The following is a 144179-nucleotide window of genomic DNA, read 5'->3' on the forward strand; positions in this document are numbered from 1 at the left end:
TAGGGTTAGGTACCGACCACCCAAGATTGAACACACATTTGTAACCAAACACAATAAATAGTCGTAATAACTTAAGTATTTTATGTAATAAAATATTGCTTCTGCTTTTGCTTCTATCGTAAGCAAACTTGTTTTTTGTTTGATTTTCTATCCAAACAGATGACAGCCGTTCCATCTCTTCCAATTCTCTTCCAATCCAGTTCTAATGGATTTTAATTACACTTTGTGTTGTTCCTGCTATGAAAGTTATTTTTATTTTCTCCGCATTCTTTGTAATTCTCGGCCTTGCCTCATTTAGGTCTGTAGCACGTGCAATATCACATGGTCTTTCATTTCGCTCAAAGCGTTTCACAGTTTCATATTTTTTCTCTATCGACAGAGGCGGACTGGCCATAAGCCTTAACGGGGAAACCCCGGTGGGCCGGAGGCCGATGTGATTTTGGCCATAAACATTACCAAACACAAATGTGAATTTGTGTTTTGGCCGTATGAGGCCACTACAAATTTCCCCGGGTAAGAATTTTTGATCCAGTCCGCCTCTGTTTATCGATATTGCTTTTCTTTTTCTCTCTGAATCTGCAGTGTCTTCACCAGGACGCTTCCTTTTCACACCTTTTTAAGTATTTTACTCATTTTTAGGGAATAAAGCACAATTAGAAAACGAGGAGGCACGCTTGATACACATAAACAAAGCTGAGCGCGTGTAGCAACTGAACAAAGAACACCGTAAAGGGAGAGACACACTAACACCTCACTAGCTCACATTTCCAGGGGTTACTGCCATAAAACAATAAAAACAATTTCCAGCTGCATTTCGGCTAGTGGAATCTGTTATAAACTGGTAGTTGTTGTTGGAGTGGGGTTTAATGGCGTAAGGGCTACTATGGCCAAATTGCGCCTGTTACTTTGGTCTAGAAGTGACTGTATACGATATAGAAAATAGGTATAAAAGTGACTGTAGACGTTAATCGTTTTCAGATAAATAAAGAGTTCTGAGAAATTGCTATCATCTCCAAGTATTTGGGATAGTTGCAGAGGTTTTTGTAAATTTAGCTGTGATTTGAAACATGCAGTTCTAACTGAATGATAATGTGTACACTCAATTAGGATGTGCTTAACGGTAAGTAGGCAGTTACAGTGTAAGCAAAGTGGAGGATCTTCTCCTAACAGTAAAAACAGGTGCGTTAGATGTGCATGGCCAATTCGTGCTCTTGCAAGCACGACCTCTTCATGCCTGTTTAGTCTGAAACTGGATCTCCACAACTGTGGATTCTGTTTTATCTCAAGAAGTTTGTTTCCTGTCTGGGTATGGCACATTTCAGTCCACATCTCAGTACATATCCGTTGTATGATTGGTTTGAAATCAGAGTGAGGAACTGAGATGGAGTCAAAACAAGCGGGGCGCTTTGCAGCTTCATCTGCACGCTCATTTCCTGGAATTCCTACGTGGCTGGGTATCCAGCAGAATTTTACAGTCAGCTTCTTTTCGTCAAGGTTACATAACAGTGATCTGATTTGTGTAAGAAGTGGATAGAAATGTAGTAATTTATTTTGTAAGGCACTAACTGCGCTTAAAGAGTCTGTATATATTATGACCTGGGTATTTAATAGGTCGTTAAGGAGATTCAAAGCCATTTTTATTGCATACAGTTCAGCTGTAAAAACACTACATTCAGTTGGTAACTGGACAGAGATAGTGGATATAGGAAGGACCACTGCAACTCCTACGGACATTTCAGTTTTTGAGCCGTCTGTATATACATGAAGGCTGTGAGCATTGGCCAATGCATGAGCATTATGTAACTGTCTAAAGTTTTGATTCGATACAGAGTATTTTTTTCACTGAAGAAAGGAGTTATCACAAGACTTTTAAGAAGCAAAAGATAGTAAACAGTACCAACGATACTCCAGTCACAGTTCCACCAACTGCATCACATGGAACATCAGATGTTACAAAATTTAAAACTGATTTAGCGGCAAATAAGAAGACAAACAATATCACATTACCCTCTCCTGGGATCGACTAACTCAGCCACGTTGTGAAAAAGACCCATAAAAATTCCTCGCATATTTGACAGGATTCGAACTTGCGTCTTTTCCACCTGGTGTGGTGAGGAGGACGGTGATTATAGCAACTGTACTACTTATGAGGGGGGGGGGTGTTAAGCACCAAAGCAACTAAGGCTACGCCGCATCACTTTATTGTCTATAACTGCGTATTCTTTGGACGGCTTTCTGTTCTGTTTTCTGGGAGTAAAACCCGAAGATTTTTAGGTTAAAAACCATGCAACTCTCGCCTAAGACAGGCAATTCAGCCATGTTATGAAAAAGCCCTCAGAAATTCTTCGCATCATTGACGAGATTCGAAATGAAGTTGTTTCCGTGCGCTGTGGTAGAACAGTGATTATAATCCACCTCTGTGCTAATCACTAAATGGAGAGAATAAATTAAATATACCAAAGACAAATTTCGCAATATTCTTCCAATCTCTGATTCACAATCGATAGTAACAATAATTCGAACGGTTCCTTCCCAAATGTACAGACTAGTCTCTTAAAACTTTTCCAGTAGATTATTTTATATAGTTCCTGGACTGTGCCCTATTCCAAACAATAATAAAAGTATGGCATCAGCATCAAACTGCAAAAACTGATTTAGAAAGCAGTGCCATCATAACGCAAAATACAAGGAGTGTGCATAATATAAAGTAGACAGCTATTTCTTGATGACCTCCTGTGCCAACACATAAGTGACGATATATGCTGAAAGCGAAGAATTTATTTGAAAATTAGTGCGCTGTTTGTGCGACTCCCTGCTGGACTACGTAAATCATTCAGGAAGCTCGAAACGGTCACAGCATTCTTAAACATGATTCGAGTGTGTATCAACTTCACTCCTGTATTTCCAGTCTTTCTAGTTCATCTGAGAGCGAAATCTTATTATTATCATCACCATGATTTAAACAAAGGTTGTAAGCATCAAATTCTGGTCATAGTTCCCTTTGTAATGATACCTGCTGATAACATTAATACACGCTAGAGGTTCAATAGCTTTTAATCCTCTTTGAGAATGTGGTTGCAATGAGTAAACTACTTAACACTGTCCCATAAAACAACTCCAACAGGAGAGCTTCAGTTGAACGAAGCGCTGTAAATTATCTACGAAGGAATTTAAAAATGGACTTGATTTGTTATGTCCGTTTACATGCTTTTCATCTTCTTTTAGAAGTCAAAAATATCCTCCGGATAGAAGAAACATGTCACCAAATTAACTTCTCTTCGGAACAAAAACGTTTTTCTTGGATTCTTCTAATCCTAATGTGAGACTATCAAAATCTTTATTGCTTAATGCATTAAGTTTTCAAATGTGAACCGAGAAAGATCTAAACGTGGATGCATTTAATATAGTAACTGTTATGTGGGCTTTCCTTCCATTTCAATGCCCAGGTACAATAAGATTTAAAGTCTTAGAGAAAGGCATTGATCTCTCAAAATGTGAGGCTACCACTAAGAGTTGCCTTCTGCTATACTAATAATAAGTCACACTTCTGTAACAAGAAATATATAATGTTGCTTATGAGTGTGCAATGTCATCCGCTCTGATGTCCATTTCGGTACTTATTGGTAGCCTTGCTTTTCTCTAACATTTTACGTCTTTTTTATACCCATGCTATAAAACAGGAATGCAAATCTCACATAATAAATAATGCATAAGTTGTACAACGTCCTCTGTATAACCACTCTTACAATCCCTTTTTTCCTACAAGCTTAATAAACTTGCGAATACGTTATTCAGTAACTGATGCACATTTAAAGCACTGAACGGCTTTTTTTCTGAAAGAAGGTGTTGTTCGCAAGATTTAATCGTCCTGATGTAGGAATGAAGAAATTCTTCAGTACTGATTGATAATTTACCATTTATTAATTATTGTTTCTTCAGAAAAGAATGTACCCGTTACGGGTGACTTCTGAAAGCAGATCAGACATTACGTTTTTCAGGATTCTGTCATTTTTTAAGCTTCCTGTGGTTCCTCCCAAATGTGTAAATTATGGTGCATTGCTTTGCCAAAAGAAAATATCAGCTGACGAAGAAATCCAGAGGAATTTTGGGTCTTTGATTTGAACTGCTGTCTAAATCTAACCTACATACCAATCTGTTTAATCCAATAGATGCATTTCAGCGAATTCAAATAATTCCGTGGCCTATATTGAAAGAGTACGCCATAGCAAAAGCGGTTGGTAAACGTTTTTCCCGATTTGAGAACATCCAAATCGTTTGTGATTCATCGATTTCAGGATATGCTGCTCTTTCTTAGCTCTACTGCCATTTTTAATTAGTTACAACAGTATCTGAAATTTTAAAAAATTATAAATCATTAATTAATTTATAATTGAAAATTATTAATGGCGCTCTTATATATCGTTGACTGATGCTCTTGACTTGTGTACGTCCAATTGGTACTTAAAAGTGAATAAATACTCTGGAGATGAGCTAAGTATGACATTTCAATGCAAAATTTATTTGATTTGACGTAGTTAACTGTATTATTTAGCTTAACATTCGATTTTATATATAAAATTGTTATACATCCGACTAAAGCAGCTAATAATACAATAAAATTCTTAATAAAAGTATAAAATGTGTAAAATAAAACTCATATAAAATGACACTAAATTATTCGCATTGTAAAACTTCCAGGCGCCCTCTAGTGGTGGTATTTCTCTGAATAAAAATTTGCTGCCAGCATTGTTAAGGAATAAGCATTATTTCCCACGATTTATCCAAGAACAGTAATGATATGTTATCATGTACAAAAATTTATTGGTTACAGATGAAATGCGGAAACACTTGTAATGTATTCTGGAATGTCCAAGCATTTTGGTTAACGCCTGACGAAGCATGAGATTTAGAAAGCACATATTTTCTTAAAATGAATGATGTGGCTCCACGAGTGAAAATGGGATAGGCCTCATCACTGACCTACAATAAGTAGTGAAAACTAAAACAGCTCTTTTATCATCATTTAGCAAAGGACCTTGATCGCGTTTCTTGACAATCAAATATTTATCTCACAGGTAATCGTCAGCACTCACTCGAGGTTTCAGTACTCCCAATACGAAGGTACTCATTAACATTTGAATGAACCACATATGATATACTGATCTGTTCGTGATCGCATGAATTATAAACGACACTGAGACAGTCCTCGCCGACCTTCAGGAAGAAACTAGAATACCAAGATGACATCGTAAAGTAGTAGAAGGCCACAAAAAATTATCTCGGCCCTCGTGATTGTTATTCTTTAGTTTTGAAACACGGTCAGATAAAGACAGCAGGAAACGTTCCATTTATGGGAATGATACATATTTCATGTAACAACAACATGAAAAATGATACGGGAAATTTAAAAATCAAAATCATGCATAACACAATTTATATTATGCGCTGTAAATATAAGAGATGCAAATTCTTAGAGAAAGGCATTCATCTGTCGAATTGTAATGCATAACGACGAGTTCCCTTATTCTACACTAATAAACAGATGTTTAATTTTGCCACCTGGTTCACAGAAATTACTGAGCGAATCCTACAGAGTAAACAAGATACATAAAATGTACATCAACATCTGCAGTTATGCAAACTTTTACAAGGTGTTTGATACTAAATTAATATTAAAAATAATTCTAAAATACTTTTCCGAGTTTTTCCATAAACTTATTTTAAATAAGATTTAAACGAAAGTTGCATGCGTGTAGAATGTTTTAAAAAAACAATTATTTTGATAAAAAAATTAAAGTGGGACAAATTGACACGTTTTCAAACAAAGTTTGCTGTAAGTATCAAGGAAACATTCGCTCGAAAGTGGCTGGTCACATCACTTATTTCTAGGGAAATAAATTGTTGAAATCTGCGAAAAATCATGTTAATGCTCTCTTTAATTATACAAAGAAGACACAAGAAATCGTGTCCAACTAATTGCATGTAGCAGAGCCAGAGGATAGCGAATTTGTTTCGCCTACTTGGGCTATTGAAGTAAAAACTCAACACCAACCTATGGATAATTTTAACAACGCTATAATTAAGGCGAAACCTAGGAATGAGTCTTCCTGACTTCGTACTTAAGTAGGTGGATAATGTTGGACTACAGATTACCTTCGGGGATGGCTTGCTGTCATTAAATAAATCACTAGGTGTTGTGGCCAACGTTAGTCTAATACATATCCACAAAAGGTGCTGGAGACATGATTGATTACTGTAAGCATCTACTATAATGCATTTCTTGTTTCTGTTTGCTGGCTTGGATGAGTTCTCTTGCGCCAATAATGAACACTGAATTTTAAAGACGAAGCCTGCCTCTTAAAGCCTCCCCATCACTACGTAATAACAATGAAATTTTTGTATGGTAAATAGATGATGGAAAAATGAACTGATGACAGAAAAAAGCGAATAAAAAATAGTAAATAATAACAGGAACATCGTAGGAACTGTTGAGAGCGTGTTGATTAATGTTAAAATTGTAACGTACCGAATGATGGATCAACAGAATGAATAACATCTCGAAATGTTAAGATGTATGAAACCGAAACATGTAATGAATCAGAATAACATAAAAATAGTCATTAGAAAATCGCAAAACCACCATTAGGTATGAAAACAAACAGTGTAAGGCGTTATTTATGATTGACTATCCATGAATATACTTAGAAATATTTTCTTTTCAAGAAAACTGTACTTTTCTCATATCCAGAGTCTGTATAAAAGTGTAAAATTTCTTACTCTTACACTTGGGGTGATAATAAACAAAGGATTTCAGCTAATTATGCAAACAGTACGGTAATCATATTTTACTGTGGTTGAGGAAACAGTCCTTGATGCAAGGGGAGGTTTAATGAGGGCAAGGAAAGTAACGAATATGAACTTTGACCTCTTGTCGTTAAGTGTATGAACAATATTTTTAAAGTAGGCAATAACGTGCAATATCATAATGGACGAGAAGGAAGGCGTCCCTTCCATAAGGTTAAGAGCGTGCCACTAGTAATAAAAAGGATCAATTAAATATAGCGTATCCTGATTCAACATGATAAATTATTAATGATCCAATAGATGAACTGTCATAATCTAATAGAGCAGTGAAATAATGGCAGCTCAGCTATAACGGGGGTTGTTTCCAAGGGCAGCAGGTTAACATATCACGATGGAAGTGTGTCTGCGAAATCATCTAGCTGATAAACGTCTCGAGGTCTGATACGATTAATTTTCATCAGATATGGCGTCAATGAACAGTAACTGGGATAGGGAAGTGGAGCATTTCACAAGTTCCGCAAACATTAAGGGGCTTCGTTATCAAGAAACTAATGTTTGATGCTGCCTTGGTTGGTCGTGGAATAAGAATAAATTACCCCGACTAAGTTTCAGAATTCTGTTATCAGATGAAGACAGAATCACTTTCGTTAACAAATGTTTCTCGCAGACACGCCAAAGTACACTTGAATTAAATGCGCAGAAAATAAAAAAAGATGAAAATTAAATCAGCTGTACAGCCTTGTTAAGGCATTTTTAAACAAGTATTGAAGAGGTTTCAGAATGAATTTTATTAACTTATTCGAAAAATAAGATAAAACATACACATTTGGATAATTATTTATACACTTAAAATGTAGATCTACAATATAAATGTAATATAAACTATTAGACGTTAAAAATCAATAAAAACTGAAAATGAAGGCATCAGTTATCGAAACTGTCTAAGCAAATTCACTGGCCATGACACAATGAAATTGTGTTAAATTGTTCCCACTGCTCTGTTAAAAAGTAGCAGAGTAGTGGGAATAATCATCATTATTTCCATTCCAAAGGCCGTTTTTGAGAATTCCTCGAGGAAGAAGGCTCCAACCTATGCTTATATGCAATTAATTAATGATTTAATTAAAGATTATGAAGAAATGGGGCGCAAGGTGCTTCTGAATAGACCTTTGTTTTTTTCATCCCAAATAAATTATGCCACACCATTCATCAATAAAGGTGATGCCAGGGATGAACAGTGGAAAATGTTTTACTAGGAGATTGTTATAATACGAGAATGGTATCAAGTAGAACCCAAGTACAAGCATATTAGCAAACATCATACGAGTATAGGCCTACACCACACCCCCTACTCTCATTTCTGCTTTCCTTGTACGTAAATAATTATTTTACCTTTCGTCAGAGGCAAGAAGGGTATTTTTGGTATTGATAAATACACTTTCGTGAGAAAGAAATAATTTTCTTTAGTATTAGAAACTTTCCACAATCCTCTTATTTTCTAATAAAATCGTATACACACAATAAAAAGTCCTGATGGTTTAAAATAGGGACCTGTTGTTGTTGTTGTTGTTGCTTTATTATCCAGATACTTCTTTTTTTATTTCAGAAAAACGACGGACACGTATTTCATTTCTTAATTCGCATTATCTCGATTATAATCGGCCTTTCAAACGAAAATGCATCAGCACTCACTTACCTCTATACTGCCCTCGATTACTAAGAATTTTAATGTCTTCATTACAATATCACTTCACTCATCCATCTCTATTTAATGGATCCCCTCACTTCAACTGTTTTGGCAGAAACTGCCAAACACGTCCTTGAAGAACTTAGCAGTACAGTTACAAGGAACTGATAAATATGCAATCCTTTGAACGTATTACTTACTAGTGAGGAAAAACCCAAATGTTGATATATATCACGTCTCTTGGTATCTGCCACTAAATATTAGCAGCCTCATCAATAAACAAAATGCAAAGCATCTAAATTAGTGTTAATGGACACGAGCTACTTACGTCACAAAGCCATTTTTATAAAATTCATCCATTTAATTTAGTTCTAATTAACGGCGATCAATATTTCAGTTCACTGAAAGATTTTCACTGAATAATCTTTCAGTTCACTGAGAATAATAAAATATTCTTAATAAAAATAAAGTATTAGATATTGTTATTGCATTTTATATGAATTTTGTATAAAAGACCATATAAATATAAAAAAGTATTAAATTAATTTTAAAACTAAACTTAGACACTTCTGAAAACAGCTATTATTAAAAGTAAAGCACTCTTCAGAAAATTCCATGTTTTTATTATTATATTTTTAACCTGAATATAAGAAACAAAACAAATATCTTATTCCTCTACTTGCTTTGAAGAAAATGTTCTTGTTGTTGTTGTGTTTGGATTTTTCTGGTGCAAAGGCTACTATTGTTGTTCTTGTGGTGTTTTATGGTGCAAGGGCAACTTAGGCCATATTGCACCTCCCAAATCAATTGACTTTACATACAGGAACTGCTTGTACAGCAGTTAAAAACGATCACACACTTGAATTTGTTTTAAATAGAGAAATAATTCAGAGAGATTTGCTTCTTTACCTATGATGCTATTAAGAGACAAAGGTTGTTGCAGATCTGAGATGGAACTAAAAGCCATTCGTCGGGCGTTGTTAAACAAGCTACATTCGACAAGTATATGTTTTACTGTAAGTGGCTGCGAGCAGTTTGCACATTGAGGAGGATCATTCCCTGTAAGCAGATAGAGATGGGTGAGGTGAGTGTGACCTATTCGGATTCTGGCTAAGATTACTTCTTCTTTTCTATTTTTACGAAGGCTAGAAGTCCATAATTGTGTTTCAGATTTTATTTGAAATAGCTTGTTATTTTTTTGCATTTTCCACAGAAGTGTCCATTGTTCCATGCATGTTCTCTGTATTTTGTGTCTGTACTCAGGATATGGGACTAGATCATTTGTTGAGGCTATATTAAAAGGATGCTTTGCAGCATTATCTGCACATTCATTTCCTGGAATACCACTGTGGCCTGCGATCCAAGAAAAGATAACAGTTTGTTTATGCTCATGAAGCTGCATCAGCTTATGTTTTATGAGTTTTAATAAAGGATTGGTAGGTGAGGAAATGCCTTTCAAAGCTAAAATAAATAAAAGTATAATATATACTTTGTGAATCAGTATATATTATACTTTTATTTATTGACAGCAGTGAGATATTTTTCAAAGAAAGCTTAATGGCATAAGCTCAGCGGTATAACTGCTACATTCGACTGGAAGTGAAAACGAGATAGTTGAATTAGGGAAGACAGCAGCTGCACCCACTTGATTGTCAGACTTTGAATCATCAGTATATATCTTGGTGAATTCGGGGTACTTTTGTGTATGAGCATAATGTAGTTGTTGGATGTTAACATCCAACAACTACATTATGCTATGGAACTTTTACCCCATTGCTCAAGGTATTCATGAGAAGAAAGTGTGAAAGTAGTCCACAGGGGAACTGGATCTTTTGATTCTCTGAGGATATTATCAAATTGGATGTTCCAGCTTTCTGCTAGAATCTGCAGTCTGATACCAGCAGGCTGAATTGTTCTGGGTTTATTTGCCTAGTGGGTTTTCCACAGAGTGGCCAAACAGGATGAGTAGGTAGGCTTTTAATTTTAGCTGAGTAATTCATCAGCAACATTTTTCTTCTGATGCTAAGTGAAGGTTAGTGAGCCTCAACTTAAAGACCGGTGATGTTCTGTATGCACCTAGGGCTATCCTAAGAGACGAATGTTGGATGGGCGCAAGACGCGTTAAGGTGCTTTCCCTAGCTGTGTCATAAACAGGTGCGCCGTAGTCTAGCCGAGATCTAATTAGGGACTTATACAAGAGGAGCAGAGTATAGCGATCTGCACCCCAAGATGTACTGGAGATTACCCGGAGTATATTATTTTCTTTGCACAAGAGGTTCTTAGATATTTTATGTGCTCCTGAAAATTTAATTTCTTATCAAAAATTAGCCCTAGGAGACGAATACTGTTCACGATTGGTATAGGGTTTGATTTGATTTGATTTGATTTGGTTTTTTATGGCGCATTGGCAGCTAAGGCCATAATGCGCCAAGTCAAATTTTAAAACGCTACTAAACATTTTGGTAGCCAAAGCTACCACGTCAAGTAATAAATCATTGTCAAAAGATGTATAGTAAAAGTATAAAAAGTGTAAACCTTAGATTCTTTTATAAAAATTAATAGACTGTAAAAAGTTAAAAACGTCAGACATATTGTCTCTGTCACCTATAATGTGACTGAGTGTAAATGGCTCAGTCACATTAGTAAAAACGGTAAAATACAAACGTCGCGCTTCTATAAAATCAGGACATTCTATTAAAATATGACTAACGGTTAAAATAACATTACATATCTCGCACATAGGTGGGTCATCCGCCCTCAGCAAGTAGGAATGGGTTAGATGACTATGACCTATGCGGAGCCGAGCAAGAACAACTTCCTCTCTTCGGACCCTGCGTAGACTGGACTGCCATTGCGCAATTACAGGCTTAATGCGATGTAATTTATTTGTGGTCTGTCCGTGCCAAGAATCTTGCCATTGGGAGAGTAATTTAGAACGTATTATTTGCCTGTAGTCTGTATAGGGGACTGACAGGCAATGATTATCCAGGGAAATGGCTGATTTAGCAGCGGCATCCGCCGATTCATTTCCCCGGATCCCAATGTGGCTTGGGATCCAGCAAAAGCGAATATCATATTCCAATTCTATGAGAGAAAAAAGAATCTGCCGGATCCTGGACAGGATCGGATGAGGATTAAAACTCACCGATACCAGAGCCTGTAACGCGCTTGATGAATCGCAATAAATCATATACCTCTGGTAGTCGCAATTTTTAATGTGATCTAGGGCTGTTTGTATTGCATGCAACTCTGCAGTATAAATGCTAGTTTCTTGTGGGATCTTATAGGATATTGTTTTGTGAGGGAACACAACAGCAGATCCCACATGACATTCTAACTTTGAGCCATCTGTATAGATTGGCAGAAAGTCAGAATACTGCTGTCGATGTACTGCAAAGAGTTGCTGGTAGACAGATGGCGGTGTAGTAGCCTTCTCCCAGATCTTAAGGGAGAAGTCGCAAGTTGGAAAATGAGCATGCCAGGGTGGAAAGAATTGCCTTGGTGACTGGGCAACATTGTCTACCGTCAAGTTCAGCTCATTCAGCAGCCCTTGAATGCGAATACCAAAAGGTTTGTTGGCAGTCCGACGGGTGTTGTAGAGATTTTCCCAACGCGGCTCAAAAACGGATGGCCACGTGGGATGATCGGGCAGGGATTTTAATTTGAATGCATACTGTAAGGACAACTGCTTTCGTCGAAGAGACAGAGATGGTTCATTTGCTTCGACGTAAAGGCTTTGGACAGGAGATGTGCGAAATGCTCCAGTGGCTGTCCGGATGGCTTGATGGTGGATTGGATCTAACCACCGAAGTGCACTATCTCTAGCAGAACCATAAACCTGAGACCCATAGTCGAGTTTGGAACGGACAAGTGCTCGGTAAAGGCGAAGAAGGGTAGAACGATCTGCGCCCCATGAGGTTGATGAAAGGGCACGAAGGATGTTAAGCCCTTTGACACATCTTGTCCTCAGCTGACGAATGTGTTGTAAAAATGTCAGCTTTTTGTCGAAAATAAGTCCAAGGAATTTGAATTCTGCTACAACTGGGATGTTATTTTGCCCAAGCCTTAATTCTGGGTCAGGATGAAGGTTAAGTTTGCGACAGTAGTGTACACAAACGGTCTTCTGTGATGAAAATCTGAACCCATTAGCCAAAGACCAAGCTGTGAGACGATCAATGGTTTTCTGCAGTTGCCTTTCAATGACCCTCATATTGCATGAATTGCAAAATATGGCAAAGTCGTCTACATAGAGGGCATTGTTTACAGTGGGTGGAAGTTGTTCTGTGATAGAGTTTATTTTGATTGCGAAAAGCGTAACACTTAGAACGGATCCTTGTGGGACTCCCTCTTCCTGAGAGAAAACTAGAGAGAGGGTGGATCCTAAACGGACTTGAAACTGGCGATTCGAAAGAAAGTTTTTAATAAAAACAGGAAGGTTACCTCTAAGACCAAAGTTATAGAGGTCTTTTAAAATTCCAAATCGCCAGGCTGTGTCGTACGCTTTTTCAATATCAAAGAAAACTGCTACCAAATGCTCGGATTTAATAAAAGCGTCACGAATGGACGTTTCCAATCGGATTAAATGATCCAGAGTGGATCGATTTCTTCGGAAGCCGCACTGTGTCCTGGAAAGCAGACCATTTGTTTCTAAATACCATACAAGGCGTGCATTAACCATTCTTTCCAGGACTTTGCACAAACAGCTTGTCAGAGCAATAGGACGATAATTACTTGGATTTCTAGGATCCTTTCCTGGTTTTGGGAAGGCAAGGACGATTGCTTTCCGCCAGGAGTCCGGAAATTGTTTATTAAGAAAAATTCTGTTAAACAGAATTAAAAGGTGATCCTTACATTGTGGTGTGAGGTGTTTTACCATTTCGTAGTGGATGTCATCGGGCCCCACAGCACTTGCGTGCGTGAGAAAGAGTGCAGCATTTAACTCCTCCTGTGAAAAGGGCTTGTTATACGATTCAAGCCCTTTTGAATAGAAGTTCAGGGGGTTTTTCTCATTTTTCTCTTTCAGGGCCAAAAACTCTGCGGGAAAAGATGTTATTGCAGATATTTTTGCAAATGTTTCCCCTAGAGTATTTGCTACTGCAGTTCGATCTGCAATTGGACATCCGTTATGCTCGAGGATCACAGAAGGGCATGGTGGATATTTTCCCTTCATTTTCCGGATCTTATCCCAGACTACTTTTGAGCTAGCAGCCTGAGTTATGGAAGATGTAAAACGAATCCAAGATTTCCTTTGGTTCTGACGTCGTACATAACGTGCTTTTGCACGTGCACGTTTGAAGGATATTAAATTATCAGTGGTGGGATATCGGCGGAATATCCCCCACGCTTTGTTTTGCGCTTTTTTTGCTGCCGTGCATTCTGAATTCCACCAAGGTTTGGGGAATAGTGGGAACCGGCTGGATGATTTTGGGATTGCAATTGCAGCTGCTTGGACAATCGTTTCTGTGACATACATGACTGCTTCATTGATTGGCTCCTGACTGACTGTAGTGATGTCAAAGTTTGCCAGATATTGAAAGGCATTCCAGTCAGCCTGATCGATCTTCCACCGCGGTAAACTAAATGGCAGACAGGGTCTACCATTAGTTAGGGTTGTTATCACGGGGAAGTGATCGCTTCCATATGGATTTTCTTCTACCTCCCAAGTAAGTGAAGGAAGGAGAGAAGGGGAGCAGATAGAAAGATCAATGGCAGAGAATGTACGGGTAGGCATGTGGAAGAAGGTGTTTGTTCCCACATTTAGGAGGGAGAGATCATTGTCAGTGAGCATATGCTCTATGACTCGTCCCCTTCCATTGATGTCAGCACTACCCCACAGAGTGTTATGTCCATTGAAATCCCCAAGAATTAAACAAGGGGAGGGCAATTGCATGATAAGATCATCAAGGTCTTTCTGGGGGATGTCAATCCCAGGTGGCAAATAAACAGAGCAGACAGTTAATAAGAACCCCACTGTAAGGCGAATTGCTACAGCTTCAATGCTAGTTGTAAGCTGCAGAGCCTGAAATGGGATCTGGTTGCCGACGAGGATTGCGACTCCTCCGTGGGCAGACCCATCCACAATTCTATCCTTACGAATGATGGTAATGTTATGCATGGTGGGGTCATCATTTGCCTTTAAATAAGTCTCCTGTACGCAAAAGCAAACTGGTTTGTGCTTTTGCAGGAGTGCCTTGATGTCGTCAGTATTTTGCCGGAATCCACGACAATTCCACTGTAGGAATTTAGCCATTATTTGGACTTGGTGGGTCCATCAGGCGGCTTCCGAGGTGCTGAGGGCTTAATTTTGTCAGTCTTGGATTTATCTTTCCTGGGGAAGTATGGACGCTGTCCTGTGTCCATTTCTTCCTCGGCAAAGAGTTCCAAAACTGACTCATCATGTACCTCCTTCTGCTCGACATCCATGTTTTCCTGGGTACTAGGTGTTACTTCCCCTTTCTTATTCCTTTCTTTTGCTTTTGTTACTTGTGGAGCATTAGGAGGTATCGATATAGGAGTGGCAGCTGATTGGTCCTTTTGTGCAGGTTTTTGGGAGCTTAAAAGATAACGTGCAATGGGAGTAAATGATTCTTTTGGAGGGACAGACATGTCCGTCTGAGTCCCAATCGAACAACTCCCTGCTACCTTCTGGGCGTAGGTAGGTTTTTTGATGTTAAGAGGTTTCACTGCTTTTCTTGCCTCCTGGTACGATATGTTTAGCTCTGCCTTCAGCCGTTGAATTTCTTTTTCTTCTTTCCACCTCTGGCATGCTCTTGAATAGGCCGGATGTTCTCCCTCACAGTTAATGCAGGTGGGTTTAGTGGCTGAACATGCTGTTGTTTCGTGGTCCTTTGCACCGCACCGGGCGCATGCAAGGACTCCACGGCAGGCCATTTGAGAATGTCCATACTTCTGACATTTAAAACACCGTAAAGGGTTCGGAATGTATGGACGTACTGGACAGTTGATGTATCCAGCTTTAATCTCATCAGGAGGTTTGGGAGAGTTAAAAGTCAGGATAACACTCCTGGTTTTAACAATTTTCCCATCCCTTCGCGCAGTGATTCTCTTGACGGCAGTAACTCCCTGTGGTTGTAATTCGGAGCAGATTTCCTCCTCGGTGACGTCGAGAAGGTCCCACTCCGAAATGACACCTCTCGATGAATTTAGTGTTCTGTGTGGTGTCACTGTTATGGGTATACCTCCGATTGATGTTACTCGGAGTAGATGTTCAGACTGCCCGTCATTTTTTGTTTCAATCAAGAGGTCCCCAGAACGGAGCCTCTTAACTGACTTGGGTGTACCTGCTAACCCATCCAACCCTTTTTGTATAAAAAAGGGCGACATTTTACCAATCGGTGTTTCATTGGTGGAATGCATTATTAAGAACCTTGGGACAGGCCCTGATGGTAGTTCGGTTCGCTGCCTCTTTGTAGCAATAATGCTATCTGCCTCTCCGTCGTTATTTTCAGATAGGGACCGGGTTGGGGCCCCTGAAGGAATACGTTTATCAGGATTCATGGAGTTTTTTTAATTGTTCAGTGCCCGGGCTCCCCACCCACCACGGAGCCCAAAGGGACGCCCACTACCCGGCATGCAATAAATGCGCTCGGGAGTGGGACGCCAGGGCTACCCAGACACTATACCCGCACCGCCGCCAGCCTGAATCCTGTCCCTCGGACCATGAGGGTAGGGGCGTGGCATTGACACGGTTGACCCTCGCAGGCGAGCCTACTAGCCGATTGATCCTAGCCGGGCCTTCCAGGACCACCCGTCTTGTCGAAGCAGGGGCCAAAGTGGTGTATTGAAGCTGGGCCCCTCAACCACCAGGATCCCCCTTTCCGAATTTCCACGGGTCGCAGCGCACGGCAAACACGCCGGATTCCATTGATGTAAGCCCGGAACCTAGGCTGTGGGCGTTGGATCCCAGTGATGCTAGTCTGGAAGTCCAGCAGCGTCACTGGGAGGACCCCTCACCACGTACAGGTGCCCACGTCGAGGGGTGGTATAGGGTGATTGGCCAAGTGCAACTCAGGTTCAGGATGCATTCTGTGCTTTGTGCAGAAATGTATGGCTGTAGATTTGTGGCTTGTTTGTTTGTTTGTTTCTTTCGGGATTTATTGGGCGCATCGGCAACTATGGCCATAGTGCGCCATACATAAGGTAATTATGCATGCCATTTCTTCTCAAATAGAGAAAATGGAAAAAAGGAACAAGTAATTATTATTATTATTTATTTATTTTTTTGTTTTTTTTTTCCTAAAGGAGGTGGTACACTTTAATCATCTTGAGAAAGTTATAAATGCTTGAGGCATTTGTTTCATTGTTTAAAAGTGAGGTAAGTGTAGGATCTTTTGTTGTGGCTGAAGTGCAAAGTTTCTGGCGTTCTCTTGTATATTTTGTGCATTCGACCAGAATGTGTTTCACTGAGAGCATTGTGTTACAGTGATGACATTGAGGGGGTATCTCTCCTCTCAAAAGATAACCATGTGTAATATTTGTGTGTCCTATTCGCAGGCGAGCCAAAATTACCTCCTGATGTCGGATTGAACTGAAACTGGAAGGCCATCGCTCAAGGTTTGGCTTGATACTTCGAAGCTTATTGTTAGGTTGATTTTCCCATGATAACTGCCATTGGCACATGCATTTTTCCTGGATTATTGGTCGATAGTCTTGATGAGGCACTTTCCACTCTTTCTCGGGTGGTAGGTGGGCTAATTTGGCAGCATTGTCCGCTAGTTCATTACCAGGAATTCCCATATGTCCAGGGACCCAGCAGAAGTGTATGTTTTTCCCAAGTTCTGATAAGGAATGTAGAGAGCTGACTATTCTTTTCACAACTGGGTGGGTGATGTTCATGGTATTTTTTAGTGCTTGAAGTGCACTTAAAGAATCAGTGAAAATAATGCTGTTGCTAATATCAGAAGACTCAATATGATTCAGTGCAACCTGAATTGCTATTAGTTCGGCGGAAAATATACTGAAATCACGTGGTAATTGATAAGCTAATGTGATGTTTTGAAAAACTACGGCGATTCCAACGTGGACATCATTCTTTGATCCATCCGTATGTACTATGGAAAAGCTGGGAAACTGGTCCACTACTGCATGGTATAGTTGCAAGAAGTTTTCTCTATGCAATGTAGATTTATTCCATTCATGCAGATGTAAATCACATGAGGGTGGAATGATATTCCAAGGAGCAAGAGAGGATGGGAGGTTATGTGCCACATTGTCTAAGGTTAAATTTAGTTCTTCTAAGAGGAGTTTTATTCTCATACCCAAAGGACGATTAGCATTTGGGCGGTTTTGGTATAACCTGGTGTGCTGTGGTGAGAAGAGTATCTGCCAGTTTGGATGTTCTGGCATAGACCTAATTTTATAGGCGTATCGTAGTATCAGTTGTTGTCGCCTGATCGAGAGAGGAGGTTCGTGTGCTTCAGCATATAAGCTATGTGTTGGAGACGTGCGATATGCCCCTAAAGCAACATGTATTCCACTATGATGGATAGGGTCAAGCCAGCGAAGGGCACTAGATCTTGCTGAACTATAGACTGGTGCTCCGTAGTCAAGTTTCGATCTTATTAATGCTCTATATAACCGTAATAAAGTAAGGCGATCAGTTCCCCATTTGGTTGCAGAGAGAACCCGGATGATATTTAGTTTTTGTTGACATGATGTTCTTAGTCTTTTGATGTGCTCAACGAAAGTGAGTTTATGGTCTAAAGTGATTCCTAAGAACCGTATGCTGGGATGAACTGTTATTTGTTGGCGATTCAGTTGTAGCTCCGGATTGGGATGGAGTTTGCGTTGGCGGCAAAAATGGATGCAAAATGTTTTTTCTGGACAAAGTTGAAATCCATTAGGCTGAGCCCATGAACAGATCTTATTTATTGCCACTTGCAACTGTCTCTCAATAGTATTCATATTTTTAGCATGACACCAAATACTAAGATCGTCTACAAACAGTGCTTTATCAACAGTGTCTGGAATTTGTCCGGCAATGGAGTTTATTGCAATTATAAAAAGTGAAGCACTGAGTACAGAGCCTTGAGGAACTCCTTCTTCTTGGGAAAATACTTGGGACAGTGAGGTTTTGAATCGAACCTGGAATGTACGCTTGCATAGGAAATTCTGTATGAAAATCGGGAGGTGACCCCGAAGTCCATGACGATGTAATTCACGGAGTATTCCATACTTCCACGTGGAATCATAGGCCTTACTGATGTCAAAGCAGACTAACACATGGTGTTCCGATCTGAGGAATGCATTACGGATGGAATTCTCTAGTCTGACTAGTATATCTAGTGTAGATCTGTTTTGTCGGACACCGTATTGTGCAGAATGTAGCAGATTGAGATTTTCAAGGTACCAGATCAGTCGGCGGTTCACCATCTTTTCGAGAATTTTGCAAATGCAACTGGTCAAGGCGATTGGTCTATAATGAGTGGGATTTGTAGGGTCTTTACCTGGTTTAGGGAAGGCAAGGACCGTAGCGTGATGCCATTGATTAGGAAATTTATCTTCCAGGAAGAGTCTGTTGAATAGATGAAGAAGTAACTGTAATGATTCGGTACTTAGTTCCTGAATCATGGAATAGTGAATGTTATCTGGTCCTACAGCACTGCGTCTAGATGTTGACAAAGCTCTATGTAATTCGTGAATGGTAAAAGGTAAATTGTATTGTTCATCTCCTTTTGAAGAGAAGTTTAACTTTTGTTTTTCTAAACTTGTTTTTAATCTTCTGAAGGTCGGTGTATAATTTTCTACTGCTGATGTTTTTGCAAAGGTTTCACCTAGTATATTGGCAATTCCAGCAGGATCATTTACATTCTGCCCTCTCCATTCCATGATGGGTAGGGGTATCGGTTTGTATTTGCCACTCATTTTTCTGATTGCTTTCCAAATTTTATGTGTAGGCATTGCTTGATTAATAGTCGAAGTGAAGCGGATCCAAGCAGCCTTTTTATTGCAGCGTCTAACATATCTCGCTCTTGCTCTAGCACGCTTATATTGAATGAGATTGGTTGTAGTTGGACTCCGGCGAAAAGAATTCCAAGCTTTGCTTTGCATTTTTTTAGCCACAAGGCATTCATCACTCCACCAGGTTTTTGGATGAATCGGTAATTTTGATGAGGATTTCGGTACGGTTTGTTCTGCTGCATGTAATATCATTTTGGTGACATAGTCAACTGCTTCGTCAGTTGTGGAATTTTGGATTATTTCGGGATCAAGCTTGGTTAATTTTTTATAGGACTGCCAATCTGCTTTATCAGTAAGCCAATGCGGAATTTTAGTAGGATGATGAGGGGGCTTATTAAGTAATTCAATTATTATGGGGAAATGATCGCTATGTAGCGGATCGTTGTTTACCGTCCACTTTAGAATAGGATATAAGGTTGCAGAACAGATAGACAAATCTATTGCAGTGCTTGTTCCTGAAGGAAGGTGAACGTATGTAGGGGAACCGTCATTTAGAAGAAGGAGGTTGTTATTGTCAAGACACTGTTCAATTAGTTTTCCTCTTTGGTCGATGTTGCTGTTACCCCAAAGAGTGTGATGACCATTTAAGTCTCCCAGAATGAGGAAAGGTGTTGGGAGTTGAGCTATAAGATTGTTGAGATCATTTTGCTGGAAGGTATAGCTTGGTGGAATGTATAAGGAGCAGATTGTCATATGGATGTCAGCAGCTATACGGACTGCTATTGCCTCGAGGGAAGAGTTCAGTGAGACCTGTTTGGTAGGAATATGTGGGTTTGTTAAAATAGCTACGCCACCATGTGCGATATTCTGATTGGTTCTGTCTTTTCTAATAATGTTATAATGAGACAGTTTTGGTGTATTTTGGGGTTTTAAATAAGTTTCTTGAAGGCAGATACATATTGGTGAGTATTTACAGGAAAGATCGTATAGGTCATCGATATTGGCGCGGAATCCACGACAGTTCCATTGTATTATTCTGTTCATTGTTTATCTCTTATTAGACTTTCTGAGCGTTTTCGGGTTGTTGATGTTTTCTGTTTTTCACTTTTGTTTTTATCTTTTTTTGGGAAGGAAGGCCTTTCGGTGTCCATATCTTCTTCAACAAAGATTTGAAGAACAGGGTCATCTGCTGATTTTTCTTTATTGTCCATTTGTTGTTGGTGACTAGAAGTTAGGATATGTTTTTCTTTAAGTCCTTCGTCCGGAGTGTGTATGTTTTCTTGTGGTATGGTAATTGGTGTATTGACTGCTTGGGTTTGAGTTGCACTGTACAAAGATTTTACATAATTTGAGAAAGACTGTTTTGGAGGTACTGTTATTTCAGTTTGCGATCCGGTTGATTGGAATTTTTTGGTGGCTTGGGCATACGTAGGTCTGTCTGCATGAATTGGTGGTGAGATGATTCTTTTTGCTTCTTGGTAAGAAACATTATGCTCAGTTTTATATTTCTGGATAAGTTCTCACTTTTCCAGCGCTCGCATATTCTGGCATAAGCGGGATGATCCTTTTTGCAATTTGGACATACTGATTGAGGAGCATTACAGTTTTCGCAATCGTGTTCGATTGAACCACACTTTGCGCAAGTAGGGGTTCCCCGGCAAGCTGTTTGGGAATGTCCATACTTCTGGCATCGGAAACACCGTAGCGGGTTTGGGACATATGGTCTGACATTACATACCAGATATCCGGCCTTAATAGATGATGGACGATTCGGTGTGTTAAAGGTCAAGATCAGATTGCGGGTAGGGATCAGATTACCATCTTGTCTCGTGGAGATTCTCTTGACATGAATAACTCCTTGTTCTTTCAGTTCTTCTAGCATTTCTTCTTCAGTTACATCTAGTAAGTCCCAGTTTGAGATCACTCCTTTAGAGGTGTTTAGTGATCTGTGGGGTGTTACAGTTACTGGGAGACCTGCAAAGAAATTTGTTTTCAGAAGTCGCTCAGAATGTTTGGTATTAGATGTCTCAATGAGAATATCTCCTGATCTGAGTCTTTTTACGGATTTCGGAGATCCTGCTTTACTTTCCAATTCCTTTTGAATTCTAAAGGGAGAGAGTTTGCCAACTGCATTCTCACCAGTTGAATGGATGATTAGATAGGTTGGAATTGGATATGTCTCTGGCTCAGTTTTTTGGCGCTTTGCCGTTCCTGCTGTGGAACTGTCTTTCTTTTTTGATATCTGGGTTGCGTCTGGCAGCCCAGATAAGTCTGAGTTTGATTTACTCATGATATGCTCTTTTTGGCCCCGGGAGATTGTCTTTTTCTCCCAGGTTACCAGCCCCGCCACGTGGAGGCAAGAGCGGTGCCGCCTAGTGACCCAAGCGAAGAAAAGGGTTAGTAATAACTGAAAATAAAAAGAGGGATTAAAGAAAGGTGGCTTTCCTTTCTAGGTTATAGTATTTGAATATATCTATTTAATTATAATCTTCAGGAGTTATCGGACTTTCGAAACTCAGGAGAAACGTATTTACAATTAAGCGTACTAGATAATCACTCTGGAAAGGCGCTGTGGTCACTAATATCGCTTGGCACTCGGGGCCTAGATTTGTGGCTTCAGAGTCTGTATCCATTTTGTGCCATCCATAATTCAAAGTTGTTTATGGATATTTGTAGATGCCTCTCGATATAGTTCATATTATGGGAATGGCAGGATAGGATAAGGACATCCGCATAGAGATACGAGTCAGCGGTGTTTGGAATGCAGTTTGTAATATTGTTTATTCGTAGTAAGAACAGAGTGGCACTAAAAACAGAGCCCTATGTTCCTTCTTCTTGTATATATGTTTCAGATAAAACCTACCGGTATTTAACTTGGAAAGACCTGTGTCGAAGAAAGCTTTGAATAAAATATGGTAAGTGTCCTCGCCGTATCGCCAATGTGGTATCAAAAGCCTTCTCTATATATACATGACAAGATGTTGTCATGATCTATTCTTTCGAAAACCAAACTGATTATTACGAAAATGGACCAGCGCATGTGCATACGAAAACGGACTTCCGCAGGCACATACGAAAAGCGACCATACATAAACGGACCTGCGCAGGTGCATACGAAAATGGGACATGCGCAGGCGCATACGAAAATCGACCTGCGCATGCGCATACGAAATCGACCTGCGCATGCGCATACGAAAATGGACCTGCGCATGCGCATACGAAAATCTAACTGCGCATGCGCATACAAAAATCGACCTGCGCATACGAAAATCGAACTGCGCATGCGCATACGAAAATCGAACTGCACATGCGCATACAAAAACGTACATGCGCATAAGAAAATCGACTGCGCAGGCACATACAAAAATGTATTAAACTCCTACAACATGTATACAGAGTCAGTTCAGGATAGTCTGCTTACTCACAGAGATATCAAACCATTCTGGAATTTCATGAAGCATAAGAACATAACCAGTAGAAAGTTACAACTCCGAAACGCAGATGGAATTCTCTTATCTGACGAATTCAGTATTGCTCAAGAGTTTGCCAAACACTTTTCTAGAATTCAAACAAATGATACATTGAGACCTGCCTCATTTCCTGACTTCACACCTGTTAAAGATGATATCCTCATTAATCTCTTTATCACTGATGAAGATTTAAACTCGGCATTAAAAAGCATGAAAAATGACTATACTAGAGGCCCAGATGACATTCCAGGCCTATTTTGGAAAAGGACTGTCACTACATTGAAACCCCTCATACTGCGGATCTTCAACCTGTCTCTCAGGCTGGGGAAGTATCCTAATCACTTTAAGCAGGTCAATATAGTTCCTATTTTCAAAAAAGGTGATAAAAATGACGTATGCGATTACAGACCCATAACCTTGCAAAACAGCCTGGCTAAACTCTTCGACACAGCAGTGCACAAACATCTCTTCGAATTCTTCAAGCCTTTTATCGATCAGAATCAACATGGTTTCTGCAGTGGCAAGTCAGTAGTCACAAATTTACTTCCTTTCTGGCAATACACCTCTGAAGCTCTTGATAACCACCTACAAGTTGATGCAGTCTACACAGACATATCTAAGGCATTTGATAAAGTCCCGCACGAACAACTTCTGAAAAAACTTAAGCTATATGGCATCCGTGACCCTTTGCTCTCATGGCTACGCAGCTATATTACGCATCGTTCCTTGAGCGTTATCATCGATCAAGTGAACTCAGACTGTTTTATACCACTAAGCGGAGTACCACAAGGCTCTCCCTTAGGTCCTCTTCTCTTCATTGTTTTCGTAAATGATCTTCCTTCTTTCATCTACACCTCCAATGTTCAAGTTGCTCTCTATGCAGATGATCTTAAGATCTACTCAGCAGTGAAGGAGACTACCGATTCTCAACAACTTCAATGTGCTCTCAATAAATTCTCTCTGTGGCTATCTCTGAATGGCTTGTCTGCTAACCCCTCGAAGTGCAAAGTAATCTCTTTCTCATCTTGCAGATCTCCACAACTAATGAATACGGAGTATAGTATTAACTCTGTGATCATCGAAAGGTGTGACCAAGTTAACGACTTAGGGATTCTCTTTTCCAGCAGTGCTAAATTCGATGCCCATGTCCTTAAAATCACCAGCAAAGCATTCAAAACACTGGGATTCATCAAACGGAACACATACAAGTTCAAAAACTACAGATATGCGGTTATCCTTTATAAAACTATTGTACTGCCAATCCTTGAATTCAGTTCACCCATCTGGAATCCTCACACAAAGACTTTAACTAACAAAATTGAAGCAGTCCAAAAAAACTTTATCCGTTACCTTACGTACCGCAATCCTCTATTCTATCACTCAGTGTATTATGAATCGCTGTGTGATTACTTTCATCTAAGGCCTCTGTGCACTAGAAGAGTTACTGCTGACATCGCCCTCCTAGCCAAAGTAATCACTGGAATTTATGAAGCATCTGATATCCTGAGTAAAATAAACTTCAATGCTCCCTGTAGACAAGTCAGGAACCTTACACCGTTTCGCCTTGACTCTGCCAACACGGACTTAATGAAGTTCAGTCCACTGAACAGAATCAGCAAATCAGCAAATGACTCTCTCATTGACTTCTTTGACAACTCCCAATCACTGATGAACTCCATCCACAAGTTTGCCTCTTCTCTTAAACTGCAAAGTGACTAGCTCACATCTAATTATTGTAGCTTATTATTTGTTATATTATTTTTCTATTCTCTAACGGATTAATTATTACCTGTTTTACCGGTAACTTAACTTAATACAATCCTCTTTTGTACATATGCTTTATTGTTTGAATTTGTATCAATGTTTATCGTCCTGTAGGATTTCACATTATTGTTATTATGTTTATTGATCTGATCTCAGATACACTGTTAATGGTTACCTGTTGTGTATCTTTTTATTAATAAAATAAAATAAAATAAAATAAAAAATAAAGTACCTGCCCATTGCACATACAGGACCTCGCAAGCAATAGCACCACACCCAGTGAAACTTTAGGGGCAGCACAAGGAAATGGCTCCACACATTCCACTAGGAAAAGTCGAAACCAAAATAAAGAAGCCTCAGAAATATTAGGACAACAGGAATCAACTGAAATGATTGGAGCATGCATGTATTCCAAGAGTACGAACTCCAGAATTACATCTTCCCCCTCAAATCATGTTCCTGCAAACCCACTCACTTATGCGCACATCACTATGCTACCTAAAAAGCATAACACTTTTGAGGGTAGAAAAACCCGCCCATCCCAAAATTTCATGCCTACTCTCGCCGAGGACAGCCGACGACGTAATCCAGTTCACAGAGAAAGTATTAACGTGTCTTCCTGTAACACACCTGAAACAAACAAACGGTTTTCTGAAATGTACAACATTACTTCCGTTGCAACCAGAGAGCAAATTTTTGTATCAAGGCTGGGACCCACAACACAGCCCAGAAACATTAAAGCCATGTGTGAGGGCGAACATGGGATAACTGTGGAAGTCAAGCAAGTGAAAACACGACACCCAGCTTACTCCTCCTTTATAATCTCTTGTCCACCAGATAAAGCAACTCGCCTACAAGACGTAAGCGCCTGGCCAGTAGGTGCCTTAGTCAAGCCCTACAGAGACAGATGGGCCAGACCACTGGTTAAAAATGATGCAAGGAATCGGGCTCAATAGCAATCAAGAAAACCACCCCCAGCTGGGAATGCAGAACATCACATCCACCTGTTTGTACAAAAAGTGAGGAGCATCTCAAATAAGCTCCACACCCTACAAACGATGATGATGTACGAGGACCTGGATTTCATTTGCCTAATCGAAACCTGGTTGGGAAATGGAAAACAGTTAGATCGGCTAACTGCGGCAGCAAACTGCAAATGTGTGGGAACCGGAAAAACAGATAGGCGAGGAGGGGGAGTTATAATTTGCTATCAAAATAAATACCAGCCTATAAGAGAACGAAAAACCAATTCAAATAATTTTGAAGGGATTTGCGTTACCTTTTCAAAAGAGCACGTGAAAATACAGTTATGCATCATATACCTCCCACCTGAGCACACAAAGGAGACAAGAAACGAACTCTATGCTTGGCTTGCTGCAAATCTAAAGCCATCAGTCGACACAATAATAGCGGGAGATTTTAATTTGCCTTTTCCGAAACACAGGGAGGCCAAGAAAGAGCTGGATGCGACATTGGGTGCATTGCACTTAACGCAGCTTCCGACACCAGTGACAAGGGGAATGCAGCAACTTGACCTGTTGTATCATAGTTCCTTAGACATAAGGCTAGCGCAAAACTGCATAAAATTTAAGTCAGACCACAATCCCATTGAAATAGAAGCAGCACTGAAGATACACAAATACGAGCAGGGTAACCACACGAACTGGGAAAAGCAAAGTAAGTATCTTTTCTCCGTGAAGTATATTAATGCAGAGGTCATTCTCAGTCACCTGACTAGTTACAACTGGAATGACCTGCAAGAAAAGCCAGTAGACGAAGCTTTAGAAATGATCACTAAAAAGCTATACCAAACAGCATTGGAAGGAGCAGCAAAAGAAATCAATATATCTGAGAGAACAAAAGAATGGTTTAACCCACAACTGAAAGCAAGTTTCCTCAGGAAGCAAAAACTGTATAGAAAATGGCAAAGAACGGGTCATCCTGCCGATCACATTCGTTATAAGAAAGAAAGAGCACATTTCATCAAAGCAAAACGACAGGCACACTGCAGTGTTGTTCATAATAAACTAAAAAGAGCAAAAAGAATTACTAGCAATAGAAATAGCACAGAGAATTTGACCGAATGCATTTTCAAGGAATGGGCTAATAACACTTTTAGTAACCTGCATAGACTGAATCAAATTGAGAGCACTGATAATGGTAACAAAATTTTTGAATTCCTGAAAGATTTAACCAAGCGAAACCATTCGGCAATAGAGAAACCAACAAGACCTCCTTTGAGTGAAATACAAATCACCAAAGAGAGCGTAATGAAAGCAATCAACGATCTGCCCAATAAGGCCACTGTTGGACCAGACAAATTTCCAATGTTCATCCTTAAAATAAGTAGCCCATTTATAATGGATCTATTACTGCACATCTATCAGGAAATCATTAGGTCAGGAGCTTTCCCGCAAGCCTGGAAAAATTACATTGTAACCCCAATACCAAAGATTAAACACCCAAAATTGGCTAAGGATTACAGACCAATTTCTGTCAGTTGCACCCTACAGAAGGTATTCGAAAAAGCGCTGCTTCCCACCATCAATCAACACTGCTTCAGCCATAGACCACCACATTTGCACTCAGTTATTTCCGGTAGATCAACAATAACAAAATTGCTGGAAACCCTTTTTCGCGTGCAGAAAGCACTAAATGAGAAAAAGCAAATCGATATTATTTTTTGGATATCTCCGCAGCCTACGACAACGTCTCAATTCCAGCGCTCATTGCGATTTTAAGGAATTATTTTAATGTAAGAGGAAATTTGTTAACTATAATAACCAGCCTGCTAGAACATAGAAAACCTATTGTTAAGCACCAAAAGCTACAATCTTGCTTTACCATCTCGCGAGGAGTGCCACAAGGGGGAGTTCTTTCGGCTACTCTCTTCGCGGCCGCCCTGGAGCCGTTTCTTGCACGGTACTACAATTTTATAACATATGCTGACGATGTAAAATTCTTCATCACTTCCAAAGACCATGAATCAGCAGAAGGTATTTGTCAGATGGCAAATAGCACAATCAGAGAATTTGAGAGCTACCTGGATTGCATCGGGCTCCGTATTAATGCGCAGAAGTCTGCCCAAATGACCATAACTTGCAAGCAGAATAAAAATGACATCTCGATCTCTGTGAACGGGTCTAATGTGGTAAAAGTGCACTCTCACCTGGACCTGGGTCTTAAGTGGGATGACAGACTCACCTTTGCTCAACACTTCGCCCATATGAAGACAAAAATATTCGCCGCTTTATGGGCTACCAGACAGGAACTGGTAGGAATTAGGGATCCTCAGCTAGCCACCAAGTACATTTTAATGTGTGTCCTGCCAATTGCAATGTATGCCTCGCAAATCTGGTCTTCAGCTCCAGATTCACATTATAAGTCCGTCCTTGGGATCGAGTACTGGTTCTTGCGATGGCTTAACAGAGTTGCTGGCCACCCTTTTACTATCTCAAGGGCCATTCTCTACTCAAACCTTAACATCACACCCTGGATGCAGCGGACAATTAACAGGAACATACACACTCTCGCACAAATGCTCACAGGCAGAGTGGATGCTCCAGTCCTGGATAATATTCTAGTCAAACCGCGTGCCACTGCTAGACGTTGCGGGGAAGTAAATAATCCACTGCGTTCAGTCCTGAACAATCTTAGTAGCCTGCAAAGATTCCCATCAAATGCAGCGAAAATATTTAACTCACTACACATAGATGCCGAAAAACTGTGTTAGGATGCAACATACCGGAAAGAGATCTTCCAGGATTCGTACAGACTTACCAAAATATGAATCGGCTGCAAAGTACCAAAGAATTTAGAGTAAAAGAGAAACTTTCTGCTTTCAGAACAATAATAATTTGTTGACTGTAAAAATATACCTTCTGTAACAGTTATGTAAATATGTAATTTATAGATGGAATTATTAGTGAATTGTAAATATATCAGTTGTAACCCCAATACCAAAGATTAAACACCCAAAATTGGCTAAGGATTACAGACCAATTTCTGTGAGCTGCACCCTACAGAAGGTATTCGAAAAAGCACTGCTTCCCACCATCAATCAACACTGCTTCAGCCATAGACCACCGCATTTGCACTCAGTTATTTCGGGTAGATCAACAATAACAAACTTACTGGAAACCCTTTTTCGCGTGCAGAGAGCACTAAATGAGAAGGAGCAAATTGATATTATTTTTTTGGATATCTCCGCAGCCTACGACAACGTCTCAATTCCAGCGCTCATTGCGATTTTAAAGAATTATTTTAATGTAAGAGGAAATTTGTTAACTATAATAACCAGCCTGCTAGAACATAGGAAACTTATTGTTAAGCACCAAAAGCTACAATCTTGCTTTACCATCTCGCGAGGAGTGCCACAAGGGGGAGTTCTTTCGGCTACTCTCTTCGCGGCCGCCCTGGAGCCGTTTCTTGCACGGTACTACAATTTTATAACATATGCTGACGATGTAAAATTCTTCATCACTTCCAAAGACCATGAATCAGCAGAAGGTATTTGTCAGATGGCAAATGGCCTGACGTAGCCCAGTGGTCAGGAGCGAGAGTGCATAGCACGCGTTCCTTGAGTGGACCGGGGTTCAAGCCCGTGACCACTAAATACGATAAATACTGTATTTGTATTGACGATTTATTGTAAACTCTACTGACTTGGTTGTCGTGCCGGAGTATAAACAGAAAATTTATTTTATTTAAATAGCACAATCAGAGAATTTGAGAGCTACCTGGATTGCATCGGGCTCCGTATTAATGCGCAGAAGTCTGCCCAAATGACCATAACTTGCAAGCAGAATAAAAATGACATCTCGATCTCTGTGAACGGGTCTAATGTGGTAAAAGTGCACTCTCACCTGGACCTGGGTCTTAAGTGGGATGACAGACTCACCTTTGCTCAACACTTCGCCCATATGAAGACAAAAATATTCGCCGCTTTATGGGCTACTAGACAGGAACTGGTAGGAATTAGGGATCCTCAGCTAGCGACCAAGTACATTTTAATGTGTGTCCTGCCAATTGCAATGTATGCCTCGCAAATCTGGTCATCAGCTCCAGTTTCACATTATAAGTCCGTCCTTGGGATCGAGTACTGGTTCTTGCGATGGCTTAACAGAATTGCTGGCCACCCTTTTACTATCTCAAGGGCCATTCTCTACTCAAACCTTAACATCACACCCTGGATGCAGCGGACAATTAACAGGAACATACACACTCTCGCACAAATGCTCACAGGCAGAGTGGATGCTCCAGTCCTGGATAATATTCTAGTCAAACCGCGTGTCACTGCTAGACGTTGCGGGGAAGTAAATAATCCACTGCGTCCAGTCCTGAACAATCTTAGTAGCCTGCAAAGATTCTTCCCATCAAATGCAGCGAAAATATTTAACTCACTACACATAGATGCCGAAAAACTGTGTGAGGATGCAACATACCGGAAAGAGATCTTCCAGGATTCGTACAGACTTACCGAAATATGAATCGGCTGCAAAGTACCAAAGAATTTAGAGTAAAAGAGAAACTTTCTGCTTTCAGAACAATAATAATTTGTTGACTGTAAAAATATACCTTCTGTAACAGTTATGTTAATATGTAATTTATAGATGGAATTATTAGTGAATTGTAAATATATCAGTTGTATAATGTATGTACAGAATCATCAATGTGTAAATACTGTATGTATTAAACATAAAATGTGTATATAATATTTCGAGACGAGACTACGTGTTCAGTATATGTAACCCACTGCACGTAGTATCTCGTACCCTGATTTGTACTTAGCACCCTCCTGGCACTTTGCCGTCCCGGGGTGGTTTCCTTATGGAAATAAACGGATAATAATAATAATAATAATAATGTATGTACAGAATCATCAATGTGTACATACTGTATATATTAAACATAAAATGTGTATATAATATTTCGGGACGAGACTACGTGTTCAGTATATGTAACCCACTGCACGTAGTATCTCGTACCCTGATATGTACTTAGCACCCTCCTATCACTTTGCCGTCCCGGGGTGGTTTCCTTATGTAAATAAACGGATAATAATAATCAGGCACATATGAAAATGGAACAGCACATGTTCACACGAAAATGGACCAGCGCATGTGCAGGCGCATACGAAAATCGACCTGCGCATGCGCATACGAAACCGGACCTGCGCATGCGCATACGAAAATGGACCTGCGCATGCGCATAGGAAAACAGACCTGCGCATGCGCATACGAAAATCGACCTGCGCATGAGCACAAGAAAACGTTCCTGCGCATGCGCATACGAAAATGGACCTGCGCATGCGCATACGAAAAGAGACCTGCGCAGGCGCATACGAAAATCGACCTGCGCATGCGCATACGAAAACGTACATGCGCATGCGCATACGAAAACGGACCTGCGCATGCGCATACGAAAACGGACATGCGCATAAGAAAATCGACCTGCGCAGGCACATACAAAAATGTACAAAAATGCCCATGGCACATACGAAAAGGGACATGCTCAGGCACATATGAAAATGGAACAGCACATGTTCACACGAAAATGGACCAGCGCATGTGCAGGCGCATACGAAAATCGACCTGCGCATGCGCATACGAAACCGGACCTGCGCATGCGCATACGAAAATGGACCTGCGCATGCGCATACGAAAACAGACCTGCGCATGCGCATACGAAAATCGACCTGCGCATGCGCACAAGAAAACGTTCCTGCGCATGCGCATACGAAAATGGACCTGCGCATGCGCATACGAAAAGAGACCTGCGCAGGCGCATACGAAAATCGACCTGCGCATGCGCATACGAAACCGGACCTGCGCATGCGCATACGAAAATGGACCTGCGCATGCGCATACGAAAACAGACCTGCGCATGCGCATACGAAAATCGACCTGCGCATGCGCACAAGAAAACGTTCCTGCGCATGCGCATACGAAAATGGACCTGCGCATGCGCATACGAAAACGGACATGCGCATAAGAAAATCGACCTGCGCAGGCACATACAAAAATGTACAAAAATGCCCATTGCACATACGAAAAGGGACATGCTCAGGGACACGAAAAGGGACAGGCACATATGAAAATGGAACAGCACATGTTCACACGAAAATGGACCAGCGCATGTGCAGGCGCATAAGAAAATCGACCTGCGCATGCGCATACGAAAACGTACCTGCGCATGCGCATACGAAACCGGACCTGCGCATGCGCATACGAAAATGGACCTGCGCATGCGCATACGAAAACAGACCTGCGCATGCGCATACGAAAATCGACCTGCGCATGCGCATACGAAACCGGACCTGCGCATGCGCATACGAAAATGGACCTGCGCATGCGCATACGAAAATCGACCTGCACATGCGCATAGGAAAACGTACATGCGCATGCGCATACGAAAACGGACCTGCGCATGCGCATACGAAAACGGACATGCGCATAAGAAAATCGACCTGCGCAGGCACATACAAAAATGTACAAAAATGCCCATTGCACATACGAAAAGGGACATGCTCAGGCACATATGAAAATGAAAATGGAACAGCACATGTTCACACGAAAATGGACCAGCGCATGTGCAGGCGCATACGAAAATCGACCTGCGCATGCGCATACGAAAACGTACCTGCGCATGAGCATACGAAAACGTACCTGCGCATGCGCATACGAAACCGGACCTGCGCATGCGCATACGAAAATGGACCTGCGCATGCGCATACGAAAACAGGCCTGCGCATGCGCATACGAAAATCGACCTGCGCATGCGCATACGAAACCGGACCTGCGCATGCGCATACGAAAATGGACCTGCGCATGCGCATACGAAAACAGACCTGCGCATGCGCATACGAAAATCGACCTGCGCAGGCGCATACGAAAATCGACCTGCGCATGCGCATACGAAACCGGACCTGCGCATGCGCATATGAAAATCGACCTGCGCATGCGCACACGAAAACGTACCTGCGCATGCGCATACGAAACCGGACCTGCGCATGCGCATACGAAAATCGTCCTGCGCATGCGCATTCGAAAATAGACCTGCGCATGCGCATTCGAAAATAGACCTGCGCAGGCGCATACGAAAATCGACCTGCGCATGCGCATACGAAAACGGACCTGCGCATGCGCATACGAAAATCCACCTGCGCATGCGCATACGAAAACGGACATTATTATTATTATTATTATTATTATCCGTTTATTTCCATAAGGAAACCACCCTGGGACGGCAAAGTGCCAGGAGGGTGCTAAGTACATATCAGGGTACGAGATACTACGTGCAGTGGGTTACATATACTGAACACGTAGTCTCGTCCCGAAATATTATATACACATTTTATGTTTAATATATACAGTATGTACACATTGATGATTCTGTACATACATTATACAACTGATATATTTACAATTCACTAATAATTCCATCTATAAATTACATATTTACATAACTGTTACAGAAGGTATATTTTTACAGTCAACAAATTATTATTGCTCTGAAAGCAGAAAGTTTCTCTTTTACTCTAAATTCTTTGGTACTTTGCAGCCGATTCATATTTTGGTAAGTCTGTACGAATCCTGGAAGATCTCTTTCCAGTATGTTGCATCCTCACACAGTTTTTCGGCATCTATGTGTAGTGAGTTAAATATTTTCGCTGCATTTGATGGGAAGAATCTTTGCAGGCTACTAAGATTGTTCAGGACTGGACGCAGTGGATTATTTACTTCCCCGCAACGTCTAGCAGTGGCACGCGGTTTGACTAGAATATTATCCAGGACTGGAGCATCCACTCTGCCTGTGAGCATTTGTGCGAGAGTGTGTATGTTCCTGTTAATTGTCCGCTGCATCCAGGGTGTGATGTTAAGGTTTGAGTAGAGAATGGCCCTTGAGATAGTAAAAGGGTGGCCAGCAATTCTGTTAAGCCATCGCAAGAACCAGTACTCGATCCCAAGGACGGACTTATAATGTGAATCTGGAGCTGAAGACCAGATTTGCGAGGCATACATTGCAATTGGCAGGACACACATTAAAATGTACTTGGTCGCTAGCTGAGGATCCCTAATTCCTACAAGTTCCTGTCTAGTAGCCCATAAAGCGGCGAATATTTTTGTCTTCATATGGGCGAAGTGTTGAGCAAAGGTGAGTCTGTCATCCCACTTAAGACCCAGGTCCAGGTGAGAGTGCACTTTTACCACATTAGACCCGTTCACAGAGATCGAAATGTCATTTTTATTCTGCTTGCAAGTTATGGTCATTTGGGCAGACTTCTGCGCATTAATACGGAGCCCGATGCAATCCAGGTAGCTCTCAAATTCTCTGATTGTGCTATTTGCCATCTGACAAATACCTTCTGCTGATTCATGGTCTTTGGAAGTGATGAAGAATTTTACATCGTCAGCATATGTTATAAAATTGTAGTACCGTGCAAGAAACGGCTCCAGGGCGGCCGCGAAGAGAGTAGCCGAAAGAACTCCCCCTTGTGGCACTCCTCGCGAGATGGTACAGCAAGATTGTAGCTTTTGGTGCTTAACAATAAGTTTTCTATGTTCTAGCAGGCTGGTTATTATAGTTAACAAATTTCCTCTTACATTAAAATAATTCTTTAAAATCGCAATGAGCGCTGGAATTGAGACGTTGTCGTAGGCTGCGGAGATATCCAAAAAAATAATATCGATTTGCTTTTTCTCATTTAGTGCTTTCTGCACGCGAAAAAGGGTTTCCAGTAAGTTTGTTATTGTTGATCTACCCGAAATAACTGAGTGCAAATGTGGTGGTCTATGGCTGAAGCAGTGTTGATTGATGGTGGGAAGCAGCGCTTTTTCGAATACCTTCTGTAGGGTGCAACTGACAGAAATTGTTCTGTAATACTTAGCCAATTTTGGGTGTTTAATCTTTGGTATAGGGGTTACAATGTAATTTTTCCAGGCTTGCGGGAAAGCTCCTGACCTGATGATTTCCTGATAGATGTGCAGTAATAGATCTATTATAAATGGGCTACTTATCTTAAGGATGAACATTGGAAATTTGTCTGGTCCAACAGTGGCCTTATTGGGCAGATCGTTGATTGCTTTCATTACGCTCTCTTTGGTGATTTGTATTTCACTCAAAGGAGGTCTTGTTGGTTCCTCTATTGCCGAATGGTTTCGCTTGTTTAAATCTTTCAGGAATTCCAAAATTTTGTTACCATTATCAGTGTTCTCAATTTGATTCAGTCCATGCAGGTTACTAAAAGTGTTATTAGCCCATTCCTTGAAAATGCATTCAGTCATATTCTCTGTGCTATTTCTATTGCTAGTAATTCTTTTTGCTCGTTTTAGTTTGTTACGAACAACACTGCAGTGTGCCTGTCGTTTTGCTTTGATGAAATGTGCTCTTTCTTTCTTATAACGAATGTGATCGGCAGGATGACCCGTTCTTTGCCATTTTCTATACAGTTTTTGCTTCCTGAGGAAACTTGCTTTCAGTTGTGGGTTAAACCATTCTTTTATTCTCTCAGATATTTTGATTTCTTTTGCTGCTCCTTCCAATGCTGTTTGGTATAGCTTTTTAGTGATCATTTCTAAAGCTTCGTCTACTGGCTTTTCTTGCAGGTCATTCCAGTTGTAACTAGTCAGGTGACTGAGAATGACCTCTGATTTAATATACTTCACGGAGAAAAGATACTTACTTTGCTTTTCCCAGTTCGTGTGGTTACCCTGCATGTATTTGTGTATCTTCAGTGCTGCTTCTATTTCAATGGGATTGTGGTCCGACTTAAATTTTATGCAGTTTTGCGCTAGCCTTATGTCTAAGGAACTATGATACAACAGGTCAAGTTGCTGCATTCCCCTTGTCACTGGTGTCGGAAGCTGCGTTAAGTGCAGTGCACCCAATGTAGCATCCAGCTCTTTCTTGGCCTCCCTGTGTTTCGGAAAAGGCAAATTAAAATCTCCCGCTATTATTGTGTCGACTGATGGCTTTAGATTTGCAGCAAGCCAAGTTGTTGTTGTTGTTGTTGTTATGGAGGCTTAATGGCACATAAGCATCTATGGCTATAATGTGCCTATTCACTTATTATTTTAGGAGATGAGGAATTTCCATAAAATCAAAAGAAAATTTTAAGTCAGAAATTATTAAAAAGTCCAGTTTGCTTGAGGAAGTCAAAAAATTCAGAAATATTTGCTTTATCACCAATGAGATTTTCAAGAGTTATTGGTTTACGATTATTTATCAGTGAGATCAAGGATGAAGCTCTGTGTTGTTTATAGTAGGGGCAGTCAATTAGAATATGTCTAACAGTCAAGATGTTAGAGCAATATGTACACTGTGGTGGATCATCTCCTGTGAGTAAATAAAGATGTGTCAGATGAGTATGACCTATTCTTGCCCTTGAAAGGACTACTTCTTCTCGTCTCGATGTACGAACACTGGAACGCCAAATTTTCGGGTCTTGTTTAAACTGAAAGAGTTTATTATTAGTTTGAGAGTGCCAGAGTGCTGTCCATTGTGATAGGCAAGCAGCATGAACGATTAGTACACAATCTGATGCTGGAACAGGGATATTGGTTAAATCAAAGGTAGTTGGATTTTTTGCAGCTTTATCAGCCAGTTCATTGCCTAAAATACCGGAATGGGCGGGTATCCAACAAAAAGCAACCAGTTGTTGACGTTTTTTGATTTGTACTAACAAGCTTCTGATTTCATCTAGAACAGGGTGAACTTTATCTTCGCAATTACTTAGTGACATGATTGAGCTGAGGGAATCAGTATAAATAACAGATTTTAAAGAACAGTCGGAATAGAGATTTTCTAAAGCAAGTTTTATTGCATACAATTCAGCAGAAAATATACTAAAATCTGATGGAAGGGATACTGATACAACTGTATTTGGAAACACTGCAGCTGCTCCAACATTTGAATTAGATTTAGAGCCATCTGTATAAATTTGGTAGAAATCAATATATCTTTGAATGTGAACATCATGAATTTGTTTGAAGTTTGTTGCTTGCAAAGTATTCTTTCTCCATTGGCAGAGGTAAGTGTCACATGTTGGAAGAGGAGGAGGAGCCCATGGTGGTTGAGCAAAGGTTGGTATCTGCTGTACTTTCCGGATGGAAATATTCCAAACCTGCACCAGTTCAAGAAGGCGAAGACCAACTGGTTTAACTATGCTGGGTTTGTTACTGTATAGGGTTTCTAACGGTGGGTTAAAAAGGTACGACCGAATGGGATGAGAAGCACAACTTTGTATCTTGACAGCATATTTCAGTAACAGTGTTTTCCTGCGTAAATTTAGTGGGGGCTCATGAGCATCAATGTAGAGACTTTGTACTGGCGACGTTCTGAATGCGCCAATTGCAATTCTCAAAGCACTGTGCTGAATGGGATCAAGCCAGCGTAATGCACTCTTTCTGGCAGAATCATAGATTGGAGCACCGTAATCGAGACGAGATCTGATTAACGCCCTGTATAACCAAAGAAGTGAGGTACGGTCTGCACCCCATGTTTGGGCAGATAAAGCTCTGAGTATGTTTAACTTTTTTAGACATGATGTCCGTACATTTTTAATATGATCTAGGAAATTTAACTTATTGTCAATGGTTAATCCTAGAAATCGGATGTTGTTGGTGACCGGGACAAAGACGTTAGAAATTTGAAGTTCAGGATCTGGATGAAGTTTGCGTTGTCTACAGAAATGGATGGCAACTGTTTTCTGTTGTGAGAGCCGATAGCCGTTGAGGCTCGCCCATTGTTGAATTTTATTAAGTGATGTCTAAAGCTGTCTTTCTATAGACCTCATGTTTTGAGAATGACAAGAGATGGAAAGGTCATCTGCATAAAGGTAAGTCTCAATTGTATTTGGAAGCTGCTTAGTAATAGTATCTATTCTCAGAGCAAAAAGTGTGGCACTCAGTACTGATCCCTGCGGAACACCTTCTTCCTGGATGAAAGTTGGGGAAAGGGCATGTTGATATCGAACTTGAAATGTTCTTGTATGTAGAAAGTTCTGAATGAATATAGGAAGATTGCCTCGTAGTCCGAGAAGGTAAAGATTACTAAGTATACCATACCGCCAGGTGGTATCAAAAGCCTTCTCTATGTCTATTGAAACCATTACTAGATGTTCATGTTTGACAAAGGCATTACGGATGGCAAATTCCGCCTTGACCATAAGATCTAAGCATGATCTGTTTTGGCGAAAGCCATATTGACAATGGCTCATTAGATGTTCCGACTCAATGATCCAGGCGAGTCTTCTGTGGATAATTTTCTCAAGGATTTTACTGAGGCAGCTTGAGAGAGATATGGGTCTATAGCTATTTGGGTTGGATGGTTCTTTTCCAGGCTTCAGGAATGCTAAAATTGTAGAGTGATGCCAAGATGCTGGAAAAACATTTTCTAAAAATATGCGATTGTAAAAGACCAGGAGGCAGCGCAGAGCTTTGTCATCAAGATGTTGTAGCATGACATAATAAATTCCATCTGGCCCAGCAGCACCATTGCGAGCTGTTCTAATGACATGTAAAAGTTCAGAATATTGCAGAGGTTTGTTATATGGGAGAAGACGGGTAGTTTGAAAATGAATAGCATGCTTTTCTTTAGTGTTTTTAATTCTTTGGAATGAGGTAGTATAGGCTGACGTTGCTGAGATTTCTGCAAAGGTATTGGCTAAAGCATTAGCTATATCTACAGGATTAGAGAGATCTTTTCCATTCCAGGAGAGGATTGGAGAAGGTATGGTAGGAAACTTACCAGACAGCTGTCTAATTTTTTTCCATATTATTTTGGGATCGGTATTTCTGTGAAAAGTGGATGCAAAACGGGTCCAGGATTCTTTCTTTGCTTGTTTTTGTATGAAGCGTGCTTTTGCCCTTAATTTCTTATAATTAATGAGATTGACTGTGCTCGGACATTTCCGAAACAAATTCCAGGCTTTATTTTTTGCTCTCTTTGCTGTGGTGCATTTGTCATTCCACCAGTAATTATAATGCTTTCGGCCCGGCGGATTTGATATTGGTATTGTGTCTTTAGCCACATTTAGAAGATGCGACGTGATGTAATCTGTCACATCATCAATGTGCTGGAGGCGGATTTTTTCCTCATCGAGGTCAATTGATGATTGAAATTTTGCCCAGTCTGCTCGGACAAATTTCCACTTTCTGCAGGGTTGAATTGAAGGAGTCTTTGCTTTTAGAAAGTTGCATACTATTGGGAAGTGGTCACTGCCCATGGGATCGTTTATTACATACCACTCTATGGCTGGGACTAGTACTGGTGAACAAATTGAGAGATCTATTGCTGAGATGTGTCCTGTTGGAAGCTGTACGTGTGTCGGTGCACCTGTATTGAGTATAGTGAGATTTAGTGCATCCAAAAAACTTTCAATTAGTCGGCCTCGTCTATCCAATTTAGGAGAGCCCCATAATGGGTGGTGCCCGTTAAAGTCCCCTAATATACAGAGAGGTGGAGGTATCTGTATAAAGAGGTCTTCAAGATCTTTTAAAGAGTTAGTACAGTTTGGCGGTAGGTATATTGAGACTAGTGTTATTGCACTATGGAGAATTATACGAACAGCAACAGCTTCTATATTAGTTTGGAGTGGGATATGTTTAGTTGGGATCTTTGAATTTACTAAGATTGCCACACCACCATGGGCAGCGCTAGCGGTATTTCGATCTCTTCGATAAATGCAATAGTTCTTTATCGAAGGAGAAATTTGTGTGGTTAGGTAAGTTTCCTGTAAACAAAAGGCAACCGGAGAATATTGATTAATTAGGTATTGAATATCGTCTGTGTTTGAACGAAAGCCTCTGCAATTCCATTGTAAGATGCTGTGGGTCATTTTGGTTTAGTTGAGGATGATTCATCTGACTGTTTTTTGTTTGAGGAGGATTTGTTTCGGTCTCTTTTCGGGAAGGTAGGGCGACCGGTATCCATAGTATCGTTTGCGTGAAGTTCTAGTATTGGTTCTTCATGATCTGGGTTTACATCTACTTCCATACTACCAGTGGATGATTCAGGTTTATTGTTGTGTTTAGTAGTTTTCAGTTTTTCTTTGTCATGCGGGACTGTCCGAGTCTCAACTGGGATACTGATTGGAGTGTTGGTTGATTCACTGATTTTAATTTGATGTGTGTCTTTGACAGGGTTTGATAATGTGTTTTTAACCCAGTTAGCTAGAGATGTGCAGGGAGGTATGGATACATCTGTTTGAGCTGCTGTTGAATTAAAGCTTCGAGTGTGAGCTGCATATGAACGACTGGGCATGGTCGACATAACCTGTCTGCGTGCCTCGGGGTACGTAACTTTGTGCTCTATTTTATATTTTTGGATTTTCTTGCCCGTTTTCCACATTTCACAAGATTTGGAAAAGGCTGGATGACTTTCTTTGCAGTTGGGACAAATGGGACTTGAGGCTGAACAGTCTGTTTGTGTATGCTCCTTGGAACCACAAATTGGACAAATGGCATCACCTCTACATGCTTGTTGCGAATGTCCATATTTTTGGCATTTAAAGCAACGTAGAGGATTAGGTATGTAAGGCCGTATTCGGCAGTTTAAATAGCCAGCTTTTACTGAGGATGGCAAATCTGGGGTGCTGAATGTTAAAATTATGGAACGGGTTGGAACAAGATTTCCATCTTTTTTGGTTTTTATACGTTTTGCACTAATTACTTTTTGATTGCCCAGTTCCTGTACTAATTCCTCTTCAGATACTGTAATCAGGTCCCACTCTGTGATGACACCTTTTGACGAGTTTAACGTATTGTGGGGAGTTATAGATACGGGTATCCCAGCAAAGTTGTTGTTTTAAGCAGCCATTCTGAATGTTTTGAGGAGGCTGTTTCGATTAGGAGGTCTCCGGATTGCAGACGTTTAACCATTTTGGGTGTACCAGCAATGGATTCCAAAAATCTTTGGATGACAAATGGTGATAATTTGCCAACAGGCTGGTTGGAGAGCGAATGTATTACAAGGAAGTTTGGCATCTCATTGCTCTGCACTTCTCTTCGGAGCCTTTTTGGATGGTTTAGGTCATCATCATTTGGTATGTCTGGCCTTGAATTTGAAGGCTCTAGTGGTGGATAGTCATTTATATCCATCGTTACTCCTTTTCGCCCTGGAGGATAACTTTTCCCCCAGGTTACCGGCCCCGCCACGGGGAGGCAGGAGCAGTGCCGCTCGGAGGCCAAGCGGTTGAAGTGTTAGTTAATTAGTAAAAATATAAATAGAGGAAAATATAAAGAAAGGTGTATTTCCTTCCTGTGTTCTACTTGTTACTTTTCAAGTATAGAACTGTTTTTAAAGTAAAACTGTTTATAGAAATGCGAACGTAAAATATAATTTCAATCGCTTATCAAGAGCACTTTATAAATCGCAAGAATATAGCTTGGCCTCGAAATACGCTTGGCACCCGGGGCCAGCAAGCCAAGCATAGAGTTCGTTTCTTGTCTCCTTTGTGTGCTCAGGTGGGAGGTATATGATGCATAACTGTATTTTCACGTGCTCTTTTGAAAAGGTAACGCAAATCCCTTCAAAATTATTTGAATTGGTTTTTCGTTCTCTTATAGGCTGGTATTTATTTTGATAGCCAGTGAATTGTCATCTTTGTCTGAGGCAGACTACCTTGCTAGCAGCTTTGAAGAAATTTACAAAACAGATACAGCAGATGACGGGACGGAAGGTAACGAAAATTTTCCTCTCAACTACATTGATACCCTAACAGTATTTGAAATAAACCAAGCAGAATTATTGAGCACAATCCATAGTATGAAAAAGGATCTCACACGAGGCCCGGACGGTAAGTTAGTACAGCCAAAAATTTAGGTATCTTTATTAAAGAATCATTTTCCTTTGATGTCCATGTCTCTAACATTGTAAAGGCAGCTAGCAAAAAACTAGGTTTCCTGAAAAGAATTAACCGAGACTTCAATCAGTTGGCACTTTTCATCTTTCTTTACAAAATCTATGTTAGGCCAGCCCTAGAATTTGCCTCACAGGTCTGGTCCCCACATGTTGCGTACCAAAAATTAGAAATTGAAAATATTCAAAAGAGAGCAATCCAGTACGTTTGCTTTAAAAGTGGCCTTGAATACTATGAGAAATCCTACCAAGAGTGGTGTGTATTCTTTGGACTCGAAACGCTGGAAAAAAGAAGAGATAAAGCCGATTTACTCCTACTTAACCAACTAATAAATGGTACCCTGAATTGCCCTCATCTCGTCTCACAAATAAATTTCAACGCTCCGACAAGAGCGCTAAGAAACCATCCACTACTGAAACCATCCTATGCGAGAACAAATTATGGATACTACAACTTCTACAACAGGACTGCAAGATCAATGAACAAAGCAAATATTGAGATATTTGGTACCCCCGGACACTTCAAGAGGCAACTGAAATTGCTAACCTCATTCGGTACCTGACTTAAAATAGACTCTTCTTTTAAGTTCTAAGACTCTGATTGTGTGTGAAGAAATACCAGTGCTCTGCCTGTTCACTTAAATAGGACGGATGAGTCCTTTTATTTATTTAGTTTATTTTATCTGTACATATACTTTTTTCTTTACTTTGGGAAATGTATACTCCAAGCTTTTTGAAGCTATGTAATAATTCTTTGTAGCTGCACCCTCAGGCACGTTGTTTGCTGTTTTGTAGCTGTTAATAATAACAATAATAACAGTAACAATAATAATAATAGCAAATTATAACTCCCCCTCCTCGCCTATCTGTTCTTCCGGTTCCCACACATTTGCAGTTTGCTGCCGCAGTTAGCCGATCTAACTGTTTTCCATTTCCCAACCAGGTTTCGATTAGGCACATGCGCATAAGAAAATCGACCTGCGCAAGCACATACAAAAATGTACCTGCCCATTGCACATACGAAAAGGGACATGGTCAGGCACATATGAAAATGGAACAGCACATGTTCACACGAAAATGGACCAGCGCATGTGCAGGCGCATACGAAAATCGACGCGCATGCGCATACGAAAACGTACCTGCGCATGCGCATACGAAACCGGACCTGCGCATGCGCATACGAAAATGGACCTGCGCATGCGCATACGAAAACAGACCTGCGCATGCGCATACGAAAATCGACCTGTGCATGCGCATACGAAAACGGACCTGCGCATGCGCATACGAAAATCGACCTGCGCATGCGCATACCAAAACGGACATGCGCATGAGCATACGAAAATCGACCTGCATAGGCGCATATTAGATAGTATTATTGTTGTTGTTGTGGGGGTTTTCTGGCGCATAAAGAAAAAGAGGACATGCGCATGAGCATACGAAAATCGACCTGCAAAGGCGCATAAGCTGCTTTGGCTATAATGCGCCTATTCCTTTATTGTAATAAAATATTCGAAATTCTTGTCACGTCAGAAAAGGAGAAATCAGAAATGAGTAAAAAGTCCAATTTTCTTCAGAAAATTAAAAAATTCAGGAATATTTGCATTGTCACCAATGACATTCTCTAGGGTTATTGGTTTCCGAAGGTTAACCAAAGATAGTAGGGTTGTATTTCTGTCTTGATTATAGTGTGGGCATTCAATGAGAATGTGTTTCACAGTCAAATTTAGAGAACAATGTGGACACTGTGGTGGATCATCTCCTGTGAGTAAATGAAGGTGAGTCAAATGTGTATGGCCTATTCTTGATCTTGAAAGAAGTACTTCTTCTCGTCTTGATGAACGGACACTGGAACGCCAAATTCTAGGATCCTGTTTAAATTGAAAAAGTTTGTTATTTGTTTGAGAGTGCCAGAGTGCTGTCCATTCTGTTAGGCATGCACAACGAATGATTTGTGGATAGTCTGATGCTGGAACAGGTATATTGGTTAAATTTAAGGTAGATGGATTTTTGGCAGCTTTATCGGCCAGTTCATTACCAGAGATTCCAGAATGTGCCGGAATCCAGCAGAAGGTGATCAGTTGGTGGCGCTCTTCAATCTGCAGTAATAATCTTCTAATTTCATTTAGAAAAGGGTGATCTTTATCTGCGGAGTTAGATAATGCCATAATTGAGCTGAGGGAGTCAGTGTAAATAACAAATTTTAATGAGCAGTCAGAACAGAGATTTTCTAAGGCTAGTTTAATTGCATATAATTCTGCTGAGAATATGCTGAATTCAGGTGGAAGGGATGCTGAAATAGTGGTATTTAGGAACACTGCTGCTGCTCCAACGTTTGAGTTAGATTTAGAGCCATCTGTATAAATTGGAGAAAAGTCAAAATATCTGTGAGTGTGAATTGCATGAAGTTGTTTCACATTTGATTCTTGAAGAACATTTTTTCCCCACTGGCTAAGGTAAGTGTCACAGGTGGGTAGAGGAGTACACGTCCATGGTGGTTGAGCGCATGTTACTACTTCTTGTACAGAATGTATGCGGACATTCCAAACCTGCATCAGTTCAAGAAGGCGAAGACCAGCTGGTTTTACTATGCTAGGCTTAATTCTGTAGAGGTTTTCTAATGGTGGATTGAATAAGTATCGCTGAATTGGATGCGAGGCACAACTTTGTATTTTAACGGCATACTTCAGTAGCAGTGTTTTCCTACGTAGAGTTAAAGGGGGCTCATGTGCATCGATGTAGAGGCTATGTTATTATTATTATTATCCGTTTATTTCCATAAGGAAACCACCCCGGGACGGCAAAGTGCCAGGAGGGTGCTAAGTACATATCAGGGTACGAGATACTACGTGCAGTGGGTTACATATACTGAACACGTAGTCTCGTCCCGAAATATTATATACACATTTTATGTTTAATATATATACACATTGATGATTCTGTACATACATTATACAACTGATATATTTACAATTCACTAATAATTCCATCTATAAATTACATATTTACATAACTGTTACAGAAGGTATATTTTTACAGTCAACAAATTATTATTGTTCTGAAAGCAGAAAGTTTCTCTTTTACTCTAAATTCTTTGGTACTTTGCAGCCGATTCATATTTTGGTAAGTCTGTACGAATCCTGGAAGATCTCTTTCCGGTATGTTGCATCCTCACACAGTTTTTCGGCATCTATGTGTAGTGAGTTAAATATTTTCGCTGCATTTGATGGGAAGAATCTTTGCAGGCTACTAAGATTGTTCAGGACTGGACGCAGTGGATTATTTACTTCCCCGCAACGTCTAGCAGTGGCACGCGGTTTGACTAGAATATTATCCAGGACTGGAGCATCCACTCTGCCTGTGAGCATTTGTGCGAGAGTGTGTATGTTCCTGTTAATTGTCCGCTGCATCCAGGGTGTGATGTTAAGGTTTGAGTATAGAATGGCCCTTGAGATAGTAAAAGGGTGGCCAGCAATTCTGTTAAGCCATCGCAAGAACCAGTACTCGATCCCAAGGACGGACTTATAATGTGAATCTGGAGCTGAAGACCAGATTTGCGAGGCATACATTGCAATTGGCAGGACACACATTAAAATGTACTTAGTCGCTAGCTGAGGATCCCTAATTCCTACCAGTTCCTGTCTGGTAGCCCATAAAGCGGCGAATATTTTTGTCTTCATATGGGCGAAGTGTTGAGCAAAGGTGAGTCTGTCATCCCACTTAAGACCCAGGTCCAGGTGAGAGTGCACTTTTACCACATTAGACCCGTTCACAGAGATCGAGATGTCATTTTTATTCTGCTTGCAAGTGATGGTCATTTGGGCAGACTTCTGCGCATTAATACGGAGCCCGATGCAATCCAGGTAGCTCTCAAATTCTCTGATTGTGCTATTTGCCATCTGACAAATACCTTCTGCTGATTCATGGTCTTTGGAAGTGATGAAGAATTTTACATCGTCAGCATATGTTATAAAATTGTAGTACCGTGCAAGAAACGGCTCCAGGGCGGCCGCGAAAAGAGTAGCCGAAAGAACTCCCCCTTGTGGCACTCCTCGCGAGATGGTAAAGCAAGATTGTAGCTTTTGGTGCTTAACAATAAGTTTCCTATGTTCTAGCAGGCTGGTTATGTTGTTGTTGTTGTATTGGGGTTTTTTGGCACAAGGGCCTCTTGGGCCATATTGTGCCTATTCAGGATTTGTTTGTCACTTTGATCACAGTCTATCATACAGATTTATGTGCTTCAAATAATTAAACAGTTCCTCGAAATTTGCTTCATTGCCAAGAATATCAAATAACGTTAATGGTTCCTTTAAGTTGGACAGGGAGCTAAAGCTTGATTTTCTGACTGTTGAAAGTTGGGGACATTCTATGAGGATGTGTTTTATTGTGAGCTGCGACTGACAGAAGAAACACTGAGGAGGATTCTCTCCCATAAGCAAAAACAGGTGAGTTGGGTGCGAATGGCCGATGCGGAGCCTTGCTAGAATCACTTCTTGTCGCCTGCTTCTCCTGCAACTAGATGTCCACAGTTGTGGCTCTTTTTTTATCTGCAGTAATTTATTATTGGTTTGAGTTTTCCAAAGGAGAGACCATTGTTTCCTGCATGTTGTTTTAATGACAGATTTGTGATCGGTGTAGGGAACTTTTATTTGTCTGGAAGATCCAGCGTCGGGATGCTTTGCAGCAGCATCCGCATGTTCATTGCCTGAGATGCCAACATGACCAGGGATCCAGCAGAAGGTAACCTTCTGATTGACTGTTTGATAGTGAAATAACTTAGATCGGATCTCTTTAAGAATGGGGTGAGAGGGACAAAAAGTAGATTGAATGGCAGTGATAGCGCTTAAGGAGTCTGAATATATCAAGGATTCCTTGATATGGTACTTGTTTATATTATCTAGAGCCAGTTTTATTGCGAATAATTCTGCAGTATAAATACTGCATTCAGTGGGAAGAGAAACAGCTACTGAGAAGTTGGAGGAGACTGCTGCAGCACCTACGGCTGTATCCGTTTTGGAGCCATCAGTATAGATATGTACTTTTGCTGAGTTTTCCAAGGAATGCGATTTATGGAGCTGTTGAAAATTTGTATTAGCCAGGGATGTCTTCCCCCATCTTAAAAAGAAATTGTCACAGAGAGGTACGAATTCAGTCCAGGGAGGTTCGGGAGTACCAAGGTCTTGGAAGACATTATGAAAATTAATGTTCCAACTGATCATGAGCTCTTGCAGTCGAAGCCCTGCTGGGCGATTCTCATTAGGTTTATTTTGATATAGCATGGTGTATTTAGGGTCGAACAAGTGCTGCCAGCTAGGATGTGATGGAATACTCTTAATCTTTAGTGCATAGTTACATAATAAGGATTTTCTCCTTAGGTGCAGTGGAGGTTCATTTGCCTCAATATACAGGCTGTGGATCGGAGATGTTCTAAAGGCTCCCACAGCTATCCTAAGGGCACTATGCTGTATGGTGTTCAGTCGTAATAGGGAACTGTTCCTAGCGGAGTCATAGACAGGTGATCCGTAATCTAAGCGTGATCTTATTAAAGCTCTATAGAGATGGAGAAGAGAGCTTCTGTCAGCACCCCAGGACATGGCGGAAACGGCTCTTAGGATGTTCAGTTTTTTAAGACACGTGGTTCGAAGGTAAGATATATGGGAAGCAAAATTAAGTTTATTATCTAAATGTAGCCCCAACAGACGAAAATTGTTAGTGACAGGTATCAGGCTGTTTTTTAAAAATATTTCTGGATCCGGGTGGAGTTTTCGTTTTTTACAAAAGTGAATTGCAGTGGATTTTTTTTCGGCTAAAGAATAACCATTCCGCAGTGCCCATGATTCTATTTTAGCTATGGAAATTTGAAGTTGTCTTTCAATGATGTTCATAGTTTGGGATTGACAGGAGATAATGAGGTCATCGGCAAACATATAGGATTCTACTGTATTTGGTACTTCCCGTGTCATGTTTGTAATTCTTACTACAAATAATGTTGGACTTAGAATAGAACCCTGCGGTACACCCTCCTCTTGTTCAAATGATTTGGATAAATTGTTCATATACCTTACCTGAAACGTTCTGTTGCATAGAAAATTTTGTATGAATTGAGGTAACTGACCTCTCAAGCCGAAAGAATGGAGATCTTTTAGTACACCATATCGCCAGGTGGTATCGAAGGCTTTCTCAATATCGAGATTGATCATGACTAGATGTTCTCTCCTTATAAAGGCATTTCGGATGTTTGCCTCAGCTTTTATCATCACATCTAACAGGCTGGTTATTATAGTTAACAAATTTCCTCTTACATTAAAATAATTCTTTAAAATCGCAATGAGCGCTGGAATTGAGACGTTGTCGTAGGCTGCGGAGATATCCAAAAAAATAATATCAATTTGCTCCTTCTCATTTAGTGCTCTCTGCATGCGAAAAAGGGTTTCCAGTAAGTTTGTTATTGTTGATCTACCCGAAATAACTGAGTGCAAATGCGGTGGTCTATGGCTGAAGCAGTGTTGATTGATGGTGGGAAGCAGTGCTTTTTCGAATACCTTCTGTAGGGTGCAGCTGACAGAAATTGGTCTGTAATCCTTAGCCAATTTTGGGTGTTTAATCTTTGGTATAGGGGTTACAATGTAATTTTTCCAGGCTTGCGGGAAAGCTCCTGACCTGATGATTTCCTGATAGATGTACAGTAATAGATCTATTATAAATGGGCTACTTATCTTAAGGATGAACATTGGAAATTTGTCTGGTCCAACAGTGGCCTTATTGGGCAGATCGTTGATTGCTTTCATTACGCTCTCTTTGGTGATTTGTATTTCACTCAAAGGAGGTCTTGTTGGTTCCTCTATTGCCGAATGGTTTCGCTTGTTTAAATCTTTCAGGAATTCAAAAATGTTGTTACCATTATCAGTGTTCTCAATTTGATTCAGTCCATGCAGGTTACTAAAAGTGTTATTAGCCCATTCCTTGAAAATGCATTCGGTCAAATTCTCTGTGCTATTTCTATTGCTAGTAATTCTTTTTGATCTTTTTAGTTTATTATGAACAACACTGCAGTGTGCCTGTCGTTTTGCTTTGATGAAATGTGCTCTTTCTTATAACGAATGTGATCGGCAGGATGACCCGTTCTTTGCCATTTTCTATACAGTTTTTGCTTCCTGAGGAAACTTGCTTTCAGTTGTGGGTTAAACCATTCTTTTATTCTCTCAGATATTTTGATTTCTTTTGCTGCTCCTTCCAATGCTGTTTGGTATAGCTTTTTAGTAATCATTTCTAAAGCTTCGTCTACTGGCTTTTCTTGCAGGTCATTCCAGTTGTAACTAGTCAGGTGACTGAGAATGACCTCTGATTTAATATACTTCACGGAGAAAAGATACTTACTCTGCTTTTCCCAGTTCGTGTGGTTACCCTGCATGTATTTGTGTATCTTCAGTGCTGCTTCAATTTCAATGGGATTGTGGTCCGACTTAAATTTTATGCAGTTTTGCGCTAGCCTTATGTCTAAGGAACTATGATACAACAGGTCAAGTTGCTGCATTCCCCTTGTCACTGGTGTCGGAAGCTGCGTTAAGTGCAATGCACCCAATGTAGCATCCAGCTCTTTCTTGGCCTCCCTGTGTTTCGGAAAAGGCAAATTAAAATCTCCCGCTATTATTGTGTCGACTGATGGCTTTAGATTTGCAGCAAGCCAAGCATAGAGTTCGTTTCTTGTCTCCTTTGAGTGCTCAGGTGGGAGGTATATGATGCATAACTGTATTTTCACGTGCTCTTTTGAAAAGGTAACGCAAATCCCTTCAAAATTGTTTGAATTGGTTTTTTGTTCTCTTATAGGCTGGTATTTATTTTGGTAGCAAATTATAACTCCCCCTCCTCGCCTATCTGTTCTTCCGGTTCCCACACATTTGCAGTTTGCTGCCGCAGTTAGCCGATCTAACTGTTTTCCATTTCCCAACCAGGTTTCGATTAGGCAAATGAAATCCAGGTCCTCGTACATCAACATCGTTTGTAGGGTGTGGCGCTTATTTGAGATGCTCCTCACGTTTTGTACAAACAGGTGGATGTGATGTTCTGCATTCCCAGCTGGGGGTAGTTTTCTTGATTGCTATTGAGCCCGATTCCTTGCATCATTTTTAACCAGTGGTCTGGCCCATCTGTCTCTGTAGGGCTTGACTAAGGTACCTACTGGCCAGGCGCTTACGTCTTGTAGGCGAGTTGCTTTATCTGGTGGACAAGAGATTATAGTTGGTTGGTTGGTTGGTTAGTTGAGTTTTATTGGCGCATCAGCAACTTAGGCTATAATGCGCCAAAACTTTGTCAACAAAAATTAGTAAAACAGTCAGTGACCTAATGAATTAGGTCACTAAGTCAGAGTATAAAAACAATTGTAAACTGTAAAAGACAAATATCTGTAAACGAGTAACAATAGTAAACCTTAAAATAATAAGATTTTTTTTTTTTTAAATACGAGTAAAAAGGTTTACTGTTTTTAGGAAACTAAAAATAGCAGACACATGGTCATTGTCGGATAAAATCTGACTGAGTGTATATGGCTCAGTCAGATGGTTAAAAGCGGTATAACGAGCATTTCTAAAATTGGTACAGTCACATAAAATATGTTTGATGGATAAAATGGTGTCGCACTGCTCGCACATAGGAGGGTCATCAGCCCTCAGCAAAAAGGAGTGTGTTAGATGACAGTGTCCTATGCGGAGCCGAGCAAGAACAACTTCCTCTTTGCGATCCCTGCGTAAGCTGGACCGCCATGGATGGATCATAGGCTTAATTCGACATAGTTTGTTTGTAGTAATCAGTCGATGCCACGAATCTTGCCACTGAGATTGTAGGTTACTACGGATCACTTGCCTGTAGTCTGTATAGGGGACTAACAGGTCAAGATTATCCGTCAGGGCTGCCGATTTGGCTGCAGTGTCAGCCAAATCATTTCCTCTAATCCCGATGTGACTGGGAATCCAGCAGAATCGGATATCGAATCCACTTACAAAGAGGCTGTATATTATCTGCTGGATTCGGGACAGGGTTGGATGATTAGTGTGTGACATCGCTGATAAAGCCTGTAGTGCACTCATTGAGTCGGCATATATAATACTCCGTTGGTAACGGTGTTTTCTTATGTGATCTAGAGCTAACTCTATGGCATGCAGCTCTGCAGTGTAAATGCTGCAGTCAAGGGGTATCTGCTCTGATACGGTATTATTTGGAAAGACAGCAGCAGATCCCACATACGATTCTGACTTCGAGCCGTCTGTGTAAACTGGCAAGAAGTCAGAATGTTCTGCACGGTGTTGTGAATAGAGCTGAAGGTAGACAGAGGCTGGAGTATTAGACTTCGTCGCAAGTTTGAGCGAGAAGTCACATGCTGGTGTTTGTGCATGCCAGGGTGGAAGGGGCTCCTTTGGTGATCGAGCGACCTTGTCTACCGAGATGTTAAGCTCATTGAGTAGCTCTTGAACACGAATGCCGAATGGGCGATTGGCGGTCCGCCGTGTGTTATAAAGATTTTCCCATCGTGGCTCGAAAACGGATGTCCACGTGGGATGGTCCGGCAGGGACTTCAGCTTGAAGGCATATTGTAGAGACAACTGCATTCGTCGAAGCGACAACGATGGTTCATTTGCTTCGACATACAGACTTTGGACAGGTGATGTTCGGAATGCACCAGTAGCGATTCGAATGGCTTGGTGATGGATGGGGTCAAGCCAACGAACGGCGCTATTTCTGGCAGATGCATACACCTGAGACCCATAATCTAATTTTGAGCGTACAAGTGCACGGTACAGACGAAGTAGAGTGCATCGGTCTGCACCCCAAGAGGTAGAAGAGAGAGAGCGGAGGATGTTAAGCCCTCTCGTACACTTCGTACGTAGCTGACGAATGTGTTGAACAAATGTCAACTTTTTGTCAAAAATGAGTCCCAGGAATTTTGCCTCTGATACGACTGGGATGGTGCTTTGTCCAAGTCGTAATTCAGGCTCAGGGTGGAGGTTACGTTTGCGACAAAAATGGACGCAAACGGTCTTCTCCGGTGAGAACCTGAAACCACTGGCCGTGGCCCAGATGTTAACACGGTCAATAGCTTGTTGCAGTTGTCTCTCAATAACCCTCATATTGCATGATTGAGAGAATATGCTGAAGTCATCGACATAGAGTGCACTGTTTACAGTTGGAGGAAGTTGTTCTGAAATAGAATTTATTTTAATGGCAAAAAGCGTAACACTTAAGACAGATCCTTGTGGTACCCCCTCCTCTTGGCAAAAAGGCCGCGAAAGGGAGGATCCTACACGAACTTGGAAATAACGGCAGGATAAAAAATTTTTAATAAAAATGGGAAGGTGGCCTCTTAGACCGAGATTGTATAGGTCTCTTAAAATACCAAATCTCCAAGTTGTGTCGTACGCTTTTTCCATGTCAAAGAACACCGACACCAAATGTTCTCTTTTTAGGAAAGCATCTCGGATAGATGTTTCCAGTCTAACTAAGTGGTCCAATGTGGACCTATTTCTTCGGAAGCCGCACTGAAAGCGGGAGAGAAGGTCATTCGACTCTAAGTACCATAAGAGCCGAGCATTGACCATTCTCTCCAATATTTTGCACAGACAGCTGGTCAGAGCAATAGGACGATAGTTTTTTGGATATTTAGGATCCTTTCCTGGCTTAGCAAAAGCAAGAATAGTTGCCTTGCGCCAGGTTTCCGGAAAGTGCTCCTCGAGGAAGATTCTGTTGTACAGGAGGAGCAGACGGTCCATGGATTCTGGTGAAAGATGTTTGATCATTTCATAATGGATGTTGTCTGGTCCAACAGCGGTAGCCTTTGTACGGGCGAGTGCTGTTTTCAGCTCATGGATATGAAATGGCCCATTGTATGGGTGGGATCCCTTCGATGTGAATTTAAGGGCCTGTTTTTCAGCGTTGCGCTTTAGGACCAGAAACTCTGGGGAGTAAGATGATGTTGCGGAGATTTTAGAAAAAGTTTCCCCAAGAGCATTCGCTATTGCAGTAAAGTCTGCAATAGTACATCCATTATATTCAAGGACCGATGAGGGGTGCGCTGTGTATCTTCCCTTCATTTTCCGGATTTTATCCCAGACTACCTTAGAGTTGGTAGACTGGTTAATAGATGATGTAAAACGGATCCACGATTCCTTTTGACTCTGACGACGGATGTAGCGTGCTTTGGCTCGTGCACGTTTAAAGGCTATAAGGTTGGTCGTGGTAGGATATCGGCGGAATATCCCCCACGCTTTGTTTTGAGCCTTTTTTGCTGCTGTGCATTGTGAATTCCACCAGGGTTTGGGAAATGGTGGAAACCGGGCAGATGTTTTTGGAACAGTATTCGCAGCTGCTTGGACAATATTTTCTGTGATGTACTTAACTGCACCATTGATAGGCTCTTGACTGACTGTACTAAGATTAAAATTTGCCTGATGTTGGAAGGCAGTCCAGTCAGCCTGATCAAACTTCCACCGTGGTAACCTGAAGGGAAGACATGGTCTCCCACTGTGTAACAAGGTTATCACAGGGAAGTGATCACTTCCGTATGGATTCTCCTCCACTTCCCAAGTGAGTGAAGGGAGCAGAGAAGGAGAGCAGATAGAGAGATCAATGGCAGAAAAGGTACGGGTAGGCATGTGGAAAAAGGTGTTTGTTCCAGTATTTAGAAGGGAAAGGTCATTGTCATTGAGCATACGCTCTATGACTCGTCCCCTTCCGTTGATGCTAGCACTACCCCACAGGGTGTTATGTCCATTCATATCCCCGAGAAGTAATAAAGGGGGAGGCAACTGCGTTAGAAGATCATCAAGGTCTGCCTGGGAGATGTCAGTCCCAGGTGGCAAATAAATAGAGCATACAGTTAATAAGAATCCCACTGAAAGGCGAATTGCAACAGTTTCTATGCTGGTTGTAATTAGCAAGGGCTGCACTGGGGTATGGTTACCCACAAGGATAGCCACTCCCCCATGTACAGAGCCGTCCGCAATTCTATCCTTTCGAAAAACTGTGATGTTGTGCATGGTGGGATCATCATTTGCCTTTAGATATGTCTCCTGCAAGCAAAAGCAAACTGGCTCGTGCTTTTACAGGAGGGCCTTGATGTCATCTATATTTCGCCGGAATCCACGACAATTCCATTGTAGGAATTTAGCCATTATTTTGGCTTGGTGGGTCCATCAGGCGGCTTCCGAGGTGCTGAGGGCTTACTTTTGTCAGTCTTGGATTTATCTTTTTTGGGGAAGAAAGGACGCTGTCCCGTGTCCATTTCCTCCTCCGCAAAGAGTTCCAAGACTGACTCTTCGGGTACCTCCTTCTGCTCGACATCCATCTTTTCTTGGGTACTAGGGGGGACTTCCCCTTTCTTATTCTTTTCTTTCATAACTACCTTTGTAATTTGTGGAGCATTAGGAGGTATTCAGGGGTTTGACCGATTTCCTTGCCTCCTGGTATGATATATTTAGCTCTGCCTTCAGCCGCTGAATTTCTTTTTCTTCTTTCCACCTCTGGCATGCTCGTGAGTAGGCCGGATGTTCGCCCTCACAGTTAATACAGGTGGGTTTTGCGGCTGAACAAGCTGTTGTTTCGTGGTCCTTTGCACCGCATCGAGCGCATGCAAGGACTCCACGGCAGGCCATTTGAGAATGTCCATACTTCTGGCACTTAAAGCACCGTAAAGGGTTCGGAACGTATGGACGCACTGAACAGTTGATGTATCCAGCTTTAATCTCGTCAGGAGGTTTAGGAGTGTTAAAAGTCAGGATTACGCTCCTGGTTTTAACAATTTTTCCATCCCTTCGCGCAGTGATTCTCTTGACAGCAATGACTCCCTGTGGTTTTAATTCGGAGCAGATTTCCTCCTCGGTCACGTCGAGAAGGTCCCACTCCGAAATGACACCTCTCGATGAATTGAGCGTTCTGTGTGGTGTCACTGTTACAAGGATTCCTCCGATTGATGTTACTCGGAGTAGATGTTCGGATTGCCTGTCATTTTTTGTTTCAATTAAGAGGTCTCCAGAACGGAGCCTCTTAACTGATTTGGGAGAACCTACTAACCCATCTAACCCTTTTTGAATAAAAAAGGGCGACATTTTCCCAATCGGTTTTTCACTGGTGGAATGAATAATTAGGAATCTTGGGACAGGCCCTGATGATGATGTTTCAGTTCGCTGCCTCTTTGTTGCAATAATATCTGCCTCTCCGTCTATATTTTCAGATAGGGACCGGGTTGGGGCCCCTGAAGAAGTAAGTTTCTCAGGATTCATGAAGGTTATTTAGTTGTTCAGTGCCCGGGCTCCCCACCCACCACGGAGCCCAAAGGGACGCCCACTACCCGGCATGCAATAAATGCGCTCGGGAGTGGGACGCCAGGGCTACCCAGACACTATACCCGCACCGCCGCCAGCCTGAATCCTGTCCCTCGGACCATGAGGGTAGGGGCGTGGCATTGACACGGTTGACCCTCGCAGGCGAACCTACTAGCCGATTGATCCTAGCCGGGCCTTCCAGGACCACCCGTCTTGTCGAAGCAGGGGCCAAAGTGGTGTATTGAAGCTGGGCCCCTCAACCACCAGGATCCCCCTTTCCGAATTTCCACGGGTCGCAGCGCACGGCAAACACGCCGGATTCCATTGATGTAAGCCCGGAACCTAGGCTGTGGGCGTTGGATCCCAGTGATGCTAGTCTGGAAGTCCAGCAGCGTCACTGGGAGGTCCCCTCACCACGTACAGGTGCCCACATCGAGGGGCAAGAGATTATAAAGGAGGAGTAAGCTGGGTGTCGTGTTTTCACCTGCTTTACTTCCACAGTTATCCCATGTTCGCCCTCACACATGGCTTTAATGTTTCTGGGCTGTGTTGTGGGTCCCAGCCTTGATACAAAAATTTGCTCTCTGGTTGCAACGGAAGTAATGTTGTACATTTCAGCAAACCGTTTGTTTGTTTCAGGTGTGTTACAGGAAGACACGTTAATACTTTCTCTGTGAACTGGATTACGTCGTCGGCTGTCCTCGGCGAGAGTAGGCATGAAATTTTGGGATGGGCGGGTTTTTCTACCCTCAAAAGTGTTATGCTTTTTAGGTAGCATAGTGATGTGCGCATAAGTGTGTGGGTTTGCAGGAACATGATTTGAGGGGGAAGATGTAACTCTGGAGTTCGTACTCTTGGAATACATGCATGCTCCAATCATTTCAGTTGATTCCTGTTGTCCTAATATTTCTGAGGCTTCTTTATTTTGGTTTCGACTTTTCCTAGTGGAATGTGTGGAGCCATTTCCTTGTGCTGCCTCTAAAGTTTCACTGGGTTTGGTGCTATTGCTTGCGAGGTCCTGCTGCAAACAGACAGTTCGCGGCTGGGCTTGAGATTCACATATTATTTGGCTGTCTTGTAGTTTTGCAATTCTTTCTGATATGTTTTCCTCCGAATTCAATTCTTTTCTTGTCTTCTGTTTGTGATTTTCAATGCTTTCTGTCTTCCTGTACAATCCATGCATATCACTTCTACTTTTCTTTGGGTAGCTCTGCCTCGCATAGCAAGTTTCGTCGGTTACGGGAGCCGTTGAGCCACCTTGTGCAACGAGGACGGATTCAAAGCATCCTAGCTTTTCCTCCAGTCGTTTAAGGGTGTGCAATATTTTACTGTTTTGTTCTTTGAGAAGAAAATTCTCTTCCTGCAGTTCCTGTAGCATTTTATGTACAGGGATGAAATTGCTCGCGAGGTTTTCAGCGTATTCCACAGCCTGCATCGAAAAGGGGCTGATGCAGTCTGCAAGGATATCCTTTAATTCCGTACGCGAGACATATTCTTTACGGTTCTCTTCCTGCCTTTCATCCGGGCTATGATTGCTCCTCTTTCTAGCGAAACCCCCTTCAGAGTGCTCGCAGTCTTCCGGGCAAATATCGCATCCCAAGGTTTCAAAAATTGATCCTTCAGGATGGCCCAAGATGCCATTTCCAAGGTCAGTCTGCGAGAGGATTTCTCTTGTTGCTTGTTCAAGGTCATTAATCTGTTTTGTGCAAGAATCTTCACAAATGACTTCATTGGGTAATTCTTCATTATTTTTCTCTGTTTGTTGCCTACAGGCGTTACATTCAAACTTGCGTTTTCTAGTTTTGTTTAATTTCTTAATATCTACAGAAGTACAATCAGGCTTATTGCAATAGTTTTTGTGACAAGTAACGCATTTAATTATGAAGTCATCATTGGTCAGACATATACAGCAAGTAAGCGGCACGGCTGATGCGCTGAAATCTGTCATTCTGAAATGCAAATGGGGGCTGGAATTTCAGTAATTTCGAGGAAGGTAGTCTTTAGTACAACAAGATAGGGCACTTCTATCGTTCGATGACTAGCCTATGAAATATGCAGGTGGAAATGGGGGAGGTTTTAATCCCTAACTTTGTCACCGCTTGACCTTGTCCAGAGCTTAAGTGCCGTATTGCCTAAGCAGAATATTGCTATGTTCCGCTGCACTGAATCGCTATAAACCAACCGTTCCTTTCAACTATTACGCGAAGTATGAATGCTTAAAATCAAGATTAGACATATTACCTGTTCAGGATTCCATTAGTAGACACTATATCCAGATTCCACTTCTCATAAGCTCTCTGTCAATATGCAGTTCATTTATGATCCTTTCAGGTTAACTTAGGTATTTGAGTATTTTTAGGAGCACATAATTCAGTAACTCACTGACCTTCGCCATCTAGCGGTGCTGGTGATGTTCTGAAAGCCCCAAGTGCAGTCCTCAAGGCGCTGTGCTGAACTGGATCAAGCCAGCGCAAAGCACTTGCTCTGGCAGAATCATAGACAGGTGCACCATAATCGAGACGGGATCGGATTAATGCCCTGTATAACCGAAGTAAGGAGGTGCGATCTGCACCCCAGGTTAGGGCGGATAAAGTTCTCAGTATATTTAACTTTTTTAAACAGGAAGTACGTACATTTTTAATATGGTCTAAGAAATTTAATTTGTTGTCAAGGATTAATCCTAGAAATCTGATGTTAGTAGTGACTGGGATGGAGACATTGGAAATTTGAAGTTCAGGATCCAGATGGAGCTTGCGTTGTCGACAAAAATGGATAGCAACTGTTTTCTGTTGTGAGAGTCGATAGCCGTTAAGGTTGGCCCATTGTTGTATTTTATTCAGTGATATCTGAAGCTGCCTTTCAATTGATCTCATGCTTTGGGAATGACAGGAAATGGAAAGGTCATCCGCGTAAAGATATGATTCAACTGTGTTTGGAAGCTGTTTAGTGATGGAATCGATTCTAAGAGCAAAGAGAGTGGCACTCAGTACAGATCCCTGAGGGACACCTTCTTCCTGAATGAAAGTTGTAGAAAGGTCGTTTTGGTATTTTACTTGAAACGATCTAGTGTATAAAAAGTTCTGAACAAATATGGGAAGATTGCCCCGTAGACCGAGAGAATAAAGATCACTAAGTATGCCATGTCGCCAGGTGGTGTCAAAAGCCTTCTGTATATCTATAGAAACCATTACCAGATGCTCATGTTTAACGAAAGCATTGCGAATGGCAAATTCAGCCTTGATCATGAGATCTAAACATGATCTGTTTTGTCGAAAGCCATGCTGACTATTGCTCATGAGATGTTGTGACTCTATTATCCATACAAGTCTACTGTGGACAATTTTTTCAAGGATTTTGCTGAGGCAGCTGGACAGAGATATTGGTCTATAGTTATGGGGATTGGTTGGATCTTTTCCAGGCTTCAGGAAAGCCAAAACAATAGAGTGGTGCCAAGAAGCTGGATACACATTTTCTAAAAAAATACGGTTGTAAAAGACCAGGAGAAGGCGCAAAGCTCTGTCATCAAGATGTTGCAGCATGATATAATAGATGCCATCTGGTCCTGCGGCACCATTACGAGCTGTTTTAATGGCATGCAATAGTTCAGAATATTGTAGAGGTTTGTTATATGGTAGAATGAGGGGAGTTTGGAAGTTAACAGAATACTGTTCTCGACTGTTTTTAATTCGTTGGAAAGATGTAGTATAAGCTGATGTTGCTGAGATCTCAGCAAAAGTATTGCCCAGAGCATTAGCTATATCCGAGGGACTAGATAATTCTCGCCCATTCCAGGAGAGAACTGGAGAAGGTATGGTTGGAAACTTACCAGAAAGCTGTCTAATTTTTTTCCAAATTAATTTGCTGTCAGTGTTTCTGTTAATTGTTGATGCAAAACGGGTCCAGGATTCTTTTTTGGCTTGCCTCTGTATGTAACGTGCTTTTGCCCTTTCTTTCTTATAATTTATCAGATTGGCTGTGGTTGGATATTGCCGAAATAAATTCCACGCTTTATTTTTTGCCTTTTTTGCTTTGGTGCATTCCTCATTCCACCAATAATTATAGTGTTTACGGCCCGGTGGATTTGATAATGGTATTGTATCTTTAGCCACGTTTAGGAGATGCGACGTGATGTAATCTGTCACATCATCAATACGCTGGAGACGGATTTTTTTCTCATCGAAACAGATTGATGACTGAAATTTTGCCCAGTTTGCTCTTGTAAATTTCCATTTCCTGCAGGGTTTAGTTAAAGGAGCTTGTGCTATCAATACCTTGCATACGATTGGGAAGTGATCACTGCCCATAGGATCGTTTATAACATACCACTCTATGGTCGGGACCAGTACTGGAGAACAAATGGAAAGATCTATTGCCGAAGTATCTCCAGTTGGGAGCTGAATGTGAGTGTGCGTGCCAGTATTCAGTAAGGCAAGATTTAGTGCTTCTAATAGGCTTTCAATGAGTCGACCTCGTCTATCTAATTTAGTAGAGCCCCATAGTGGGTGGTGACCATTAAAGTCTCCTAAAATACAGAAAGGTGGAGGTATCTGTATGATGAGGTCTTCAAGTTCTTTTAAACAGTATGTATGGTTTGGCTGCAAGTAAATTGACACAAGTGTTAATGAAATATGGAGCGTTATACGGACAGCAACAGCTTCTATTTCAGTTTGCAGTGGGATATGCTTTGTTGGGATCTTTGAATTTATCAGAATTGCAACACCACCATGGGCAGCAGTTGCTGTATTACGGTCTCTTCGATAAAGACAATAGTTCTTTATCGAAGGAGAAATTTGTGAAGTTAGGTAAGTTTCTTGGAGACAAAGAGCAACTGGCGAATACCGATTTATCAGATCATGAATATCGTCTGTATTGCAACGAAAGCCTTTGCAGTTCCATTGCAAAATACAAGGCATTATTTGTGTTTAACTAATGGAGCTGTATCTGACTGCTTTTTGAAGGTGACTGGCTTATGCCTTTCTAATTTTGATTTATCTTTTTTGGAGAAAACTGGCCGACCAGTGTCCATTTCTTCTTCTTCAGCGTGAATTTCTAAAATTGGTTCTTCCTGTATAGATGTGCTATCTGTATCCATGGTTGTGTTCTGGGTATTTTTCATTGCATTTGAGTTTGTAATATCGGACGTAGTAGTACTCATTGGAGGAGGAGATGCTGCTGGTATTGTCAGAGGAGTATTATTTGCCTGGTCTGAGACTTTGGGCTGTTGTTTGCGTACACTTGGTTGTTTCTCAGAGAGGACAGTTCTAGCCCAATCAGAAATTGATTTATTAGTGGAAACGGTGACATCTGTTTGAGTGGAGACTGTTTCATATTTTTTTACTGCATTGGCATAGGTTAAATTTTTGTTTATAGTAGGTGTAACTTGTTTTCTTGCTTCTTGGTAGCTGACTTTATTCTCAACCTTGTATTTTACGATTTTTTTCTCTGTTTTCCATTTTTCGCAAGTTTTGGAATATGCAGGGTGGTCACCTTTGCAGTTAGCGCACGTCATTTTTGTAGCCGAACAGTCACTTTGATTGTGTTCAGAGGACCCACAATTGGGGCAGACTGGAACTCCTCTGCACACAGTTTGCGAATGGCCATACTTTTGGCATTTGTAACATCGTAAAGGATTGGGAATATATGGGCGAATGCGGCATAGCAAATAACCTGCTTTTACAGAGGTGGGTAAGTCAGGGGTATTAAACGTGAGAATAATGTTTCTGGTAGGTGTAAGTTGATTGTCTTTTTTAGTCATTATGCGCTTTGCTTCAATGACATTTTGTCCCTGCAGCTCTTGGGTTATTTCTTCCTCGCTGACATTTAGAAGATCCCAACTGGATATCACACCCTTCGATGAATTTAGGGTTGCGTGAGGAGATATTTTTACTGGGATACCAGCAAAATTACTTAGTTGCAAAAGTTTCTCCGAATGTCTGTGGTTATTGGTTTCCACTAATAGGTCTCCTGATTGCAGTCTCTTAACAGTCTTTGGACATCCTGCAATACTTTCCAGATGTTTCTGAATCACAAAGGGAGACAGTTTACTCATAGGTTGACTAGATAGCGAGTGGAAAATTAGAAAAGATGGGCAGGGTTGCTCCATTCTATCAGTTTTCAGTCTTTTGGTGTTGTTACCTATATCGTGATTTGTGTCATGGTCATTGTAATTTTCTGCCCTGGAGCTCGAAGGCTCTAATGGTGGATAAGTATTTTTATCCATGTTGGCTCCTTTTGGCCCTGGGGGTTTTTCTTTACCTCCCAGGTTACCGGCCCCGCCACGGGGAGGCAGGAGCAGTGCCACGAGGTGACCAAGCGGCTGTTAGTTGAGTTAGTACTAAAGGAAAAAAGAAACAGAAAGGTGTCTTTCCTTTCTGGGCCTTTGCCTACTACTTGTAGAACGAAAGAGCTACTGAAATATAAAATGAAATGAAGAAAACGCTATTCAGAAATAAACAGAATATGTATTGGCAAAAGCTCTTTAGATAGTTCACTTGTATAAACGCACTGAAATCGCTTGGCCACGGAACGCTTGGCACCCGGGGCCATTAGATAGTATGAATCAGAGCTGTAATACTCAATATGTTCTACGTTGATAATAATATTAGTAAATTAATAAGAGGAGTTTACCTCAATATAGTACGTGGAACACTTGGTTTGGTTTGGTTTGGTTTGGAGTTTATTGGCGCATCAGCAACTGAGGCTATAATGCGCCAAATACCGGTCATATATAAAAGTGAAAACATTCAGTGACCTAAGTAGTTAGGCCACCATGTCGAGATATAAAAGGAGTAAAAGTACAAAACATATGAACAAAGGAATGCCAAATGAATTTTAAATTCGATTAAAAAGGTTTACTGATTTTAAAAAGTTAAAAACAGCAGACACATTGTCATTGTCGGATAAAATCTGACTGAGTGTATAATGCTCAGCCAGAGGGCTAAAAGCGGTAAAATAGAAATCACGTTCGTGTCTAAAACGTGGACACTCGGTTAAAATGTGGCGTATGCTTAAATAGGTGTCACAATTCTCACACATAGGACAGTCATCTGCCCTCAGCAAAAAAGCATGTGTAAGATGACTGTGTCCTATGCGGAGACGAGCTAAAACAACTTCCTCTCTGCGATTCCTGCGCAGACTAGACTGCCAATGTCGGATTACAGGCTTTATCTGATAGAGCTTGTTTGTGACTTGCTCATGCCAGGATTGTTGCCATTGGGACAGTAATTTATCATGTATTAACTGCCTGTAGTCTGTATAGGGGACTAGCAGGCAATAAGTGTTGTGAGGTTCGGGTGACCTGGCCGCAGCATCTGCCAGTTCATTTCCCACTATCCCAATGTGGCTTGGAATCCAGCAGAAACGAATGTCAAATGAACACTCAAACAAGGAATGCAACGTCTGCTGAATCCGGGTCACAAATGGATGAGGATTATACCTCCTACCCGATAAAGCCTGCAGTGTACTTAGAGAATCAGTGTACACCATACACTTTTGATACCTATGGGTTTTAATGTGGTCCAAGGCTAACTCTATAGCATACAACTCCGCTGTATATATGCTGCATTGTTGGGGAATCTTTCCAGATATAGAAAGACCTGGAAAGATAGCAGCAGATCCAACAGACAACTCCGACTTCGAGCCATCAGTGAAGACAGGCAAGAAGTCGGTGTATTCGGCCCGGTGGGCAGCATAGAGTTGGTGGTAGATAGAAGATGGAGTTATGGACTTACCCCAATTTTTAAGGGAGAAGTCGCACGATGGTAGGCGAGCATGCCAGGGTGGAAGTGGTTGCCTTGGTGACTGGGCAACATTGTCTACCATGATGTTGAGCTCTCTGAGCAGCTCTTGGACACGGATACCAAAAGGCCGATTGGCAGTCTGACGAGTGTTATATAGGTTTTCGAATTGTGGCTTGAAAACAGATGTCCACGTAGGGTTGTCTGGCAGGGATTTTAATTTAAGCGTATATTTTAAAGACAATTGCTTTCGTCGGAATGACAGTGACGGTTCAGTTGCTTCAACATATAAACTCTGGACAGGGGATGTTCTAAATGCTCCAGTAGCGATACGAATGGCTTGGTGGTGAACTGGGTCCAGCCACCTAAGTACACTGTTTCTAGCCGATGCGTACACTTGTTGTTGTTGTTGCTCTGGAGGTTTAATGGCACATCAGCTGCTAAGGCTATAATGTGCCTATTCACTTATTATATTAAGACATGAGTTTTCTCTAAATCAAAAGAAAATCAGAAATAATTGAAAAGCCCAGTTTGCCTGAGAAAGTCAAAAAATTCAGAAATATTTGCCTTATCACCAATCAGGTTTTCAAGAGTAATTGGTTTATGTAGATTAACCAGTGAGATCAAGGATGAAGTTCTCGCTTGTTTATAATAGGGGCAGCCAATAAGAATATGTTTTACAGTCAAATTGTTAGAACAATGTGTACATTGTGGTGGATCATCTCCTCTCAGTAAATGAAGGTGGGTCAGATGTGTATGTCCTATTCTTGCCCTTGAGAGGACTACTTCTTCTCGTCTCGATGTACGGACACTGGAGCGCCAAATTTTCGGGTCTTGTTTAAACTGAAAGAGTTTATTATTAGTCTGGGAGTGCCACAGGGCTGTCCATTGTGATAGGCAAGCAGCATGAATGGTTAGTGCATAATCTGATGCTGGAACAGGGATGTTGGTTACATCTAAGGTAGTTGGATTTTTTGCAGCTTTATCGGCCAGTTCATTTCCTAAAATACCGGAATGTGCTGGAATCCAGCAAAAAGTGACCTGTTGATTGGGTTCTTTAATTTGCAGTAATAAGCTTCTGATTTCATCTAGAACAGGGTGAACTTTATCTGAGGAATTACATAACGACATGATTGAGCTGAGGGAATCAGTGTAAATGACAGATTTTAAGGAACAGTTAAAATGAAGATTTTCTAAAGCTAGTTTTATTGCGTATAATTCAGCAGAAAATATACTAAATTCTGACGGAAGGGAAGCTGATACAATTGTATTTGGAAACACTGCAGCTGCTCCAACATTTGAATTAGATTTAGAGCCATCTGTATAAATTGGAGAGAAATCAGAATATCTTTGAATGTGAACTGCGTGAATTTGGTTGATATTTGCTGCTTGCAAGGAATTCTTTCTCCATTGACAGAGGTAAGTGTCACAGATTGGAAGAGGAGTCCATGGAGGTTGAGTATAAGTTGCTACCTGCTTTACGGAATGGATGGAAATATTCCAAACTTGCACAAGTTCAAGAAGGCGAAGACCAGCTGGTTTTACTATGCTAGGTTTGTTTCTGTATAGGGTTTCTAACGGTGGGTTAAAAAGGTATGACCGAATGGGATGAGAAGCACAGCTTTGTATCTTGACAGCATATTTGAGTAACAGTGTTTTCCTGCGTAAAGTTAGTGGGGGCTCATGAGCATCAATGTAGAGACTATGTGCTGGCGACGTTCTGAATGCACCAGTTGCAATTCTCAAAGCACTGTGCTGAATGGGATCAAGCCAGCGTAATGCACTCTTTCTGGCAGAATCATAGATTGGAGCACCGTAATCGAGACGAGATCTGATTAATGCCCTGTATAACCGAAGAAGTGTGGTACGATCTGCACCCCATGTTTGGGCAGATAAAGCTCTGAGTATGTTTAACTTTTTTAGACATGAAGTCCGTACATTTTTAATATGATCTAGGAAATTTAACTTATTGTCAAGGGTTAATCCTAGAAATCGGATGTTGCTGGTGACCGGGACAAAGACGTTAGAAATTTGAAGTTCAGGATCTGGATGAAGTTTGCGTTGTCTACAGAAATGGATGGCAACTGTTTTCTGTTGTGAGAGCCGATAGCCGTTGAGGCTCGCCCATTGTTGAATTTTATTAAGTGATATCTGAAGCTGTCTTTCAATAGACCTCATGTTTTGAGAATGACAAGAGATGGAAAGGTCATCTGCATAAAGGTAAGTCTCAACTGTATTTGGAAGCTGCTTAGTAATACAATCTATTCTCAGGGCAAAAAGTGTGGCACTCAGTACTGATCCCTGTGGAACACCTTCTTCCTGGATGAAAGTTGGGGAAAGGGCATGTTGATATCGAACTTGAAATGTTCTTGTATGTAGAAAGTTCTGAATGAATATAGGAAGATTGCCTCGTAGTCCGAGAAGGTAAAGATCACTAAATATACCATACCGCCAGGTGGTATCAAAAGCCTTCTCTATGTCTATTGAAACCATTACTAGATGTTCATGTTTGACAAAAGCATTACGGATGGCAAATTCGGCCTTGACCATAAGATCTAAGCATGATCTGTTTTGGCGAAAGCCATATTGACAATGGCTCATTAGATGTTCCGACTCAATGATCCAGACGAGTCTTCTGTGGATAATTTTCTCAACGATTTTACTGAGGCAGCTTGAGAGAGATATGGGTCTATAGCTATTTGGGTTGGATGGATCTTTTCCAGGCTTCAGGAATGCCAAAATTGTAGAGTGATGCCAAGATGCTGGATAAACATTTTCTAAAAATATGCGATTGTAAAAGACCAGGAGGCAGCGCAGAGCTTTGTCTTCAAGATGTTGTAGCATGACATAATAAATTCCATCTGGTCCAGCAGCACCATTGCGAGCTGTTCTAATGACATGTAAAAGTTCAGAATATTGCAGAGGTTTGTTATATGGGAGAAGACGGGTAGTTTGAAAATGAATAGCATGCTTTTCTTTAGTGATTTTAATTCTTTGGAATGAGGTAGTATAGGCTGACGTTGCTGAGATTTCTGCAAAAGTATTGGCTAAAGCATTAGCTATATCTACAGGATTAGAGAGATCTTTTCCATTCCAGGAGAGGATTGGAGAAGGTATGGTAGGAAACTTACCAGACAGCTGTCTAATTTTTTTCCATATTATTTTGGGATCGGTATTTCTGTGAAAAGTGGATGCAAAACGGGTCCAGGATTCTTTCTTTGCCTGTTTTTGTATGAAGCGTGCTTTTGCCCTTAATTTCTTATAATTAATGAGATTGACTGTGCTCGGACATTTCCGAAACAAATTCCAGGCTTTATTTTTTGCTCTCTTTGCTGTGGTGCATTTGTCATTCCACCAGGAATTATAATGCTTTCGGCCCGGCGGATTTGATATTGGTATTGTGTCTTTAGCCACATTTAGAAGATGCGACGTGATGTAATCTGTCACATCATCAATGTGCTGGAGGCGGATTTTTTCCTCATCGAGGTCAATTGATGATTGAAATTTTGCCCAGTCTGCTCGGACAAATTTCCACTTTCTGCACGGTTGAATTGAAGGAGTCTTTGCTTTTAGAAAGTTGCATACTATTGGGAAGTGGTCACTGCCCATGGGATCGTTTATTACATACCACTCTATGGCTGGGACTAGTGAACAAATTGAGAGATCTATTGCTGAGGTGTGTCCTGTTGGAAGCTGTACGTGTGTCGGTGCACCTGTATTGAGTATAGTGAGATTTAGTGCATCCAAAAAACTTTCAATTAGTTGGCCTCGTCTATCCAATTTAGGAGAGCCCCATAATGGGTGGTGCCCGTTAAAGTCCCCTAATATACAGAGAGGTGGAGGTACCTGTATAAAGAGGTCTTCAAGATCTTTTAAAGAGTTAGTACAGTTTGGCGGTAGGTATATTGAGACTAGTGTTATTGCACTATGGAGAATTATACGAACAGCAACAGCTTCTATATTAGTTTGGAGTGGGATATGTTTAGTTGGGATCTTTGAATTTACTAAGATTGCCACACCACCATGGGCAGCGCTAGCGGTATTTCGATCTCTTCGATAAATGCAATAGTTCTTTATCGAAGGAGAAATTTGTGTGGTTAGGTAAGTTTCCTGTAAACAAAAGGCAACCGGAGAATATTGATTAATTAGGTATTGAATATCGTCTGTGTTTGAACGAAAGCCTCTGCAATTCCATTGTAAGATGCTGTGGTTCATTTTGGTTTAGATGAGGACGATTCATCTGACTGTTTTTTGTTTGAGGAGGATTTTTTTCGGTCTCTTTTCGGGAAGGTAGGGCGACCGGTATCCATAGTATCGTTTGCGTGAAGTTCTAGTATTGGTTCTTCATGATCTGGGTTTACATCTACTTCCATACTACCAGTGGATGATTCAGGTTTATTGTTGTGTTTAGTAGTTTTCAGTTTTTCTTTGTCATGCGGGACTGTCCGAGTCTCAACTGGGATACTGATTGGAGTGTTGGTCGATTCAGTGGTTTTAATTTGATGTGTGTCTTTGACAGGGCTTGATAATGTGTTTTTAACCCAGTTAGATAGAGATGTGCAGGGAGGTATGGATACATCTGTTTGAGCTGCTGTTGAATTAAAGCTTCGAGTGTGAGCTGCATATGAACGACTGGGCATGGTCGACATAACCTGTCTGCGTGCCTCAGGGTACGTGACTTTGTGCTCTATTTTATATTTTTGGATTTTCTTCCCCGTTTTCCACATTTCACAAGATTTGGAAAAGGCTGGGTGACTTTCTTTGCAGTTTGGACAAATGGGACTTGAGGCTGAACAGTCTGTTTGTGTATGCTCCTTGGAACCACAAATTGGACAAATGGCATCACCTCTACATGCTTGTTGCGAATGTCCATATTTTTGGCATTTAAAGCAACGTAGAGGATTAGGTATGTAAGGCCGTATTCGGCAGTTTAAATAGCCAGCTTTTACTGAGGATGGCAAATCTGGGGTGCTGAATGTTAAAATTATGGATCGGGTTGGAACAAGATTTCCATCTTTTTTGGTTTTTATACGTTTTGCACTAATTACTTTTTGATTGCCCAGTTCCTGTACTAGTTCCTCTTCAGATACTGTAATCAGGTCCCACTCTGTGATGACACCTTTTGACGAGTTTAACGTATTGTGGGGAGTTACAGATACGGGTAGCCCAACAAAGGTTGTTGTTTTAAGCAGCCATTCTGAATGTTTTGAGGAAGCTGTTTCGATTAGTAGGTCTCCGGACTGCAGACGTTTAACCATTTTCGGCGTACCAGCAATGGATTCCAAAAATCTTTGGATGACAAATGGTGACAATTTGCCAACAGGCTGGTTGGAGAGCGAATGTATTACAAGGAAGTTTGGCATCTCATTGCTCTGCACTTCTCTTCGGAGCCTTTTTGGTTGGTTTAGGTCCTCATCATTTGGTATGTCTGGCCTTGAATTTGAAGGCTCTAGTGGTGGATAGTCATTTATATCCATCGTTACTCCTTTTCGCCCTGGAGGATAACTTTTCCCCCAGGTTACCGGCCCCGCCACGGGGAGGCAGGAGCAGTGCCGCTCGGAGGCCAAGCGGTTGAAGTGTTAGTTAATTAGTAAAAATATAAATTGAGGAAAATGTAAAGAAAGGTGTATTTCCTTCCTGTGTTCTACTTGTTACTTTTCAAGTATAGAACTGTTTTTTAAAGTAAAACTGTTTATAGAAATGTGAACGTAAAATATAATTTCAATCACTTATCAAGAGCACTTTATAAATCGCAAGAATATAGCTTGGCCTCGAAATACGCTTGGCACCCGGGGCCCGTACACTTGGGACCCATAGTCTAGTTTAGATCGGACAAGTGCACGGTAGAGGCTGAGTAAAGTGGAGCGGTCTGCTCCCCATTTATTCGAGGAAATACAGCGTAGAAGATTCAACCCTCTTGTGCACTTTGTCCGCAGTTGACGAATATAAGGTAAAAATGTCAACTTCTTGTCGAAAATGAGCCCCAAGAATTTTGTCTCGGGTGCTACTGGAATGATGTCTTGTCCGAGTTTTAGTTCTGGTTCAGGGTGAAGGTTCCGTTTGCGACAAAAACGTGGAACACTTCCGTATGATACCCTCCAGAAATTAGAACGGAAAAAACGAAAAAATCGACAACTTTCCGGTCCATTAAAGTAAAATATAAATATAAATATAAATAAAATATAAATATAAATATAAATATAAATAGGCGCATATGAAAACGGACATGCGCAGGCGCATACGAAAATCGACCTGCGCATGCGCATACGAAAATCTACCTGCGCAGGCGCATACGAAAACGGACATGCGCAGGCGTATACGAAAATCGACCTGAGCAGGCACATACCAAAATGTACCTGCCCATTGCACGTACACGTGTGTGTGTGTGTGTGTGTGTGTCCTGGTATCAAGGGTGGCCCCTAGGCATAGCCCATCTCCACCTAGTGGATCTGTATTGAATGTAGGACCTCTGCAAAGGAGCAGCCACCACCTGTGCAGCTGCTGTCTGGTGCCTGTCCCCAGGCGCGAGTAGCCAGGCTTTTTTTTTTTTTTTTAAACCTTTTACATGCCAAAGTGCACGAAATCCCGCACCCACTGGAGGTAGTGCAATACCAGTGGGTGCCCGCTATCCCGCTCACAGGCTGCCCAGGCCTAGAGCCCGCAAAAAAAAAAAAAAAAAAAAACAAGGCTGGAGCTCCAAAAATCCATTGAAGTCACACAGCCAAGACAAACATTTTTAAAGAACTGCAATTTTCAATAGCATTATATATCAGTTGTCAGGAGCATTATATATCAGTTATACTATTAAGTTTAGCATGAACAAGGAAATAAACTGTTAACATTGATCACTATTTACATTACAGTGAGATTTACCAGTCTCTCTGTTTGACAGTTCTAGCAACAGAATTTGAGAATTATTTACAGTCGTTTTACAGCAATATTAGTTGTTACTTACCAATAGTTACATGTATTTCTGTTTTGTACAATTTTAAAGACAATCCAGTAGTCTATGTGTGTGGTATGGGTGTTTATTGGCGCATTAGCTGCTATGGCTATAGTGCGCCTATTCGTAGGAATATTAAAAAAATAATCCAGTTTAAATTAGTTTCAGTTCTGTAGCCTATTTATAAAAGATGATACACTCCAATTTGTTTTAAAAAGCAGAAAAGTTTGTTAACATTTGCGTCCTCTCCAATGATATGATGTAATGTCAATCTTTCTGAACGATTAGCCAGATTTTGAAGTATTGCAGCTCGATGTTGTTGATACTGCGGACAGTCAATCAGAATGTGTTTGACTGTTAGATGTTCTAAGCAGTATGGACACTGAGGAGGATCATCGCCCATTAGTAGATGGAGGTGAGTCAGATGGGTGTGTCCTATTCTCATTCGTGTGAGTACCACTTCTTCCCGCCGCACTGTCTGATTGCTGGAATGCCAGAACTTTGGGTTTTGTTTCAGCTGGAAAAGTTTGTTAGTCGTTTGGTTATGCCATAATTCTGTCCACTGTGCATGGCATGCTGCTTGAATTAAGATATTATAATCGGGCGCTGGAATAGGGACAGACGTTAGGTCTGAACTTGGACTTTTGGCAGATGTATCAGCCACTTCATTCCCTTTTATGCCTGAATGTGCTGGAATCCAGCAAAACTTCACTAGTTGTTGACGATCATAAATCTGCAATAACAAACTCCTGATTTTCATTACAATATGGTGATTCTTTTGAGATGTATTCTGCATTGCTTTGATTGAGCTGAGAGAGTCAGTATAAACTATATATTTTGCAGATGGATGTAAATTCAAATTTTCTAGAGCTAACTGTATTGCATACAGTTCTGCGGAAAAGTTGCTATACTCAGGTGGAAGAGAAGCTGATATGATAGCAGAGGGAAACACTGCTGCTGCTCCAACAGTTGACAGAGATTTGGAACCATCCGTATATATCGGTAAGAAGTCGGCATAAGTTTGAATATGGCTAGCATGGAGTTGTTGCACAGTCACTGCCGGCAGGCAATTCTTTCCCCATTGAAGAAAATAGGTATCAGAGGTCAGTTGAGGAAAGGTGGTCCATGGTGGATGAGAGTAATTCTTTATCTGTTGCATATTGTAGAGAGAAACATTCCAGTTCTGCGATATTTCAAGGAGCCGTAGGCCAGCCGGTTGGATTTTACTTGGTTTATTTCTATAGAGATTAACTAGTGGTTGATTAAAAAGGTATGGCTGAATAGGATGCAAAGGGCAAGTCTGTATTTTGGCTGCATATTTAAGTAGTAACATTTTTCTACGAAGATGCAAAGGGGGCTCATTAGCTTCAATGTATAGACTCTGAGTTGGAGATGTCCTGTATGCACCAATTGCAATCCGCAATGCATTATGTTGAATAGGATCCAGCCAGCGTAGCACACTCCTTCGGGCAGAATCATAAACTGGAGAACCATAGTCTAAACGGGATCTAATCAGTGCTCTATATAAGAGCAGCAAAGTTGTACGATCTGCTCCCCAAGAGAGGGCAGATAAAGCTCTTAGCATGTTGATCTTTTTGAGACAGGCAGTACGTATTAATTTAACATGATCTAAGAAGTTGAGCTTACTGTCCAGGATTAGTCCCAAGAATTTCATATTGCTGGCAATCGGAATGGTGGAATTTGAAATCCGAAGTTCAGGATCTGCATGCAATTTGCGTTGACAGCAAAAGTGGATCGCAACTGTTTTCTCTGGGGAAAGACGATATCCATTGAGCTCAGCCCACTTTTGAACTTTATTGAGGGACATCTGCAATTGCCTTTCGACAGATCTCATGTTCTGAGAATGGCAAGAAATAGCGAGATCGTCAGCGTAAAGGTAAGCCTCTACAGTATTTGGGAGTACTTTTGTAATGGAATCAATTTTAAGGGCAAACAAGGTTGCACTCAAAACTGATCCTTGTGGTACTCCTTCTTCCTGCGAGAATGTAGCAGAAAGGGAATTTTGATATCTCACCTGGAAAGATCGGCTCTTGAGGAAGTTCCTAATAAATATGGGTAGGTTGCCTCGTAGACCAAGATTATATAGGTCACTGAGAATGCCATACCGCCAGGTAGTATCAAATGCCTTCTCTATATCAATGGAGACCATGACAAGGTGTTCGTTTTTCACAAAGGCATTGCGAATTTCAGATTCCGCCTTGATCATCAGATCTAGGGATGACCTGTTTTTACGAAAGCCATGTTGACAATTACTCAGTAGATGTTGAGTTTCAATGATCCAAGTGAGTCGACTATGGATCATTTTTTCAAGAATTTTACCAAGGCAACTTGACAGAGATATTGGTCTGTAACTATTAGAACTGGAGGGATCTTTTCCAGGTTTCAAAAACGCCAAAACTGTAGCGTGGTGCCAAGAGGTTGGATAAATATTTTCCAGGAAGATCCGGTTAAAAAAGATTAGAATCATTTGTAAGCTTTTCTCATCGAGATGCTGCAGCATGACATAATATATGCCATCTGGCCCAGAGGCACTGTTTCGCGTTGTTCTGATGGCTTGTAAAAGTTCACAATATTGCAGAGGCTGATTATATGGAAGTGACAGTGAGGTTCGAAAGTTGATAGGTCTCTGTTCTTTGGCAGTCTTCATTTTCTGGAATTTTGGAGTGTAGTTTGATGCAGCCGATATTTCAGCAAAAGTTTTGCCCAAGGCATTGGCTATATCTATAGGAGCAGAGAGTTCTTGCCCATTGCAGGAGAGAATTGGAGATGGAACAGTTGGAAACTTCCCAGAAATCTGCCTAATTTTTTTCCATATTAGTCTGGAGTCAGTGTTCCTATTGATAGTTGATGCGAACCTAGTCCAAGAATCTTTCTTGGCCTGCTTTTGAATGTAACGCGCTTTTGCCCTTAGTTTCTTGTAGCTAATTAGATTAGCTGTGGTTGGAGATCGACGGAATAAATTAAATGCTTTATTTTTTTCCTTCTTTGCTTTTGTGCACTCTTCGTTCCACCAGTAGTTGAAGTGCCGTTGGGACGGGGGATTTGATAACGGAGTTGAGTACTTAGTTGCAACTAAAAGGCGGGATGTAATATAATCAGTAACTTCATCAATGGGCTGTAGTTGAATAGTTTTTTTGTCAAGAGTGATTGCTGATTGAAATTTCGCCCAATTGGCTTTAGAGAATTTCCATTTCCTGCAGGGATGTTGTAATTGTGGTTGGGTAGTCAACAGATTACAAACAATTGGAAAGTGATCACTACCCATGGGATCATCCAGGGTGGACCATTGCATAGCTGAAAACAGTATTGGGGAGCAAATCGATAGGTCAATGGCAGAAGTCTGTCCATTGGGTAACTGTATATGGGTGTGCGAGCCACTGTTAAGAAGAGTGAGGTTTTCTTTTTCCAGTAAAGTTTCAATCAGTCGGCCGCGTCTGTCTAATTTAGATGAACCCCATAAAGGGTGGTGGCCGTTGAAGTCCCCTAGCAGGCAGATAGGGGAGGATAGCTGCAGTAAAAGTTCTTTAAGATCATTATAAGTGTAAGCATGGTTTGGTGGGAGATAAAGTGAGACTAGAGTTAATGCAGTTTGAGTAATCAGACGCACAGCGACAGCTTCGATTTGGGTTTGGAGAGTAATTTGTTTAGCTGGAATCCTTGTACTAATTAGAATTGCTACACCACCTCTAGCAGAATCGGATGTATTCCGATCGCGTCTATAGATCGAGTAGTTTTTGATGGAAATGGAAATTTGAGGAGTTAAATAGGTTTCTTGCAGGCAGAAACCAACTGGAGAGTAGCGATTAATTAAATAACGGATGTCATCAATGTTTCCACGAAAGCCTCTGCAATTCCATTGCAAGATATTAGACATTATTTGAATTTAGAGGAAGAAGCTGTACCTGACGTGGCTGTCTTATGGCGTTCTGGCTTTGGTTTTTCTCTTTTCGGAAAGGAAGGGCGACCAGTGTCCATCTCTTCTTCAGCAAATATTTTCAGGATTGGATCTTCCTGTTTGGATGGATACTCTGCCTCCATCGATTTGTCTTGGATAATCTTTTTCGAAGACGAACTATTACTATTTGTAGTGGCATTCACTGGCGGAGATTGAGATTTTGCTGGTATTTTGAGAGGCGTATTATTTGCTTGGTCTGAGTGCTTAACGGCACTGGACTGTTGCTGAGAGAGAACAGCCCGAGCCCAGTCAGAGATGGAAGTGTTTGAAGGTACGGTAACATCGGTTTGTGTGGCAATGGTTTGATATTTTTTTGTAATATTGGCATAGGTACGGTTAGGTATACTCGGTGCAATTAATTTTCTAGCCTCCTGATAACTAACTCTGTTTTCAACTTTATATTTCACAATTTTTTTCTCTGTTTTCCACCTCTCACATGTCTTAGAGTAGGCCGGATGGTTGCCTTTGCAGTTGGGACAGATCATTTCTTTCACCGAACAATCACTTTGAATGTGATCGGAGGATCCACAGTTGGGACAAACTGGGTTGCTTCTGCACGTTGTTTGAGAGTGGCCATACTTCTGGCATTTATAACATCTCAACGGATTGGGTATGAAAGGACGAGTGCGGCAAAGTAGATATCCAGCTTTTATTGATGTGGGTAGGCTTGGACTGTTGAATGTAAGAATGATATTTCTGGTAGGTGTGAGAATATTGTCTTTTTTTATCATAATTCTTTTTACAGCTATTACATTTTGCTCCTGAAGCTCTTCTTTAATTTCTTCCTCCGTCACATTCATCAGGTCCCAACTAGATATTACACCCTTTGATGTATTTAGGGTTGCATGTGGAGTTACTTTCACTGGAATACCAGCGAAAGTTGTCTTTTTAAGTAATTTTTCAGAGTGTTTGCCATTTATAGTTTCAATAAGTAAGTCCCCTGATTGCAGTCTCTTAACCGTCTTGGGAGACCCTGCAATACTTTCCAGGTGTTTTTGGATTAAAAAAGGGGATAGTTTACTGAGAGGCTGGTCAGATAGCGAGTGCATGATTAAGAATGCAGGTAAGTCTGTCGCCGAGGGATTGGTTTTCAACCTCTTTGCTTGCGACGAATCATGGTCATTTTCAGTGTTTGGCCGACAGCTCGACGGCTCTAGAGTTGGAAACATATTTTGTTCCATGTTGGCTCCTCTTAGCCCCTGGCAGATGAACTTTTCTGCCAAGGTTACCGGCCCCGCCACGGGGAGGCAGGAGCAGTGCCTGGTGTGACCAAGCGAAAAGTAGTAAGTGGTTAGTAGTAAACTAGAAGAAATAAAGAAAGGTGCCTTTCCTTTCTTGCTCTGTACAAGTGTTTTTGTTACAAGAGCTGTTTTTAAATGAATAGATTTATTAACGTGAAGAACTCAAAATAACTATAAATCACTTTTGAGAAATCGCAGTAATAGCACAGAGAAATCGCTCAGTCACAATCGCTTGGCACCCGGGGCCTCCAGTAGTCTAACTGTTCAGGAAATATATAGTCTCATTTAATTTCTTCCCCGGTAGGATCTGAGCTTGTAGAGTAGGGCTATAGAAGTTCCTCAAGGCGATTTCCATGTAGATAGTTCACATAGTACTCCTGAGCTTTAGGCAGGAGAGGAAGTTCCCAGCATGCATGAAAGCACTCGAAGTAACACTAGCGTCCTTGCAGAAGGTTTTTCTATACGTGTAGCATTACATCAGTCAGAGAGCAGAAATTGGAGTTTTTTGTGTTTAATTGGCTTGATGGCATTTCAGATTATTGCAGGATTCATCCTATGGGGAGAAGATCTTATTTTATTTATTCCCCCCCCCCCTTTTTAAATAAGATTTCATGAGAGAGAAGCGTGTTGGGGTGCGCAGAAGTATGGGTATTCTTAACTGTACGTTAAGCAATTATTTACAATTCTTCGAGGTTAGCTTCCTAATAATTTAGGCCCGTTTATACACAAAGCTTCTTGGAATCCCATCCAGCATCACTTAGAGGAGAAAGGGGTCTACCTGCTATTTCCTGTTGCGTTGATGGCTATCTTCCTATATGTTCTTCCCAAAAGTGAGTTAATCTGGATCATTATGACACCACAGTAGAGTTTCTAGCCGCAATTCTTTTCTTGAAAACTGCCGCAGAGAACTGTTGAAATGTAGCGAAGACATCAGAATTTTCGACGAGCAAATGTACATTATTTTCTGAGAGATTATTTATTTTACTCAGCAGTACCTGTCTTTCATTCGAATAATCATTACATTCAAAGAGAACGTGCTGCCATGTCTCAGATGCTCCGCAGTGACAGAAAGGATCAGGCTCAATGCTCCTTTCGAAAAGTTTGGCCCTGAGCGATCCGTGGCCAGTCATTAGATATGATGTAGTCATGCTAGGCACAAACCATTTTGAGACTGTGGGTAATGATGCGAATTCAACATTTGAAATGTATCTTCGTGTAACCTGACCGTGTTCACTTTCAGCCCATCTTTGCTGCCAAACAGCGGTGAGTTCCTTCCAGAGTCTTCGTTTTTCCTCTTTTATTCTGTTCGTAGGGTCTGTTACAATGTTAAAAATATTTACAGAAATTCCTTTTTTAAGATTGTAGATCATACCCCTGTAGGAGATATAAAGGTCCAGGGGCAGGGTTCCTGCTAGAACTTGTAGAGCATTATTCGACACCGTCCGAGGAGCTTGTAGAAGTGTGAGCAACACCGAACGCTGTAATGAAAGAAGTTTAGTCCTGGTCTTAGTTTTTGCAGGTCGCAGCAATTGGTAGGAAGATAGTCTTATAGTATAAAGACAACGTCTTTTTGCTGAGGCCCCATTCTTTTCTGGAAATCCTTGCAATTCCAGCCGTGAAGTTTTTAATTTTCTCAGAAATTTTGGATACGTGAGTATGAAAGTTTAGTTTGTCATCGATTGTAAGTCCCAAGTACTTGGTGCTGGATACGTAGGGGATTTGTGAGCCATTTAGGATAACTCTGGGAGGTCTGCCATAATTGAATTGCTTTCGAAAAACCATGAAATTAGTTTTTGTAGGGGAAATTTTGAGCTTATTTAGATTGGCCCAGTTGGATAAATCATCCAATATTGTTTGGATCTTTTGTTCTAAGATTGTTCTCGACATTCCAGTAACGCCAACCGCCAAGTCGTCTGCATATGCAATTTTTTTGCAATCTCCATTTTTCTTTGTCAGCCATTGGTCTAAGACTGCATTCCAGAGGAGAGGCCCCAGGACTGAACCCTGCGGGCACCCTCTGGAAGCAGTCGTACTGTAAGTCAGGTGTTTGGCACAAACCTTGATCTGTCTGTCTTGAAAGTATGATCTTATAATTTGGTAGATATGATTATCACACATGGCTGATCGTAGCGACCCGAGGGCGCTCTCCCACCAGAGGGAGTCGAATGCACCCTCGAAGTCCACGAACACCACCAAGACATACTTGCTGTGAGAATCCTGGATGTATTTCAGAAGAGAAATTATAGCATCTTCGGTCGAGTGACCCTTTTTGAATCCGTGTTGATGATCTGAGCACAATTGCTGGTCCGATAACATGCTTGCAATTCTGGGAGAAATTAATCTCTCAAAAAGTTTCCCTAAGTTAGCCAGGAGGGATATTGGCCTGTACGCCCTTGGGTTTGTTTTGACTTTTCCAGGTTTATATAAAATTTTCAGTAGAGCTAGTTTCCAGGGTTTGGGAGGTCCTTCGAGGAAGCATTTATTGTACATATTCAGTAGTATATTGGGAAACAGTTTAAAAAATTTCACAATTACCAAATTCTCTAGCAAGTCAATGCCAGGGCATTTTTTCTTATTGAGTTTAGCAGTAGCAGCTCCTAGTTCCACGAGAGTGAAAAGGCAAACATCGGTAGATCCAACATAATTCTGGTTTTTCCTCCTGATCTCTGCCTGTTCTGGAGTATCACAGTGAGGTAGATCCTTTGGAAACAAATTATCAACGATCGTTCCGACAGTAGAGTGCCAGTCTGTTGTTTCTAGGTTATTACTAATTACAGTCTGATAGATATCTCCACTTATCAGTTTATTCCTCATTATTTTATATATGATCCCCCAGGGGTTGGTATTCCCAACATCTTTGACCAAGTTTTGCCAGCAGGTCCTCTTACTTTCAGATATGGCTCGATGGAATAATTTTCTTTTCTCTCTATAACTGTTTTTCAGCCTTTCAACGTCCTCGTTAGAAAGATGTCTACTACGCTGATATAAGCGTCTGGCTTGTTGAGTTTGAAGCCTCAAATCAGAAAGCTGAGCGTTCCACCATGGCACTGAAGGCTTTCTTATATGTTTCCTTTTACTTGAGTTTGACATAGCTATATATAGATGTTGCTGAACAGTGTCTACATATTCTGAAGCCGATAGTTGGTTTAATGCTTCAGCATCTTCTCCATTAAATACTGTACGCAGATAATCCTCGAATTTTTTCCAGTTGACTTTATCCGTACGGTATCTTCTTAAGTCATGGACAGTCAAGTCATTGTGTTGGGAGTTCTTTGATATGTTGAACGTGATAGCCCTGTGATCGCTGTTCACCAAGGAGGGTTTCACGTCCCAGTTTCCAGTTTTGTCATCCATCCTTATGGAAGTAAGTGTGACGTCAATGTTTGATTCTCCGTTGGTAGTGCAGAAAGTAAATGGTTTATTTTGTACATTTTTAATACAAAGGCTGTGAGCCATAATTAAATTTTCAAATTGGGCTCCCCGAGGATCAGTGAAGCCACTGTTCCAGAACGTCGATTTGGCGTTCAGGTCCGCCGCCACCACCAAGTTATTATTTGCGAATTTATCACAGATCTTGTCCAGTAGGTGCAATGCTATATGCACATCTTCTGAGGGGGGACAGTATAGTGAAGTTAGGTAGAAAGAGATGGAACTAGAAGATACGAGGATACAGGTAGCATTCGCTGAGCATTCTCCTGTAATCGCAGTAATAACTAGTTCGTTATTAAACACAACAATTGCAGTTTTGGGTGGAGGATCACAAGTTGCTATGATTCTAGTGGAATTGGGGTAGCCCATGATTTTATGCGCTGTTCCACCTACTTGGGATGAATAATATGGTTCCTGTAGACAGACAATATCATAATTATGTTCTATGGCTACATTTCTGATCTCGTCAGCTGCGGCTCGGGAGCGCTGTGCGTTTATCTGTAAAATTCTAATTGTGTCTGTATTTTGAGAGTAGCCAAAGTTATTTCTGCTTGTAGTTGTATTATCCATCAACGATTCGCTTATTTGCTAGTTCCATCGCTTTTAAAAACTCGGGGCACTTTCCATCCCTGACTGAGTGATTGGAGTCCTTGTTCTTGCGTTTACAGTTTATGCATTTTGGTGATTCTTCTCTGTTGGGGCACTCTGCGAAGATGTGACCCCCATTGGCACAGTGACTACATGACACGGTTTTATGAGAGCAATTTTGTGCAGAGTGCCCGTAGGCCAGGCACCTGAAACATTTGTTAACTACGGTAAATTTTCTGAACTTATGCGATGTAAAGCCTAAATATATTCGATTGTTTTGAAGTAAACAGTGGAGAAGTTGAGGATTGAATCCAATCACCCAGTTAGTAATACTGTTTCCAGAACCTGAGCTGAACCTAAATGTTGTACCCTCGTTTACCTCCTGTTGTGAGAAGGAATAATCTTTTAAATTTTTATGATACAGGTCGTCCAAGATATCTGCCTTACTATAATCTTTTGGAACTCCATAGACTAGAATTGTTGGGTTTGACATTTTTGGCTTTTCTATTGAAAGTCCTGCATTCTTGAGTGCAGGCAAAGTACAGATTTTGGTGGCATCAGATGAGTTTGTAGTCTCTACTAACAAACCCTTGTTCCTGAGGAGTCTGATGTTCTTAACTTTCATTTCTTTATACTCGGTTTTGAGTGTGTTTGTCACCGCATTCCTAATGTCTTGACTGGACTGTATCACTGAGTTAGCAGTGGGTCTTAGGATTAGTATATTGCGTGGATCACCAGGTCGAGAGATCCAGGGGGTTTTGGCAGGCTCTGAATGGGCCACCTTCTGTGGTTCATTTGACATTTCTGTTGATAGTTGTCTAGGCTTTTCGCCCCGTCTTCCGGAATTAACTTTCTCCAATGGATGGGATCGCTCAGGATCAAGTCGGCCCCAATTTGATTTTGCAGCCTCTGCAAAAGTCGTTTTCATCAACGATTGATTTCCTCCATGGGAACCTCCTGGGGAGAGTATATGTTGATCAAAAATATCTGCCCGACATTCTGTGCTGGTCGTCTTGGCCTTCAGCCTCTCATTATCTATTATTAGAGACATTGTTAGTGCCTCCATGTCAGCCCAAAGGCTGTGAATGAAGTTTGATGCAATTTTCGTTACCATACTGGTATCTGCTGACATAAAATCTCCGAGCGCCTTCTTTATTTTTATAACTGTGGCGTGTACAATAGTTGGATCCAAAGAAGCTCCAAGATCCAAGGTATCGGTGAAAGACGTGCTTTGAACCCCTGTTGTCTGGGAGGGGCTAATATTTTCAGTATTTTCTGGATTTGTTGGTTCAGTTTTGTCACCAACTGTGCCAGTATCTTTCTGTACTGTATTTTTAGACTTTGAATCTTCCGGATTAGTGTGTACGTTTTGGTGTGAACTTCCATTTTCGTGGTCTGTTCGCTCTCCTTGAACAGAAACAGCTTCAGCGCGGCCGTGTTGATCAAGTTGGGTGAAATACACCTGGCTGTCACTGACGTGCCGCCTTCTACTATGCTGCAGTGGGCAGGGCGACGCCAGGTTGGAGTCGAGCAGCAATTTCGGGGGGAGGAATCCGGTACTGATTGAAAAGGGCTCCCTTGTCCATTCGTCGGCTTTTTCCGACAGCAGTAAGCAACGAATTTCGCGCGGGCTGCGCTTGATAATTTTTTCAGGCTTATCTGGGACAGACCTGAGCAGCTTTGGCAAATTTGGCATTTGCACTTCGAACATTTGATATAGACTCCTTTGCAGTCTTTATTAACCTCTTTTTTGCATAATTTGCAGCTGTCTGCATTTTTCGGTCGAGTCTCCCCTTCCATAGAGAACGGTAAGCTCCACACCCTACAAACGATGATGATGTACGAGGACCTGGATTTCATTTGCCTAATCGAAACCTGGTTGGGAAATGAAAAACAGTTAGATCGGCTAACTGCGGCAGCAAACTGCAAATGTGTGGGAACCGGAAGAACAGATAGGCGAGGAGAGGGAGTTATAATTTGCTATCAAAATAAATACCAGCCTATAAGAGAACGAAAAACCAATTCAAATAATTTTGAAGGGATTTGCGTTACCTTTTCAAAAGAGCACGTGAAAATACAGTTATGCATCATATACCTCCCACCTGAGCACACAACGGAGACAAGAAACGAACTCTATGCTTGGCTTGCTGCAAATCTAAAGCCATCAGTCGACACAATAATAGCGGGAGATTTTAATTTGCCTTTTCCGAAACACAGGGAGGCCAAGAAAGAGCTGGATGCTACATTGGGTGCACTGCACTTAACGCAGCTTCCGACACCAGTGACAAGGGGAATGCAGCAACTTGACCTGTTGTATCATAGTTCCTTAGACATAAGGCTAGCGCAAAACTGCATAAAATTTAAGTCGGACCACAATCCCATTGAAATAGAAGCAGCACTGAAGATACACAAATACGAGCAGGGTAACCACACGAACTGGGAAAAGCAAAGTAAGTATCTTTTCTCCGTGAAGTATATTAATGCAGAGGTCATTCTCAGTCACCTGACTAGTTACAACTGGAATGACCTGCAAGAAAAGCCAGTAGACGAAGCTTTAGAAATGATCACTAAAAAGCTATACCAAACAGCATTGGAAGGAGCAGCAAAAAAAAAAATCAAAATATCTGAGAGAACAAAAGAATGGTTTAACCCACAACTGAAAGCAAGTTTCCTCAGGAAGCAAAAACTGTATAGAAAATGGCAAAGAACGGGTCATCCTGCCGATCACATTCGTTATAAGAAAGAAAGAGCACATTTCATCAAAGCAAAACGACAGGCACACTGCAGTGTTGTTCATAATAAACTAAAAAGAGCAAAAAGAATTACTAGCAATAGAAATAGCACAGAGAATATGACCGAATGCATTTTCAAGGAATGGGCTAATAACACTTTTAGTAACCTGCATGGACTGAATCAAATTGAGAACACTGATAATGGTAACAAAATTTTTGAATTCCTGAAAGATTTAACCAAGCGAAACCATTCGGCAATAGAGGAACCAACAAGACCTCCTTTGAGTGAAATACAAATCACCAAAGAGAGCGTAATGAAAGCAATCAACGATCTGCCCAATAAGGCCACTGTTGGACCAGACAAATTTCCAATGTTCATCCTTAAGATAAGTAGCCCATTTATAATAGATCTATTACTGCACATCTATCAGGAAATCATTAGGTCAGGAGCTTTCCCGCAAGCTTGGAAAAATTACATTGTAACCCCAATACCAAAGATTAAACACCCAAAATTGGCTAAGGATTACAGACCAATTTCTGTCAGTTGCACCCTACAGAAGGTATTCGAAAAAGCACTGCTTCCCACCATCAATCAACACTGCTTCAGCCATAGACCACCACATTTGCACTCAGTTATTTCGGGTAGATCAACAATAACAAACTTACTGGAAACCCTTTTTCGCGTGCAGAAAGCACTAAATGAGAAAAAGCAAATCGATATTATTTTTTTGGATATCTCCGCAGCCTACGACAACGTCTCAATTCCAGCGCTCATTGCGATTTTAAAGAATTATTTTAATGTAAGAGGAAATTTGTTAACTATAATAACCAGCCTGCTAGAACATAGAAAACTTATTGTTAAGCACCAAAAGCTACAATCTTGCTTTACCATCTCGCGAGGAGTGCCACAAGGGGGAGTTCTTTCGGCTACTCTTTTCGCGGCCGCCCTGGAGCCGTTTCTTGCACGGTACTACAATTTTATAACATATGCTGACGATGTAAAATTCTTCATCACTTCCAAAGACCATGAATCAGCAGAAGGTATTTGTCAGATGGCAAATAGCACAATCAGAGAATTTGAGAGCTACCTGGATTGCATCGGGCTCCGTATTAATGCGCAGAAGTCTGCCCAAATGACCATAACTTGCAAGCAGAATAAAAATGACATCTCGATCTCTGTGAACGGGTCTAATGTGGTAAAAGTGCACTCTCACCTGGACCTGGGTCTTAAGTGGGATGACAGACTCACCTTTGCTCAACACTTCGCCCATATGAAGACAAAAATATTCGCCGCTTTATGGGCTACCAGACAGGAACTGGTAGGAATTAGGGATCCTCAGCTAGCGACCAAGTACATTTTAATGTGTGTCCTGCCAATTGCAATGTATGCCTCGCAAATCTGGTCTTCAGCTCCAGATTCACATTATAAGTCCGTCCTTGGGATCGAGTACTGGTTCTTGCGATGGCTTAACAGAGTTGCTGGCCACCCTTTTACTATCTCAAGGGCCATTCTCTACTCGAACCTTAACATCACACCCTGGATGCAGCGGACAATTAACAGGAACATACACACTCTCGCACAAATGCTCACAGGCAGAGTGGATGCTCCAGTCCTGGATAATATTCTAGTCAAACCGCGTGCCACTGCTAGACGTTGCGGAGAAGTAAATAATCCACTGCGTTCAGTCCTGAACAATCTTAGTAGCCTGCAAAGATTCTTCCCATCAAATGCAGCGAAAATATTTAACTCACTACACATAGATGCCGAAAAACTGTGTGAGGATGCAACATACCGGAAAGAGATCTTCCAGGATTCGTACAGACTTACCAAAATATGAATCGGCTGCAAAGTACCAAAGAATTTAGAGTAAAAGAGAAACTTTCTGCTTTAAGAACAATAATAATTTGTTGACTGTAAAAATATACCTTCTGTAACAGTTATGTTAATATGTAATTTATAGATGGAATTATTAGTGAATTGTTGTTGTTGTTGTTGTTGGTATGAAAATTTCACGACACAAGGGCAACTGTGGCCAATATGTGTCTGTCAGCGTCATTACGTTCATTTTAATGATTTAGGATGGATATATCAGAGTGTATTTATTATTCCTAGATGTTTAATATATATAAAGAGCTCAGTTAGGTTTGCCTTGTCACCGAGTACATGAGTGAGGGTTAGAGGTGCTTGCAAGTTTGCTAATGATTGGAAGGATCTGGCTCGAATGGCTGAATATGATGGACAATCAATCAGGATGTGCCTTACTGTAAGTTGTATCTGACAGACAGAGCAGAGCGGTGGATCTTCTCTTAAAAGTAAATGTTTGTGAGTAAGGAAGGTATGTCCAATGCGCAGTCTGGTTAATATAACTTCCTCCTGTCTATTTGTACGTGAGCTAGAATTCCACAAACATAGATCTTTTTTTATTCTGCGAAGTTTATTGCATGATTGGTCCCTCCAAAGTTGTTTCCAGATGGAAGTATATTTGGTACGAAATACATCCCTATAATCTGTAAATTGTACAAACTGAAAGTTATCTTGTATATCAAGATCTGGATTTTTTGCGGCGTGGTCTGCATGATTATTTCCTAGAATTCCAGCATGGCTGGGAATCCAACAGATAGACACTTGTTTTCTTGCTTTATGAAAAACTCCGAGTTGTTTTTTGATATGCTGAATCAAGGAATTTGAGGAATGTTTGCTGTTCTGCAAAGCTGCTACTGCACTAAGGGAGTCAGTATAGATTAGAGCAGGTAGAAGTTGATGCTGGGTAATATCATCCAGTGCTAGTTTAATAGCATATAATTCTGCTGTGAAAATACTGCAAACATGAGGCAAGGAGACAGATATAATATATTCCGGTAAAACTACTGCGGCACCTACTGAGTTGTTCGATTTTGAACCATCTGTGTAAATCTGATGACTGTTTCTATTTTCAAAACTGTGTAGTGCATGAAGCTTCTGTATAACGATTGGAGAGATCTCTTTTTTATTCCTGTTTGTAAGATGTGATATGGATAAAGGCACAGTCGGAGTCCAAGGAGGTTCTGAGTTTATATCTACTGCAGAAATGTGCTGGAAATGTATTTCCCAAACTTGAGCTAAGTGTCTGAGGCGCAGTCCTACTGGTTTATTTTCATTTGGCTTGTGATCATAATTACTCGTCCATGGTGGATTGTGAATAATGGACCAATTTGGATGTGATGGCTGACTGTATATTTTTGCCGCATACATGCACAGTAAATAATCTCGTCGAAGATGCAGCGGGGGTTCCGAAGCATCTGCATACAGGCTGTAGATTGGTGAAGTTCTAAATGCTCCTAAAGCTATGCGGAGAGCATTATGGTGAATGGTATCTAGACGACGTAAGATGCTCCTTCTTGCTGAAGCATATACAGGAGATCCATAGTCTAAACGAGATCTAATCAAAGTTTTATATAATAGTAATAATGTGGACCTGTCGGCTCCCCAGGCCATTGAAGATACTGTGCGCAAGATGTTAAGTTTTAAGAGGCAACTGGTTCGAAGTCTTAGTATATGTTCCTGAAAGTTTAGTTTTCTATCTATTGTTAAGCCCAAAAAGGAGAAATTTTGAACAACAGGTAGAGCAATTTTATTTAAGTATAAGACCGGTTCAGGATGAAGACCACGCATTTTACAGAAGTGGATAACAACAGATTTTTTCTCAGATATTCTATAGCCATTATTTTGAGTTCATACTTCTATTTTGTTTATGGATAATTGCAGCTGTCTTTCAATGGTGTTCATGCTTTGTGATTGAAATGAAATGGAAAGATCATCTGCATACATATATATTTGCAATGATGGGGGTATAACCTTTGTGATATTGTTCACCCGCAGTGCAAACAGGGTTGCACTTAATACTGAGCCCTGGGGAACCCCTTCCTGTTGTATATAGATTGTAGAGAAACAGCCTTTGTATCGTACCTGAAATGTTCTGTCGGCAAGAAAGTTTTCTATAAATTGTGGAAGTTGTCCTCTGTATCCTAATTGAAATAGATCTCGTAGAATTCCGAATCTCCATGTTGTGTCAAAGGCTTTTTCAAGATCTAGATTTACCATCACCATATGCTGCTTTCTTATAAACGAGTTTCTAATATTTGTTTCTACTTTGACATGTAGATCAAGTGTTGATCTATTTTTCCTAAATCCAAATTGGTGGGGTGATAAAATATTCTCTTTTTCCAGCAACCACGTAAGTCTATTATGCACCATTCGTTCAAGGATTTTTCCCAAGCAGCTGGTCAGTGAAATCGGGCGATAATTATATGTATAGGAAGGATCTTTTCCGGGTTTGGGAAATGCAAGGACAATTGCATGCTTCCATATGGATGGATACAGGTTGTTCAGAAAAATTCTATTATATAGAGCTAGCAGGATTTCCAGACAATCAGAGTTTAGGTGTTGTATCATAGTATAATAAATGCCATCGGGACCTGGTGCGCTATTTGGCAATTTTGTAATGGTTGTAAGTAATTCCTCTTTTAGAAATGGTAGATTATAAGAATGAGATATCTTGGTAGAGAAATTCAATTTACTCCGTTCAGCTTGCTCTTTATATTTTTGAAAGTCAGTGCTGTAGCTTGTAACTGCTGATATGGAAGCGAAAGATTCAGCCAAAATTTCTGATATCTGGTCTGTTTGAAAAACGTCCTGCCCTTTCCAATGGAAGATCGGAGATTGTGTGATTGGATATCTTCCACTTAAAATCCGAATTTTTTTCCACACCGAACCAGGATTCGAGTTCCTAGTAAGTGTAGAAGCGAACACGATCCAAGACTTTTTCTTTGCTTTTTTCCGAATTCTCCTTGCTTCAGCTTTGGCTTTTTTATATGCAATTAAATTGGCGGTAGTTGGGTATTGACGGAATCTATTCCATGCTCGATTTTGTTTTGTTTTTGCTGTTGCACATTCTGCATTCCACCAAGAGTTGTACCGTGCCTGCCTTGCCTTACTTATTTCAGGTATTGTAGCTTTGGAAGCTTCTAGCAGTTGATCGTTGATATATAAGACAGCATCATCTATTGGCAGGGTTTCTATTAATTGCTTATCCAGTTTGATTAATTGCATATATTTACTCCAATTAGCTTTTTTAAAATTCCATACTGTTCTGGTTCCTTCTGTAAGAGTTGATTGTGTCTGTATGGAACATACTATCGGAAAATGATCACTGTTGTAAGGATCATTCAACACGAACCATTCTATACTAGGATAAATTGATGGAGAACATATTGTTAAGTCTATTGCAGAGGTGATACCTGTAGACAAACTGATATAAGTGTGAGATCCGGTATTCAGTAAATTCAGTTGTTGATCATCTATGAGAGTTTCGATTATGTTACCTCTATTGTCTGTGTGAGTAGATCCCCACAAATGATGATGGGCATTCATATCTCCCATAAGGCAGTAGGGAGATTGGAGCTGCATAGTAAGATCATTTAATTCCGATCTGGAGAGGGGGATATTTGGTGGAAGATAAATGGACGAGATTGTGATAGAAATTCCGATGGCTATTCTTACTGCTACTGCTTCTAAGTTGGTTCTTAATGTTGTTTGCTTAGCTGGTATATGAGTATTTACCAAAATTGCCACTCCTCCTTTGGCAGTTCTGTTATCATTCCTGTCTCTCCGGAAAAGTGTATAATTTTGAAATGTGGGTGAAGATTGAGGTGTTAGATGGGTCTCCTGAAGGCAAATACAGGCCGGTTTATACTGCTGAATTATATCTTTTATTTCATCCAATTTTCCACGTAAACCACGACAGTTCCACTGTATAATAATATGTTGCATTATTTAGGTCTCGGGACGATTTGATGGATCTGACTGCGCTTTTGAGTTTTTCCGTTTATCATATTTGGGTCTATCTTTCTTCGGAAAATTAGGACGAGGTGTATCAATATCTTCTGCAGGGTGTAGTTCTAGTATGTTCTCTCTCTGTTCATCAGTGTCCATTTGATCTATATTTGTTTGTTTCTGTTCACACGGTTTATTAGATGATGTTTGCTTTGTTTTTGAAGATTTTACTTCTGATTTCTGCTTTCCAGGCATGGAAGTATCCTGCTCTTTACCACTGGATGTTTCTTGTGAAACTGTTTTTGTCATCAATATTACTTTACTCCAGTCTATAATGTGATTTAGAGGTATTACTACCTCCGTTTGAGTGGCTATAGTTTGCTGTCGTTTCACTGCTGAAGCATAGGAACGTGAAGGTTTGGTTGCAAGTATCTGTTTTCTTGCTTCCGGATAAGACACTTTATTTTCTACTTTGTATTTTTGAATTTGCTTTCCCAATACCCACATTTCGCATGTCTTCGAAAAAGCAGGATGATTTTCGTGACAATTGGGACAGAGTGGTGTAGTGGATGTGCAGTTTGCTTGATTGTGGTCTTTTGATCCACAGAGTGGACAGATGGGATCACTGCGACATGTCGCCTGAGAGTGTCCGTATCGCTGACAGTTGTAACACCTTATTGGATTTGGTATATATGGTCGGATTTTGCAATTTAAATATCCTGCTTTAACTGAATGGGGAAGAGAAGGATTGTTAAATGTGAGAATTACTGATCGGGTTGGAATGAGAATTCCGTCTTTCTTCATCATTATCCTCCTAACATGAATTACTTGTTGTTCTGTTAGCTCGCTCAGTAGTTCTTCCTCTGAAACAGTCAAAAGGTCCCATTCAGTAATAACACCTTTCGATGTATTCAGGGAATTATGTGGGGTAATTTCAACTGGTAGTCCTGCAAAAGTTTTCATTTGTAGTAATTTTTCCGATTGATGACTTAATGAGGTTTCTACTAAGAGATCACCTGATTGTAATCGTTTTATCATTTTTGGTGATCCAACCATGGACTCTATAGTCTTCTGAACTAAGAAAGGGGATAATTTTCCCACGGGTTGTGATGATAACGAATGTATCACCAAAAAAAAAGGGACAGTAGGCTGAGAGCTGTTGATTTTCATTCTCTTAGCCTGAGACATGTTCAGCTGTAAGTCGTCACATTTATTGGAGTTAGCTTTCTCCAATCTTGTGTTATTAGTATTTTGGTCCATTTTCAACTCCTTTTAGTCCTGGGTGATGTATTTTCACCCAGGTCCAGCCCCGCCACGGGGAGGCAGGAGTAGTGCCACCAAGTGACCAAGCGAGTAAAATAGAAGGTTAGTACACAGAAAAATTAAGAAAGGTTACTTTCCTTTCTGAAACTTCTTCCTTATACTTTAAGAAAGAGAACTTTTATTATATATTTGAATAACGGAAGAAAAAACGTGTGAACTTAAAGTGAAAAGCTTATCTCTCTAATATAATCGCAATAGAATTCGCAGGGAAGATCGCTTGGCCTCAAGATTCGCTTGGCACCCGGGGCCATTAGTGAATTGTAAATATATCAGTTGTATAATGTATGTACAGAATCATCAATGTGTAAATACTATATATATTAAACATAAAATGTGTATATAATATTTCGGGACGAGACTACGTGTTCAGTATGTGTAACCCACTGCACGTAGTATCTCGTACCCTGATATGTACTTAGCACCCTCCTGGCACTTTGCCGTCCCGGTGTGGTTTCCTTATGGAAATAAACGGATAATAATAATAATAATAATAATAAAGAATGAGAGTGGGAACTACGTATCTCCTATGAGGCGCATAACGGCACGTCGCAGGCAAATCCACGAACTGTTTCACAAGAAAATGCAATACCGAACATCAATTTGGCACTGTGAAATATTCTGACTTTTGTGAATATGCTTAAATATGTGCTTTGTACATATGAACGTGCACATACCTTGGTGTACTGTCTGCCTCACAACCAGTGTTGCCATTTTAGCGGTTTTCCCGCTAGATTTAGCGGAATTGCTTCAGGTTTAGCGGATAAAAATATGAAATAGCGGATAGCGGATTTTTTAGCGGGAAGAGTATAAATGTTTAGCATTTTATGTATTTTGGCAATGTAACATTTAAATTGAGAAATATTAATTTAAGAAATATTAAATTAATTGTTCAATCAATTATTTAATTAACACTAAAAATAATTCATAATTGAAATAGTAGGGATATCATATTTCATAGTTTTTTTTTTATAAAGTGAAGAATCGGTTTTATATTATTCTGGATTTCCCTGAGGAGAACCCCAACAATTTTACGTAGTTACGCTCGCGGTCAAACGACCTGATCGTTGGGTCATAGCTTTAAATTGTTGAATCAAATCTAAAAATGTGGAAAAAATTCTAATGACGCCTTTTTTTTGAAACCGCAAAGGAATGGCATTGGATAATTTTTCTTCGTCGTATTTGTTTGGCTTCCAAGAAATGCGATCCGAATTACCGACATCTCTTTCAACGTTTCTAATAACCACAGAGCAATAAGTAATAATTATTTCTAATAACCACAGAGCAATAGGTAATAATTATTTCTAATAACCACAGTGTAATAATATCTTAGTATAGTCAGTCCTCGTATAGCACGATAGTTGTATTCCTAGAAATCCTCGTGCAATATAAACAACAGGCCCTATGGGAAAAATTGGGTTAGGTGCCGACCACCCAAGATTGAACACACATTTGTAACCAAAACATTACCAAACAAAATAAATAATCGTAATAAAATACGTAAGTATTTTATTACGATTATTACGTATTTTTTTATTACGTAAAGGTCGTAATAAAATATTGCTAATGCTTTTGCTTCTATCGTAAGCAAACTTGTTTTTTGTTTGATTTTATATCCAAACAGATGACAGCCGTTCCATCTCTTCCAATTCTTTGTGTCTTAATCTAATGGATTTTAATTACACTTTTAGTTGTTCCCGCTATGAAAGTTGTTTTTATTTTCTCCGCATTCTTTGTAATTCTCGGCGTTGCCTCATTTAGGCCTGTAGCACGTGCAATATCACGTGGTCTTTCATTTCGCTCAAAGCTCAAAACAAATGAAAATTTTAAAAATTTGGCGGGTCAAGTGCTAAAAATAGCGGATTTTGAGTATGCGGCTAGCGGGAAATATTATTAAGAGTTGGCAACACTGCTCACAACTATGTACATACTCATATCTATTGAATGGCTAATGCTACGTTTTTAATTGTTATGTAATCTTTTATACTGCACAATTTTTTATACTGTACATATTTTTATATTACCCTGTATCATTGTCAAGCCCCTGGCCTCCTGGCTGTGGCGGGCACAATATTGTATCTGTATCTTTACTGTACAATAAAGATTTCTTCTTCTACAGTATATGGCGCGCGCACTCAACATAATCCCGTTAGTCACTGCTGCAAAAACGAGACTCTCCCCAAATGTGAAAGGGACCTCCTGCTGTACAGTGATTGCCGCAGGCAGGGAGGTGACATCAAGAGAGAGCGAGAGCGAGGGAAAACACTGTTGGTCAGTGTTTCGTGCTATCAGTGTTTTATCAGGTCAGTGTTTCGTGCCATCGTGCTATATAAGAAATGACAAGATATCGTCCATCTTGGAAAAATTCATTGTCGCAGGCCAAAAAGGGAAAATTATAAAATACTTATCTTTGGCTGGAGCAACGCAGCTGAAATTTCATGCACCAGTAGACAGGCACTCACTGATGACCTCTGTATCACTTGAACGGTCGAGAATTCACTGTAATTCACATAAATCACCTTTAATTAGGAGCACGAAATTCACAACGTATATAACTAGACGCCACCTGGCGGACCTCTGCCCCATTGCACGTACAAAAAGGGACATGCTCAGGCGCATATGAAAATGGAACAGCGCATGTGCACACGAAAATGGACCAGCGCATACGAAAATCGACTTGCGCATGCGCATACGAAAACGTACATGCGCATGCGCATACGAAACCGTACCTGCGCATTCGCATACGAAAATGGACCTGCGCATGCGCATACGAAAAGAGACCTGCACAGGCGCATACGAAAATCGACCTGCGCATGCGCATACGAAAATGGACCTGCGCATGCGCATACGAAAATCGACCTGCGCATGCGCATACAAAAATGGACCTGCGCATGCGCATACGAAAACGTACATGCGCATGCGCATACGAAAACGGACATGCGCATAAGAAAATCGACCTGCGCAGGCACATACAAAAATGTACCTGCCCATTGCACATACGAAAAGGGACATGCTCAGGCACATATGAAAATGGAACAGCACATCTCTCAGAGTCGTAGAACAGTTTCCACCGCTGCAGTGCAAGTTATTGCGGGGTCCCTCCCATTGGATCTATTTGTCATCTATCGTGGCCTCTGCTTTCGACACAAAAAACAAATACCTTCAGAATTACTTGGAATCCAGCTAAATTTAAATGAAGATCCTAAAAAAGAGAAATCCAGATGGTTTAACGAGCTAATTAGCATCTGGTAGACCAAATCCGCTAGGGGGATGATTGTGTCCGGCTGTCTGTATGATATGCTCCGTAAACTTTTCTTGTTTTGTGTGTTTTTTATTTAAAGTATTAAGTTCCTATTAGTGCCACCACATAAGGATAGGCCCTTGGACTGCCAGGTGCAAGTACTGTATTATTTGAACGGACAACAGATAAGTATTAAATGAATTTCTGCATGTTCATTCCGCTACTCCATACAAGCGCTTTCAGCCATTATCTTGTAGTTCAACTTATCCATGTGTCCAACAGACACTTGACCTTGACCACGCATTAGAGTTTTGCCTAGCCGCTCTGTTCTTCCCTCCCTACTTAGTCCCCTGCTCCCTGTGGATTTCACTGCAGGGCAACTAAGGCGACCGGCTGGTCACAGTGCCTATTGCTTGCTAAACCACAACTGTGGTGATATTAATTATCTAGTAAAACTACAGTAACTGAATTCAATATGACAAATACTACCTCCTGTCAAAATTCTAACGTCTGCACCATCTGTGGGACCAGCTCTGACCCCATTGTCCAATGTATTGAGTGCAAACAATTAATATGCAATGACTGTACACATTCTGACCTGAAAAAATTAAATAAAAGTCGGCGGAAATCATTCTGTTGTGATAGATGTCGACTCAGAAATTCTCAGAAAAGCCCTATAACTGTTGCAACGCCAAACAGCACGGAACCTGAGTCACTTTCCTCCTCTTCGGCTAACAAAGTTGAAATGCCATACTCTAGTACATTTGAGACAAATATCATGCCAATAACTAGAAATACCGACTCTGAATCGTACATGGATGAAGCCTCTAATCCTTCTTTGTTGTCGCATCAAATCTCAGATGCATCAACTCAAACATCTGTGCTGTCAGAAGATCTCAGCGCTAACTCCTTCCCTACGGAAACTCTGAATCCAACCTTTGGTATTCTGCAATCAACTGAATTCCAGGAACTACTCTTTAACACTATGCAGAAAATCCTCATTCAAACTCATCTAATCAGTGCACCTCATACTGCAAACTCTGAAATTCTCCTGGATTCTAATACACTCAATGAAGGAAACAGCGAGCTATACACGGAGATTTGTGGTATAAAAACAATATTAGCTAATCAACAGGCTGAAATTTCTAACATTAACGCCCAAATTAAAAATCTCACATCAGTTATGTCTTGCCACTTAAGGGAAGCTAGGAAGAATTCTGAACCTACTCTCGACACCAATGGGCTCAAAGTGAATACGAATTCTTCATTAACTGACGATGCCCTCAGTACTGAGACCAGATCTTCACCTTCCACCGGCCTCAATAGTTCTACTGCTGCAAATATTAACTTGCCCAAGCCTGCTAACATTCATGATTCAAGTCATTCAACTGAGCAATTTATTGCCAAACAGACTCTGTTAGATGATTCTTCTGATGTAAATAGAACCACTCCTCCCACCTACTCTCCTCTGCGGAACAGTTCTGTCTGTACTTCTATTTCACAAGCTCAGAGTCACCAAGCGGAATCCTCTTCAACATCAGTTAAGGCAACATATGCAAAAATAACTGCTGCCACATCTAATGAGGTCTGCAAACCTGTCTGTAGATCTGCCGCCACAGTGAGTAAACCTGTTTCTAATTGCCAGTCTCAAATATCGCACCAAAGATCAAAACAGAACAAACCGTCAGAAAATATTAAAGCATCTATATCTCAAGGTACTTTCTCCAAGCTTCCGGCCATAACTCATCAAACACAGAATGTAACTACTGCAGAAAAATCTCAGTTACTCAAACACAAGTATAATATCACAATTATTCCCACAAAAGACCGAATTTTTCTTTCTAGACTTGGACCCTCCACTAAATCTGAAGATCTTATCAACCTAATTAAAGAAGAATATGGTTTCGGAGTAGATGTCCGTTCTCTGAAGACACGATGTCCCGCCTACTCATCTTTTATAATAACATGCCTTCCATCACAAACAGAAAAAGTGTTGAATCTAAGATCCCTTTTATCAGGGGCTCTAGTAAAACGCTTCACGGACAGACCATCAAGGGAGTCCAAAATCTCCTCTCCACCGGCATAGCAATCAGATACCCTGCTATCTACACATACTACGTTCTCCTCTCGTCATAGAATCCCCAGATCCCAACTGTTCAGTGTTTACCTTCAGAATTGCAGGAGTATAATTAGCAACCTAAACCACTTCAGAGCAATCCAAGGCTCACATATTTACGACATTTACCTGCTCACTGAAACCTGGCTCTCCATAAATATTGATGATCAGGAGATTATAGATGGACAATATACAATCCATAGAAAGGACAGAGGATCTCGTGGAGGCGGAGTAGCTATTATACATTCTAACCATATACTCTGTGAAACTGCATCAAATTTCACAAATATTGAATCAGTATACTGCCTTCTTCATCTTGGCAAGTTAAAGGTTTTAATAGTATTGCTTTATTTTCCACCTCCCTTAACTAATATAGACCTCCAGTACTTGGAAAGCTCGCTGGAATCAATCTTCCCACTAATTCAATCTGCCGACATAGCAATGGTTTTGGGTGACTTTAACTGTCAAATGGCCAATTTAGAATCTTCTTCTCCATCACTGCAGACTAGGGCTCTCTTTAATATGCTTCACAGCTATGGTCTGGAACAAATTTGCAACTTTCCAACCAGAGAAAATGCCTACCTCGACCTAATATTTTCCTCTACTCATATAGATGTTCACACCGACAACCCCATATTTCACTCGGATCATTCACCAATTACTTTTGACATCACAGTGACTTCTCATAACTTCAAATGCAGCTCCCGTACTCCTCGATTCAATTTCAGAAAGGCTGACTGGCCTCTGCTCAACCTAGCTCTAAGAAACGTAGACAAGCAGCTCGCTGACGCTATGGATGACATCGATGTGCTCACCAACAACCTGATTAACTGTGTCCATTCAGTTATATCTGACATTGTTCCTCAATCCCATCTTACCGCACGCTCTACCTACCCGCACTGGTATAATAGTGAACTAATACGTAAAATTAAATCCAAAGAATTCTACAGAAACAAATATAAGCAAACAGGTGACAGTCAATACTATGAAATATTCAGCCAACTCCGCAAAGAAGTGAAAACTCTCATATTAAACTCCTACAACATGTATACAGAGTCAGTTCAGGATAGTCTGCTTACTCACAGAGATATCAAACCATTCTGGAATTTCATGAAGCATAAGAACATAACCAGTAGAAAGTTACAACTCCGAAACGCAGATGGAATTCTCTTATCTGACGAATTCAGTATTGCTCAAGAGTTTGCCAAACACTTTTCTAGAATTCAAACAAATGATACATTGAGACCTGCCTCATTTCCTGACTTCACACCTGTTAAAGATGATATCCTCATTAATCTCTTTATCACTGATGAAGATTTAAACTCGGCTTTAAAAAGCATGAAAAATGACTATACTAGAGGCCCAGATAACATTCCAGGCCTATTTTGGAAAAGGACTGTCACTACATTGAAACCCCTCATACTGCGGATCTTCAACCTGTCTCTCAGGCTGGGGAAGTATCCTAATCACTTTAAGCAGGTCAATATAGTTCCTATTTTCAAAAAAGGTGATAAAAATGACGTATGCGAATACAGACCCATAACCTTGCAAAACAGCCTGGCTAAACTCTTCGACACAGCAGTGCACAAACATCTCTTCGAATTCTTCAAGCCTTTTATCGATCAGAATCAACATGGTTTCTGCAGTGGCAAGTCAGTAGTCACAAATTTACTTCCTTTCTGGCAATACACCTCTGAAGCTCTTGATAACCACCTACAAGTTGATGCAGTCTACACAGACATATCTAAGGCATTTGATAAAGTCCCGCACGAACAACTTCTGGAAAAACTTAAGCTGTATGGCATCCGTGACCCTTTGCTCTCATGGCTACGCAGCTATATTACGCATCGTTCCTTGAGCGTTATCATCGATCAAGTGAACTCAGACTGTTTTATACCACTAAGCGGAGTACCACAAGGCTCTCCCTTAGGTCCTCTTCTCTTCATTGTTTTCGTAAATGATCTTCCTTCTTTCATCTACACCTCCAATGTTCAAGTTGCTCTCTATGCAGATGATCTTAAGATCTACTCAGCAGTGAAGGAGACTACCGATTCTCAACAACTTCAATGTGCTCTCAATAAATTCTCTCTGTGGCTATCTCTGAATGGCTTGTCTGCTAACCCCGCGAAGTGCAAAGTTATCTCTTTCTCATCTTGCAGATCTCCACAACTAATGAATACGGAGTATAGTATTAACTCTGTGATCATCGAAAGGTGTGACCAAGTTAACGACTTAGGGATTCTCTTTTCCAGCAGTGCTAAATTCGATGCCCATGTCCTTAAAATCACCAGCAAAGCATTCAAAACACTGGGATTCATCAAACGGAACACATACAAGTTCAAAAACTACAGATATGCGGTTATCCTTTATAAAACTATTGTACTGCCAATCCTTGAATTCAGTTCCCCCATCTGGAATCCTCACACAAAGACTTTAACTAACAAAATTGAAGCAGTCCAAAAAAACTTTATCCGTTACCTTACGTACCGCAATCCTCTATTCTATCACTCAGTGTATTATGAATCGCTGTGTGATTACTTTCATCTAAGGCCTCTGTGCACTAGAAGAGTTACTGCTGACATCGCCCTCCTAGCCAAAGTAATCACTGGAATTTATGAAGCATCTGATATCCTGAGTAAAATAAACTTCAATGCTCCCTGTAGACAAGTCAGGAACCTTACACCGTTTCGCCTTGACTCTGCCAACACGGACTTAATGAAGTTCAGTCCACTGAACAGAATCAGCAAATCAGCAAATGACTCTCGCATTGACTTCTTTGACAACTCCCAATCACTGATGAACTCCATCCACAAGTTTGCCTCTTCACTTAAACTGCAAAGTGACTAGCTCACATCTAATTATTGTAGCTTATTATTTGTTATATTATTTTTCTATTCTCTAACGGATTAATTATTACTTGTTTTACCGGTAACTTAACTTAATACAATCCTCTTTTGTACATATGCTTTATTGTTTGAATTTGTATCAATGTTTATCGTCCTGTAGGATTTCACATTATTGTTATTATGTTTATTGATCTGATCTCAGATACACTGTTAATGGTTACCTGTTGTGTATCTTTTTATTAATAAAATAAAATAAAAATAAAAATAAAATAAAACATGTTCACACGAAAATGGACCAGCACATGTGCAGGCGCATACGAAAATCGACCTGCGCATGCGCATACGAAACCGGACCTGCGCATGCGCATACGAAAATGGACCTGCGCATGCGCATACGAAAATCGACCTGCGCATGCGCATATGAAACCGGACCTGCGCATGCGCATACGAAAATGGACCTGCGCATGCGCATACGAAAACAGACCTGCGCATGCGCATACGAAAAAGGACCTGCGCATGCGCATACGAAAATGGACCTGCGCATGCGCATACGAAAATGGACCTGCGCATGCGCATAATAAACTAAAAAGAGCAAAAAGAATTACTAGCAATAGAAATAGCACAGAGAATATGACCGAATGCATTTTCAAGGAATGGGCTAATAACACTTTTAGTAACCTGCATGGACTGAATCAAATTGAGAACACTGATAATGGTAACAAAATTTTTGAATTCCTGAAAGATTTAACCAAGCGAAACCATTCGGCAATAGAGGAACCAACAAGACCTCCTTTGAGTGAAATACAAATCACCAAAGAGAGCGTAATGAAAGCAATCAACGATCTGCCCAATAAGGCCACTGTTGGACCAGACAAATTTCCAATGTTCATCCTTAAGATAAGTAGCCCATTTATAATAGATCTATTACTGCACATCTATCAGGAAATCATTAGGTCAGGAGCTTTCCCGCAAGCCTGGAAAAATTACATTGTAACCCCAATACCAAAGATTAAACACCCAAAATTGGCTAAGGATTACAGACCAATTTCTGTCAGTTGCACCCTACAGAAGGTATTCGAAAAAGCACTGCTTCCCACCATCAATCAACACTGCTTCAGCCATAGACCACCACATTTGCACTCAGTTATTTCGGGTAGATCAACAATAACAAACTTACTGGAAACCCTTTTTCGCGTGCAGAAAGCACTAAATGAGAAAAAGCAAATCGATATTATTTTTTTGGATATCTCCGCAGCCTACGACAACGTCTCAATTCCAGCGCTCATTGCGATTTTAAAGAATTATTTTAATGTAAGAGGAAATTTGTTAACTATAATAACCAGCCTGCTAGAACATAGAAAACTTATTGTTAAGCACCAAAAGCTACAATCTTGCTTTACCATCTCGCGAGGAGTGCCACAAGGGGGAGTTCTTTCGGCTACTCTCTTCGCGGCCGCCCTGGAGCCGTTTCTTGCACGGTACTACAATTTTATAACATATGCTGACGATGTAAAATTCTTCATCACTTCCAAAGACCATGAATCAGCAGAAGGTATTTGTCAGATGGCAAATAGCACAATCAGAGAATTTGAGAGCTACCTGGATTGCATCGGGCTCCGTATTAATGCGCAGAAGTCTGCCCAAATGACCATAACTTGCAAGCAGAATAAAAATGACATCTCGATCTCTGTGAACGGGTCTAATGTGGTAAAAGTGCACTCTCACCTGGACCTGGGTCTTAAGTGGGATGACAGACTCACCTTTGCTCAACACTTCGCCCATATGAAGACAAAAATATTCGCCGCTTTATGGGCTACCAGACAGGAACTGGTAGGAATTAGGGATCCTCAGCTAGCGACCAAGTACATTTTAATGTGTGTCCTGCCAATTGCAATGTATGCCTCGCAAATCTGGTCTTCAGCTCCAGATTCACATTATAAGTCCGTCCTTGGGATCGAGTACTGGTTCTTGCGATGGCTTAACAGAGTTGCTGGCCACCCTTTTACTATCTCAAGGGCCATTCTCTACTCGAACCTTAACATCACACCCTGGATGCAGCGGACAATTAACAGGAACATACACACTCTCGCACAAATGCTCACAGGCAGAGTGGATGCTCCAGTCCTGGATAATATTCTAGTCAAACCGCGTGCCACTGCTAGACGTTGCGGAGAAGTAAATAATCCACTGCGTTCAGTCCTGAACAATCTTAGTAGCCTGCAAAGATTCTTCCCATCAAATGCGGCGAAAATATTTAACTCACTACACATAGATGCCGAAAAACTGTGTGAGGATGCAACATACCGGAAAGAGATCTTCCAGGATTCGTATAGACTTACCAAAATATGAATCGGCTGCAAAGTACCAAAGAATTTAGAGTAAAAGAGAAACTTTCTGCTTTAAGAACAATAATAATTTGTTGACTGTAAAAATATACCTTCTGTAACAGTTATGTTAATATGTAATTTATAGATGGAATTATTAGTGAATTGTAAATATATCAGTTGTATAATGTATGTACAGAATCATCAATGTGTAAATACTGTATATATTAAACATAAAATGTGTATATAATATTTCGGGACGAGACTACGTGTTCAGTATATGTAACCCACTGCACGTAGTATCTCGTACCCTGATATGTACTTAGCACCCTCCTGGCACTTTGCCGTCCCGGGGTGGTTTCCTTATGGAAATAAACGGATAATAATAATAATAATAAAAAATAATACGAAAACAGACCTACGCATGCGCATACGAAAAAGGACCTGCGCATGCGCATACGAAAATGGACCTGCGCATGCGCATACGAAAACAGACCTGCGCATGCGCATACGAAAATCGACCTGCGCAGGCGCATACGAAAACGGACATGCGCATAAGAAAATCGACCTGCGCAAGCACATACAAAAATGTACCTGCCCATTGCACATACGAAAAGGGACATGGTCAGGCACATATGAAAATGGAACAGCACATGTTCACACGAAAATGGACCAGCGCATGTGCAGGCGCATACGAAAATCGACCTGCGCATGCGCATACGAAAACGTACCTGCGCATGCGCATACGAAAACGTACCTGCGCATGCGCATACGAAACCGGACCTGCGCATGCACATACGAAAACAGACCTGCGCATGCGCATACGAAAATCGACCTGCGCATGCGCATATGAAAACGTACCTGCGCATGCGCATACGAAAATGGACCTGCGCATGCGCATACGAAAACAGACCTGCGCATGCGCATACGAAAATCGAACTGCGCATGCCCATACGAAACCGTACCTGCGCATGCGCATACGAAAATCGACCTGCGCATGCGCACACGAAAACGTACCTGCGCATGCGCATACGAAAACAGACCTGCGCATGCGCATACGAAAATGGACCTGCGCATGCGCATACGAAAACAGACCTGCGCATGCGCATACGAAAAAGGACCTGCGCATGCGCATACGAAAATGGACCCGCGCATGCGCATACGAAAACAGACCTGCGCATGCGCATACGAAAATCGACCTGCGCATGCGCATACGAAAACGGACCTGCGCATGCGCATACGAAAATCGACCTGCGCATGCGCATACGAAAACGGACCTGCGCATGCGCATACGAAAATCGACCTGCGCAGGCGCATACGAAAACGGACATGCGCATAAGAAAATCGACCTGCGCAAGCACATACAAAAATGTACCTGCCCATTGCACATACGAAAAGGGACATGGCACATATGAAAATGGAACAGCACATGTTCACACGAAAATGGACCAGCGCATGTGCAGGCGCATACGAAAATCGACTTGCGCATGCGCATACGAAAACGGACCTGCGCATGCGCATACGAAAACGTACCTGCGCATGCGCATACGAAACCGGACCTGCGCATGCGCATACGAAAATGGACCTACGCATGCGCATACGAAAACAGACCTGCGCAGGCACATACGAAAATCGACCTGCGCATGCGCATACGAAACCGGACCTGCGCATGCGCATACGAAAATGGACCTGCGCATGCGCATACGAAAACAGACCTGCGCATGCGCATACGAAAACGTACATGCGCATGCGCATGCGAAAATCGACCTGCGCATGCGCATACGAAAATAGACCTGCGCAGGCGCATACGAAAATCAACCTGCGCATGCGCATACAAAAATGGACCTGCGCATGAGCATTTTTATTTTATTTTATTAATAAAAAGATACACAACAGGTAGCCATTAACAGTGTATCTGAGATCAGATCAATAAACATAATAACAATAATGTGAAATCCAACAGGACGATAAACATTGATATAGATTCAAACAAGCATATGTACAAAAGAGGATTGTATTAAGTTAAGTTACCGGTAAAACAAGTAATAATTAATCTGTTAGAGAATAGAAAAATAATATAACAAATAATAATAAACTACAATAATTAGATGTGAGCTAGTCACTTTGCAGTTTAAGTGAAGAGGCAAACTTGTGGATGGAGTTCATCAGTGATTGGGAGTTGTCAAAGAAGTCAATGCGAGAGTCATTTGCTGATTTGCTGATTCTGTTCAGTGGACTGAACTTCATTAAGTCCGTGTTGGCAGAGTCAAGGCGAAACGGTGTAAGGTTCCTGACTTGTCTATAAGGAGCATTGAAGTTTATTTTACTCAGGATATCAGATGCTTCATAAATTCCAGTGATTACTTTGGCTACGAGGGCGATGTCAGCAGTAACTCTTCTAGTGCACAGAGGCCTCAGATGAAAGTAATCACACAGCGATTCATAATACACTGAGTGATAGAATAGAGGATTGCGGTACGTAAGGTAACGGATAAAGTTTTTTTGGACTGCTTCAATTTTGTTAGTTAAAGTCTTTGTGTGAGGATTCCAGATGGGTGAACTGAATTCAAGGATTGGCAGAACAATAGTTTTATAGAGGATAACCGCATATCTGTAGTTTTTGAACTTGTATGTGTTCCGTTTGATGAATCCCAGTGTTTTGAATGCTTTGCTGGTGATTTTAAGGACATGGGCATCGAATTTAGCACTGCTGGAAAAGAGAATCCCTAAGTCGTTAACTTGGTCACACCTTTCGATGATCACAGAGTTAATACTATACTCCGTATTCATTAGTTGTGGAGATCTGCAAGATGAGAAAGAGATTACTTTGCACTTCGAGGGGTTAGCAGACAAGCCATTCAGAGACAGCCACAGAGAGAATTTATTGAGAGCACATTGAAGTTGTTGAGAATCGGTAGTCTCCTTCACTGCTGAGTAGATCTTAAGATCATCTGCATAGAGAGCAACTTGAACATTGGAGGTGTAGATGAAAGAAGGAAGATCATTTACGAAAACAATGAAGAGAAGAGGACCTAAGGGAGAGCCTTGTGGTACTCCGCTTAGTGGTATAAAACAGTCTGAGTTCACTTGATCGATGATAACGCTCAAGGAACGATGCGTAATATAGCTGCGTAGCCATGAGAGCAAAGGGTCACGGATGCCATATAGCTTAAGTTTTTCCAGAAGTTGTTCGTGCGGGACTTTATCAAATGCTTTAGATATGTCTGTGTAGACTGCATCAACTTGCAGGTGGTTATCAAGAGCTTCAGAGGTGTATTGCCAGAAAGGAAGTAAATTTGTGACTACTGACTTGCCACTGCAGAAACCATGTTGATTCTGATCGATAAAAGGCTTGAAGAATTCGAAGAGATGTTTGTGCACTGCTGTGTCGAAGAGTTTAGCCAGGCTGTTTTGCAAGGTTATGGGTCTGTAATCAGATACGTCATTTTTATCACCTTTTTTGAAAATAGGAACTATATTGACCTGCTTAAAGTGCTTAGGATACTTCCCCAGCCTGAGAGACAAGTTGAAGATCCGCAGTATGAGGGGTTTCAATGTAGTGACAGTCCTTTTCCAAAATAGGCCTGGAATGTTATCTGGGCCTCTAGTATAGTCATTTTTCATGCTTTTTAATGCCGAGTTTAAATCTTCATCAGTGATAAAGAGATTAATGAGGATATCATCTTTAACAGGTGTGAAGTCAGGAAATGAGGCAGGTCTCAATGTATCATTTGTTTGAATTCTAGAAAAGTGTTTGGCAAACTCTTGAGCAATACTGAATTCGTCAGATAAGAGAATTCCATCTGCGTTTCGGAGTTGTAACTTTCTACTGGTTATGTTCTTATGCTTCATGAAATTCCAGAATGGTTTGATATCTCTGTGAGTAAGCAGACTATCCTGAACTGACTCTGTATACATGTTGTAGGAGTTTAATATGAGAGTTTTCACTTCTTTGCGGAGTTGGCTGAATATTTCATAGTATTGACTGTCACCTGTTTGCTTATATTTGTTTCTGTAGAATTCTTTGGATTTAATTTTACGTATTAGTTCACTATTATACCAGTGCGGGTAGGTAGAGCGTGCGGTAAGATGGGATTGAGGAACAATGTCAGATATAACTGAATGGACACATACGAAAATCGAACTGCGCATGCCCATACGAAAACGTACATGCGCATGCGCATACGAAAATCCACCTGCGCATGCGCATACGAAAACGGACATGCGCATAAGAAAATCGACCTGCGCAGGCACATGCAATAAAGAAACAAGATTTACATTTTCATAATTCACATAGTAATCTTAATAGTGAATGTTCTGTAAGTTATATTAGTTGATTCTTGTTCTGTTTTAGTGTGTACCTGTACAGAAATTGTTGAAATTTTTCTGTTAAAAAACTTCTATAATAAAGTGTATTATAATTGTACATACATAACTGTAAACAGGTTATACAGTAAAGGTAAGCAGCGCTAATCCTTATTATTTAAATGTAATTTGCTATAAGTTAGTGAGATTGTGCATTGCATTATCACCTTCACTCCAATGAAAATGTATATAATTTATTTTGTATAAGAAAGAACTGAATAATACTTATGAAAAATATATTATCACTTTTATGATAAGACTATTAAGTAATATGTTTGAATTTCTGCACAGTCATGCTTTGTGTTTTCATGTACAGTATTGTATACATCTCTATACACTTATCCATTATTAAAGTATGAATACTTTTTATTATTATTATTATTATCCGTTTATTTCCATAAGGAAACCACCCCGGGACGGCAAAGTGCCAGGAGGGTGCTAAGTACATATCAGGGTACGAGATACTACGTGCAGTGGGTTACATATACTGAACACGTAGTCTCGTCCCGAAATATTATATACACATTTTATGTTTAATATGTATAGTATTTACACATTGATGATTCTGTACATACATTATACAACTGATATATTTACAATTCACTAATAATTCCATCTATAAATTACATATTTACATAACTGTTACAGAAGGTATATTTTTACAGTCAACAAATTATTATTGTTCTGAAAGCAGAAAGTTTCTCTTTTACTCTAAATTCTTTGGTACTTTGCAGCCGATTCATATTTTGGTAAGTCTATACGAATCCTGGAAGATCTCTTTCCGGTATGTTGCATCCTCACACAGTTTTTCGGCATCTATGTGTAGTGAGTTAAATATTTTCGCTGCATTTGATGGGAAGAATCTTTGCAGGCTACTAAGATTGTTCAGGACTGGACGCAGTGGATTATTTACTTCCCCGCAACGTCTAGCAGTGGCACGCGGTTTGACTAGAATATTATCCAGGACTGGAGCATCCACTCTGCCTGTGAGCATTTGTGCGAGAGTGTGTATGTTCCTGTTAATTGTCCGCTGCATCCAGGGTGTGATGTTAAGGTTTGAGTAGAGAATGGCCCTTGAGATAGTAAAAGGGTGGCCAGCAACTCTGTTAAGCCATCGCAAGAACCAGTACTCGATCCCAAGGACGGACTTATAATGTGAATCTGGAGCTGATGACCAGATTTGCGAGGCATACATTGTAATTGGCAGGACACACATTAAAATGTACTTGGTCGCTAGCTGAGGATCCCTAATTCCTACCAGTTCCTTCTGCAGCTCTGAATGATGCATTTGGTAATGGACTGACCTAGCTACATTGTGTAAGTGTAAAGTGTAAAGTGTGTTCGTGTCAAACGGCACCAGGGGTTTCCCCCATCTCCGCGTGGTTTTCTTTGTGGGTGTAACAGATCACTGTTAAGGCCAGAGATTTAAAAGTGTATGGGATTTGGAAGTATTGTGTTGTGTATCGTTGTTCCTCTGGCCATTTAGCCGCTAGACCCCTGCTGGGGCCCAACGTTGCCCACACTCAGCCCCGTGGAGGCAGACCAGGTACACCCAGCATAATTATTTACTCTGGCAGGCCCTGCCACCTAATTTCCTGAGATTTCAGTGGCTAGGGCCTAAAAAAAAAAAAAAAAAAAAAAAATAGTAATAATAAATAAAAATAATAATAATAACGCGATTTTAGGGGGTGGTTCGCTAATGAGGTTAAGTTTCGGAATTGATGCACGATTTGGCTGTTATAATTTGGAAGTTTAAGTTTTTGTCGTGTGGGGCGTACACTGTGATGTATAGAGAGAGAGAGTGGGGGAAAGACTGAAGACTGGAGGGGAAAGACAGAAGTATGAGGCCAATAGGGTAGACGACCCCAGATATCAGTGTGGCATGCCCATGCCGCACCAGGAGAAGTAAACGGGGGAGACGGGGGAGGGGACGGTCCCGGCCCCTCCCACCGCCAGGATATGGAGAGAAAGTGGGCCAGACTAGGTGTCCAACCCAGATCGCCAAAAGGCGAGGCAACAGCGTAGCTGCAGTCACAGTCATGGTTTTTGGATGTTCAGTTCAGTGTTGCTTCAGGTGGGTCACAGTCTTGGTTCAGTCTCACTTGTCTCGTGTTCATCTTATGGGATCAGGAAGAGGAGTGATGACTCTGGTCAGTTTGTAGTACTGCTTTGATGTCAATTCAGGTAGTCATATTCGTTGAGAGCATCAGTCCTGGCCATTTGCACCAGGTCATGAATGGAGAGTTATCTTTGTTGGTAATTTCTTCTGATCGGTTGTAGTCATGCGGTATGTTCATGCTGTAGTCTTGAATGTCTCCTCCTTGGTTAGTTTCAATGGAGTTCTTCTATTCAGATGTTTCCATATTGTTGCGGATAGCGATTTCTGTTCTCCTTCTGTTAAAGATGTCCTGGGCGTAGCGGCTGAACGCGGTGTACTCGTCTTCCGAATCCAGGAGGTGATGCTCATTGTCTTTTGGTACAAATTTTATACTGGTGATGAGTACTGATCTTTGTTCCTCATAGCATTCACATTTGTGCATGATATGTTGCCACGTCTCCATATTGCCACAAGTGCAAGTTGGGTCCTCGGTCAGTCCGAATGAATTCAGTTTTGCGTTAAAGGGCCCATGGCCCGTCAGGAGGAAGGTGGTGTTCAGTCCTGGGTAGAACCATTTGGGGGCTTTTGGATAGGTCTTGTCTACGTAGGGTATAGATTTCCGTGTGACTTCACCCTTGGTCGTCTCTTGCCATCTCCTCTGCCAAGTTTCTTTCAGGTGTTCCATGATTTTCTGTTTTTCCATTCGGTGGTTGTTTGTAGGGTCCAGTGTAAAAGTGTCAAACGTGGTCGGTGTTCCCTTTGCCAGGTAGTACATCAACCCACATCTCGCCACCTCCAGGTCCAGAGGGAGAGTTCCCGCCAGGACCTGCAACGCACAGGTACTCACCGTGTTACACGCCCTGGTGATGGTGAGGAGTATTTTTCGCTGTATTGTATCGAGGATTCTTTTATTTACTGCAGTTCTTGCTTTGACGTACCATATTGGGGCTCCATAAGTAATTGCTGGGACGAAAATTGCTTTATAGTAGAGGGATAATGTTCTTTTGTTTAGTCCCCAGTCTCTGCGTGTTACTCTGACTACTAGTGCTGCGTATTTTCTCAGCTTCTCCTTCAGATATAAGAGGTGTTGTTTAAAGGACAGGTTGGAATCTAGGATAATGCCTAGGTATTTCATCTGTTTTGCCAGTTTGATTGTGCTTCCCCTTACTTTTATCTGGGGCGGCCGTCTGATGTTGAGTGTTCCTCTCAGTAGAATTGAGTTCGTTTTGGTCGGGGAAATCTCCAGTGTATGCAGGTTTGCCCAGTCCTGGAGCACTTGCAGTGCATGGTTTGCACGGGCTTCTAACTGTGATCTAGAGCTCGCTGCCACCGTTAGGACGAGATCATCCGCGAAAGCTTGTGCGTTGACATCACCCAAGTCGAGTGCCAGGAATTCATCAAAAACAATGTTCCACAGGAGCGGCCCCAGGACAGATCCCTGCGGGCAGCCCCTGCGGACCGATCTTGTCAGGCTCCGGAACGGTGCCATTACCCTGATTTTTCTATCTGAGAGGTAGGATCTAATGCAATTATATAAATTCATGGGGATTTTTGCCTTGCGGAGTCTGCCCAGGACGCTCGGCCACCAGAGGGTGTCGAACGCCCCAGCGAAGTCGACCGCAATTACCAGGAAGTACTTTTCATTACATTGTGCTGCGCTTTCTAGGAGGTTCCGAATTGCTTCAATCGTGGAGAGTCCGGGTTTGAACCCATATTGTCTGGGTGACTCTAGGTCAGCTTCTTTGTAGTGGCTGAGTATTCTTCGATGTAGTATTCTCTCCAGGAGTTTACTTAGTGTTGATAGCAGCGCTATAGGACGGTAAGAGTTTGGTTGTTCAGGTGGTTTAGTTGGGTTTTTCAGGATGAGCTTGAGATGTGCTGTTTTCCAGCTAGTTGGGAAATGGCCCACTCTGAGGCAGCAGTTGAATAGGTGCAGCAGGGGTTCCGGTATGTGCTCCACCGCCCTCTTAACGAGTTCTGGGTCCAAGAGGTCAGGGCCAGGGCATTTCTTGTTGCGCATTTGTGTTGCAGCTTCCTGCAGCTCATCCATGGTAATTGGCGGCTCCATTTGTTGGGTGTTATAGGTCTCGTTTGCCTGTATGATAGTTTGTTGGTCTTCCGTGAGTATATTCGGTGGGTCTTTTATAATGGTGTTCAAAATGTTGGCCACCGAGTCGTCCCATGTTGTGGTGAGGGTGCGTTGCGGCGTTATAGTTGCTGTGGTTATTTCCCCCCTGGGGAGTTTATTTGTTGTGATCTTGTAGACCACTCCCCAGGGATTCTCATTACCTTTAGTTGAGACCAGTCGTTCCCAGGAGGACTTTTTACTTTTCTTTATACTCTCGGTATAAGTATTTCTCAGTACTGTATATTGGCGGCGCAGGTAAGTGACCTCAGCGGGTGGCCACGACCTCCGTGCTCTATGATATTCCTTCCTTTTTTGTTGGACTAATCTCCTTTGTCGCATACGAAAATCGACCTGCGCATGCGCACACGAAAACGTACCTGTGCATGCGCATACGAAACCGGACCTGCGCATGCGCATACGAAAATTGACCTGCGCATGCATTGGTATTGGTATTGGTATGGTTATTTCTGGCGCAAGGGCTACTTCGGCCATATTGCGCCTATAAACGAGGTGAGGATTTCACGGTGTCTGTAAAAAACAGTTAGAGACAATTATACAGATTTATGCGTTTTAAGAAGCGGAAAAATTCCGGGAGATTTGCATCATTACCTATGAACTGTTGGAGTGTCAAAGGTTGTTGGAGATTACTGTATGAAGCTTTTCGGGCATCAGTGTATAAGGTACATTCAACGAGTATGTGCTTTATTGTGAGAACGGAGTTGCAGTGCATACACTGCGGAGGATCATTCCCTGTAAGAAGAAAAATATGGGTGAGCTGACTGTGCCCGATCCGGGCTCTGGCCAGGATGACTTCTTCTTTTCTGTTTACAGAAAAACTGGAAACCCATAACTGTGGTTCAGGTTTTATTTCACGGAGCTTGTTATTCAGTTGAGATTGCCATAGAAGTGTCCATTGTTCTTTGCATGTATTTCTTATATGGGATCTGTAGTCCATATATGGGACATAGTAACCTGGTGATGCTATGTTGGATGAATGTTTGGCTGCATAGTCTGCTTTTTCATTCCCTGATATCCCAGTGTGACTTGGGATCCAGCAAAATATGACAACTTGTTGGTGATCATGGATATGCATTAGTTGAGATTTTATAGATTTTATTAAGGGATGTGTTGTTGAGGAGGAATTTTGCAAGGCCAAGATTGAACTCTGTGAGTCACTATATATTACACTTTTTTGGATGGACAGGTGGAGAATGTTTTCTAAGGCAAGCTTGATAGCATATAATTCAGCTGTATAACTGCCGCATTCGATGGGAAGTGAAACAGAGATAGTGTTAAAGGGAAAGACAGCTGCAGCACCGACTTTACTACCAGACTTTGATCCATCAGTGTATACTTGCGTAAAATTTTGGTAATTTTGTGTGTGAGCGGCATGCAGTTGCTGTATATTGGTATTTGCAAGCGAATGTTTTCCCCAGTTTAAGAAATAGCTGTCACAGGATGCTTTAATATAGGACCATGGAGGATCTGAACTGGTCAGATCATGAAGGATTTTCTCCAGATGTATATTCCAATTTTGTGATAGTTCCTGTAATCTGATGCCAGCAGGTCGAACTGCTCTAGGTTTATTTCTGTAGTACATTGAGAACTGTGGGTTGTTAAGTATTGGCCAATTGGGGTGAGAAGGCAGACTTTGAATTTTGGCTGCATAGTTCAAAAGTAACATCTTTCTCCTGAGGCTGAGCGGAGGTTCATGGGCTTCGACATAAAGACTTTGCACTGGCGATGTTCTATAGGCGCCTACAGCAATTCTGAGGGCAGAATGTTGAATGGGGGCAAGACGTGCTAGCACGCTTTCCCTAGCTGAATCATACACCGGGGCGCCATAATCAAGGCGAGATCTGATCAGGGCTCTGTACAAGTGAAGTAAGGTGTACCGATCTGCACCCCATGATGTAGAAGAGATAATTCTTAATAAATTCATTTTTTTCTGGCAAGCAGTCCTTAGATGTGTGATATATTCTAAGAAGTTCAGTTTATTATCAAAAATTAAACCAAGGAGACGAATGCTATTCACCACTGTGATGGGATGATTTGTTAGTTGTATCTCTGGATCTGGATGCATCTTTCGTTTATTACAAAAGTGAATGACTCTAGATTTCTGATAGGATAATCGGTAACCATTGTGTATCATCCATAACTCAATGTTATTTATAGATGTTTGCAGCTGCCTTTCGATAAAGCTCATGTTTTGCGAGCTGCAAGACACAGTCAAATCATCAGCATAGAGGTAAGAGTTTACAGCTTTTGGAATATTTTTTGTCATCTGATTTATTCTAATTGCAAATAAGGTTGCACTGAGTACAGAGCCCTGCGGGACTCCTTCTTCTTGTATGAATGTTTGCGAAAGTACTTGCCGATAGCGAACTTGAAATGTCCTGTGTTGTAGGAAATTCTGTATGAAGTACGGTAAGTGTCCTCTCAGGTCCAGGGAATGAAGATCTTTCAGGATACCAAACCGCCAAGTGGTGTCAAAAGCCTTCTCTATGTCGAGACATACCATTACTAGATGTTTGTTTTGGATAAACGCATTCCTGATGTCTGTTTCCGCTTTGATCATGAGATCTAGAGATGATCGGTGTTTTCGGAAACCAAATTGATTGTCAGAGATAATATTTTGGGAATCAAGATACCACGTTAGTCGACGGTGTATCATTTTTTCTATGGTTTTACTTAGGCAGCTTGTGAGCGAAATGGGTCTGTAATTGTTCGGAATAGAATGATCTTTCCCTGGTTTGGGTATCGCCAGTACAAAAGCATGACGCCAGAGGCTGGGGAAGGAATGCTCCATAAATATGCGATTGTAGAAGGTCAGTAGCGAAGATAATGATTTATTGTCTAGATGTTGTAACATTATGTAGTATATTCCATCCGGGCCAGCAGCACTGTTTTTAGCGGTGGATAAAGCTTCTTGAAGTTCTACCAAAGTAAGTGGTGTATTGTATTGGAAAGAGGATGTAGTTCTAAAATTCGGATGGGATTTTTCTGCTACAGCTTTAATCTTTTGAAATGATGGATCATATGCCGTAGAGTCAGACAACTGTGAAAATACCGTCCCTAGAGCATTTGCAATCTCTGCAGGAGTAGATAGCTCCTGTCCATTCACGGTGAAAAGTGGGGACGACAAAGGGGGAAATTTACCATTTAATTGTCTTATTTTCCTCCAAATAATTCTTACATCAGTATTTTTATTAATTGTAGTTGCGAATTGAACCCAAGAGTCTCTTTTTGCTTTCTTTCTAATATGACGGGCTTTAGCTCTAATTTTCTTGTAATTTATAAGATTAGTGGTGGTAGGATGTTTGCGGAATAAATTCCATGCACGGTTTTTGTCTTTTTTTATATTCTTACAATCCTCGTTCCACCAATAATTTCTGTTTCTACGAATGCTTGACTTTGATTGCGGAATGGCGGTGGATGCAGCTGCTAGAATCTGTTTTGTAATATGGTCGGCAACTGTGTCAATCGGATGAGATTTGATGATCTGATTGTCGAAGGATACGTTAGTGGTATACTTTGCCCAGTCTGCCTTGGAAAATTTCCATTTTGTGTGAGTTTCTGAAGGTATGCAGTGTGAAGTTTCAATTTTACATATTATAGGGTAGTGGTCACTATTGAGTGGATCATCCAGAGCTGTCCACTGGATACTAGGGAAAAGGATTGGAGAGCAGATAGAGAGATCTATTGAAGAGACTGTTCCTGTTGGGAGGTGGAGGTAAGTTGGCGAACCAGTATTTAATATGGTTAGATTCCGTCTTTCAATAAGCATTTCGATGATTTTTCCCCGTCCGTCTGTATTGGAAGAACCCCACAATGGATGGTGTCCATTGAAGTCACCCAATAAGCAGAAAGGGGTTGGCAACTGCTGAATGAGATCTTCAAGTTCATGTATGGTACAAGGGCGACTGGGTGGCAGGTAGATTGAAGCAAGTGTTAGGGTAACGCCAATGGCTATTCGTGTGGCAACAATTTCAACATTGGTTTGTAACTGAATGCGTTTGCAGGGTACTCTTCCATCTATAAGTATCGCTACCCCTCCGTGAGCATTATTAGTAGCAGGTCTGTCTTGCCGAAAGAGAGTGTAATTTTTTATCGAAGTAGACACCTGAGGTGTTAAATATGTCTCTTGTAAACAGATTCCAATTGGTTTATAACGCTTAATTATCTCATGGATGTCGTCGATATTGCTGCGAAAGCCTCTACAGTTCCATTGGATGATGTTTTTCATTGTTTGGATTTAAATGAGGAAGCTGTGTCTGTCTGCTTTTTGGAAGTCTGTTTCTGTCGGTCAATTTTTATTTTGTCTCTCTTTGAAAATATTGGTCTGGCGTCTATTACATCTTCTGGATGAATTTCCAGAATGGTTTCCGTTTCTTCATGAGAGCAAGTCTCATTCGTGTCCATGAAGAAAGATTCAGCATGCTGCTTGTTACCGGGATCAGAGTTTTCTGTTTGACTAGATCTTACAGGAGTTGTAAGAGTAACAGGAGGTATCGTGACTGGTGTGTTATTAGATAGAAGAAGAAGAAGAAAATCTTTATTGTACAGTAAAGATACAGATACAATAATGTGCCCGCCACAGCCAGGAGGCCAGGGGCTTGACAATGATATAGGGTAATATAAAAATATGTACAGTATAAGAATTTGCAGTATAAAAGATTACATAACAATTAAAAACGTAGCATTAGCCATTCAATAGATACGAGTATGTATAGTTGTGAGGCAGACAGTACACCAAGGTATGTGCATAATATTTAAGCACATATTTAAGCATATTCACACGAGTCAGAATTTTTCACAGTGCCAAATTGATGTTCGGTATCGTCTTTTCTTGTGAGACAGTTCGTCGATTTGCCTGCGACGTGCCGTTATGCGCCTCATAGGAGATAGTAGATGGAGTTTTCAGTATGAGTCGACATCAGGGGCCAAACAAAAGGGGAACAAGTTCGGCCAACGAGCGCCTCTAATTGCGATCAGAAGCGAATTTCTGCAGGTCAACTCCGATCATTAGCAGGGCTTGTACTGTAGGAAGTACTTGTCCAGGTAGGAATCTGTCACTGATCTTCAGCCTGTTCCGTTGTAGCTGAAGAAGAGGGGTGGCTCGTAAGGAAGGAAGTGGAACATGCCACTGGCATATATCCCAGAAGTCAGGGGAGTTGATTTTTCCAACCAGCATTTTGACTGTGGTCGCAGTTCTCCTCATGCTGATTATTTGAGGCAGCCGCGGGATTTGGAGTTGGTCGGCCATGCTGGTGGTCCTCTGCTGAGGGGGGAGTCGATGTTTGTGGGTTGCCCACTTCAACATCCAGTATTCACTGGCGAAGATGGGCTTCATGAGAGAAGGTACTGCGGATGCCCATATTTCAGAGGCATACAGAAAGGTAGGATACACAATGGTTTCCAGATATCTGATTGTGGTTCTTGCGTCTGTGTTATGAAGAAGATGTTGACGGGCAATCCAGCGCATTCGGTTGATCTTGCGTAGAACACATTCGATGTGACAGTTGAACCTAAGGTTTGGGTCGAAGGTTACACCGAGATCTTTGTGTTTAGTAACACTTGGAATAACTGCACCCTGCAGTGAAAGTTGTATGGATGTGGGACACTTCTTCAGAGAAAAAACCATAATAACGGATTTATTAGAAGTCTGTTGCTTTGAGGACTGAGGTACAGTAGAGAGTAAAGTTCGAGCCCATTCAGAAATAGAGATGCTTGGCGGGATTGATGTATCTGTTTGAACTGATATTGAGTGAAATTTTTGAGCAGCGTCGGCATATGTACGTTTTGGCATCGGTATTAGTTGCTGTAATTGTTTTCTGGCTTCGGAAAATGAGACTTTCTTTTCTATCTTGTATTTTTGAATTTTCTTCTCGTATTTCCACTGATCGCATGTTTTTGAGAAAGCTGGGTGATTGCCTTTACAATTAGGGCAAAGTGAGGACTGCGATTTACAATCAGCTTGGGCATGTTCCTTCGATCCACAGTTAGGGCATACGGCATCGCCTCTACAGACAGTTTGGGAATGTCCAAATTTTTGACATTTATAACACCTTAGCGGGTTTGGGATATACGGGCGAATGCGGCAGTTCAAATACCCGGCTTTTACTGATGATGGTAGGTTGGGTGAGCTAAATGTCAGTATGATACTGCGAGTTGGAATAAGTTCGCCATCTTTCTTAATCATGATTCTCTTCGCTTGTATGACCTTCTGATCCTGCAATTCGTTGACAATTTCCTCTTCTGAAACATTCATTAGGTCCCATTCTGAGATAACACCCTTGGAGGTATTGAGTGTTGCGTGTGGTGACACCTTAACAGGGATTCCATTGAATGTTGTGAGCTTGAGAAGGTACTCTGAATGTTTAGAGCTTGTAGTCTCAACCAACAGGTCACCAGATTTGAGACGGCGCACCATTTTGGGGGAACCTGCTACATTTTCCAGACACTTTTGTATGAGGAATGGCGATAGATTGCCTAGGGCCTGGTTCGCTAAGGAATGCAGGATCAGGAAACTCGGATGTTCTATTAGGGAATCATCCGTCTTCAGTCTCTTTCGGTTGGTTTTGTCATCATTAGGTTGGTGCAAATCCTTTGAATTTGGATTTGCTGTCTGAATCGGGGGAAAGTTTTCAAAGTCCATGTTTTGCTCCTTTTGGCCCTGGGGGTTTGCTTTACCACCCAGGTTTCCGGCCCCGCCACGGGGAGGCAGGAGCAGTGCCACAAGGTGACCAAGCGGCTGGGTTAGGAAGTTAGTATTAATATAAAGAGAAACAGAAAGGTGGTTTTTCTTCCTGGGCCTTTGCCTACTTCTTGTAGTGCGAAAGAGCTACTTTAATCGAGAAATCAAGAAAAACGGTTGTTGAAACAAAAATAGAATCTATTCGCTGAAAATCTCTTTAGGAAAAAACGCTTTTACAGACGCACTAGAATCGCTTGGCCACGGAACGCTTGGCACCCGGGGCCCTGCGCATGCGCATACGAAAATAGACCTGCACATGCGCATACGAAAACGTACCTGCGCATGCGCATACAAAACCGGACCTGCGTATGCGCATGCGCATGCGAAAATCGACCTGCGCAGGCGCATACGACAATCGACCTGCGCAGGCGCATACGAAAATTGAAAGAGAGAAGTCATGGTCGGTGTTATTATTAGCTCTTGGCCTTTAAGTGTGAAATAAGTCAGTTTCCATTTCTGCTCCTTTTTAGCCCAGGTTACCGTGGAGGCAGGAGCTGTGCCACCAGTGACCAAGCGGATATTGAAGTTAATACGAGTAGTTAGTATAAATAAATTCTTTATTGTACAGTTCACCGGTACACGCAGGTACCACGACCATACAATACCCTTCACGGCACCATGCCAGGGGTTAACAAACGGCAGAGATAATAAAGGAATTGTAAAGATTAATTATAAGCAAATTATATAATAAAAAAAAAAAAAAAAAAAAAAAAAGTACTCATAGCAGATAACATTGACTTGAAAGGAAAACTAATACAAAATAACAAAAATAACAAATTGTGATAACAAAAGCTTTTCCTCAAGTCCAGTTTTCTGAGAGTCTCTTGCCCCGCCATAACGATCTGAGATCAGTTGGTAGTTCTGGAGACCACGTGCAGATCTAGGATGATCCGTCTATACTTTTTATCATCTATGATTTTTTTAAATAAGTCAGCATCCAGGGATTGAACCAGGTGGAGCTTCTGATAAGGGAGGAACCGATCTTTCAAATGTAGTCTCGAAGGAAGAGCAAGAAGCTTGGGAGTGGAGCGGAGACCTGGTTTGGGAATCCGCCAGCACACGGTGTCCCAAACGTTGGGTGCTGAGACTCTCCCGGCAATCATTTTTACGGTGAAGATGAGTCTTCTCTCGTGCATTAATGCTGAAAACCTGGTTAAATTCAGCGCGTTGGCCATCGGTGTTGTGCGCTGCTGTGGTGGGAGATGACACTTCCAGGTTGCCCACTTCAGGAGCCAGTATTCAGCGGCTTTTAATGGTTTAATTATGGTGTCTGCAGCTGAGCCCCACAACTCTACTCCATACAGTACACTTCCAAAAATCATCATCCTGATATACATTTTTATCAGGTTTCTGTTGTGAATGTGTAGCAAGTGCTGCTTGGCAACCCACCGTTTCTTGTTGAATTTAGCACAGAGTTCTTCTATATGGTGATGGAATCGTAATTTTCTGTCGAAGATTACACCCCGATCTCTTTGCTTTTCAACGCAGGGGATCGGGACTCCGTCAATCGCAGGCTGAATTATGGTTGGTATGGGTTTAAGAGAGAATACCATGATGGCAGATTTCTCAGGGTTCACTTGCAGGTCAAAATTCTTGAGGTACTGCTGTACTTCTGATAAGGTCTTGTTGATGGTTACTGTGGCGTTTTTGGCTTCATCGGTCAAATTTATTTTTGTGAAGATCTTTAAATCATCTGCATATGATATCATATCTGTTCTATTGTGTATTAGTGGGTAGATGATAGCAGTGAAAAGAATTCCGGACAGGACTCCTCCTTGTGGAACGCCTGCATGTATTTGTCTAGTATACCTTTGTTTTCCTATGTACATTTGGATGATTCTATTCTGAAGAAAGGATGTCAGAAACTTCAATACTGGGCCTGTGATGTGATAGTAATTTCGAGGGAGTTTGAGCAAGGCTGGGATGTGAACACTATCGAACGCAGCTTGTAAATCAAGATATGTGATTGCCATTTCTTCTTTCTCCTCAAATGATCCAAGGATTGCATTAGTAGTCATAATCAGGTTACTAACTGTTGATCTGTTTTGCAACGAATAATGAATTTGCTGGGGCCTGTGCGGGAGAATGTGCGTGGTAAGTGTTTTCAGTACTGTTTTTTCAAGTAATTTCAATAGACACGAGGAACGAGAGATGGGTCTAAAGTGCCTGGCTTCAGTTGGCTGGGAAACTTTTGGGAGTGGCCTAACAGAATATAAATTCCATATTGGAGGGAAAAATTCTCCTTTTAATATGCTGTTGAAAATTATTAGGAGGGGATCACTTAGAAATGGGCTCAAACATCTGATATGATGACTAAAAAAAAAAGAAAGGTGGATTCGCTTTCTAGGTTTTTACTTCTGACTTTGCAAGAAATATGAACCACTTGATGTGAACAAAAGAGAAGAAAATCACACGAGAAAAGAAATAAAACTATATTGTTTTCAAAGAGCACTCTATAAATCGCATAGAGAAATAAACGCTTGGCACTCGGGGCCAAAATGTTCTTGAAATCGTGACAACTGTGTGGCAATGTCTGAATTTTAACAGATGTTTGTCTCCTAAATGACACTTGATTTGCGTCAAACGATGGATACCTCACAGATTATCAAAAGAACAAAACGAGGAAGAAGTAGGTAATTTTCATATTTTACGACAATTATATTCGTTGACTTCTCACCTCCTAGCGTCATTTATAAATGGCAATTATGGAAACGGATTTTAGCATTATCTTTTTTTGCTGTTGCAGTACCAGCAATTATGAAAATTATGACATTAACTCCGAGGCAGATTTCTTTGGCTGTATTCATTGGTGTGTCTGAAAGTAATATCCTCATTATTTTTTTACGATTCACCATCATTTGCACTTTTTAAAGTTGCTGGTATTGCATAATGCATCTCATTTTAATCCTACAGCTGCAATATTAAAAAAGCACTGCTCAATACTTTTTTTTTTTTGCTATATCAAAGAGTTGAATATAAAATTTATATATAGTACTTTGTAATGCACAATTTATAGAACACATTAAAAAAAATTATTTAAAAAATTTCTCTCTATAAGTTTGCTGTGAACACCCTAAAAAATCCAATATACTGTATATGAAATCACATATAATAATAATCACATATATCGGTGCAAGGCCATAATACACCTATCGCAATCTCCTTTAGCGACAATTCCACAGAATGTTTGCACATTATTGGGGATTATCAGGCGTGTCTGATTGCTTACATGATGTTGGTTGTTTGCGCCTGTTTATTCTTGTTTTTTTCCACTTTTGGGAAAACTGGTCTAGTAATCTCCAACTCCTCCTCTATATGAATTTCAAGAAGTGCTGGCTGCTGTACAGTGTTTTTATCTGGTGGTATTGTTAGTGGTGTATTTACCGAATGAGTTGCATGCTGTTGGATACGCTGTTCTTTTAGTGTTGTAGTAGGGTTTTAGAAGCATCAGCGACTTAAGGCCATATTGCTCGGTGTTTATTGTCTGTAAATTGCGTGTGTTCTGAGCTCTATTTTCTGGTTGCTGGACGAAAAACTCGAGTTTCCGTTTTTCAGTGTAGAATGGACTGATCTTGCCCAATCAGATAAAGATGCAAATGAGCAGTCAGTTTTCACTGTTATGGAGTGTTACTTTTGTACAATTGAAGCATAAGAGGGAGATTTATTAGAAACTAAAAACCGTATTTTTGCTTCTTACTATGTCACCTTGTGTTCGAATTTGTACTTTTCAATATTCTTTTTTCTCTGCTATCCAGTGGTAACAGCGAATATCGAAGTTACTTTTGAACCAATCAAGGATATTGAACAAATAATGCTAAACTCGGAGCCAATATTTCATCTGCCATTTTAAAACTTTGTTGATTATCAAACTCGCTGTTTGTTCTCCGATGTCTTCCTTCCTCCCATTCATTTGAGGGATCTGCCTTTCCGATCGAATGAAATTGTAGATGCTAAAAAGCGTTCCTTACGAAAAGCTTTTTACTGCGTATTAATTACCCAATAAAAATACACTCCCACTCCATTAAATTTATATTCCGGGGTTTTCAGCCTCCTACACAACATACAAATCGACCCTGAGCAGCATTTGCACAGATATAATACAAGATTTAAAAAAAAAAGACTAACTGAACCAACAAACCACATAAACTAGTGCACTAATTCCAAAGATGTGCCAGCTCCCCCATCCAACAACAACCCATTATAAAGTAAACGGCACTTAACTTCCCCTTGACTCACCTTTTCTACGTGCTGCGTAACATAAGAATAATTTCGCCATACAAACACATTAAAATCTAATAATAATGACAATATAGGAAGTTCTAAATCATTTCAAAGTTTAAGTAAGATTGTAAACGTAATTTGAAACCTTGCCCTAAATTGAAAGTTGGAGAATGAAGAACGTCACCTAATAAATATTCATAAATTCAAAACTCTCGTATCCCTTCACTTTTCACAAATACGCTTTTCTCAACATAAAATAATGTCACCCAATGAAGACGAATATAATCAGAACTGATTCGATAACCTTTCTCAAACGGGAAGAGTTTGGGATAGTTTGTAGTCCAGTATAACTTCTTCCAGTAAGACAAAGATTATGAAATAAGAAATTTAAATAAAAGGGGTTGGATGTAGTCCGGGAATAACTCGCGTGGTCACTAAAGCACACATTAAGCGATCGATTCCACAACTGTCACAAATAACTGTGAAATTAGCCTGATTCACAGCTATTCATGACAGTTGGTAGATTGTATAATTCAGGCTACTTTTAATATTTTATTTTCAATTTTGTGTCAATTCGGTTTCTTCACTGAGCATTTGAACTACTAAAATAATACTAATTAAATAAATATTCTAATGTCACTTTAACATGTATTTGGAAAAAAATTTATTACAATTTGGAAGATTTATTTCCAAAAAAAAATTTTGAACTAGACTAAAACACCATTTTATATTTACTATCCCTTTAATACAGAAATATGCAATCTTTTCATTCTTACGTAGATTGTATTGACATTGGTCTTAGTGACTATTATTATCATGGAATTCGGTTTAAATGAATATTGAAATCAAAAAACATCTTGAAAGTTTCGATTTTGAACAATCACCTAGGAAGGCTACAGAGTTGAACAGTTATGTGAAAATTTGAAACTGAATGATGTTCACTTTGAAACCTAAACTTAATTTAAAAGGAAAACGTCACTGCCATTGTCTTAAGGCCTTTTCTAACTACAAGGTGTCAAATTTGAGCTGCATCCCTCGTCGGTTGACCTCTTTTTTCATCTTTTATTTTCCTACTGTGCACTGCCATAATTTATTTTACTTCCCTCTGTGCCGACAACTCTTTAAATATCCAAATCATCTCAGCATGCATTCCTGCAACTTCTCTCTACAAACCAGCCATCCTCAAAATACATCTAAATGCACTCATCCTGTATTCTATCTGTGTTTATACGCTTATTCTCAACTTTAAACATCAACATCTCAACTATATGAGGTTTGTTTTCGAGTCTCTTTTTGTTTCTAACACCCCTACACCTTACTGCAAACGTAGCCTCAGTAACAATTGATGAAAGGAGGCTTTAACAGTTATTGGCGTATAACTTCCCTATTAGCCTACTTTCAACTCTAATTGTGATCTGACCCTATTGTATTAACCCTCCTCAACTACACTAGCGTGCCCCACAACTCTACCGTGAACAGCAACTCATGCTATAACTACAATTTTATGTGATCTTCAATTGTTTCCATAATTCTAGGGGTCCTAAAACATGCAAATCATAAGTGATTATATATTTGTGTAATAAGCGTCTTAATTTAAGTACCATTTCCTCCCAAGATTATTCGCATTCTTTTTTTTTTTAGTTTAACATTTAATATAAATTAATATTTTAACGACTTTCTAGTTCAACGTTTTAAAATAACAATAAGAGATCTGAATAATACCAGAATAATTCATGACACCATATTAGAATTAGTTTCAGAATATTATATATTTGAATATAGTGGAATGATTTTCAGCTTTTAACACTTAAATCCGAAGCTTAACACGGAATCTGCTGAAATAAAGATTCCTGAAAACCAATAATTTACTGTTTTTTGAATATCACTAAAGAACAGTACAAATATTACTTTATTTGTCACTTAATTCATTGAAGGATCAAGGAAGTATCAGTATTTGGCTAATACAGTGTCGCCATTTTTTTCTTTACTTATCTTTGTCTATCTGAATGTGTAATTATGCCACTTTCCTATTTATTTTTACATGACGGAAGACAAATTAATATAAACAAAATACGTTCAATATTTTATGTAACACATGCTAAGATCATGTTCACCAATTCTTTAAATCGCAATTCAACTTTGAAGATTTTTCTCCAACTCCTGGACAAGAGTCACCAGCCAACATAATCGATCATCGAAGCTGGAATAACTACTCAGTCACGATTTTTCCAAAAACAATGCGGAAATCTGATCGTGTTAATCGTTGTTACATGACTTAGTTGAGTCATGATTAACAAAAGAGAATAGCTTCCGAGGGTGAGTCGTAAGCAGTAGTATATATTAAAAAAAAAGAACACCCAAAAGGAAGAAAGAACTGTTTATGAAATTCGATCAAAGTTAGATAAGGAAAAACTAAAAAAGCCTGTTACAAGCGAGCCGCGTGAATTTAAACCCGAAGAGATCAGTGGCCTAAAAATACTTTCGACCTTGAACTCTCCAGTGCGCAGTCAATCACTCAGAGTGAGAGTAAGTCGCAGAATTAGAGCGAAGTCACAAGTACGCAGGTTGATAATAAGGTCCTGCTTAAATAATGGATGGCAGAATGGGGTTTTCCTAAATTATTAAAATGCTTTCTTAAAAAGTAGGAAAACCGGTTTCATTTTTTTTTAAAATACAGAGACAGAGAGCGAGAACTGTGAGGAAAGGAATGTTCAGAGCTCTTCCTGCACGATTCTTTTCAGAACCTTTTACCTTAAAGCGTAAATTTCCTTTGCATAGATCCAAATAATTTTAACTCTAAAGAAACTTAATTCTTGTTTTATAACCCTTACATGACAATAAGATTATGCCAGTCGTAAAATATCACTATAAACAGACTCAAATACCAACTATAACAAAGTTATCAACAGTGTGAAAATAAAAATAGAATATTTTATTTATTTTTGTTTCACACTGACTATTGTGCCTTATCTCATCGGTATGTTTATGTATATAAGTCATAGGTTAGGCAGTACCAGGAACGTTTGTTCAGCTCGACCGTTTAAATCTGTAGCTTTCATACGGGACCCTAAAATTATAATTTAGAAGAAGGAAAAACCAGGAAGGCCTCCACAGCAACCCATCTCATCTGAGACAAAGGAGACCTCACAACCAACCGTGTCAGTCCTCAGAAGAAGACAGATAATCCACCCAAAAGGCGGAAAACCAAACCCAGAAAGGCAGAGATCTCGTACTCAGGAGAAAAACAAAAAAGGGGGTCAAAATCCTCTCAAGTTTGCACGACCCAAACCGACCCAAACATAAAAGCGAAAAAAATCAGATGGAATTTCATCTCATCGGAAGGCCGATCTGTGGGACAAACACCAATCAGTTGGTGTTTGTCCAGTAGATCGGCGTCTTTCAAAAACAAGAGAAGTAAAATTGTGGAAGGTGGAGTAAATTTTTTTGTTATCCACAAGGATTGAACTTGCCCTCGACCAGAATGGTCGAGGGCAAGATCTCTGACACAAATTTTTAAGGGAATTCTCAAGTCCAATCTTGACTTCGTCCGCAATAGCAATGGTTATTATAATGACGTCCGAACGTGTACGGTTCAGCGTTTAGTGATCCATGCCCAGTGATGAGATATGACGTCTTCATGGATATTGAGAACCATTTTTTTCTTCCTTTATCCATTAGGTAAGTAAGCTCTGAGAAAAACTTGGTAGTAACCTGACCAGCCAGCGTCGTGTCCCATCGTGTCTATCATACATTAATAAGTTCGTTCCAGATGTTTTTCTTCTCATCCTTGATGTTATGACTATTCAAGTTGATTCTAATATCAAAGAAGTCGGTTAGAATTGCTTTTTTCGGTCTATAACCCTCTGTAAGCTAAGTGAAGATCAAGTGGAAATTATGAGACTGTACAGCAGGCACGCACCAAGGCAAGTAGTATGCTTCTTTGTATAGAAATTAATTTCATCTCATCGGAAGGCTACAATCCCAGCAATGGTCGGAAGTCACTGTATTTCGAACATTAAACATATGGATGCACCAGCCAATGCCATAGATTTGAATAATGGTGAATCTTATACAATTAAAAATCATATTTGAATAGATCAGAGCACTCACGAGGTAACACCAAACCATTGACACAGAATAGCAGTTAAATAAGAATACATCAAAAAGAAATTAAATTATAGATGGCAGCATGAGTGGCGCAATGGCATCTCAACTCGCTACTAGCAATCCAGTACAAAAACAGACTTTAACTAAATAAAGAGACTTAACTAAATAAATAAAAAATGAAAGAAAACGGAGAGGAGGAAGAAAATTAGTATGGTAAACATCAATGGTTGTAACGTACTAACTACCACATGTTGCAAAACATAATTAGAATATAAAATTGGAATACGCAAATCACGCACAGTAAGTGGCTAATAAAAAGACAGCAAAGTTGTGGCTTCGAATTCAAATGGGATCTAAGTGTTTGGTTTTGGTTTTGTTTTAAAGACATGATTAACAAAATGGAAAGAACTTCAAATTTCTTGGTTAAACTGCATTTAAAATTCTCTGCAAAACAGCCAAGGATATGATCATCAATTATTTTATGGAACACCCTAGTATTTTTCGTACTAAGCAGCACGGAATATCCCATCAGACGTGGCATTGACAGTAATGAGCCCTAAACACACAGAGAACATAAAAGATTGCGCGAGACTACGATTTTGATAAAATTCAACTTTCACTGATATGTGTCTGTCAAGAGATTCGGTAGTTCTCACGTCTTCCATAAAAAAAACAGCACCCTGCATTGTAGATGACCCCATTAGATCCTTAACTAAAATTCACTATAAGTCCTAATGATTTTTCTCAAACTGGTTTCATGTACAGAAACATATCACAATAGGCCAACTCCTATTTTGTACTAACTTTTATCCATACTTGGAAAGTTTGCATCGCGATGAATGATGCCGATATAAAAAAAAAAAAAAATTGCACGATTTTAAAATGAACTTACTTAGAGATTACGAGAAATCGCTTCCACACGTAAATTTGAACGATATAAATCTTCCAACAGGGAGCGTACTTGAGTAATAAATGACTTTGAATTTGTTTCTAAGCAACGAATAAATCACAATAAAGCATCCCCCAAGTCATTCTTTGGAATGCTAACAAGGGATAAGCCGAAGAGCGCGAGAGAGGAAAAATGGGGTTAAAGCACTAGATGAGAACTGATATGGTTACTTAAATTGTTTTGCCTCCCTTCTCAATGGGAAAAGTGGAAGCGAAAAAAAAAAAAAGTGTTGTAGGTGATAACCACAAAGCGTAGATCTTATTTTAAAGCATATGATGTACCCTGGCGTAATAAATAGGCAATTGTAGCTTGTGTAAGATGTGTGGGCTTGAAGATGAAGAAGAAATGCGAACGTATTGTAATGGCCGCCATTTCATTGGAATAACAAATATAATCAAATAGAAGAAATAAATTATCCTTTTTATTTTTTATCCCTATAGAATAAAGTATCCAGTTATTTCCCAAAAGTGATTTAATACAGCTAAAGCTATATTAAATGCGGCTTGTTTTACAACTTTTTTTATTTTTAATTGAGTTGACATCATGGAGTTTTCATATACAGTATTGCTAGTATAGATATTAGGACATTGACAGACTAAAGGTCTGAAGTTAAGAACAGTCAGACTGATGTCCGTTTCCGCCAATGGTCAGTGATGGTATTCCTTTTCAAGTCAGGAGAAAATTCAACTGTCCGGATTCATGAACAATTGAGGAAGGCTTATGTCAAGAATATATTGATATAAGCAATGTTCGTAGATAGCTTGCACCTTTTAAAGGAGGAATCTCTGATATTTGTGACTAAACGAGAAGCGGAAGACCAAAGTGTGGCCGACCGGGTGGGTAAAGTGCCTGCCTAGCAACACAAAGATCGCGGGTTCGAATCCCGCCTCGGGCTTGGATCAAAGTACTGCAAAAACCTTGAAAGGTGCATTATGACCACAGAAGCCGATGCGCCAACAACTACCAAAAAAAAAAAAAAAACCATATAGGAAATACGATTCAATAAACGAAGAAAATGGTTTAACAATCGTAGATGTTTGAGCTGAACAGAATTAACATGAAATCTTTGAACAGCATAATGATTACATTGAAAACCTCGAAACCTCGTATATTTATCTCTTGTCTTCTATGCAAATTCTACATTTTCATTCAAAAGATGTGCATTTTAAAGGAATTCTAATACGTCAGCAGGTGGGGGGGAATAGGAAGAAAGAAACCAGTTTTGGGAGACTCCAAGTCAACTATCAGAAATGGAAAGCTACCTTTTACTTGGCTATGATTCGTCTATAATGCACGAACAGAACACAAGAGAACACCCTCTTTTAACAGTCTTGTCTTTTATATTTCGTAACATGGCCTTCTCGGTCTTTCTTCAAACATAAATTATCAGACAACAACGATTCATCATACACAGTACCAAGCAAGCTATTTCTAAATGATGATGCAGTTAAATTCTGGTACGATCTTTTCAGCCCAAACTCTCATTATTCACTGTCGTATTGAACAATAGTCAGAATCGTTAAAAGGTACAATTTCGTCATATTGAATTAACTGGGTCTGCTAATAATGAATTTCTTAATTTAAAATCGACTCGCAAATTTCGTCATAAGGATTTGCAGAACACGTAGGAATCTTTACGATTTTAAGTATCTGTGTCTTCAAAAGGAACTGAGAAATGTACCGTGGTCCTTGAGGATATGTTTGTCTAAAATTTTCAAAGGGTTGCTATAGCAACCCTTTGAAAATTTTCCCCCATTACAAACTGGAAATAAAAACCTCATTTGTACCACAGTTTCAAACTGATTCGGTGTATGTGTGGAGTAATTTGAGTTGTAAGTAAAAGCTATTCTATTAACAAACAATTTCGAAAGTTCGGTGCATTTTTATCTCAATTAATTTAAGCGGATCATGACGAAGATGGAAGTGTGATATCTAAAGATCATTACCGTTATTGCCCATAAAATTCATTCAGTGGTATATTCCCATCATACCTCAGATGACCCTTCACGTCCTTCCCATGCTTAGCCTCTTGTTGCGCCACCTGATACTGATAAAAGCCATTACAGAAAGGAACTATGACCTAATTCCTAAATGGAATCGCGTTGGGGAATGCACTTGTTCGAATGGCTTCATTGGCATTCCTTACAGGTATTTAATAACGTTTTATCGTGACGTATCATTACACTGTAAAAGTGAAGAGCACCAGGTCAAATGCATTGAATTCGATAACACTCCATATTTGTATCAGTTCCGTTTCCTTCTTTTCCTTTTTCTTCCTCGCTTTCCATCTCTTCTCCCCATTGGCAGACTGGATATCACTTTTGAACTAAAATGGAATAAAGAATTTTTAACGTTCAAATTCCTATATATTATTTTTTAAAAAGGTGCTCTGATATTTCTAAAAACATTTCTTTATTTCTGAGAGAATATTATTATTTTTTTCTGTTTTTCTAAATTCCTATTTAAAAGTTTAATAATATTAAACTATTGATAAAATTTCTTTTAATTTAATAAGAAATATAATAGAAATACATTTATTCAACTCATATTTATACAGCATTATGTCTTACGGTTCTGATGCACCTAAAACCCTACAACAACCAATAAACCAGTAGAATTCTCATGCCAAACTTAAAAAAATAAATAAATAAATAAACAAAAAACACGGTTCTAATTGGAATACCGTTTAAAAATTGAATAAATCTGTTCTTCACACTATAAGCGATTTTCTTCCTGCGAATATATAGTGCTCTCCCAAAGTGATATAGTTTTGTTTCTTTTCTAGCGTGACCTGTTCTTTTGTTTACTTGAAGTGGTTCTGTATTTCAAAGGTCAAAAGTAAGAACCTAGAAAGGAAATCCACCTTTCTTTTTAATTCTATATATTCATTAATAACCCTTAACTTACTTCAACAACCCCTTGGCCACTGGTGGCACCGTTCCTGCCTCCACGTGGCAGGGCCGATAACCTGGGGCTTAAGCCAACCCCCAGTGCTAAAAGGAGCAGAGATGGAAACAAGCGATTTTACACGTTTAGAGGCAAAGAGCTCTCAACCAAATGACACTCACGACACGGATCATCACTTCTCTCTCTCAAAGAGAATGAAGAAAGACACTGGCAGACAGGAATAACCAGCATTCCTGATAATACATTCTCAGTCAACACAATCTGTGGGCAAGCTCTCCCCCTTCATCATTCAGAGATGCCTCGAACATGCCGCAGGTTCACCAAAAATGGTGAAACGTCTCCAATCTGGAGATTTATTAATAGAGACCACCAATTCTCGACAGTCTGAACTATTATTATGTTAGTCAAGGCAGGATATTTAAAATGTCGCGTTCGGCCATATATCCCAAACCCCCCTAAGATGTTTTAAATGCCAGAAATTCGGCCTTTCCCAGACAGCATTCCGTGGAGACGCAACAGTTGAAGTGAAGCAATCTCGCCCCTCAAGCATGGACACAGCTGATACCACCAACTCAGAAGATCTGCTTGAAATACATGTAGATGACGATATGGAAGAAAGCAATGAGTCAGGACGCCCAAAGTTTTCAAGAAAAGAAAAATCAAAACTCGACAGATAATAAACAAGCCACTCACAAAAAGTAGACAGACTCATCTTCCACTCAAAAAAACAAAAAATGGAACAAATCATACAATGGAATTGCAGAGGTTTTAGCAACAGTATTGATGATATCTACGAACTAATTCACCGTTACAACCCTGCTGCCATATGCTTACAAGAAACGAATTTAACAATAAAAATATCCATTTCTGTCAAAAATTATACTATCTACATACAAGATCGATTGATACTAACAGCCCCCATGGAGGAGTAGCCGTACTCGTGAACTCACAAGTCCCCTCCAGACGCATTGCATTGCAAACACAATTTGAAGTTGTTGCCACGCGTGAAGTAATTGGCATCACTCTGACACCGGTCTCAATTTATCTTCCGCCGAACCAATCATGTACAATTCACCAACTGGAAAATCTTATTTCTCGATTACCATCTCTTATTTGTTTATTAGTAGATTTTAATGGACATCATCCATTACGGGTTCTCTAGTCTCAGATGGACGTGGTGAGCTTATTGAAAGGTTACTTGACAGAGAGAATTTAACACTATTAAATTCTGGCTTACCGACTAACATATATTTTCCTACTGGGTCAACTACTGAAATAAATCTCTCAATTTGCTCTCCGATCCTCTTACCAACTATAGAGTGCGCAGTATATGACAATCCTCTAACCAGTGACCACTGTCCACTGATCTGTAGTATTCAAACTACCTATTCCAAATAAACTGAAACATTACCCGTCATGTATCTTTTGATGATGACATTATAGAGTCTTCTGCTATTGACACTGTCACCGATCATATCACAATTCAGATACCAACAGCTAAAACAGCCACCATCCTACAGCCTCAAATAAGAAACCATCGGCATAACAATCACTGGTGGAATGCTGATTGTAACAAAGCGAAAAGAGAAAAAACACGCAGCATGGAACACCTTCCGCAAACATCCCACCACTGCCAATCTTATTAACTTCAAGAGACTGAGAGCCAAAGCTCGTTATATCCGGCGGAAGACGAAAAAAGACACATGGGTAAAATTTACCTCCTCAATCAACAAATGGTTGGTTGGTTGGGTTTTATTGGCGCCTTAGCAACCAAGGCTATAATGCGCCAAAACCTGGCCATAAAAAAAAGGAAAACTTTCAGTGGCCTAATGAATTAGGCCACTAAGTCAAGGTATAAAACAAGTATAAACTGTAAAAGACAAATATCAATAAACAAGTAACAATATAACAAAAACAAGGTAGATTTTTTAAATGAGTAAAAAGGTTTACTGATTACAAAAAGCCAAAAATAGCAGACACATGGTCATTGTCGGATAAAATCTGACTGAGGCTGAGCAAGATGGTTAAAAGCGGTAAGACGTATATTGCTAAAAACTGGACAGTCAATTAAAATTTGTCTGATTGATAACATTGTGTCACAGGACTTACACATAGGAGGGGACGCCCACTCCTGAACTGGCAGGTACTGCGTACACGAATGGGACGCCAAGTTAGCTTAGAGGCACCATACCCACGTTTCCAATAAGCCTTGATCCCATCCCAGGACCAAAGGGAGGGAGACTTATTGGAACGCAGTTGACCCTAGCAGTAAGAACCACCCGCCGATTGATCCCAGTCGGGCCGGTCCGGGACCACCCGTCTTGTCGAAGCAGGGGACAAAGTGGTGTATTAAGGCTGGGCCCTTCAACCACCAGGATCTTTCCGAAATCCACGGGTCACGGCGCACGGCTGCACACGCCGGATTCTACAGATGTAACCCTGGAACCAAGGTATGGGCGTTAGATCCCAGTGATGCTAATCTGGAAAACCAGCAGCATCACTGGGAGTCCCCTCACCACGTACAGGTGCCCACGTCGAGGGGGATGGTGCAGTTATCTCATTTGTGTACCGACAGTGCACTTCGCAGAAACCTTCTGGGCATATGAAGGCTTCCTGCTATTTATTGGTTGTATGCGTTTTCTAGCCTCTGGGTAGGAGATATTCAGCTCTGTTTTTAGTTTTTGGATCTCTTTTTCATCCTTCCACCGCTGGCATGCTCTAGAGTAGGCAGGATGTTCTTGTTGACAATTTACACAGATCGATTTGGAAGCTGAATATTCCTTGCTTTCGTGGTCTTTCGCACCATATCGAGCACAGGCAAGGTTACCACGACAAGCTGTATGTGATTGGCAGTATTTTTTGGCATTTGAAACACCTCAGTGGGTTTGGAATATAAATCCTCACTGGGCAGTGTAAATATCCTGCCTTTATGGAACTTAGAGGCCGTGGGGTGTTAAATAAAACACCCTTCTGGCACAGAGCCGTCCCTGGGTGACCCAAGGTTTCTTGGGAAATAAACTGATTTTAATAATAAAAAAAATGTTAGGATGAGAACTCGGGTAGGGACGAGATTCCCATCCTTTAGCATTGATATTCTTTTGACAGCCGTCATTCCTTGTTCTTTCAATTCAGAGCAGATCTCTTCTTCAGAGACATGAAGAAGGTCCCACTCTGAAATGACACCTCGTGAAGAGTTCAAATTTTTGTGGGGGGTTACAGTGATAGGCATTCCCCCTATTGATGTGGCGTTCAGGATTTTTTTCGCCTGTTTAACTTTTATAGCTTCGACCAAAAGGTCGCCAGAACGCAGTCGTTTTACAGATTTGGGTGATCAACCGGTGAAATACCACCACTTTGCTTATTGGAGGCTTGAAGTGGTGAAACCCATGTTTAGTCTCTAGAGCAAAGTTTCCGACATCCCCCTCCCCCCATACTTCTCCCTCAACTCATGCACGGCACTAAGTACTATAGGTTTTGATATCTTTCGTGTTTGGGGGTTTCATAAAAAAAAAAAAAAAAAAACCCAATCCTTTCTGAATAAAGAAGGGTGACATCTTTCGAATTGACTGCTCTCCGGTCGAATGGAGAATGAGGAAAAGCGGTGTTGCAGATGGTGTTTTATCCACAGTTCTATCTCTTTTGACACAGGTGTTTTCTGTGTTATCGTCTCGATTAGGTAGGGGCCTTGGTTGGTTGGTTTAAATGGAAGTTTATTGGCACAAGGGCAACTGAGACCAAATTGTGCCTGTCACAGTAATCAAATGATTTTTTTTTCCAGTCATATGTCAGATAAGTTCATATAAATGAATTTGTTTTAAAAAACTAAATAAATCGGATAGATTTGCGTCATCACTGAGAATATGGTTCATCTCTAAGTAGGGGCCTTGTTAGGGCCCCAGAAGAAATAGAATTTAAATTACTCATATGAATAAGATAAAAAGTTCCGATGCCCTAAGTACCTCACCCACCACGGAGTCCTACGAGAGGACGCCCACTCATGAACTAGCAGGTGCTGCGTACACGAATGGGGCGCCAAGTTCGCTTAGGAGCACAATACCCATGTTTCCAATAAGCTTTGATCCCGTCACAGGACCAAAGGGAGGGGAACTTATTGGAACGCAGTTGACCCTAGCAGTAAGAACCACCCGCCGATTGATCCCAGTCGGGCCGGTCCGGGACCACCTGTCTTATCGAAGCAGGGGCCAAAGTGGTGTATTAAGGCTGGGCCCCTCAACCAGCAGGATCCCCCCTTTCCGAATTCCACGGGTCGCAGCGCACGGCTGCACACGCTGGATTCCAAAGATGTAACCCTAGAACCAAGGTATGGACGTTAGATCCCAGTGATGCTAATCTGGAAGACCAGCAGCATCACTGGGAGATCCTCTCACCACGTATAGATGCCCACGTCGAGTGGCCAATCAACAAAGATACCGATATCCGAATAATCTGAAAAAAATAAAGAAAATAAATGGTAAATATCATATGTTTACTTCTCCTATTATTAATTGGAATCGGAAGGAGATCTCGTCTGCTGAGGAAATTGCCAATGTCTTAAGAACAGTGTTCTGTGAATTGTCCGCTTCAACTGCATATCAGCCATCTTTTCAAAAAATTAAACTGAAGCTGAGAAAAGGAATCTGAACTTCAAAGCTGCATGTCCTTTACCCTATAACCAACCACCCACAATATCTGAACTGGAAGAATCTATATATACCTCAAGAAATAGCCCTCCTGGCCCTGATGGAATCTACAATATAATGATTCCACACCTCAATCAGAAATCACTATCTTCATCGCTAAACTTTTACAATAGGATATTCTCAGAACATATATTTTCTACTTTCTGGCGACATTCTTATGTAATAGTCATACCTAAACCTGGAAAAGACCATTCGATTCCTAACAACTATAGACCAATTTCTCCAACCAGCTGCCAGAGTAAGACTTTGGAAAAAATGGTTCACCATCGACTCACCTGGTACCTTGAATCCCAAAACATAATCAGTAATAATCAGTTTGGCTTTCGGAAGAATAGATCTTCCCTAAACCTCATGACTAAAGCCGAATCCAACATACGAAATGCATTCATCATGTCATGATATGCCTCGATATAGAGAAGGCCTTTGATATCTCCATTCTATTCATATGAGACGCCATTTATCATATTTTATTCAACGCTTTCTTCGGCACAGATCTTTCCAAGTTAGGTACCGGCAGGTTTTATCTCAAACATACATACAAGAAGGAGTCCCACAAGGCTCTGTTCTTAGTGCCACTCTGTTTGCAATACGAATAAACAACATCACAAACAACATTCCAAACACCGTTGGCTCGTATCTCTATGTAGATGATCTGACTATATCCTGCCATTCCCAGAATATGAACTATATTGAGAGGCATCTACAAATATCTATTAATAACATTGAACTATGGATGGCACAAAATGGCTACAAGCTGCCAAGCCACAAATCTACAGCCATACGTTTCTGCATCAAGCGCAGAATGCATCCTGAACCTGAGTTGCACTTGACCAATCATCCTCTACCAGTTGTGAACAGTATTCGCCTCATTGGGCTAATTTTTGATAAGAAGTTAAACTTCCAGGAGCACATCAAGTATCTAAGAACCACTTGCACAAAGAAAATGAATATACTCCGGGTCATCTTCAGTACATGTTGTTGTTGTTGTTGTTAAATTTGTTGGTGCATCAGCAACTTAGGCTATAATGCACTGGTTACTGTCTAATATCTTCTTAGTTTGTCTTACACGTGATATGGTTCATATATTGTGATATTTATTTATCAATTTTAGAAAGAGAAAAATGTCATTCATGTCCTCACGATCTCCTAGAACATTCTGTAATGATAACCGGCTGGAGTTATGAAAATGAGAGAAGAAAGCAGATTTCCGTTCTTGCAGATATAGCGGGCATTCCAGGATGATATGTTTTACTGTTAGTGAACATAAGCACTTGCTGCATTGTGGAGGATCATCGTTTGTTAGTAGGTAGCTATGTGTGAGGAATGTATGACCAATGCGTAATCTGGCTAGGATGGTTTCTTCTTTTCTGTTTCGTCTCAGACTGGATTGCCATTGCTTGGGTTCTCTCTTGATTTCAAGAAGTTTATTATTTGCTTGACCTTGCCACATGCGTGTCCACTGTTGTTTATACATCTGTTTGATAATGGATTTATGGTCAATATAAGGAGTCCTGAAATTAGATGGTATCACATTTGTAGCACATTTAGCAGCTAGATCTGCCTGCTCGTTTCCTAGTATTCCAGCGTGTCCAGGGATCCAACAAAATATTACTAGCTGTCCATGTCCGTGAAGTTCTAGTAGCTGTGCCCAAATGTTTTGTACCAGCGGATGACTAGGGAAGAATTGACGCTGTAGAGAATTAACAGCACTCAATGAGTCCGTATATATGATGGATTTGGTACACGACTCTTCTTTGATATTCTCTAGAGCTAGAACAATGCCGTATAGTTCTGAGGTATAAGTACTGCATTCAGACGGAAGCTGTCTGGAGATGGTGATATTTGGTAATACTACAGCGGTACCAACTTTACTACCAATTTTGGATCCATCTGTATATATTTGAATGAAAGTGCTAAACTCAGAGGAGTGGGTCTTATGAATTTGTCTAATGTTGGAATCTGGAAGGTTATTCTTTCCCCATTGCTGAAAGTGTCTATCAATATGTATCGGGGGCATTTGCCATGGCTGGGTTTCCATGCTAGTGTCCTGAAGAATGTTAGTAAAATTCAGGTCCCAGCTTGTGATAAGAGCTTGAAGCCTAATGCCAGATGGTTTATTGAGCCGTGGTTTACTTTCATAAAGTTTACTCCATTTGGGTATAAAGAGATATTGCCATATGGGATGATGTGGAAGACTGCTGATTTTGGCTGCGTAATTTAGTAACAGAACTTGTCGTCGAAGATGTAGCGGTGGCTCATAGGCTTCGGTATATAGACTTAAGATTGGTGAAGTACGAAAAGCCCCCAGTGCAATTCGTAGGGCACTATGATGTACAGGATCGAGCCATTTAAGTGCACTCGGTCTGGCCGAGTCATATGCAGGAGACCCGTAGTCTAACCTGGATCTAATCAGCGATCGATATAGCTGTAGCAACATGTAGCGATCTGCGCCCCATGACATGGAGGAAATTACTCTCAGAAGATTTAGTTTTCTAAGACAACTTGTACGGATATGTTTTATATGCTCCAGAAAGTTTAATTTTTTATCAAAAATTACACCAAGGAATCTAATACTAGGCTGGAAAGTAATACGATGAGAATCTAACTTTAGGTCTGGATCAGGATGTAAAGAACGTTTGCGACAGAAGTGTACGGCTGTTGTTTTTGGTTTAGAAAGTCGATATCCGTTGTTTTTGGCCCAAGAGACTATTTTGTTAATAGTACCTTGTAGTTGTCTTTCAATTAGTCGCATATTTTGAGAGTGACATGAGATGGCAAGATCGTCAGCATATAGGTATGCATCAACTGTATTAGGTATACACTTGGTTATGGCATCAATCCTAATGGCAAAGAGTGTAGCGCTCAACACTGAACCTTGGGGAACTCCCTCTTCTTGTACATATGCTCGAGACAATGATGAATGGAATCGAACTTGAAATGATCTATTGCCTAGAAAGTTTTTAATGAATATCGGCAGATGACCCCGAAGTTCACATTTATGTAAGTCCTGAAGAATCCCATATCGCCAAGTTGTATCGAAGGCTTTCTCTATGTCAACGTATATCATGACTAGGTGCTCGTTTCTGAGGAAAGCGTTCCGGATATTTGTTTCTGCTTTGATAATGAGATCAAGTGTAGATCTTCTTCTCCGGAAGCCATGTTGGTTTGGACTTAGAATGTTTTCCGTTTCTAGAAACCATGTCAATCTAGCATTAACTATATTTTCTAATGTTTTTCCCAGACAACTGGTTAGAGAAATAGGGCGGTAGTTTCTGGGATCTGTGTGGTCTTTTCCTGGTTTCGGGAAAGCTAGCACATAAGAATGGCACCAGCTAGCAGGGTAATACTCCTCTAGAAAAATTCTGTTATACAGTTGTAATAGGGCAGTTAATGAATCCTCACTTAAATGAAAGATCATGGTGTAAAAAATTCCATCGGGGCCTGGAGCACTATTCTTTAATTGGGAAAGTGCACTGCGCAATTCAATCATGGTCAGAGGTAGGTTATACGAATATGGGACGGCAGTATTAAATTTTAGTTTGTATTTTTCTGTCCGGGATTTTAACAATTGAAATGCTGTTTCATATGTGGCAACAGCTGAAAGTGTTTCAAATGAATTACCTAAGATATTGGCAATCTCCAGAGGTTCAGAAATTTCCTTCCCTCTTACGAGTAGAATAGGAGAAATTGTTTGTGTGTATTTGCCATTAATTCGTTTGATCTTTTCCCATATTTTAGAAGTATCTGTGGATCTGTTTATGGTGGAAGCGAAACGTGCCCATGCTTCTTTTTTACTCTCTCGTCTTATATGACGAGCTTTAGCTCTGGCTCTCTTAAACTGTAGGAGGTTGGCTGTAGTTGGATATTTTCGAAACAGATTCCAGTACTTATTTCTTTCTTTTTTAGCATTGTTACATGCTTCATTCCACCACATTTTTGGATGAAGCCTGATTTTGGATGAAGATTTTGGAATAGCAGCCTCCGATGCTTTCATTATTTTTCGTGTAGTATACCTGACTGCAGAATCAATTGTTGTTGTTGTTGGAGTGGGATTTATTGGCGCAAGGGCTGCTATGACCATATTGCGCCTATACCGTTACTTTGGAGTGTTTGTCAATATAGGAAAGGAGACTATTCTAGAAGTGATTGTATGCGTTAATCATTTTTAGAAAGGTGAACAGTTCTGATAAAGTGGCATCATTTCCAAGTATATGGCTTAGTTGCAGAGGTTTTTGTGAGCTAATTAAGGATTTGAAACATGCGATTCTAGCTGAATGGTAATGTGTACACTCAATGATAATATGTTTTACAGTAAGTATGGAACTACAATGCGGGCAAAGTGGAGGATCTTCTCCTAGCAGTAGAAATAGGTGTGTAAGATGTGTATGGCCAATTCGTGCTCTTGCCAGCACGACCTCTTCCTGCCTGTTTGATCGGGAACTGGATCTCCACAGCTGTGGATTGTGTTTTATTTCAAGAAGTTTGTTACCGGTTTGATTATGCCACATTTCAGACCACATCTCAGTACATATCCGCCGTATGACTGGTTTGTAGTCAGAAAAAGGAACAGGGGTGGAATCGAAGCAAGTGGGGTGTTTTGCTGCTTCGTCTGCACGCTCATTTCCTGGAATTCCAACGTGGCTCGGTATCCAGCAAAACGTAACAGTCCGATTATTTTTGTTGAGTTGGCATAACTGTGACCTGATTTGTGAGAGGAATGGATGCAAATGTTGTGATTTATTCTGCAGAGCATTCACCGCACTTAAAGAGTCTGTATATATTATTACTTGGGTGTTTGGAACATCGTTAAGGAGTTTTAAAGCCATTTTGATTGCGTATAGTTCGGCCGTAAAAACACTGCATTCAAGTGGTAATTGGACAGAGACAGTGCATGCAGGACTCATTACTGCAGCTCCCACGGAGACATCAGTTTTGGAGCCGTCCGTGTATATCTGAAGACTGTGAGCATTGGTCAATGCGTGATTCGCATGTAGTTGTCTGAGATTGTGGTTCGATAAGGAGTGTTTTCCCCACTGAAGAAAATAGTCATCGCAATGAGGTATATACATTGCCCATGGTGCTTGTACTGCGTCCGTAGCTTGAAAGATATTTCCAAGATAGATGTTCCAATTTTGAGTTACCTCTTGTAGCCGAATACCAGCAGGTTTGTTTTCGTTGGGTTTATTTCTATATAAGTTTTCCCACTGCGGTTCAAAAAGATATGTCCAGATGGGATGAGACGGGTGACTACGTAATTTGACTGCATAACTAAGAAGCAATACTTTTCTCCTAAGATGTAGTGGAGGTTCATTGGCATCTATATACATACTTTGCACTGGGGATGTCTTAAAGGCCCCTAAGGCAATCCTGAGAGCACTATGCTGGACCGGATTGAGCCAAGCCAATGCTGTCTTTCGTGCAGAATCATAAACTGGGGCTCCATAATCTAGACGAGATCTTATTAAGGTTCGATACAGATGTAGAAGAGTGAAGCGATCGGCTCCCCATGTCATGGAAGATATAACTTTGAGGATATTAATCTTTTTCATGCACTGAGTTCTTATTTGTCGTATATGTGCCTGAAAGGTAAGTTTGGTGTCAAGTGTAAGGCCCAAGAACCGGATACTTTTGCTAAGTGGTATTTTTTGGGTTCCTAATATTAGCTCGGGATCTGGATGGAGCTGACGCTTTTTGCAAAAATGGATAGCAGTTGTTTTTGTTGCAGAGAGACGATAGCCATTGCGGGATGCCCATGATTCTATTTTATTTATCGAGAGCTGCAATTGTCGCTCAATGGACCGCATGCTTTGTGAATGATAGGATATAGTAAGGTCATCTGCATATAAATAGGTGTCAACATTAGCCGGAATATTTTCTGTTGCATTATTTAGCCTAACCGCAAAGAGCGTTGCACTTAGAACTGATCCTTGTGGGACCCCTTCTTCTTGGACAAATGTACGGGAGAGTGAATTGCAGTAACGCACTTGAAAGGTCCTGTTTTCTAGAAAACTCTGTATGATAAGGGGTAGTTGACCCCGGAGCCCTGTGGCATACAGATTTTGAAGTATGCCATACCGCCAGGTGGTATCAAAGGCTTTTTCGATATCCAAGCAAATCATGACTAGATGTTCTTTACGGATAAAAGCATTGCGTATGTTGGATTCTGCCTTGACCATAAGGTCTAGAGTTGACCGATTTTTCCGAAATCCGTACTGATTCTTATTCATCACCGAATGAGATTCTAGATACCATACTAAACGGGCGTGGATCATTTTTTCTAGTGTCTTACCAAGGCAGCTGCTGAGAGATATTGGCCGATAGTTTCGTGGATCTGATTGATCCTTTCCAGGTTTAGCAAACGCTAGAACTATTGAGTGACGCCAAGAAAGAGGAAAGTAGCCATCTGAGAATATCCGGTTGAAGTATATTAGCAATGAATTCAAAGCTTGTTTGTTTAAATGTTTAAGCATTATATAGTATATCCCATCAGGCCCTGGTGCACTATCACCCGACCTATTTAGACAGCTCTCTAGTTCAAATGATGTAAAAGGTCGGTTATATGGAGGAGATGCCCTTGTATTGAAGTTCAGGTTATGCTTTTCTGCTTTAGCTTTTAGCTGTTTAAAAGTAGACTCATATGCTGATGCTGCGGAGATTTGGAAAAAGCAATCTGCCAGGGCATTTGCAATTTCTGTTGGAGTGGAGAAGTCTTTACCTTTCCAGCTTATAATCGGCATTGATTCGGGGAACAGTTTACCATTCAGTTTTTTGATTTTATTCCAGATTTTTCTAATCTCTGTATTTTTAGTAATAGTGGAAGCGAACCGGATCCAAGAGTCTTTTTTCGCTTTTTTCTGCACATAACGTGCCTTTGCTTTAAGTTTCTTAAAATTAATCAAGTTTTCAGTTGTTGGATACTTGCGAAATCGATTCCATGCTTTATTCTTTTCTCTTTTAGCATCACGGCATGCATCATTCCACCAGATATTGGCATGTCTGCGAGGACTGGCTGTGGTTTTTGGTATAGCACAGGTTGCAGCTGTTATTAACTGTGCAGTAATGTGGTCGGTAACTTTATCTATGGACTGGCTTTTGATGACTTCATTATCAAAGGAAATTGAATCTGTGAACTTGTTCCAGTCTGCTTTTGAAAATTTCCATTTTATGCGGCTGGCTATATGTGTGGTTCTGTTTGTTTGCAATTTGCAAATAATTGGGTAATGGTCACTGTTTAGTGGGTTACTTGAAACTATCCACTGAATGATTGGGAATAGTTTTGGGGAACATATTGACAAGTCTATGGCAGTAGATACTCCGGTGGGAAAATGAATATAAGTGTCAGCACCAGTGTTTAATAATGTGAGATTCTGGCTCTCAAGAACTGTTTCAATAAGTTTTCCTCGTTTGTCTATCTGGGGAGATCCCCACATAGTGTGGTGCCCATTGAAATCTCCTAGTAGAATGAAAGGAGATGGAAGCTGCTTTATAAGGTCCTCCAGTTCTTTCACAGTGAATTCTTTGTTTGGGGAAAGGTATACAGAGACAATGGTTAAAGTAAAATTTAAAACAATACGTATGGCTACAGCTTCTAATGTGGTCTGCAGGGAGATCTGTTTTGTAGGAACTTTGTTGTCAACTAGTATGGCTACACCTCCTCTGGTTGAGTTAGTATTGCTTATGTCTTGTTGATAGATACTATAATTTTTAATCACCTGCGGAGTTAGATTGGTTTCTTGCAAGCAGAGGCTGATTGGACTGTGCTGTTTGATTAGGTCATAAATATCAAATATATTGCTTCGTAGACCTCTACAGTTCCACTGTATAATATTCTGCATTATTTAGTTTTTGGGATTGAGTATGGTTCTGTCTGTTTTTTATATCCAACCTGCTTGTGTCGTTCTGGTTTCATCTTTTCTTTTTTTGGGAAGCTAGGACGCCCAAGGTCCATATCATCTTCTGCATGTAAATCTAATATTGTCTCATCATGCGGGGTACCAGTATCTGTGTCCATATTTCCTGAGTATGGTTGTTGTGCAATATTTGGGGATGATGCTTTCAATTTCACAGTTTCTGGTAGAGTATCAGTTGCAGTTGGTGGGACTGTTAGCGGAGTATTGTTAGCACAAGTCACTTTACATTGTTCTGTAGGTGGCTGCTGTGGGACCGACAGCACTGATCGGGCCCAATCAGCAATTGAGATGGATGGAGGTACTGTGACTGCCGTTTGTGTTGCAGCTGACTGGTATTTTTTGGCTGCCGCAGCATAGGTAATTTTTGGCATACTGAGCATAACTTTTTTCCTAGCTTCCTGGTAGGTGACCTTTTGCTCAACTTTGTATTTCTGGATCTCTTTTCCTACCCTCCAGAGTTCACATGATTTTGAGTATGCTGGATGCTGGCCTTTACAATTTGGGCATTGTGGCGTTTCTGCATTGCAGTCCGTTTGTGCATGAGCTTTAGAACCACAGTTTGGGCAGATGGCGTCTCCTCGACATACTGTTTGCGAGTGTCCAAATTTTTGACACTTGAAGCATCTGATTGGGTTCGGAATGTAGGGACGTATTCGGCAATTAAGGTATCCGGCTTTGACACATGATGGTAAGGTTGGTGTACTAAATGTGAGGATAATATTCCTAGTGGGAACAAGTTCACCATCTTTTTTAATTATTATCCGCTTTGCTTGAACTACCTTTTGATCTTTTAGTTCTTCTACTATCTCGTCTTCAGTGACATTCATCAGGTCCCACTCTGCTATTACTCCTTTGGAGCTATTTAAAGTGGCATGAGGGGTGACCTGTACTGGTATTCCGCCGAAAGTGGATAATTTCAGTAGAGACTGAGAATGCTGGTGCTTAGTTGTTTCGACTAGAAGATCTCCAGATCGGAGTCTTTTCACCATTTTCGGTGAACCAGCCACACTTTCCAAACATTTCTGGATTAGAAATGGTGAAAGTGAACTCACAGGTTTGGCAGAAAGAGAATGTAATATGAGGAACGCTGGATATTCCTGCTGATTCTCATTTTTGCGTAGTCTCTTAGATTGTGATTCGTCACGTTCGAGTTCATTTGAGTCATGACATGAGCGTCTAGGCTCAAGTACTGGAAAGTTGTCATAATCCATGGTTGCTCCTTTTAGCCCCAGAGGATAACTTTTCCTCCAGGTTACCGGCCCCGCCACGTGGAGGCAGGAGCGGTGCCACCAGTGACCAAGCGATTAGAGATTAGTGGTTAGTGTGTTATGTGTTATTTCTATATACAAGAAGAAGAAAGGTACCTTTCCTTTCTTTTGAAAAGCTTACTTCTTTATTTAGAAGAGCTGAAAATAAATAACTTAGCAAATGAAACACTTGAAATTTCTCTGAAATCTATTAACTCTAGAGAAGTCGCTTTGAAATTCACTTGTAGATTCGCTTTGATCACTCGCTTGGCACTCGGGGCCGCAGAATCAATTGTGAGGGTTGTTATGACGGCAGTATCTATTCGAGCTATTTCCTGGTATTTAGTCCAGTTAGCCTTTTCAAATTTCCAGCTTGTCCTAATTTCTCTCTGGGGAGGAGAACTTGAGCTAAAAGTACAGATGATAGGAAAGTGATCGCTACCACAAGGGTTGTCAGTAACAGTCCAGTCTATGATAGGAAATATTGTTGGGGAGCATATTGAAAGATCAATAGCTGAACTTGAACCAGATGGAGAGTGTATGTATGTGTGATCACCACTGTTTAGAATAGTTAGATTATGTTTATCTAAAAATTTTTCTATTATCTGTCCTCTAGAATCAAGATGTTGGGAACCCCATAGGGGGTGATGGCCATTCCAGTCACCCATAATACAAAAGGGAACAGGTATTTGCTTAACTATATCATCTAAATCATCAAGGCTGTATGAATGGTTTGGCGATAGATACAACGAAACTAATGTTACTGTTATACCAATGGTGACACGAACTGCAACTGCCTCTAAAAAAGATGTTTGCATGGGGATAGGTCTACAGGGAACTACAGAGTTCACTATGACTGCTACTCCTCCATGAGCTGAGTTAGAGGAACTTCTATCTTTTCTATATATAGTATAATGTTTAATTGTCATAGACACTGTATTTGTGAGATTGGTTTCTTGAATGCACACTGCAACAGGCTTATATTTGCTTAATAGATCGTAAAAGTCATCTACGTTACCACGGAGCCCACGGCAATTCCACTGAATAATTGTACTCATTGTTTGGTTTTAACTGGTGTCTGCTAACATCCGTGAAGTAGTCTGCTTACGCCTGTCTATTTTCCCCTTTTCCTTCTTTGAGAATACTGGTCTGCCTGTGTCGATGTCATCTTCTGGATGAATTTCAAGAATTGTATCGTCATCGCCTGCTTTTTCATCGATGTCCATGGTATCAGATCTGAGTTTGTATTTATCACTTCTTTCAGAGCTCTTGATTTGTTCTTTCTGTTGCTGTTTGGGATTCTTATCTGGAGGAACTGTTACTGGTGTATTTACTTCTTTTGTTACATATCTGGAGGGAGAGTGTTCCTTTGATGAAGAAAGTACTGATTTAGCCCAACCAGATATAGAGATATTTGGAGGGACTGAGCAGTCAGTTTGAGTTGATATTGAGCGTAGTCGTTGAGTAATTGATGCATACGTAGATGATTTGACAGGAGTTGTAAATTGTTTTTTTGCCTCTTGATATGACACCTTATGCTCTATTTTATATTTCTGAATATTCTTCTCTCGTTTCCATTGATCGCAGTCCTTAGAGAAGGCAGAATGATTTCCATGGCAATTAGGACAGTTTTGAGTTTCCTTGTTACAATCGGTATGTGTGTGTTCTTTAGAACCGCAAGCAGCACAAGTGACTACACCTCTGCATACCGTTTGCGAATGACCAAATTTTTGGCACTTGAAGCACCGTACCGGATTGGGAATGTATGGTCTAACATGACATCTGAGGTATCCAGCCTTTATAGTTGTGGGGAGAATTGGTGTTTTAAAAGTCAGTATAACTGTCCGAGTAGGGTTGGTTGGTTGGATTGGATATTTTACTGGCGCATCAGCTTCTATGGCTATAATGCGCCAAACTTATGATTTATGGCTTATTCAATGATGTCTTTTGTTATGAATTTTATATCAAATTATAGTAGTTAATCCGTTTGAGAAACTGGAAGACTTCGGATATATTAGATTTATCTGACAATATTGTTCTTAATGAAAATGTGTCCATTCCTTTTAAGGATTTAAAGGTAATCTGACGCTGTCGTGTGAAGTTAGGGCAGTCAAGTAGGATATGTTGAATCGTTTGCACTGTTTGACAGTCGGAGCACTGCGGCGGAGATTCGGCTCGGAGTAGATAGGAGTGGGTAACATTGGTGTGTCCTATTCTTAATCTGCTCAGTATAACTTCTTCTTGTCTGTTGGTTCTTGTACTGGTTTTCCATTGTTGTAACAGCGGTTTTATCTGTAATAATTTGTTACCAGCCTGTTCCTGCCATTTTTGTTGCTACTGCTTTTCGCCACTATTTCGAATTGTAGTTTTATAGTCCAGGTATGGTATTTTTATGCTATTGTTGATTGGGCCTTCTGCTTGTTTTGCTGCTTCGTCTGCCTGTTCATTGCCATCTATTCCTACATGTCCGGGAACCCAGCAGAATCTTATGTTCTGCTTTCGCTTTGCTAGTTTTGAAAGCGTGTTATGTATTTTACATACGGTCGGATGGGTATTGGTGGTGCTATCCTTTAAGGCTTGCAGAGCATTGAACGAATCGGTAAATATTATACTGTAGGCGATGTTGGTTAGCCATATATGGTTTATGGCTAGTTGTATAGCCTCCAGTTCTGCCGTATAAATGCTGCACTCAGTTGGAAGTAGTTTGGAAATGATGGTGTTGGGGAATTTGGCTGCAATTCCTACTTTGGTTTCTGTTTTGGAGCCATCTGTGTATATCAAGGTAGAGTTACAATGTTGGTCTCTGTAGGCTGCGTGTAATTGTTGGAAATTTTGTGTAGGTAGGGAATCTTTGTTCCATTTATGCATATGAAGATCGCATATCGTTTGAATGGTATCCCAAGGTGGATATGGAATTTTAGGAGAAACTGCTATCTGACTGAGATCTAAATTACGTTGCTGGATTAGGTCTCTTAAATATATGCCTGCTGGTTTGTTAGCATTTGGATGTGCTCTATATAAGTTTTCCAAACTTGGTTCGTGTAGGATTGTCCATGTCGGGTGGTCAGGTATTGATTTTATCTTTGCAGCGTAGTATAACAACAAGTTTTGTCTCCGGAGTTGTAGTGGTGGTTCATGAGCCTCTGCATATAGGCTGTGGACTGGTGAGGTGCGATATGCTCCTAAAGCTGTTCGTAAAGCGCTGTGGTGCACTGGATCAAGCCACCTCAGGGCACTTGGTTTGGCTGAGTTATACACTGGGGCTCCATAGTCTAGTCGAGATCTTATGAGGGCTCTGTATAATCGCAGCAGAGTAACTCTATCTGCACCCCAGGTCGTTGCGGACAAGACTCTCAAAAGATTTAGTTTCTTGAGGCAGTTTGTTCTTAGTTGTTTTATATGTTCTAAAAAGGTTAGTTTTTTTATCAAGAATAAGTCCAAGAAATTTTATGGTTGGCTTGATTGGGATTAACTGTCCATTAAGTTTTAATTCCGGATCTAAATGAAGGTTTCTTTTCCTACAGAAGTGTGCGCTTACAGTTTTTTGTGTTGAGATCGTGAAACCATTTTCCTGAGCCCAGTTGCTGACTTTGTTTATTGCACCTTGTAGCTGGCGTTCTATTGTTCTCATGTTTTGGGATTGGAAAGAAATACTGAAATCATCTACGTAAAGA

This window comes from Mastigoproctus giganteus, chromosome 6 (assembly GCF_048544385.1).
Source record: "Mastigoproctus giganteus isolate SK-2022 chromosome 6, ASM4854438v1, whole genome shotgun sequence".
In the NCBI taxonomy this organism is placed as follows: Eukaryota; Metazoa; Arthropoda; class Arachnida; order Uropygi; family Thelyphonidae; genus Mastigoproctus; species Mastigoproctus giganteus.